General features: G+C 42.7%; 8 protein-coding genes across 19 annotated transcripts; 4 read left to right on the top strand and 4 right to left on the bottom strand.

Annotated features, from left to right (window-relative positions):
* Positions 1-3264: 3264 nt before the first annotated feature.
* Positions 3265-13792, bottom strand: LOC114796116 (uncharacterized). Its single transcript, XM_028990027.1, has 18 exons — positions 13099-13792; positions 12603-12704; positions 12346-12446; positions 12215-12257; positions 12015-12143; positions 11815-11919; positions 11496-11726; positions 10990-11127; positions 10686-10811; positions 10374-10487; positions 9931-10164; positions 9649-9786; positions 9015-9125; positions 8824-8912; positions 7872-8631; positions 6066-7763; positions 5884-5974; positions 3265-4659 (listed from the first exon to the last, which is right to left on the bottom strand). The coding sequence occupies exons 1-18, from the start codon at positions 13609-13611 to the stop codon at positions 4046-4048; spliced, it is 5337 nt and encodes a 1778-aa protein (XP_028845860.1). The 5' UTR covers positions 13612-13792; the 3' UTR covers positions 3265-4045.
* Positions 13793-16392: 2600 nt separating this feature from the next.
* fam135a (family with sequence similarity 135 member A) lies at positions 16393-38762 on the top strand. 9 transcript variants are annotated; one of them, XM_028989330.1, is made up of 23 exons: positions 16393-16765; positions 17284-17362; positions 18687-18729; positions 18834-18962; positions 23546-23625; positions 25787-25926; positions 26010-26080; positions 26162-26335; positions 26458-26584; positions 27158-27311; positions 27832-27909; positions 28282-28331; positions 28912-29070; positions 29798-29871; positions 29948-30102; positions 30239-32042; positions 32424-32584; positions 33030-33121; positions 33215-33312; positions 33435-33586; positions 34047-34157; positions 34242-34355; positions 37784-37989. In XM_028989330.1, the coding sequence occupies exons 4-23, from the start codon at positions 18886-18888 to the stop codon at positions 37987-37989; spliced, it is 4077 nt and encodes a 1358-aa protein (XP_028845163.1). In that variant the 5' UTR covers positions 16393-16765; positions 17284-17362; positions 18687-18729; positions 18834-18885. The 9 variants fall into 9 exon arrangements, with proteins under 9 accessions (XP_028845163.1, XP_028845168.1, XP_028845169.1 ...); XM_028989337.1 differs by having other exon boundaries at positions 16394-16765; positions 18687-18735; positions 37784-38762; XM_028989331.1 differs by having other exon boundaries at positions 16394-16723; positions 18687-18735.
* A 7095-nt stretch (positions 38763-45857) lies between these two features.
* Positions 45858-49431, bottom strand: LOC114796125 (ER lumen protein-retaining receptor 2). Its single transcript, XM_028990035.1, has 5 exons — positions 49191-49431; positions 48561-48661; positions 47916-48074; positions 47392-47644; positions 45858-46661 (listed from the first exon to the last, which is right to left on the bottom strand). The coding sequence occupies exons 1-5, from the start codon at positions 49279-49281 to the stop codon at positions 46627-46629; spliced, it is 639 nt and encodes a 212-aa protein (XP_028845868.1). The 5' UTR covers positions 49282-49431; the 3' UTR covers positions 45858-46626.
* An 889-nt stretch (positions 49432-50320) lies between these two features.
* mettl9 (methyltransferase 9, His-X-His N1-histidine) lies at positions 50321-53302 on the bottom strand. 2 transcript variants are annotated; one of them, XM_028990034.1, is made up of 5 exons: positions 53022-53302; positions 52205-52420; positions 51658-51867; positions 51006-51190; positions 50321-50910 (listed from the first exon to the last, which is right to left on the bottom strand). In XM_028990034.1, the coding sequence occupies exons 1-5, from the start codon at positions 53162-53164 to the stop codon at positions 50702-50704; spliced, it is 963 nt and encodes a 320-aa protein (XP_028845867.1). In that variant the 5' UTR covers positions 53165-53302; the 3' UTR covers positions 50321-50701. The 2 variants fall into 2 exon arrangements, with proteins under 2 accessions (XP_028845867.1, XP_028845865.1); XM_028990032.1 differs by having other exon boundaries at positions 52205-52395; positions 52991-53302.
* Positions 53303-54943: 1641 nt separating this feature from the next.
* On the bottom strand, positions 54944-67642 carry itgb3b (integrin beta 3b). The gene is made up of 15 exons (XM_028989744.1): positions 67489-67642; positions 67070-67155; positions 66690-66894; positions 66337-66589; positions 65436-65607; positions 64759-64920; positions 64356-64451; positions 64121-64210; positions 63738-63872; positions 61640-62069; positions 60112-60337; positions 59893-59993; positions 58375-58494; positions 56749-56915; positions 54944-55784 (listed from the first exon to the last, which is right to left on the bottom strand). The coding sequence occupies exons 1-15, from the start codon at positions 67550-67552 to the stop codon at positions 55713-55715; spliced, it is 2379 nt and encodes a 792-aa protein (XP_028845577.1). The 5' UTR covers positions 67553-67642; the 3' UTR covers positions 54944-55712.
* A 3264-nt stretch (positions 67643-70906) lies between these two features.
* On the top strand, positions 70907-71633 carry LOC114796186 (lymphocyte antigen 6C2-like). The gene is made up of 3 exons (XM_028990166.1): positions 70907-70958; positions 71050-71157; positions 71260-71633. Exons 1-3 carry the CDS (start codon positions 70907-70909, stop codon positions 71463-71465), a joined length of 366 nt encoding a protein of 121 aa, XP_028845999.1. The 3' UTR covers positions 71466-71633.
* A 1997-nt stretch (positions 71634-73630) lies between these two features.
* hells (helicase, lymphoid specific) lies at positions 73631-86276 on the top strand. Of its 3 annotated transcripts, none has more exons than XM_028989413.1 (23): positions 73631-73706; positions 77295-77392; positions 77528-77619; positions 77719-77841; positions 77977-78024; positions 78700-78724; positions 78818-78879; positions 78965-79003; positions 79295-79525; positions 79942-80124; positions 80257-80400; positions 82330-82526; positions 82847-82943; positions 83460-83621; positions 83711-83859; positions 84157-84301; positions 84569-84652; positions 84738-84857; positions 85161-85277; positions 85373-85532; positions 85664-85760; positions 85848-85924; positions 86002-86276. In XM_028989413.1, exons 1-23 carry the CDS (start codon positions 73651-73653, stop codon positions 86097-86099), a joined length of 2604 nt encoding a protein of 867 aa, XP_028845246.1. In that variant the 5' UTR covers positions 73631-73650; the 3' UTR covers positions 86100-86276. The 3 variants fall into 3 exon arrangements, with proteins under 3 accessions (XP_028845246.1, XP_028845247.1, XP_028845248.1); XM_028989414.1 differs by having other exon boundaries at positions 79298-79525; XM_028989415.1 differs by lacking the exon at positions 73631-73706 and adding an exon at positions 76799-77117.
* An 8762-nt stretch (positions 86277-95038) lies between these two features.
* On the top strand, positions 95039-101334 carry vax1 (ventral anterior homeobox 1). Its single transcript, XM_028989607.1, has 3 exons — positions 95039-95580; positions 96905-97092; positions 99454-101334. Exons 1-3 carry the CDS (start codon positions 95370-95372, stop codon positions 100048-100050), a joined length of 996 nt encoding a protein of 331 aa, XP_028845440.1. The 5' UTR covers positions 95039-95369; the 3' UTR covers positions 100051-101334.
* Positions 101335-107703: the final 6369 nt, after the last annotated feature.

The following is a 107703-nucleotide window of genomic DNA, read 5'->3' on the forward strand; positions in this document are numbered from 1 at the left end:
TGACTGGTGATGCCTGCCCAGACTGTTGCACCTCCTCCACCAAAGCAATCCCTGGGTACCATGTTGACCTCAGCATATCGCTCACCTCGCCTACTCCAGCAACACCGATGACCATCATTACTGTGCAAGGTGACCAGACACTCTGCATGACCACTGCTGCATTGTCCAGGTCACATGTGCCCACTGCGAACATTCACGGCGGAGTCTTGGTGTCAGAGGAGTCACCTGCAACAGTCATCTGGTATTCATGCCAAAGCGGGGGAGTCGGTTGCAAATGGTTTGCCTGGAAACCCTAGTACCCCTCGCATCTCGCCTGCAGCTGTGTGGCAGTTGCATAATGATGTCTGAGTGCACAGGTCCTTAGGTTCTGGTCATCATTGCGGTCTGTCACTCGTGGGGCTCCACTCCTGGGTCTGTCATGAACTCTGCAAGTAGTTCTGTATCTTGAATCAAGTCTGCTGATGACACTTTCAGATGCACCAAGTTCATGAGCAACATCTGACTGCCTGCCACAGACCCGAAGGCGTGCCATGGCCAGTTGACGGTGCTCGTCCGTTAAGTGCTTTTACATTTACAGCATTTAACAGTTAAGTGATGTCGTGTGTTCATGGCTGTTTGAATGATGAACTTGGAACGACTGACAATACCAGCTTTTTATACCCACAGAATGTTGAAATTGATGCCACATTGAGAAAGGTTGTCTCTTGGTATTGGCCCCAATATAAGGCACATGTGTACACAATGAGACCATTACATGGAAAACACAAAATGAGGTGTGTCTATCACCCCAATACAATTGCCTCTCTATCCCAAAAATCTTCTTAAGTGAAACAAACACTGTATGTATGACATACGTCTCTCACAATATTCCTAACTTATTGTTAGTGTATGTGAAGAAAGAACAGCAAAGTACTGAAAGGACGTGCTTAAATATATATAGTACAGGTATAGTCGTATTGCAGGCTTCACATGCATTATGCTGAAAAGTATTGTAGCGTTGCCAGCCATTAGGGCTGGCCTGATTTGCATGAGGGCCGCCTCTGGGGTTAGCAAGGTTTACCCACCGTTAGGGTGAGTGTTGGGGGATTTAGTGGGCTGTTGCCTGATAGTGAGGAGCACCTGGAGCAGGCAGGGGGTGTACAGTTATTTTGAGTGAATGTCTCCCCTGTTATCCTGCTGTTAACCTCTTGTGCTGGTACCTGGATCCAAAGGTGCTAGCAAACAATAGCCTACTCTGAATTACTCCGCAGTGTCAGGTGTTTCTTCTCTCCCCATCACAGAACCCATTTCTACAGTGTGGTACTTTTTAATACTGCCCATACAAGCTGTACCAAAATAAATTCAGCAAAGGTATTACCTGGGGTCTCATTTGGTGATGTTATTCCATTCTAGAATTGAAAGAAATTATATTGTAATGAATATATTTGATGTGTTGAATTGGCCAGTGACACTTCTCTGACTTACGCATCCTCATCACTGCATTCCTCTGTCTGCATATGTACTTGTACTAGATTGGCTGACCCACACAAGTCAGATGCTGTATTTAACACGGTAACATGAGTATATCTAACATGGTAAAATGAGACCTACGAGTTATGAGTATTGCTGATACCAACATGAATTTTACTTGGTATGGGACTGAAAAGGACATCAGTGGTATAGCACATCCCTAATGGAAACTGGTTCTGTACAGATTCAGCTGCGTTCAGCAAGGCAACTGAATGGAGAAATCAAAAATCACCCACATTTTGTGATGTCACTAACAATCTGGGACCTCAAGTGTAATAAACATCCACAATTAATTATGATACTGTAATAATAATTTACACTAGGAGTAAAACTCCCCCCGGTTTTGTACACATTTTGTCTCTTGACGAGACAAAATTTTGAGTAAATACTGTAAACAGGAATGGAAAGTCACTACTGCAATTTTAAATAATGTTAATTAAAATTGTAATAGCAAACTGTTGCTGAACATTTAATATGTTTTTTTTTTTTATAGAAAAGAAACAGTCTGATTTGGGGAATCAGAATTGTGTTTATTGAGCAAGAATGAAAGAAAACGCATACAAGGAATTTGATTCCGCTCATGTCTCTCAAGCACAACAGTATAAAACTACAACAACATAAGCCAAATCTTATAAAAACAGAAAATACAATTACACAAATTACACCACAACTGTATATAAAGTGCAGCTGCAAGGTGTGTGAAAGTTCAGCTCTTTAGGAGGGAAAGAAACTGTCCCTGTGATGTCTGGTCCTTGGTCTGCAGACTTTTAGATTGTCTGCCAGATGCTAGCAGGTCAAAAAGCCTGTGCCCAGGGTGTGAGGGATCTGTTCTTGCAAAGGACATTGATGGAGGGCAAAGGGACACCGATGATCTTTTCTGCCATTCGTACAGTCTGTTCCTGTCCTGTTTGATGGCTGCTCCATACCAGACTGTGATGGAGGAGCACAGGATGGACTCAAGTAGAACTGGATCAGCAGCTCCTGTGGAAGACTGGACTTTCTCTGCTGGGTCTTATTGAGGATGGAGGAGATGTTGGTCTCCCACTTCTGGGTCTGGGAAATGGAGGCGCCCAGGAACTTGAAGCTTTCCACTGGAAATACTGGGCTGTCTGATATGGTGAGGGGATATCTTGCAAAATATTTAAGACTCCAGTATTTATTTGGGTACAGAGTGTCTACACTGGCTAAGGCGATACATGTGATGATGTTTAAACGACTCTACATAAGAGTTAGCTGCAGAGAAATCACACTAACATGTACACATTTTCATATGTAATGCATTTCAAGAATTTCTCACAAAGTCTTTCCCACTTAAGCATTGTTAGGGTCCCAGTTCAGATCAGAACGTCATGGTCCATCTTCTGCAGGATCTTCTTCATTTTGCCATATTCATGCCAAACAAAAGGCATCTAATTACACAATTTGCAGAACGATTATCCAGGACTGCTTAATCTACTCCTTGTGTGTCCTGCACATGTACATAAAATGTGGTTACAAAATACAATTTTTTTTCAATATTACCAATCAAAACTTAAATCAGCTAGAAACAAGCAGAAAGCATTAAACAATTAATGCTAGAACATGCTTCAACCTAGCTGCTTTCTTCTTGCTGTCGAGACAAGGATCCTGCCAAGACTTGCAGTGCACCCCAGGAAGTTCACGGCTGATCCTGAAGAACGATAAGGTGTCTCCCCGACTAAAAAGGCAAAGGCTATCCTATTTAAGATCATCAGATTTGTGAATGAAAAACAATAATTAACTAAGTAAAGCTTTATTATCATCCCATATACAAATGTCATCCTCCTGGACCATGGGCACAGCATACAACACAAAAGTAGCAGTTACCATGTTATCGTGCAAATGTAGCAGTTGTGCAGGTATTGCAGCACGAGCACAGTGTTCAACAGCTGTTTTGGGGTGGCAGCAAGGTGTGGAGTAGACATTTCAGCGTGTGAACGGGCAGCATGGCGTTCAGGAGCCGGACTGCTCTGGGGAAGAATGTATTGCACGGGGGCGACCAGTTGGCAGATTCATGGATGCAGCGGGAGGCGTAAATGTCCTGCAGGCCTGGTGAGGTGCACCTTCTTCAGAAGACAGAGAAAGCGCAGGTACTGCTGGACTATTTTTGACATGGATAAACATCTGCTTTGTTTATACAGCTCTCATCATTTTGTCCTCTATCTGAAGGCAAAAATGTCAATTTCACAACTGATACTTAGGCTTGTCAATAAATGTAGTTTAGTTGAATTAAAATGTTTACAAAAGAATAGGGGCAAATAGAGCATTTAACCAGATTCTCTCAAACAACAAAAAAATATTTTTATTGTTAACAAAGAGTTAATAATGTAAAGGACAAAAATAATCTGTGGAGAAGCATTTACTTACGTAAATGGAAAAGTAAAAAAAAAAAAAAAATCTAAATAAAACAAAAAGATAATATTTCATATCATATTACACCTAAAAGCATAAACATTAATCACGTCTGGGAAGAAATTCAGCCGTGAATATGATGACAAAAATACAAGAAAAGAAACATTCATTTCGCCTCACTTTCCCATTTCTCCAAAAAGTCCTGCAAATTTAAGTTGAATGTGTCAATTCCTCTGCCAGACAAGTGTATGCCATCTGGCCGGTAGAGTCCAGAACCATGGCCAAACATTATGTTGTCATGAGTCAGGGCCTTTCCACCCAGTTTCGCCACTGCGGTGTGCACTTTGTGGTTAATCATAGCACGAATGCTGTCCATCTCCTTGCAGACATCCTTTAAAAGGTCCACCCCATGTTTCCAGGAGCGTCTTGGGAGGATATCGGACCACACCAGCAGGCACTGAGGGAATATACTTCTCATGGATTCCAGATCTTTCTCGATGGACATCATAAGCTCCCCTGGGGAGCGCTTGTTGATATCATTACCACCCAAATGGATTATGAGCACATCTGGGTTAGGCCAGCTTCCCTTCAGCTGTAGGAGTTGGGGCAGGAGCTGGTCCCACGTCATGCCCTGGACACCCTTCCACCACACCCGCACACTGTTGGGGTCCATACCCAACTGCATGCCGATTTCAGGAGACTTTGCTCTTTTCTCAGCCCAGAACACCAGTGAGTGGCCGCAAATCCAGACATTCTTTACTTCTTGGCAGGTTACGCTTCCTGTAAGATTTGTGACAGCACAGTAGACCGCATTAGCTTCTGGTAATCTCAGCCAGGTTGACTGTGAATACTTTACTCTGAAGGCAGATGGCGCATTGGCTAAGAGAGCTGAGTCTGTGATTGGAGGGTTTCATCACTCACGTCTTCTACGGAGGAACAATCCAGCGATGATTTAACGAATACCACACATACATACAAACAGCATTCATTTTCTCAGCAGGTATAAAATATGAATTACAATGTCACAGTTCATTTGCAAAATATTTAACAAATATTACAAGACTTGTATATATACCCAAAGCCCCACAATTTCTTTTAAAAAACATTTAGTCCACAGTCTCACACAATCATTTCACTTCTCTGTATTGTGACTGTTGGTGAGCGGACCACCACAGATAAATATCACAAAAAAAGTTGCCACATTAAAAACCAGAGTGTGATAATAGCCAGCTTCCACTGCCAGCTATTATTTGCTTAGGTCTTCAGGTTTTCGTACTGAAATATCAGTATCATCATCTACTGAACGAACCCCAAAAGTTCCCAGCTGCTCTTATGTTCTATTTATTCTAAGTTTAAATGTAGTGGCATAAAGTCGACTTCATGTAGACTGTTTGCTGAAGACAGAGTTCAGGATTAAGCGTTTTTTGTGTATTGTGTGACACATTAGCGCTTCTGTGGCATCGGAGCAGATAAACCTTAGCTTTGGCACCTGTCCCTGGTTGACTTTCACTTGCTAACCTCTGAATACTGGGAACACAACAGAAACCAGGCCATTTTGAAAATGATCTAACCAAGTCCTCCACGATCACATTTTGGCCTTTGCCATTCATACCTTTAAACAGTGCCATTCTTCCTGCTCCCAACATATCTAATTCCAAACAACAAAGTGCCATTGAAACCAGATAACATTATCAATAAGAATTCAGAATGACATAACATTGGATGAATCACAAGAACTGAATTCAGACTAAAACACATGGGTTTAAATATATATACTAATCTATACTACCACTGAACAAAGCTAGCAATGCTACATGTAATTTCAAACCTGACTCAACAATGTGAATGAAGCTAGCAGTTCTGAGTATAGCCTAAATGCTTGCTTATCTAGCCACTAAGCTATCAGCCCCTGCCTTTAAGAACGCTGACTACCAGAATCATGCTCTGCATCCATTTTAGAACCCAGAGGCTGTTCTTTAACTCTCTACAGTACTACACGGATACCTGATGTGGACTCCTTGTTTCTCCCTCGGTTTCGCCAGGCCTCCATTTGTTGCTCTTTCTTCTGTTTCATCCTTTGATTGAACTGCTCCAGCTGTACAGTTAAGGACATGAGGCAAGAGACTCATAACTTCACAACTACCCGACTATACCAGCTCCATTTATTGAGGATAATGATAACCTACCCTTTTCTTCTGCTTTGCTTTTATGTCTTCCTCTGTTAAGGGACCAGACTGCTTTACTTGGATTTCCATCTGATCGCTTTCTGTCTCTTGGGTTTCATCATCAACTGGTACTGTGACATCTTTGTTTTTTACCTCAGTCACTGTTTCTATAACAGTGAGACATCGGCTTTTTACAGTGGGGAAAGATTGGAATGGCACTTGCTTAAAATTTTTAGTCTGCTGGTATGATGTCCCTGGAGGCATAAATGGATTGGACAACAAAATGCTGCCTGGGTAATTGCTGTGAAGACCTTTCTCATGGTAAGCAGATATAGGAGGAGGAATCTGTGGCGGTGGCACATGAGGAAAAATTGGTGGTGGCACAGTTGGTGGGCCATAAGGAAACCCAGGATATGGCCCAGGAGCAAGTGTAGGGGTAGGTGGAAACGTCTGCCCTGGCTGGTATGTGTAATATTGGGAAGACGTTCCCTGACCTAAATCAGGTGTAGAATAAGATCCATAAGCATAACCTAAATTCGGATATGTGTAGTCAGAGGAATGCTGTGTGCCCTCTGACACAGCAGAACTGGACAGGGTCTTTTGTGTGCTCTGTGGGTCAGGTGTGTTCTTGATGGTTCTAGTTAGAGTGTGGAGGTCCTTGTCCATGTTGTCATACAGCTCTCTGCTTTGGGCAGCATCTGAATAGCTCATATAGACTTGCCGTCTAGATTGTTTGGCTGGAGAGACTGAATGTAAACCTTCCGATTCAGACGAGGCTGTTCGACTACGGTGCCTGTCCACATGACTGGTGGGACTGTGGGATGAGTGTGGTGGCTTCACAGGTAGCTTCTTGCCATACAGCCGCTCCCTCGTTCTGTCTGCCAGCTGGCTGACCTCTGCTGTATCAAGGTTTAGGCCAATGGTCTGCAGAAGGCTCTGTAATTTGTCAAAATGCTGACTCTTCTCTTCCTTCGGATACTCATTAGATTCAACTGTGTGTGGAGATGGACTGACATGTCTCTCGTCTCTAGGCAGGCTCTCATATGGATTATAATCATCTTCAGCACCGGTTTTGCCATAGAGGTACTGTTCCTCCTCTTCAACTTTACTCTGCCTAAGAAACTGTTCTTCAACGTAAAGTCCATGCCTCATACTAACAAGGCGAGAGAAACCGCTGCCATCCTGCACAGCGCGTTCATGTGGCAGGAGGTCCTCTCTGTGGGTTTCATCTACAGGACTTATGACCCTTACCAAGGAAGCACGCTTACTCCGGCGCATCTCTTCTCCAGCCTCAAAGGGATCATAAATTTCATCCCTACATGACACTTCCTTAAACAACTCTACAACAGGGGCCGCCTCTTTTTTTGTATCCTTGACCAGAGAGGAGAGCACGTTGATATCCACTCCCTTGTTAAGAGTATTAAGAAAACGCTGCATTTGAGTAGACAGACAGTTTTTTGTCTCAGGAGCCTGATGCTGCACAGGAGTTGACTGGTGGTGTTTGGGTGGGCTTTGAGGTGACTGGCAGACAGGGGGCTTGACATAATGGGAGGACTTAGAACCACTTAATTCTTCCTTGGTATGATGAGGTGCAGACCAGTCTGAAGATGGGGTTGATTTGAAGTAAGACTGCTGAAGATCGGCTGATGGAAAAAGTGGCTTGCCATAAGGAATGGACATTTGGGGGGTCTGAGGGAGCTCTAAGCTTGTGGTTTCACCCTGGAGGGGGAAAAATAATTAGTCATTTTTCACACAGTCTTTGTGTTAAAATATTCCTGAGAACCTCAAAAATACACGCAGTTAACAGAAATTTTAAATGGAACAGACCTGAATCGTGGGGGTCATTTCAGGACGTTTCTTCAAAATCGACTTAATTGGCTGAAGCTCTGGTTTACCCATTTGCCGCCGTGCATTGGTCTGACGCACCCACTGCTTTGACATCTCTTCCTCTGATTCTGAATCCACATCAAACTCTTTTTTGGTCTCAACCAGAGGGGTCCTCCTTTTCTGCTCCATGGCAACGATAGCTCTTCTTCGAGCGATCAGCTCATTAAGCTCTTCTAGCTCTTTCTTCTTTCTTGCCAACTCCTCATCAACAAGGCTATTAAGCTGCGGTGGCTCAGTAGAGCTCAGCACCTCTGCATGCAGGGGGGCATAGGAACTCCTTGGTTCCTCAGGACTTCGGCTCTGTGCGCAACGCCCGTCTGTAGAATATCCACTCCGGTCCTGGCTTCTGCTCCTACTCCGACTGCGGCTATACCTTCGTCTGTATGACCGTTCCTTGCTCCTACTACGGGTTCCGGAATGTCTGCTGTAACCCTCCTTGCCCCTATATTTACTCTCTTGCCTTGAGGTGTAACTCTGATGGTGCAGGCTGCCCCTGTCGAGGCTTGGACTTCTGCTGCGACTGCGGCTATTATGTGGCCTGCTCCAATCATTCTCTCGACCAAAGTGACAGTCCACGTGACTCCGTTCCCCTCTGTTCCTGAACATCTTGAGCGGGTCTCCAGATGTCTTTTCCAAAGATGAAGACCTCAAACCGAGAGCATCCTGCTGTTCTTCAGCAAGCTCATTCACCTGTGAATCTCTGAATTAGGGATAGAAATTACCGAGAGATCTCTGTCAGTCATTCCCCGGTCTGATTATAACAGTTGTTTACAGATGCATGTTCATAAAAAAAAAAAAAAAAAAAAAAATCAACATAATCAACACAAGCCGCCCTGCCAAACTGCTAACAAATGAAAGATCTTGCAGTTAGGTCAATCCATCATTCACTCACACAGCATCTGGATCACCAGCGTCAACTTTGACCATCAAGTTCTCGACTTGTTCTTTGGGATCCCTCAGCAGTTTAATAGTCATCTTTTTCTGCAGGCATGTAGATGGTGAAAATATCATCAGTGTGAGTACAGATATGTGCGCCATCAAACGATGAAATTTCATATCCTAAAGAGATTTTATATAGCCAACCTTTTCTTTATTTGTTGCCCCTAAGCCATCTAATTTTGGCTCAGGCGATAACACGTTTTCAGTGAGCCTCTTGATCCTAATTGCTTGGTTTCCTGCCCCAGTTGCAGTATTCTGAGTACAATGGGAAAGAATCCATTTTACAGCCATTCTGAATATTGAAACATGCATATATTTGTAAATATTGTAGGTATGTTTATCCAAGGCAAATACAGAAATGTTCTAAATACACGTATCAGTAAGTTAATATTGCTGTGTAACGTTAAGTGTAGTATCATTTTCCCTTATGATACTAATGTAGAATTTCATTAAAAGTTTAATAAATTTAAATCAAAAACATACAGAAATGTTTGATATCATTAAGTCTTGATAGAAGACCTAATTGTTTGTTGTCTAAAGTACTGTGTACTAAAGTATAGTATACTATTCTAAAGGATTGTATAAGGTGACAAGACCAAGTACATTTGTGTGTAGCCCTCCTTTACTCTTCACTCAGTGGTCTCAAAGAACACTTTCCCCATCTCCTTATGACACTAAATGGAGCCACTGCAATTTTAGTTTAATAAATAGTATAAATGAACAAATGATTGAATGAACAGTCGAAAAGACCATCAAAAATGACCATCTGTTAACTTACTGGGACAATGGTGAACTCCACTTTCTCTGAGATGGTCAGCTTGTTTTCATCCATTACCTCACTCTGATCAAAGAACAAACGTGGATCCTGCAGACACTTGATGAATCCATATGATTCACCAAGGTCCATCACAACACCCTGACAGAAGAATGCACTACATTAAGCAAAAACAAATCTGTGTCCCAGACCACCAGGATTGCATCTCACAAAAGGAGAGAAAGATATCTTATTGAATGTTTTGCTATTACTGTATTATTGAGGTTCGGAAATCCTTGAACTCACGATCTTGCGCTGCTCGGTTGAGTCTGTATTGTGGAAGCTGTCTGACAGTATCTCTACATTGGTGGCACGTTCCACCTTGGTCTCACGGTTTGTTGAGATATTAAACTGAACCTTGTCTCCAACCAGCATGGTCACTTGTGATGTCAAGTCAGCCTTTTCAAAGGGCAGTTTCTTCATTGAACCATCGACAGTGGAAATCAAAAGGCCGAGAACGGGCTCTTTTTCTTCAGACGTCTAATAACGGGGGAAAAAAAGGTCCGTAATCTAATATGCAGCTATGTGAGCCAGAGTCACCACAGTAATCTCATTAACTAAAGGCTAAAATGTAATTTTCAAAAATTTATTTGTTTAATTGCCTCAGTGTAACAGTGTTTTTATTCTAAATATGAACTGAAAACCACAGTATACCACAAATAATAAATGTGACAAATTATTTCCCATACCTGTTCAATGGCCTTTGTTAAAGCTTTAATAATGGTTCCTTCATAATGTTCACTGCTTACATCCTCAAACACAACAGTTCTTTGAGGTAGAACTTCAGAGTTCACTGGCTTCCACTGGGAAACAGGAGAGAAAAACAAAAAACAAAAAAACTCATGAATAGTTTGCAGCCTCTTTGCAAATTACTTTTACCAGAAAAGTAAGGTAAGATTGTGTTAATAACTTCATTAAATAGAACAAGCATGCAAGTCTTGTGAACCATTAAGCAGTAATTAATTGGGTGCTCATCATTAGCTATCAGAACGATTCCTTACCTTTTCATTTTGTAGGGCTTTATGCTTTTCTTTGACCTCAGCCAGTTTGCTTTTTATCTTTGACCCAAAAGCCAAAGTTCCTGCGGGAAGCTTTGCCACTCGGATTGCCTTTTCAGCACCTTTGTCCTGCAGTGCACATATTTTGGAAAATAACTGATTATCCTATTTTAACCTTCAAAGTTTACTAATCTTCATATTTGCAAACACAAAATCGCAATGCATAATAAACATGCATAATAAGAATGTTCCATTAAGAACGCTATCATATGTGTTCTGTGCTGGAAACTCGACGTGCTTTACATACCATAATCACTGTGAACTCCACCTCATCCATGACAGCCAACTCTCCATCACCAATATTCTCATGCTGTAATGCCTCAAGGTCATTACGGTTTTGGGTTGTGATGGTCCAGGATGTGTTCTTGGTGTCTACAATCACACCCTGTCAGGACATGATGGTTTGTAACCAAGTTAACACCCACTGATGTCAAATACAACAGCCAGCTACAGTAAACTTTTTTTGCAGTGTCTCAAAAGATTACTGCATATTCATAATTCAGAAAGTAAACTTTCTTTATTCTCAATCACAAGTAAAAAGTGAAATTCCATACTGTCTCCAATATATGTAAACCTGAGAAACAAGACTAATTAAAAATGTGTTTTTTGTTTTTTAAAGCCCTGGTTTACATGAATCCTGTTGTATTTACTCACTGTCACGACTTAATATCCTAGCTATAAGGACGCCGTATTGTCCTGAAAGCTTGGCTTTGTCTTCTGTTAAAGCTGACTTTAATCTGAATGCTGACTCACCATCTCTCGTATCTCCTCAGTATACTGGAATGTCTCTGGGACCTTTGGTCGCACATTGGTAGCTCTTTTGGCTTGAGTAATGACATCCGTGACAATCTGGAAGTGTACATGGTCATTGTGGAGCAATGTGGCTTTGCAGTCGCAGCGTCTAAACTGAAACTCTGTATTCGACTCAAGAAACTTTGCCCGGACCAGCCCAGTTCTGGACTCCAATAGGGGGTTGTTGGCGCTCTGGACACAAACACAATTATTAAAGACTAATGGATTACAATGGAAATTCAGTTTCAAAGCATTTTTGAATATTAACTGAACCCCACACCTGATTAGCAATAAGGGACCTGGTAATAACACCAGAATGAATGGTGCTGTCAGTGTCCTCTGTCCCTCCGGGGGGCACAATCACATCTGTGCCACACTCAGAGTCCTGAAACATCACCAAAAAAAAATGCTCTCCGGTCTTGTCCCATTCAATGTTTCATGTCTCAGAAAGTTTGGGATTTAAGAAGTTCAACGCCCCACCTTGGTTGATTTGCAAGCTGTGAAATGTACTTTCACTCCAGGTAACAGGTGCTTAGGGTCTCCTAGAAAAGCTTCAAAGCTGAAGGAGAATTTCTTCAGGTCATCACGTTCAATCATTCCATGATTATTCTACAAAAGAAGGTAATATGTTTACACAGATGGTCTATCTGGATGAAAATGTTAGAAAATATTAGACTTACTCCAATAAATGTGATTACTCCCATGGAACGCCCGGGGGGTGGCCTATATAACAACAGAGACAAAACAGCTGGGATAAGACAGCATTAGAAATTATTATTTTACATATTAACATATATTCGTATATACATACTTTGCGGACTTTGCTTTCACCGGTTTGTACTTCTTCTGTAATCTAGGCACCTCCGTCAGGGGCGGGTCCAGCTGTGAAGGAACTCTTGGAGGCCCAACAGTCTTAAAAACACAGCAAGACAAACATTCTGTAAATGTCAGCTGTATGAATCATGCTTGCCACTCATATTATGATTTGAAAACCATTTTCATTAACATTGCAACTTCTGCTTCCCAATCCTTTTTTTAAAAGGCCAGGATTCTTTTGTTAGGGCTTACAGCAGGATCAGACCATTCCGGCGGCTCCATCGGCCTGAGTCCAGGGTCCATCATATCTGGAGGTGGAGGTCCACTGAATCCCCTCCTGAAGCCTGGGTTGAACTGATCATTTAAAAAAATAAAACGTTTATTAAATTAAGGACTTTCACAAAAGTCTTCCACTTACTTTCAGTAAATCATTTAGTCCATGTGGGTCATGGGTGATGGAGCCCTGCCTGGGTCACGCAGCACAAGGTCCTCATTTTTTAAATAAGTGAGCCATTACATGCAGTCCTACTCCTCACTCCAGAAATGATCAAACATTTAATCAAACGTTTTTAGTCAAATAACAAGTAGAACCGTGCAGTTTTTATGGAATAGTTTAGTTAATAATCACAATATTCAAACTGATGAGCATGAAGATGTTCAGAACCACAAATGATCTAACAGTTTTATTAACACATAACCTGGACTAATGACGGCCACATCAACACGCCTGGTCTCGCCTCAAAATTACCTCATCTGCCCGCGGCCCGAAAGCTCCGCTCTCCCTAAACCCAAAGCCACGGTTGTCCATCGTCGGTCTAAGGTTGGGACCGCAAGCGGGCGGCCCTAAGCCGCGCTCCATCATCATCGGCACGCCGCAGCCGCGGTCCATGGGGGGGAAATCTCTGTTCAGCGGCGGCCCACGTTCATACTCCCTGGGCGGACCGCACATTTCGTATTCATAACCCTCCGGCACTCTTGGACCTGGAAACGGTCCCCTGTCGCCCAGCGGACGGAAACGGTCACCCACGTCGTACGGGTCCGCTGGCCTCACACCCGGCTGGAACGGCGGCATGGGCATGTGAGGGCCACGAACGTCCATAAATCCCGGCTCGGGGGGCCCGTAGGGTGGGAACGGTGGTCTCGGTGGTGGCATCCACGGTCCCTCCGAACAGGGAGGGCCGCCTGGACCCGGTGGAAAGCCAGGACCGTGGCCGTTCGGCGGTATATTACAGTTCCCACGGTTCCCACGACCTCGTGCCATTCTAGCTGCACGTCAACAGCAGTTCAAATTACTGACGCGCGCAAACTTTGTTCATGGTCGCGTATAAAACAAAAGAGAGAGATAGAAGTAGCGACGTACATTCCAACAAAACAACTCCGACCGAACGGCGTCTTTTCACGCCACTGCTAGCGGAATGCTACAGGCTAACGCGGGTGTACGCACTTCCTGTAACGCGCGTCAGAGGGGTTGCCAGATAACCGTCACACGCGAACTATTATCAATTCTGCAAACCAGATCGTAGACATGGAGAATGTCGCGGTTATCGTTCACTGACCACTGCTGCAAAAGATCTGACGTTTATTTAAATTGTTGCAATTTAAATGAGCCCTAAAATAACACCATAATATTTTTTTTAAGTATGAATATTTTTCAGGACCTGGCAACAACAAGTTCTTCTTCTCAAAGACAGAATGTCAGACTATGAATAGTGTAAATGGACCAAGTACTCTGCACACACATTTGGTTCCAGCCGTTAGTGTCTTTTAAGCAACACAGTACAATCCACTCCAAGATACAGCAGAGAGCAATATATTCAATATGCAATTAAAATCTTATTTACAGACATGGACCAAATACAAATGCTGAACAGGGAAATACAATATAAACACACAATGTCTTTCTGAACAAATAAACTGTCTTCATGGTTCTTTATGGTTTGCCTATTTCTCTGTTTCAGCTGAGCAGCTTTTTACCAGCACCAAGATATTCGAGCACATCACCCCAGTCTTAGATTCCTCGCACTGGCTCCCAATAAAAAAAAAAATCCTTTAAATGTCTAAATGGCCTTGTGCCTCAGTATCTGTCTGATTTGATCCAGCCATACACTCCTTCACACGCCCTTCGGTCAGCTGATCCTTCACTCCTAGTTGTTCCTAAAACAAGGAGAAAGCTGAGGGGTGACCGCAACTTTTCCTCCGCAGGGCCGAGACTATAGAATGCATTGCCATTGTGCATTAGGTAGGCAGAATGACTTCCCGCTTTTAAGAGTAGCCTTAAAACTCATCTTTTTTCCTTGGCTTTTAACTTGATTTGAGATGTTGGGTTTACTTTTATTACTTTTATCATTTGTCCAGTTTATCTATTTTATTTACTGTAATTGTATCATATGCTGATTTTTATCTGTGATTTTATCTATGCTTTGAATTGAATTCTGTACAGCACTTTGGTCGACTGTGTTATTTATAAAGTGCTTTAGAAATAAAATTGATTGATTGATTGAATTGCTGGGTGTGTTGGTGATTCCCTGTGGTATTTGGTTATATTCCCAGAGCCCCAAAGATGTCACAAACGCGGTCTTATGTTTATTTTCCTCCTGCATCTCAACATGATAATAGCCCAACTTGAGGTCTATAACAGAGAATCACTTTGACTGAAAAATCTTCTTCTATGTTTGGCAAAGTATACACATACATATTGATGGTCTGTCTGTTCAGTTCACAGTAATCTACACAAAATCTAATGTCACCATTCCTTTTCTTAGTGAAATGAAGTGAAGTTTTTTGTCATTTCAGCTACATACATGTTAGGCAGTACATAGTGAAACAAAACAATGTTTCTCAGGAACCTGGTGCTACATGTATCATTTAAACAATGAAACAAAGATACATACTGACATAAAGTGAATGTGTGACAGGCAAACTGGGCTACATAAAGTGCAAAAGGGGGGGCAGGGGTCACATGCAAGAATAACATTAAAAAAAAAAAGACAACAATGAGACAGACAGTGCTAAACTAGTGAAATTAATAATACATGTGCAAATACTGCTGTGCAAAATGGAACAGTGCAATAATAGAAAATATTACATATAGATAACATTATAATACAACTGAACTTGTGTGTGTGTGTCAGTCCACAGTGGAAAGTCCCAGAGGGTTCAGGTGTCTGATGGGATGAGGCTGTTGTATAGTGTGGCAGTGAGGGCCTTAACACTTTGGTTCATTTTTCCAGATAGCAGGAGGGTGAAGAGTGCATGTGAGGGGTGTGTGTAGTCCTTCATAATGCTGGTGGCTTTCAGGTGTGGTAAATATCTGTTATGGAGGAAAGAGAGACTTGAAAGATCACCATCTGCTGTAGGGTCTTTAACCACAAGATGTCACTGTCAGAAGTGCACAACGTAACAGTACCTGCTGGCTAAACAGTTGCCTGTTGTCTTGCTGTTGACCTCTTGTGCTGGCACCTGGTTCTAGAGGTGTTGGCAGAGTAAAAGGCTTCTCCTAACTATTCTACTGTGTCAAAAATCTCTCCTCTTCCATCACCAGGGGCAGTGGTGGTCTAGTGGTTAAGAAAGCGTACCGTCCCCACACACTGCTCCCCGGGCGCCTGTCATGGCTGCCCACTGCTCACTCAGGGTGATGGGTTAAATGCAGAGGACAAATTTCACTGTGTGCACTGTGCTGCTGTGTATCACTTTCACTAATCACTGAGCCCATTGCTACAATATATTGTAAAACTAGATTAACAATTGAAAGTAAGAAACTTTTTTTAATTCCATAACATACTAGACTGTTGTATAAGGTACTCAGTCATGTGGATTGTCAATATATAGGACAGGTTGACCGATGTTCTCGTATTTTTAAGTCATCATCTTGCGCTGCGTGACTGGGCGAGGGCCCGTTCAGCAGTGCTTGCAGTTTTAATTATTGTTGTTACTGAGGTTAACGTGATCAGTGCAGCGGTTTGTCACTGGAGAAGATATTGTGTCTCTGAATTCGTTTGATTGGCTGGACCCTGTGTCTCCGGCTCCTCCTTCTCCTCCTTCTCCTCCTCCACCTCCTCCACCAGCAGCGCTGCTGCCAGGCTTGAGGGTCCTGCTGGGGGAAGGGAAGAAGGGGAAAAACATACCGGAGGCAGGCGTCCGAGGAAGCGGTGGAGATGCGACTACGAAGCGGCTGACGCTTCCTCTTCTGTCGCGCCTTTAAAAACTTTCTTTTCTTTTGCTCGTTCATTTGACTCCAGTGGGGGGTGAACGCGCCTTTTTTCTGCCGGCGTTAATGTGAGGAGCGTCGGGAGGGATTTGGCCGCGGAGCGCCGCTGCAGTTCCAGCGGGCTGCGCCGACGAGGAGAGCCGCTCAGCCGCACAAATCCAGCCTGGTGCGTCGGCCTGTTACGCGCAACACCGACTCTGCAGCGCCGGTAAACCGCGTTTACTGTCCCCTACGACGGCCATCCGGGCCCGCCCGCAGGGTCCGGTCTGCCCCGCCAGCTCGGCCCCTGGCTGGGCTATTAGCCGCTACCGCTAGCAGGCTAGCGGCGCGAACGCCCCCCGGCGCAGGGTTCCCCGTCTTGACGGGACTCCTGTTAGCTCCTCGGCTAAGCAGCTGTCACTTTTCGCTCTTTGCTTTGGGGAATTTTGTCGGTGTATTTTGAGTAGCCAGGCCGCCCGCTGTCCCCGGCTAAGGTGCTTTATCCAGATGTGCAGGCTGTAGTCGCACCACAGCTGGAACATGGGCAAAACCCCGGCTATCACCGATAAACGCCCGCTGATACGACGAATGCGCCGATTCGGGGTGTTTAGGTTACCTCTATAAGCCCATTTATATATATATTTTCTTTTTCTGAATTGCTCGCTAGTTGCTCGTTTGCTGTAATTATGTGTCCGTCGTTGTCATCGTCGCTGGGTGACGGAAACCTGCCTCTGCTCTCATTTCCAGTCTTCAGCAGTATGTCTTTGAGAAGTTGAGGGTGGATTTATTTTCGCGATCGGAAGATACCGTGTCAGCTGCGGCCATGGTGAGTAATGGCAAATCTTTTTCTTTTTTGCTCACATGATCTCTGGAAACTTTACAGACTTTAGGCCGACTTTACCTTTTACCTCTATCAAAGTCGAGTCCTTCTGGGTCCCGGTTAGTTAGAATTTTATTGTTAGTTTGTATTTATGTTCGACTGTAGGTTTTGTGAGCAGCTTGGCATGTTTGGAGATGTTCATCTCGCTCGTTCATTACAGGAAGCATCTCTCGAAACCTGTCAGCTTGAACGGGGCCTTCAGATTTTCATGCCCTTGTGCTTATTTGACAGATTACGTTGCACCTACTTGACACTCTGTGGTCACCCGAGTGCCACCAGAGAGATTTGCACCAGTTGTTGAAACCAATCGCGTATTTGCATGCCACTGTTATCTAAAAGGCCATGTAGTGCGGGCCATGTGTATAGGAAAATTGTTCAGAGTTGCTTAAAGAAACACACACACACACAGACAAGTTTAACTGTTGTGGATTCACTCGCATGATTCAGACCTTACCATGCAGAGTAGAGATAAAAGTATGAGAAACGATATCTACATGACTTCTGTAACACTGTGTCTACCTTTGTACTGTTTTATTATGTCGACTAGTATCATTGCAAGAATTATTTCGAGGGGTGATAATCAGAGGGATGTAAGTGTTTGATGTATGCTTTATATAAATTACATAAAGTTAGGTGATTTTAGCCTTATGTTTTATTTTGCTGCTAAGTTAGTGAGATGGCCGTTACATCCCTCTTGTTGTCAATTCTTGATTTATTTCTTCATGTACTGCACGGTGCTCTTTAATGCTCAAATTTCTGAGGATATGGGGACAGTAGCAGATAGCCAAGAAACAGTGTTCACCTGTCTGTTCAGCTGAAATTGTCAGATCTGCTGATGACCCAGTCTGAAGGAAAGAATGTTAAAAACAAGAATCATATGTAGGTTGGATTCCTGAAGTGTTCCACATATTAAATATGCATGGTATTTGTGATTATAGCAAGAACGTAACCAAACTTAACCTTATAGTTGCACATCTCACTATGGAGTCAAGGGACTTTAAACCTTGACAGGAATATTGATATTTGATTTCTATTATATTAATATCACTTTTACTTAATCTTCCTACACATTGAGCCGGCCTTTCTAAATATACAAGTTGATTATTGAGTTAATAACAGCATGTGCATTCTAATATAATGCGGGTTTGAATATAGTGTTTCAGTGCTATTTTTGAATACTGCTTGATTGCCCGAGGTATCATTCAGTTCTCTGTATGTCTGAAACACCCTCTGCTGTGTCTCTCTTCTCATCCCTCTTTTTTTTTTTTAGATCATATGCAGGTCAAAATCCATAAATGTGGATTAGAAAACCTGTGCGTGTGAGTTGCAGAAATATTCATCACTAGGAACTGAGAATGTTGTTGTGTGTTGTGTTTGACTTTTTTCTCTCCTAACATTGCTTAATCTGCCTCTATAGTTACGCCACAAAATAATGTGAGCCTGGTCTTCCTACACATCTGAAGTTCGACATGAGTGAGGTTCAGGCCACAGTAGAGTTCTCTGTGGAGCTCCACAAGTTCTACAACGTGGATCTGTTCCAGAGAGGGTAAGTAAACCTCATTTTATATTTGTTGCCTTATATTTACTCAGGTTTATACTACTTTTAATTCTTTGACTTAGACCTGATATCTTTTGAAATCCTGAGTAATAGTTGAGTAATTGTAATCAAGTTTCTGTTAATGTTACAGCAGATGGTTGGATCCAAAACTAGCTGTAATACCATGGGCATATCTTATGACAAGTGCCCTGCCTGATCCCCCAGCCTGGGTCTCTATATAAGACTCCCATCGCCCTCCCAGCTAGCAGTTAAAAGCTATTCCCCCCTGTGACTACAATGTGGGTTACTCAGTGTTTCTTTGTATTTATTGCTTGATAATTGGCAGGTATGAAATCAGGCTGAAGAAATCCTCTGAAAGTGCTTTTTGTTTTGATACAGCTGACATCAGAGGAATAGTTAACAGACAAAGAGATGTTACCTTTGATGTGTACTTTGAAAAACTTTGATGTTTTTATTATTTTTAATTTTTAAAAAAAATTTTAATGGATCACCAAAATGCTCTCAATGAGCTATCAATTTCTTAATCTCTGTGCATAGTTTTATAAGTGGTTGCTGTATGCTTATAGATAAAACTTTATGTGAATATACTCCAATTAATGCTTGATTGTAGGAGTTGGATCAAAGACCTAAAGCTTTACAGAGAACATGTATCAAAACCAAACCCAGTTAGTCTTAATAATGTCAGGTGTCATTTTTGTTCATTCTAAATTAGAACAGGATCATATTTTTTGTACATTTTACAGTTCAGCATGTGGAATTTGGGCATGTATGAGCTTGCGGAAATGCCGCGGATCTTTGATCATGAACGCAAACACTCACAGCAATTCTCCACCTCAAAGTTATTAATAAGAATCAAGTAAAGCAGCCATGTTGCTCGTACCACAATGGACCCAAGGGAGCTGGATTGGGTCATATTATAGTGTAGCTAATACATGCTGAGTGCCTGCTTTAAAAAGCTTTGCCATTTATTATTCAGCAGTTCATGCACTAGTATGCTTATTCGCTGAAAGGTCACATTGCAATATAATTTTCTTTTGAATAGGGGAACATCTCGGAGGGAAATTGCTCAAGATGTTTCCTTTACGCCACTGGTTAATATCTGCAAAATATACAGAAGCAGAAATGAGACTGTGCCTTTAGAAACCTTTACCATGGCTTTGCTGCTCACAGCACAGCCTAGGCTTGGTGTATTGATTGGTCTTGATTATGGCATCAATAGAAAAAAAAGTGTAAAATATTCTAATGGGTTTAACTGTCTAGAAAAATGCATAGCCATTGTTTTTTAAGGGCCCGAAGCATCAACGTGCGTAGGACCCTATTGAAACCGATCGAAGTTGCAGTCATTTGCACATGCAATCTAGACCAAGCTTTACATGAATGTTGAGGGTGTGGTCCTAACTAAGTGTATGTATGAAGTGTCATGAATAGTCAAAGTGCCACCTAGTGGCAACAGGAAATGCCATATTTACATTTGCAGCATTTATCAGACGCCCTTATCCAGAGCGACTTACAATCAGTAAGGGACAGTCCCCCCCTGGAGCACAATGGTAGTAAGTGGGATTTGAACCTGGGTCTCCTGGTTCATAGGCGAGTGTGTTACCCACTAGGCTACTACCGCCATTTATGTTACTCTATGCTGCTTTGTTCCTCACAGTGTATTTTGCATATACCTGAAATTTGATTTAAATTTCATCATCAGCCTTGGGGATGATGAGTTTTCATTGTATGGCTTGACCGTGGAATTCCGGTGAATTTTGATGAGTCGCCATGGAAGAGAAAGTTGCTCTCATCTGCTTTTACAATGTGGAAAAATTCCCGTAACGCTCAAAGCGTCACTTGCTGATAACAGGAAATTATGTTTTTTACATCTATATATTGATCCACATGAGCGGATTAAATATGCCTGAGATTCGTTCTGGGGAGCCTTAAGATCTAGAGGAGGATGTTTTTGAGCTTTCATTCATTATGGCATCACAGTGAATTTGAATGGTTCGCCATGCAAAAGGAAGTTGCTGTCATTCGCATATACAACAATAATCTATAACAGAAACCCATCAACCGATCTGCACAAAACTTATTACGAATATGGCATGCTGTGGCCCGATCATCACTGGTTGCAATTTTAAAGTTACACTTGCATTTGCTCCCTATATGAATGATGTGAACGTTTGGGCAGTTGTTCCTATTTGGCTCAGTGCTGGATCCAAGAAGTAGTAGCCTAGTGGGTAACACACTCGCCTATGAACTAGAAGACCCAGGTTCAAATCCCACTTACTACCGTTGTGTCCCTGAACAAGACACTTAATCGTAAATTGCTCCAGGGGGGGACTGTCCCTGTAACTACTGATTGTAAGTCGCTCTGGATAAGGACGTCTGATAAATGCTGTAAATGTAATGTAAGAAAGGAAATGTTCATGTGGGCTTTTGTTTGGTGTCTTCAGGGATCGTGATTTAAGCTTACTCAGTGGAACATGTTTTGTTGACTTAATGACAGTGTCATGGTGCCAAAACAAGCTTCCCTGTGAATTAGCTGACTGGATGTCAAAAAGGACAGAAAAGCGCAAACCGATAACAGCATCATGTGAGCATATTGTGTGTTCTTGCATATAAAATGACAAAGCAGAAGCAGCTGTATGATCGATGTATCATGGGCTGAGGAAGAACCTATTTTAGTGGATATTCTTGACAGTTTCTCCTTCACTGTATATAGTATACAATCATGTAGATGTCAGTAGAGATGTCATGATTTCATGTCAAAAAACACAGTGAGCATTACAAACATGATCGGGTCACAATCTATTTTCATGGGACAAATTTAATGGAGAGCTGTCAAAATTTTCTTATCTGCATTCAAACATCTAGGGATGCTTTTTTGTATATAGATGCAATTGGGCATGTTCCCAGATATAATATCTTCAGGATTTACAGAAATAAACAGATATACAGACATGACTGCCTGCATGTCTCTTGGAGAGGAGGAACTAACAATCCACCCAGTCCTTTTTGTTGGTGTATAATTATTTCTGTCACAGCTCTCATGCAAACTATTTTCTCTTTCCGGACAAATTAAACCCACTCCTCTCAATACACCACCAAGCAAGTGTAGTGCAGCAACCATCTCCTTTCCTCCACCATTTCACTGTGTTCCTCACACTTCACCCATTTCACCGGAGGTTGTCGGTGTATATCACAAAAGAAAGAAAAAAATCTCCTCTTTAACTCACACGTTCTGCTTGGTGAAAAGTAGTGTTTCCGTAGGATTGCCAATTCAAACATCATCTGTAAATCTGTTGTCCATGTTGTCTGCTGTCATTAGATTTTACTGAGAAAGTCAACGTGATTCATGCCTAAAGAGTGACACCAAGAAACAATAAGTGGCTGCTTGTTCTTGTGAAGCTCTCAGAACGTGGCTCTGTGAATGGCGGGGATTATGGATTCTGTTTGCTGTTTGCAGTGGGTCTTCGCTAATGCATGTAGTTTCCTGCTGCAAGGCAGGGGGATCGATGCGTGTCATGCTGACACTCTTTAATGTTGCTTGTGATCTGACAGCATGACCCTCCCTGTGGACACAGCCACCTCATTACTCATTTAAAGCTGTCCATAATTTTTGCATTATGTTCTAATGACATCATTATTATTTTAGTAGTAGTGCTGAAAACGTAAGTCCTTTTATTGATCTTTTAAAAGTGTGCTATTGTTTTTTTTCCCCCTACTCTACAGGAGATACAATTACAATTCAATATTCTCTATTTCCTCTGAACTGATTCTGATTTCAGACTCCATGCTAGGATTAGAACATTCTGCGTACTTATTGGTATAATTGTGTCCTTTTCCTTTAATGGGACAGCCTGTTGGAATTGACCATTGTATTTTTATGATGCTCAAACAAATTGGTGTCAACTTTCTGAAAAATGTAATAAAATTGTAGCTTATGGAAAATTCCTGTATGGACTGAGCACAACCCCTGGCTCTTTTTTCAAAAGATACCAGCCATGGGCGTAAGTGAAAACAAACAGTGGTCCTGTTCACTTGTCTGAGTCAGCTGGAACACTTCCTGGTCCTTCCTGTTCTACATACTCTTTATGTGTTAGACAGTCCCCTTCTCATAAAGCAATATTTCTTTAAATCTGCACACAGACCTCATTTGTGTCCGTTTTTGTGTGTGCGCACTTCTCCCTTGCCACAGTCAGCTGGACCTCAGGTCACACAGCACCATATGCTGGACAGCACTGTACGCATGTGCACACAGACCAGACAACCAAATGTGTCTGGCATTTACCGACGAAACTTACAGACAGTGCGGCTTTATTCTCACTGGAAGAAGATTTAATAAATTACACACACACAAAAAAAATCACCTTCTTCTGCAATTTCCTGCATAAAAATACTGCATCGAGCAACATAGGCATTTAGTTGGGTTCAGGATGTGGATGCTGTAAGGTTTCCAGTTTGGAGAGAATGAAGCAGGTTCTGTTTTTTTTTTTTTTTTTTTTTTTCTGCTTTGTTCTGTCTTTTCGATCTGTCATGCTTGATTGTGCTCATGGCTCACTTGGCTATGTTTCTGTTGTCAGATTCTACCAGATCCGTGCCAGTATGAAGGTGCCGCCACGGGTCCCTCACAGAGTGGAGGCCAGTCTGCTCCGACCATCAGGTCAGTCCACCAGTGCACACACTCCACCAGTCTGCTTTTGCTTGGTATGGTTTGAGGGAATTTGTGGAGACACGAGACATGAAAATTAAGGCTGCACGGTATAAACAGTATTTGATATAAATTTTGGAGATATTTTGATTATACCGGCCTACTGCAAAAATGTCCGTTGTAACACCTGCACTACTTGCAGCACGAGCCACTAGTTTTGGCCGAGTTTCCAAAAAATACGACCTTAAATATTGTTAAAAATGACTAGTAATACTTAAATCTAAAAAGTATTGTAGACCCCAGAAATAAAAATTAAGGAAGCCTTTAATCTGTCAGTAATATACCGGTTTCTGCGCTCTTCCGGGTTTATTAAGTGAAGCATGCGTGTCAGTATCCAACTTGTATCACGCAGGCCATCATGCAAGTGGTACTGATTGGGTACTGACACCGCACAAGGAAATGACCAGGGGCATCCTAGCATGTTTGGTGCCCTCTGCAAAAAAGTCATTATGATTTTAAAAATCTTGGAGGGACAGCGTGATTAACAAGCATAGTATTATTTAAATATTTTCTGACTTTTTTTTTTTTTTTTTGTAACTCTACAGCTGAATAAAGAAAATCCTAAAATTTTATATAATCACTCACATCATATATATAACTGGCGTTTCACTGGCATTATGAGTGTGACAGAAAGTCCTCTTTCAGTAGAATCGCCCAGATATTGTTTTATCTGGTATACGGTTATGCTATATGTTAATGGATCTGTAAAAGGTTAATTATATGCTGCAGTGCCTTTGCTATGGACACGTTATCCTTTTAAAAACAATTGCATTTATATTTATATATCAATTCATATACCACAATATATTCCATCTATCATCTATGGTTTTTATATATCTATCTCTCTCTCAAATATCACCCCTGCATTACTAACGATTCAAGTAATGTGTATTCATGGTGGAATGGCAAAATTTGCCTTCTGTGCAAAACTATTGCAAGCAGAGAATTTCAATGTAAATGATCAGAGGTTTGTTGCACTATTTTGGTCACACTGCTAGAAATGTCCTTTCTGATGAGGATATGTTGATGGAGTGTTCAGTTTGTACCTGTGCTTTCTGTTTCAAGTGCAGAATAAAGGTTTGTTGTTGTTATTAGGGGAACTGGATTTGGGCCCTCATCTCCAAAGGTGTGTTGACCTCTAAAGATCCTGATTGGCAGCTTCATGAATGTTATTTAGGATTGTTGAGCATTAAGAGCTCAGTTGGCTGGTCATGTTGTTCCTTATGGCCTGGGGGGACGGTGTTTTAAACGGTTAAATGATCTTGCTCTGCCTGAATCTGATTCACGGTGCCCCAGGGCCACATACTGCGAACTCCTGAAACTCGTCTGTTGACTTTGAGCTTTGACAGACAAAACGTGCCACCCTGGCTATACTGTGACTCTCATCTGCTGCTGTTTGTGGAATGGCCCGAAACATGCACACCTGCCTCTCTCACGCTCTCTTTCCCTCGCTCTCTTTCTCCAGCATGTTTGTTTGCTGACTTGTTTTTTTTCAGAGAAATGTGACCAAACCCGAGCAGAAATGCGAGAGGCCTTTTGGGTCTGAAGTAGAGCAGAAGTAATGCGTGGTTAAAGAGATTTCTTAAGGAATGTTTGAGAGCTTTGTATGGTAATAGGTTTTGGGTGGAGTGAGTTACAGGACAAAGAATGTCTTATTAACGTCCCCATATATGACCCTATCAACGTCTTTAGATACAGACACCCTGTTTGGTGAATATGGGTGAGAGCAGTACCTCCATTATTGATTATTTTTCCCACATTGATTTCATCAAAGCCTCTCTACTGCACTGATTTCACAATGGATGCCCTCTTGTACACTTCATTTCATTCTCTTGTGCTTCATTTGTCCCATGGCACCAAGGTTTTTTGTGCAGTTTGACATTGAGCAAACAGTGATTTTTGTGGCTCTGGGTTTTAGTCTGTTTACCGATTACTTGTGAAAATTTTGGTGTTCAAACAGTCAGTCCATGTTTGGGATTAGGATTATATTAGTAGGCTGATACTGAATCGTGGTGACTGTGTCTGAAGGATTGTGCTATTAATTAGGACATTACGAGATGCACCAAACTGTGCAATTGTAATCAAAAACTTATTTGCCTTTTCCTGTGTCCAGGAACAGACTTGGCTTTCCCTGCAACCATTCAAGATGATGTAATCTGCAGTAAAACCTTTCAGATTCTATACAAAAATGAGGAGGTTGTAGTCAATGATGTGCTCGTATTCAAACTCATGATGCTGCTGGATGAGAAGAAGGTGAGTATAGAATTGAACTGGTCTGATGCTCACCTAGTGTACCTGTTGCATTTTTAACTGAGGGTCCTTTATTACATTCATAGGTAGAGGAATCACTAAATGAGATGGATTTTCAGTTGTCTCTGGATCTATTCTTCACTGATGGTGACTACTCGTACGTATTCCAGTGGGATGGTTAAACAGATGTATAGCGAGCAAGCTATATTTCCTAATTTCTTCCTTGTCCTGTTTACAGGCCAGAGGATCCCAGCTCTTTGCAGAGCATCAGCAGCCGAACTCTGCACTTGCACTTTAGCCTCCAGCGAGGTATTCACCAGCACATCAATGTCATGTTTGACTACTTCCACTTGTCTGTCATCTCTGTGGTCGTCCATGCCTCCCTGGTAGCCCTGCACCAGCCACTTATCAGGTCAGCTCACTAGACTAATGTAAGCCTATTTGTTTCCTGTAGCCATATTCAGTCCTTGTAGTGAAGTGTTGATTTGGTGTCAGTGATTGATATGACCTCTCACTTTTTTTGTTGATGCTTAGCTTCCCTCGACCTGTGAAAAGCACCTGGCTGAACCGGAATTCCCCCGCACAGAGCAAAGACTCGGTCATTCCTCCGCTGGAGTCTGTGGTGTTTGGCAGCAGTTATGTCAGGCACCTGTCCCCAGATGTAAGTTTCTAGTGGCACTGTTCCATAAACTCTGGCCATTGATTATTTTATGCATTGAGTGCATTGACCACTAGACAGTTAAAAATGACAAAGCCCTGCTGAATTGGCCTGTGGCTGGAAATGCAGACTTGCAGCCTGTAACTGACCGCTTAGAGTCCATTCCTCTAATAAATGTCCATACGTTTAACAAGATATTCTTTTTAAAAGCCTCTCAGGCTTTAGCTGAGCCTTTTAATGTGAACTGGGTTGATTGCTGTGATGTAACACTGCAGCAGAAACTGTAGTAAGTGAGAGGATGCACCATAGTCGTTCAAGAAGAGCTACAGCCCACGATTTTTCATACATAACAAAAGCTCTCTATAGATCCCAGGTCTAGATTGTAGGTGTGTACTGAGCCGCAGGGTTAAGCCTCTGAGAAGCAGTAAGCCCTTTGGACTTACGCCCAGCTACATTATCTGATCTCCAGGACAGACACCAGAGGTCACGTTTGAGTGGGCAGTTGAGAGAGGATATGGGAATAACAGGTTTATTCCTGTGGGTTCTGACTGCGGTTTTTAATCTCCTCTCTGCCAGGGAAAGACGTTTCTGGTGTCTGATCAGTGTCTGCAGCATGCTTGCAACCTCCACCAGACCTTGTGCGCCAGTCTACTGTTGGCTTATCAGGGCCTGTTCAGTTACTTCACAACGCTGACCAAGAACCTACCCTCCACTCACAGGATGGAGCAAGGTAATATGATCCGCCCAGAGGAAACAGATACCACAATATTACTTTACTTGATGTGACTGAAGAAGTGCCTGTGTAAAGTGACATGCCAAAATGTTGTGTGGAGCTGTTTTTGTTGTTTTTTTTGTTGCATCCAGTCATTGTGAACTGTCATATTTTTTCTGTATTATTGTTAATTGGTTTGGTTTTGTCAGGTTTTCTTGTCTACTTGTCTTGCCATATATGTACTAATCAATTAGGCTGTGTTTCGACACTCAAACATTAGTGAATCCAACTAAAATGAGCTGTATTAATAGAATAATTACATAACTATATTTTTATACAATTCTTAAAATACAGTTGTATTATTTGTGATGCAACCAAACACTGATAATTCTAATAAAATATAATAATAAAATATTAAACCAAAAATAACCATTAACAAGGCCTGTTGCAGGCATTTTATTAGAACTGATCTGCATGGCATTGAGGACAGGAAGGAAGCCAAGTTGAACTGTACCTATATGTGCAATCCCACCACTAGCCAAGCCCAGCATGCAAGTCCTTTATGAAAGAGTTCTCAGAAGACCTTACCCCAGAAGTCAAAGGCACGTCTACATAGGTATGTCCCCCTCAAATCAATCCCTGCAAATAAAAACGCCTTTCATTTTTCCCCCTTCATCGAGCACCTCGCCACCTTTCCTCCTCTTTATCTCCTTTCCAGCCATCTGGAATGAGTATTTCACGGTGAAGGAACTTCTTGGCCTCGTCTGTTTCTCCACTGCTTTTTTCCAGCCTTGAGCTGATGTATGTTTGCAGCCGGGGTGGCTCTTCTCTGTTATGCCTGTTCAATCTCTTTTCTTCCTCTAGTCCCACTGATGGACTAATGAAATGATTCTCTCAGCCACACTTCAGTATATATGCTAAGCACAGGACTGTGTGTTTGGAGGAGTTGTTGTTCATAAGGCCTTCTCTATGCTCTTTGTCTTATCAGAAAAGGTTGATGTAGAGGCCCGCCTGGCCGAGCTCTGTGAGCATGTCAAGGTATTTGTGACTACTTTATTTGTCTGTGATTTTGACTTCTCGTGTGCTGACACTGGTCAGAGGGAGTTGCTTTTACTTCCTCTTACATCAGTCAGGATTTTTATCAAAAATTGAAAAGATCTGAAATATATTTCCTATTTATTAAACATGCTTTGCTTTGCCTTTGAAGTCATTTCATGAAGAATATTAACAGCCTAGACTTTTCCTGACTGTGGCTGTGGTAGTAGATTCTTAAAGATGTCCTCACATTTCAAACCAGCAGCCTGTGATATAAAATCTCATCCTGCCATGTATGGGTGTGGACCTGCTCCTCTCAACACATTGGCATTCATTTTTGGTAACTTACTAAAAATGTAACTAATTATCATAATGCATACAGATTTCCTTGTTTTGCATCATCATGCAATGCAGATTTACATCAAGCTAAGTTATTTTCCCATTTAAATTGTCCCTTCAAATAATTGTAAATGTTCACAATATAAATGCACAGGGTTTTGTAAGGAGTGTTAATCTCAGATGTCTGTTTTGGTGCAGTGGTGCCCCCTGCTGGCTGACTGTATGTCTGTATGTGTGTCTACAGCAAAGAGCAGAGAGTCCTGATGAACTGGCGGAGCTGGTGAACATGAACCTGGCTCAGTTGTGCTCACTGCTCATGGCGCTATGGGGACAGTTCCTTGAGGTTGTGTCACTGCATGAGAGTGTTGCAGCTCTGTTGGCGCTGGAGCATCACACATTGCGAGTGAGTGATAGTAACCTATTGTCTCTTTTTAGGACTAAACTGTCACATGGATGTTCCCTTAACATGAATTTTGGTTTGGCTTGTTAAAAGGTTGGCCCAGGAATATTTGTGAGTGGTTTTACAGTGTGATTGTAAATTTTGTCTTTTGACCTTGTGGATTGGGTGGGCGATTTATATGATCTTGATGAATTATAAAATTCAGCTCGATCTCAGTGATCAGCTTTGGGCATCACAATCACAATAAAAATAGCAGAAATGAGCATATTGTGTGTATTTACATTTACTTTTAAAAGTAAAAGTATTTACTTTTAAATGGAGCCACACGGCTGCCAGACATCCCAAGTCTCCCGGTAGTTTCAAGAGTCGCCCACATATTGATAGCGGCTCCCTGATGCCAACAATTTAAAAGCAAAATTAGCAAAAAGATCAAGCACAGAAAAAAAGAAAAAAACATTTTACTGATGCGAGAAAAGCAGGGCTACGAAAAGTAAAATTTCGAAGATGCATCCGAATTAATTATGTTATCGTGTCTATTTGTCTTAATTTCTTTGAACCCATAATTTTGTTTTGCTTACAGCTCACTCTTCTATTCTCTCGCTGCTGGCTTTGCAGTTACACCACTCGCTTTCTCGTTTGCACTGTTGTGCTTGAGTTTTGACACAAACCTCTTGTGTGGCTTCCTGTCTTCTGCCATTAAACTAGTTTATGTACTAAACCATATATTTAGGTCAGAAGATTTGCTGAGGCTTTCTTTTGCTTGGAGCACCCAAGACAAAGTGCCCTTGCCTATCAGGAGTTGCAGTGAGTAAATTTCCCCCTTTTTACCTTTTATTCCAGTCTCCTGGTAGGTTGCTGATTTTAAGATGTTTGTCCACAGTGCTCACAGCCATCAGCAAATGACCGCAGCCATCAAGAGTTCCAGCTACTTCCTTTCTCTGCCTCCACTTCCTGTTGAATGTGCAGATCTCGATGGGGATGTTAACTGTTTGCCGATCATCTTTGAGGACCGATACCTTGAGTCAGTTACTGAAGGTCAGTAGTGTTACACGCCCTAATTAACCAAATAACTTCATACATGTTTCTCGCATTGTCTCCAGTTTGGTGTGTAAGCAATTTTTAAACCGCTAACAAGTTCAGTAATCAGATTGGTCTTTGTTCCTGTTGTTAGATCGTGATGGACCATGGCTCGGCCCACATAGCACCAGGAGTGGCTCAGTGTCGGGCAGGTCAGAGAAGCCTGGTACTAAAGACAGCGGTGCCAGTTCAGCAGGTTTAGCAAGCCCCAATCCACAGCACCGACATACAGCCCTGGCCACTACATGGCCTGAGAATAGCGAGCCACCTCTCAAGTCCAAAGCCAAGTCCATCAAACTGAAGAAGAATGTTAAGACTGAAAACTCAAAGAAGCTAATCAGACAGAGCTCCAAAGACTCTGTGATCCTTACAGGCTACAAGAACTTAAAGCATCCACACATGGAACCTCTGGCCAAGCCCAAAGAGGGTGATGCACAGGGAAGCCAGAGGGAGGAACTGGGGGATGTACATGGAGACAGCAGGAGTATCACCAAGTATTTTCAGGAGATTGATTCTATAAAGTATCTCACTGCTCAGCAGGCATCTAGTGCTCCCACAGAGGATGAATGCCAAGGGAGCATCAGCTGTCAGAAGGATGATTTCACCAACCTCCTGAGGTCTGGTGCAGAAGCCAGACCCCAGGCTGGCACTGGAGCAGTGGCCCCTGACAACAGAGCTCCACACGTATTAGAGCCACCACCGGACTCTGGAGTACGGCACATCAACGTCAAACCCAGCAGCAAAGACCCCTACCAGGGAGAGAATGTCACGGTCATTTTACCTTCCCAGATGGACATACCTGAGATCACCAAGACAGAGTGCTCAGCTACCAAACCTTCCCAGAGTGGCTGTGAAGTGGCCGCTGGAGGCATTCGGCTCCCCGATAGCGTCTTCCTGGTTTCTTCCTCTCGTCTGTCGGACTCTGGAATTGAGAGTGAGCCCAGCTCCACCACCCCTGGACCTCAGTCTGTTGTGGCACTTGGTGGCGTTGAGCTGGAATGGGACCCACAGATGGTGGAGAAGCCCTCGGTTTCCAGGCCCCTCCTGACAGGCCCCACCTCCAGAATGACCATGACTTCAGATGGTGGTCCAGAGACCACCAGTGTTGTTAGCGGAGTCCAGTCCTCCCTCACCTCTGTCAACTCCCTGCCCTCCGATGATGAGCCGATTGGGGATGCGATGGGCAGGAAGTCCAGCATTGTGGTTCAGGAGCAGAGCCTGGTGTTTTCTGGTGGGTCCGATTCTCATGTTAGTACCACTAATGCCCCAAGCAGAGCTACCATGTACCACCCCGTCCTGGCCGACCGTCACCACACAGTTCCTGCGCTCAGTGTTGGAGATGACGCGGTATTTAAGGACGATGTTTCATCCATCTCAGGAGTCACGACAGTTGTGACCACAGAGGTCCCAAGGGATCCCCACAAGGAACCCCCAGCAACTGGACAATCCAGCACCTCAACAACCAGCAGCACAGATTTGGTGAAACGTGGACTGGTTGAGAATTACTTTGGCTCTCGCTCCAGTAACGATGTATCGGAGATCAGTCCAGTGGAGACGTCATCGGTCACGCTGGACATCGTGGGTTCGGCCAACATAGCTGAGGAAGGAGAAGAAGAAGAGGAGGAGGAGGAAGAAGCAGATCATGAGATGATTGAGAACGGTTATTATGAGGAGAGCGACGGCCTGGCCTACATCAATGGAGTGTTGGAGGAGGGGAAGGCACTGGATGGTGCTGAGGAAGCGTGTGGAGCGGAGGCCAGGAGTCTTCTCTATGATAGCGTGGGACTGGAACACCTCCTGGAGCGTGGCACTTCCGCCTGCAGTCATCCCATCTGCTCAACTGTATCTGCCACAGTCATGCAGTGGTATGAGAGCACCCCTGAAGCGCACATGAAGGCGTAAGTCATCTCCTTTAGCAGCATGTGTCATTTATGTGTACCAATCTGAAGTAATATAATCTGCATTGTGTTGGTACAGTTTCACTAATTAATCTTTCAATGGCAAAAATGTGTGCTGTTATGTATTAATAATGTAAGATAAATGTGACCGCTCTTGCTGGTTGGGCATGGCCCAAGCACTCTACAGATAGACTGAGATCAAGCAGTGAAGTGGGGGGAGAAAAAAAAAAAACAGAAACAACAGTTTTGTAGAAATTTTTTATTTTTTTTAATCTGCATGGATTTTCTTTGTTTATATACTTTTTACACAACACAAATTGCTACAAAAATTGCTGTGTCCTTTTTAGTGGCAAATTTAAACTTTTTTTTGAATAACTCCAGGTTTGTCCAGGCGAAAGAGGAGCTAAAACAGCTGAAGCTTCCAGGTTTCCTGTATAGTGAGGTGAAAGAGCTGGCCTCCACCTTGCCCTACTTCAGCCTAGACGAAGATGAGAGCTGTGAGGAGGGCATTCACCTCATCGTCTGTGTGCATGGCCTTGATGGTATGCAGCACTCCCAACACGCACAGCTGTTACCTTACCTGATGCTCATATGTTAATACATTGGTGTGTGCAGATTCAGCAACTGCACACAAATATCTATGGGAATGTGAAATTAATATATTTTTTTAGCTTTGTAGAAATCAGGGAGCTTCTAAATTGCTCTGAAAAACGTTCATATTTCTTTTTTAAAAATACTGGCACATAAGATGTTAAAATGGCTTCATAAAGCACTTTTTTTCCCCGACACACAATTGTCCATGTATTTCCCAGAAACTTTTTATTCAACTAAGGACTTGATTTGTTTTGATTATTCTGTCATGGTGATACCTCCAGACCATTATTTTTCTACTTTATATCTTTACGCCTTTTTTTAACAGTAAGTGGGGTCTTGTTTTGGTTTAATTTAGAACAGAATGTCATGCATTGTATCCTTATTGAACCCTAGGCAACAGTGCTGACCTCCGGCTGGTGAAAACCTATCTGGAGTTGGGGTTACCTGGAGCTCGCATAGATTTCCTCATGTCTGAGCGCAATCAGGTAAACATGGATTGATGTACTGAAACAGTTGACGAGGTGGTTGATTTACATAAGCTGTATGCATTAGCATGTTTTTGTCTATGCTGTATACAGAATGACACATTTGCTGATTTTGAATCAATGACGGACCGGTTACTGGATGAAATTGTGCAGTATATTCAGATCTACAATCTCACCGTATCTAAAATCAGGCAAGTTATTGTGGTAGTGATAACTGTACCACAGCAACATTGGCTGTCTGGAACATTCTCAGTTTAGCGTTTGCTGGAACGCTGTTCTTCATCCTCTTCACATCCTCTTTGTCCCTCCACAGTTTTGTGGGCCACTCCCTGGGAAATCTGATTGTTCGCTCTGTCCTGACTCGGTCCAGGTTTAAGTGCTACCTAAACCGGCTTCACACATTCTTATCCTTGTCAGGCCCTCACTTGGGCACCCTCTACAACAGCTCTGCCCTGGTCAACACTGGTAAGTCTCAGTTAAAATAAAGGCAACAATAATGTTGGTGTATGAGGTGTCATCAAACTGTTCAAAAGTTTCGACCCATTTAGAAATGTACTTGTTTTTCCATGGAAAACAAAACAAACCCACATCTGCTGATGCACTAGATATTTGTCCAGATTTGAAGACTAATTGTAGCTGATAAAGTTCTTCTTTACATTTCCAGCTACATTAACCATGTCTGGACTGTGTTTTGACACATTTGATGTATTTTTTAAATGCATCAAAAATTGTTTCCCATCAAAAACTAGGACATTTCTAAATTACCCTACACTTTGAATTGTAGTGTATTGTATAGTGTATATTTGAATTGTAGTGACACATGTTGTATGTAATGCATGATTGGTCTATATTTTTTTTGTTAATCGAAAGTTTAAGTTTTAGGATTAGACTGTGTTTGAATCTGTGTGTGTGTTTATGTTGCCAGGACTGTGGTTCATGCAAAAGTGGAAGAAGTCCGGCTCACTGCTCCAGCTGACCTGTCGAGACCACACTGATCCTCGCCAAACTTTCCTCTACAAGCTCAGCAAGAAAGCAGGTTCAGCCTAAACTCTTTCACTGTTATTTTGTCATGAGCTGTTTCAGAACTTTTTATACTAACATCCAATCTGCCATGTTCCAGGCCTTCAGTTCTTCAGGAATGTTGTGCTGGTGGGTTCTTTGCAGGACCGTTATGTGCCCTATCACTCCGCTCGCATTGAGATGTGTAAGACAGCCTTAAAGGACAAGCAGACGGGTAGGACCTTTGAATAGTCTTCAGAACATTTTTCAATGAGGAAGGCAGCCAATTTGTTTCTGCTTGTTATGCCTCAAGATGAAAGCGGCTTTAGATTTTTCAATAGATCTTTCAATCTCCATTGAGCAGAAAAAGAGTCTGTGATTAGTCCGGGCTCAGCTGACACCACATATGTCTCAGTTCAGTAACCCCTCATACAGGGAGTGCAGAATTATTAGGCAAGTTGTATTTTTGAGGAATAATTTTATTATTGAACAACAACCATGTTCTCAATGAACCCAAAAAACTCATTAATTTCAAAGCTGAATGTTTTTGGAAGTAGTTTTTAGTTTTTTTTTTAGCTATATTAAGGGGATATCTGTGTGTGCAGGTGACCTATTACTGTGCATAATTATTAGGCAACTTAACAAAAAACAAATATATACCCATTTCAATTATTTCTTTTTACCAGTGAAACCAATATAACATCTCCACATTCACAAATATACATTTCTGACATTCAAAAACAAAAACAAAATCAGTGACCAATATAGCCACCTTTCTTTGCAAGGACACTCAAAAGCCTGCCATCCATGGATTCTGTCAGTGTTTTGATCTGTTGTGTGCAGCAGCAACCACAGCCTCCCAGACACTGTTCAGAGACGTGTACTGTTTTCCCTCCTTGTAAATTTCACATTTGATGATGGACCACAGGTTCTCAATGGGGTTCAGATCAGGTGAACAAGGAGGCCATGTCATTAGTTTTTCTTCTTTTATACCCTTTCTTGCAAGCCACGCTGTGGAGTACTTGGACGCGTGTGATGGAGCATTGTCCTGCATGAAAATCATGTTTTTCTTGAAGGATGCAGACTTCTTCCTGTACCACTGCTTGAAGAAGGTGTCTTCCAGAAACTGGCAGTAGGACTGGGAGTTGAGCTTGACTCCATCCTCAACCCGAAAAGGCCCCACAAGCTCATCTTTCATGATACCAGCCAAACCAGTACTCCACCTCCACCTTGCTGGCGTCTGAGTCGGACTGGAGCTCTCTGCCCTTTACCAATCCAGCCACGGGCCCATCCATCTGGCCCATCAAGACTCACTCTCATTTCATCAGTTCATAAAACCTTAGAAAAATCAGTCTTGAGATATTTCTTGGCCCAGTCTTGACGTTTCAGCTTGTGTTTCTTGTTCAGTGGTGGTCGTCTTTCAGCCTTTCTTACATTGGCCATGTCTCTGAGTATTGGACACCTTGTGCTTTTGGGCACTCCAGTGATGTTGCAGCTCTGAAATATGGCCAAACTGGTGGCAAGTGGCATCTTGGCAGCTGCACGCTTGACTTCTCAGTTCATGGGCAGTTATTTTGCACCTTGGTTTTTCCACACGCTTCTTGCGACCCTGTTGACTATTTTGAATGAAACGCTTGATTGTTCGATGATCACGCTTCAGAAGCTTTGCAATTTTAAGAGTGCTGCATCCCTCTGCAAGATATCTCACATTTTTGACTTTTCTGAGCCTGTCAAGTCCTTCTTTTGACCCATTTTGCCAAAAGAAAGGAAGTTGCCTAATAATTATGCACACCTGATATAGGGTGTTGATGTCATTAGACCACACCCCTTCTCATTACAGAGATGCACATCACCTAATATGCTCAATTGGTAGTAGGCTTTCGAGCCTATACAGCTTGGAGTAAGACAACATGCATTAAGAGGATGATGTGAACAAAATACTCATTTGCCTAATAATTCTGCACTCCCTGTACATGATATGGGGATGTTACATGTATCAAACGTTACTGCTTTTATTTAATACAAAATTAAATAATAAAGGGACCACAGAAGCTTGGACCAGTCTGCTTGGTTCCTCTGCTTGGTGCAGAGTCTGCATCAGGCAGACTACTAACTGCCAGGACTGGGGCAGACTATTAACTCAGCCCACAGCATACTGATTTAAAGGAAAACTACCACTATATACGACTGTTGCAAGAAAATCAGAATCGAATTGTGAGACCAGTGAAGTTTCACACTTCTTGTGTAGGCATGAATGTATAAGCTTAAACTGGCACACTGTGTTTTTTTTTTTTTTGAGACCCTGTGTCACATGTGCTCAGTGTGAACCTGCTTTCATCTGTGAAGAGCACAGGGCGCCAGTGGCAATTTTTTGCCAATTTTGGTATTGTCTGGCAAATGGCAAACGTGTTTGGCTGTAAGCACAACCTCCACCTGTGGATGTCGGCTCATACCACCTTCGTGGAGTCTGTTTCTGACCGCTTGAGCAGCCAGAAACAGACCCACTTGTGTGGGTTGTAGACTCCGTCTCATGCCACCACCAGAGTGAAAGCACCACCAGCATTCAAAAGTGACCAAAAGATCAGCCAGAAAGCATAGGAACTGAGAAGTGGTCCGTGCTCATCACCTGCAGAACCACGACTTGATTGGGGATGTCTTGCTAATTACCTATAATTTCCATCTATTTGCATAACAGCATGTACAGTTGATTGCCAATCAGACTTGCTTCCTAAGTGGACAGTTTGATTTTGAGCAGTGTATATATAGTGATACATTTTTTTTTCTATCTCCCCATTTCTTATCCACCAAAGAGTAGTCATACGCACCGCCACCTGGCCGAAACTGTGCGTTTTGCTTTAAGCATCGTTTCTGAAGGAGGTTCTTCTGTTTTCGACATGTTCATATGGCTTGTGTAGTGTGAGCAGTCATGTTGCATCTAAACATCAGGCGTACATAAATCATGAGCTTTTAGTGTATGCAGTGTATACCCGGTTTTAGAATTAAGCAGTGATTGAGAGTGAGGTGAGCGTTTGTGTGTGAGTGTTTGTAAAATATGTGAAATAATAATATACAGTACAGGCAAAAAGTTTGGACACCTTCTCATTCAATGTGTTTTCTTTATTTTCATGACCATTTACATTGATAGATCCTCACTGAAGGCATCAAAACTATGAATGAACACGTGGAGTTATGTACTTTGTTTTATATTCTAAAACAAAGTCATATTTTTTATATTCTAGTTTCTTCAAAAATCTGATTACTGCTTTGCACACTCTTGGCATTCTCTCGATGAGCTTCAAGAGGTCGTCACCAGAAATGGTTTTCCAACAGTCTTGAAGGAGTTCCCAGAGGTGTTTAGCACTTGTTGGCCCCTTTGCCTTCACTCTGCGGTCCAGCTCACCCCAAACCATCTGGATTGGGTTCAGGTCCGGTGACTGTGGAGGTCAGGTCTCCCCTTTTTGTTAAGTACATAACTCCACATGTGTTCATTCATAGTTTTGATGCCTTCAGTGAGAATCTACCAATGTAAATGGTCATGAAAATAAAGAAATCTCATTGAATGAGAAGGTGTGTCCAAACTTTTGGCCTGTACTGTATTTGAATATGAATATATTCCTTCTGGAAATGTCAGTCTTTAACATGCACTTTCCTTGTTTGTCTCAGGCCCAGTATATGCAGAAATGATAGAAAACCTACTGCTACCTGTGCTTCAGAACAAAGATTGTAACCTGGTGCGCTACGATGTGATTCACGCGCTGCCCAACACCGCCAACTCCCTGATTGGCAGGGCGGCACACATCGCCGTTCTGGACTCAGAGATTTTCCTGGAAAAGTTTTTCCTGGTTGCAGGCCTCAAGTTCTTTCAGTAGAGATAATACCTCACTACATTCAGACAAAAGACATTTCATTCTGATCATTTTTATGGTTATCAAGTATGAATCATGGTTGTGAGAGGCGAAATATGTCAGTGTTCTTTTGGTGTGATGGAATTTTCATTTTTAATACTGCCATTTTAAAAAATTATTTTAATGTACTGTCAGCATGAATATCGGACTTCTCTTTTTTTGTGGTATTTTAATGGTTTGTGTAAAAATGATATTTTACTGGTTTACTCCTACATTTATTTTCAAGTAACAATTTTATTTCTTAACTGGAGATGTAGCTGCTAAAAAATAATTTATTTGAGGGAGGTGAACCAAGTGTGCTCTCATTATCTCAGAGGAAACCCATTTCACTCGATTGTGTAAGAGGATTTTCTATGACACTTGTCATTTTTACTACTCACGTTTTTTACAATCGTTTTTTTACACTTGCAACGACAAAGGCTTCCAGATGGAGAATTGATTGTAGCTCATTAGCAGCATCCTCGGACCTGGTGCTCCGCAACACACTGCACAACACTAACCCGACCTGGTGTTGGGGAGAGAACCTCGACTTGGAGCAAGTTAACGTTTTTACTACAGGGGTTTTAAATATGAAATATTGGTTATCATGCTTGGGGTGATGTCAATTCAGCACAATACATTATTAATCCAAACTGTTTATGGAAAGTATTTATGTTTTGTTTTGGGGGGAAATTATTTATGCTTGTAAACAAAAATGTATTTTAAATAATAAAATCAATCTTTTTTGTCTGTCTAAATTGGTTTTGTATCATTGACTGCAGTCTTCTCCATTAAATGTACTGTATGCAAACAGTCTCGTCCACTCATTCATTTTGGCTTTGGAAATGAATTCTGAATTTTAGAACTGTTGGATGTTCACCACTTAAAAAGCATTTTTCTTAAAACGGTTATAAATTCAAAATAATTATATTTATTAATCGTAATGTTGTAATTATATTGGGGGTTATATTGGCTGGTCATGATCACCCTTAACACCCCCACAAATTTCACCTATCGAAGACACTACGGAAGGCACACATTTTTTACATCGGTCTTTGTGGTCCCCTAATACTTTATCTGAAGACATTTTCCAAAATTCAGCTGTGGTGCAAAATTACGGCCACTTTTATCCAGTCCCAAAATGAGATTTCAGTGTCTGTAACTTTAAATACTAATGAGGAGAGCGGCCTATAGTAGTTGAGGGGGCATTCGCATAAATTACATCATAAAAACCAATCACAAAGTTTGGTGCAGACAGGATTTCATGTAACCTTTCTTTCCAGATCCGACCATCTGAACGGTGAAGCAGAATGACCAAAGCACATTTTACACCTATCGTCATTTCTAGCCACTGCAGGACCATAGACAGGCTAGGGGAACTTGTGTGTGTGTGTATGTATATATATATGTTAAATAATCTCTCAAAGTGAAATTTTCATCCCAGGGGACCTTTAAGGAGAAGCGCAAACATTGCAACACGCCCAGTGCAGGCCATGTTCCTTCTGAAAGCAACTTTTTTCTAAAAAAGGTCACTGTTCAGTTTGCATTCACCTGTCTCCACGGATGTCTGAACCATGTGTTTTTCTGCCGTTTGTGGTGTGGACGGAACATATGTAGACACATATGTAGCACATCTGTACAAAACTCGGAACACACACAAAACGCACACTGCCCAACACTCCCCATGTGCATATGTCACAGTGTTCACATCCAACTCTAGAGGTTGTCTTGTCGCTTGATTCGTTGTGCCTCAGAGAGGACAAACAGAAGCAGTGGCAGACGGTGGTACAAGAATATGGTGGTGCACTAGTGATGACAGCCTAATTGAGGTGAATTGAACACCATGTGTGTTTGACTGTAACTATGTTTTAAACTGAATGTGATCATTTCCAATGTGTTTGGGATTTGTTTCTGCATTAGCAGAATTAACATAAGGCCTAAGTGAACAGACGTTGTTTTCAGGTTAGTCTTAAACACTGAAACTGTGTCTGACGCTCAGACGCTCGAGACTGGAAAGATTTCCACAACATGAGTTCCAAACACTGACCGGCAAGCTGTTTCACAACTGAGGAGCGAGATCTTTCATGTTATCCCTGCAATGACTTTCTGTACATTGGGTATCAACACTCAATTACGGGGCATGTGGTGGATCATAAATAACAAAGTTCACTCAGGTACCACAGAGCGAGCCCATGCAGTCCTGTATAGCTTAATAATATGATTTTGTAGTTGTCATTGTCGTCTTCCTCCACTTATCCGGGTCTGGTTTGCGGGGGCAGCATCCCAAATAGGGAATCCCGGACAGCCCTCTTCCCAGCCACCTCCACCAGCTCCTCCAGCAGGACCCCAAGGCGTTCCCAGACCAGACTGGAGATATAATTTCTCCAGCATGTCCTGGGTCAACCCGGGGGGCTCTGGTTCCTCCTTGGAATGGTGGGATTGAGGAGCTCCTCAAAGTATTCCTTCTACCGCCCGACTATAGCCCCAATCGACGTCAGCAGCTCCCCATCCCCACTTTAAACAGTGTGAGCGAGTTCCTGAGGTGTCGGATGGTTTGCCAGAAGATTTTGCCTCGGTGACTGCCAATGCTGCATCCTGTTTGGCCATCCGGTACATGTCTGCTGCTTCTGGAGACATGCCGTGTAGGCCTCCTTCTTCAGCCTAACTGCTCCCCTAACCTCTGGTGTCCACCAGCAGGTACAGGGGTTACCACCACAACTGGCACCGGCCACCTAGTGACAACAGCTAGCAACAGCCGCCTCAACAATTGCAGAATGGAACAAGGTCCATTTGGACTCAATGTCCCCCACTGCTCTCAGGAATCTCAGGTCAAAGCTCTGCTGGAGGTTGGAATTGAAGACCATCTTGACAGGTTCTTCTGGCAGGCGTTCCCAGCAGACCCTCTGGGTCAGCCAGGTCTACATGGCATCTCCCCCTGCCACCACCACCAGTTGGTGATCAGTTGACAGCTCCACTTCTCTCTTCACCTGAGTGTCCAAAACATATGGTTACAGGTCAGATGATACGACTACAAAGTCAATCATCGACCTGTGACCAAGGCTGCCTTGGTACCAAGTGATGGGCATCCTTATGTTCAAACATGGTGTCCGTTATGGCCAAACTTTACTTTACTTTACTTTACTTTATTTAGCAGACGCTTTTATCCAAAGCGACTTACAAGAGGAAGACACCAGCAATTCTCGTTCGATTTCTATAGAATATTGAGTTTACAAACTAAGAGCCCTGATAAGGCTCAGACTTGTCAGCAAGGAGCATGCTCAGAGATTGTTAGGTGCTAGACGAAGAAAAATTATAATGTATTTATACATTTTTGTATTGTTTGTGCAATGTGTATGCATGTGCGTGTGTAAGTGTTAGATTTGTCTGTAATATTTTTGAACAAGAGGGTTTTCACCTGCTTCTTAAAAGTGGTGATAGTCTCGGCTAGTCGTGTGGAGGAGGGCAGGTTGTTCCACCAGCCAGGGACAACAACGGAGAACAGAGATGATTGGAATCGGAGACCCTGTGAAGAAGGAATTTTTAGTCTCCTTTCATTTGCTGAGAGCGTGCAGGAGTGTAGCTAGGTAGTATTGTGTTGATGTAGGAGGGCGCAGTTCCATTTACAGCCCTGTAGGCAGCATCAAGGATTTGAACTCAATGCGAACTCAAACTGCGGCTTACACAGAAGTTCAATAACGAAACACCACTTGAATTCAGATCTGGTTGGCCGTTCCTCCCAATCTTACCCTTCCAGGTCATGCTGTCATTGCCCACATGAGCGTTGAAGTCCCCCAGCAGGACAATGGAGTCCCCAGTCGGAGCACTAACTAGCACTCATCCCAGGGACTTCAAAAAGGGTCGTTACTCTGAGCTGTTATTTAGTGCATAAGCTCAAACAACAGCTAGGACCCTTTTCCCGACCCGAAGCCGCAGGGAAGCTACCCTCTTGTCCCCCGGGGTAAACCCCAACAAACAGGCTGAGAGTCTTGGGGCAAAAAAAAGCCAACCCCAGCCCGCCGCCTCTCACCCAGAGCAACTCCAGCAAAGGAGAGTGTCCAACCTCTCTCAAGGACTTGGGTTCCAAAGCCAATGCTATGTGTCGAGGTTGACTATATCTAGCCGGTACCACTCAACCTCTTCCACCAGCTCCTTCCCCACCAGAGAGGTGATGTTCCATGTCCCAATAGCCAGTTTCCTCGTCTGGCGATCGGACCACCAAAGCTCCCACCTCGGTCTGCCACCTGATCCACATTGCACCAGACCCTTCATGTACCTCCTGCAGGTGGTGGGTCCACAGTTGGATGAGCCTATGAATCTGGTTAGGGCTGGGCCCGGCCCAGGCGCTCCCTCACGGGCCCCAGGCCTGGCTCCAGGGTGGGACCCCGGTAACCCTCCGGGCCGGGTACACTGGCTCTTTGTTTTTCCTTCCATGAAAGGTCTCCTGAACTGAAATTGATTGATTGGTAGCCAGTGCAGCGAATGTAAGACCGGGCTGATGTGGTCGTATTTTCTGGTTTTAGTTAGAACTCTCACTTCGGCACTGAACTGGCTGGAGTTTACTCATGTACATAATAGGACAGTAGATACGGACAGTAATGCGTTGCAAAAATCAAATCTTGACTTAATATCATGCATTAAGATCATGTGTCTTAACTTTGCAATATTTCTAAAGCTATCTTGGTGATATTATCTACATCTGAATCAAATGAGAAACCTGTTTCAAAAAGGACACCAAGATCCTTTACTGAAGGAAATCTTCCTGGCTTGAACGTTTCTCCACTATCCACTCTTTGGAAAAATGTGACACGCTTCATGCAGCCGCAAGGGGCGCCAAGTCCCCACGCCACGCGAATGAGGGGAACAAAAGAGGAACAATCATTTCATGAAAGCGCCTGAAGGACTGCACAAGTGCTCGCCTGTGGAACACTTCATTTAAGCACCAAATATAAAAAGTGGTGACATGCTTATGGAACTGCTCCTTGGTGCAGACGACCTGGGTTCGAATCCTACCTGAGATGCATTCTCACTGCTTCCAAAACCAACAAAACTTTCAACCTTCACCAGATGTGTGCCACAACACTCAAAAAATAAACCAAAATAAAGTCTTTCAAAACGAAATATTCCTTTACAAACACTGTACCAACCATACAGGAAACAGCAAAAAGTCTCCACACATTGCGAGAAATAACAACTACGAAAATCTGGACACTAAACAGCGAGCGATTGGATATAAACAGAGAAGAGACTGAGGAGGCAGCATCCTCTGATGTAATTAAATCTGAGAAATGTATAAAATTAAAAACTGATCAGAACAGTATTATATTATCATATTACCCCGTGAAGAGAACATTTTAGTCTCATTTCATTTGCACATCTGAGAGGGTGTGCAGGAGTGTAGATAACTAATAGCCTGCTAATATAAGAGGGTGCACTTCCATTTATAGCCCTATAGGCAAGCATCAAAGATTTAAACTCAATGTGAGCAGCTACCAGGAGCCAGTGGAGAGAGATACAGGGGTTCCAGAGAAGGTTCAAACTCTGCAACATCTGCAACATCACCCAGGACAGAATCATCCAATTCTCATTCATAACAGCAAATGATGACATGGTGCCAGAACTGAAGGATTAAGGCAGCCTTAGAGACAAGGCAAGATGTAGTTGTTCCTCAGTCTTCCAGAAGAAAAATGAATGCAGCTGGAAATGCTTTGGTGAAGGCAGGTCAGTGCTGGAGACTGCAAGCTCAGGCTGAGGTAGGTGATGCTAACAGAAAAGCTAACACAATCTAACAGAAAAGTGGCGAGCCAGACTCTAACTCCGATTTCATCCAATCTCACTGCTGATGGTTACAAATCCATCGGCTGATTTCATCACATTATTTGGCGACTGGGACAGCAGAATGTGGATCTGCCGATCTGCCTTGTGGCTGTGCAGCAGCAGAGCTTATAGGAGGGCCATGGTGCTGCTGAACTGTGTATCAGACATACACAAAAAAAATCATGCAGGCAGCAAGAATAAACCAAAGCAGCATTGTACAATGGTGTAGATTAGGGAGTTGGACACTTGGAAGGGAAATTATGTTAAAATGCTTTTCATTGACTACAGTTCAGCATTTAACACAATAATCCCTTCCACACTCACCACCAAGCTGGAGCACCTGGGACTCAGTTCATCTCAGTTCGTCAGTGGATCTCCAACTTCCTAACCTAGAGACCACAGGCAGTAAGGATGGGCGGACATGTCTCAGCCTCCATCACCCTCAGCACTGGAGCCCCCCAGGGCTGTGTTTTGAGCCCCCTGCTCTACTCCCTGTACACCCATGACTGTACAGCCACTACTAACTCCACCACCATCATCAAGTTTGCTGACGACACTGTCGTGGTGGGTCTGATCTCCGACAACAACGAGACGCCTACCTGGAGGAGGTTGGAAATCTGGTGAACTGGAGCCAGAGGAACAATCTCCACCTGAACGTCAGCAAGACAAAGGAGTTAATAGTGGACTTCAGTACCAAGCAGGAGAGGACCTACCAGACCCCTGTCATCAACAGGAGCCCAGTGGAGAGAGTGGACAGCTTCCGTTACCTCGGTGTTAACATCACGCAGGACCTGTCATGGTCCTGTCACATCAACACCGTGGTGAAAAAGGCCCGGCAGCATCTTTACCACCTCAGACGCCTGAGAGACTTCAGACTGCCCTCCAAGGTGCTCAGGAACTTCTACTCCTGCACCATAGAGAGCATCCTGATGGGAAATATCTCAACCTGGTTCGGGAACAGCACCATGAAGGACAGGCGAGCCCTACAGAGGGTGGTTCGATCAGCTGAACGAATCATCCGTACCAAGCTCCCTGACCTTCAATCCATCTACAGCAAATGGTGCTGTACCAGGGCCAGGAACATAGTGAAGGACCTCAGCCACCCCAACAATGGACTCTTCTCTCTGCTGCGATCAGGGAAGCGCTTTCACTCCCGGAAGTCCAACACAGAGAGAATGAGGAGGAGCTTCTTCCCGCAGGCTGTCCGAGCTCTCAACAACAACAGTACCTAGAACTCCAGCACTTTCACTTTCACCTCCAATCACTCCCGACACTTTTTGCACAAAATCACTTTACACAAAATCACTCTGTGCTTTTTACTTTACTTTTTCTCTTTTCTTTAAACATTGTCTTTAACTCATTTGCACACCTTCACCCTACCAGTTACACATATTTTATGTTAAAGACGTAAAAGTGTAATATTTGGTTATGTTTGCAATATTTGCATATTGGTTCATTGTATACTTGCAACATTTGCAATACTGTGGTCTGTAGTAGTCACAAAAAGCATTTCACTGCATATCATACCGTGTATGACTGTGTATGTGAGAAATAAAATTCAAAATTTGAATCGGACAGCTTGTGAAATGCTTGATAATTAAGAATCATTTGGATGATGTGTGTACTGACAAGCTAGTCCAAAAGAGTACAGATAAGTGGTGCTTGTACTAAAACCTTGAAGTACTTCATCTGTATGTTTTACCTTGAACCAAGGTAATTCAGAAGATTGCCAGTTTGATTCCTGATCCGCCAAGGTGCCACTGAGGTGCCACTGAGTAAAGCACCATCCCCACACACTGCTCCCCGGGCGCCTGTCATGGCTGCCCTATTGCTCACTCAGGGTGATGGGTTAAATGTAGAGGACACATTTCACTGTGTGCACCGTGTGCTGTGTGACAATCACTTTCACTTTTCTAGAGGCAGTGGCAGGAGAAAGTTTTCAAACTTTCGAATCAGCGTCAACACTCGTAGTGGCCGGAAATATCTTGCAGAAGCAGATCAAAAGAAAAGTGTTTCTGGTCATCATTAGACAAAAAGGATTTCCCATAAAACCTTTATTGAATATGGTCACATCATGCAAAACTCAATTAAGCAAATTAACACATAATAAGAGAAAAGAAACAGTCATGTTGGGGAGAAAAACGAACAAAACAATGCCCAAATCGTCCTTACAAATTTCATGAGCTCATTAATATGCAAACAGAGTTCATATCTCCAGGTTCAGAGCTGCTGCATTATCTGAGCCACATTTATTAAGCAACACCCACCCAAAAATGACCATCAAATTATGATTCAATCAGGACAAACCCATTTGAAATGAAAAACCCAACATATCAAACTAGCAGACTGTATATATATCTGTACATCAACAGATACATGAAATGCTTAAGTTGACACCTCAATCCCAGCATTTGCTTGAGTTTAATCTGGATCTAAATTGAGGGCTGTGCGTTGGTGGATAATAAATATTAACCTGGTCATACTGCTGTGGGGAGCATAATCTCACCAAATAAAGGCAATTCTTTTTACACGCAAAAGGAACTGGCAGTCCAGTTCAGAATCATGATAACAAAGTTGTTTGAGTGTTTAAAGAGATGTAGAAAAATCCATGTTTTACCTGTTTATACACCATAATAAAAAGGGTAATGCAACATGCGTAAAGCTGTAATCCAAAATCAGGGAGGCGTGGGATTGGTTCTGACAGGAGAAATGTATCCATTTTTTAACTCAGTCTCAGGCATTTTACGGACGTGGTGGCAGTGAAGTCCGGTGTCCTCCTGCTGGACATGGCCAGGCACTGCGTGGCATCTAAGCTGGCAAGCTCAGCTTCTTCCCTTTCAGAACTAAAAATAAGAGGATATGAATGTCAGTGCTTCTCTGGACAAACATCGGCCAATTTTAAATCCAGCTAGGGTTGGGGAGTTTTAAATAAAACAATACTGCAATATATTGGGTCGTTTCACATTATGGACATAACCTAATGTAATCTAACCTAATAGAAGCCTTCAGTAAACATTTAAATTTAATTTCACTCAGCATTGGTATGTGAATATTGCATATCTGTAAAACAATGTTATTTTCAGTAGTCTAGTGTATTTGTGCATGTACTGTGTGAATTACAGTAGCTCTGTGGGAGAGTTGGGAACAGTGTCCAGATTGAGTTGGTGGCTGGAGAAGCTTCATTAAAAACTTAATTAAGCTCCATTTGTAATTACTCACAGTGCAGAATATATTTGGCTGGGGTGGTACTAGCCTAGTGGATACTAGCCACAAAGACCACAGTCACAGGTTCAAACCCCACTTACTACCATTGTGTCCCTGTCTGAGACACTTAACCCTGAGTGTCTCCAGGGGGACTGTCCCTGACTGGTTGTAAATATTTTTGGTTGAAAAAAAGTCTTCAAAATGACTGCAACCTTGGGAACAACACAGTACTCTTTTCCCCTTTTCATGTGTTCTTGTAATGTGCATCCGATAATGGGGTTTACAGTATTATCTTTTAATACTAATGAATATTTATGATACTTATTCTGCAAAGTTCTGCAATGCCCGACAATTCTGCTACATACATACCTTTTGTTACGTATAGATAGAAGAAGTCGCAATACAGGACTGTCTGCACCACGCCGGCTACAACAGCGATCAGGTCGAAGAAGCTCTCAAAGTAGAAACGCCAGATCCAGTTGATGAGGTAGAGGGCCCGGTAGAGCCCCAGGAAGAACAGGTAATGGGTAGTGATGGTTTCCGCCTCTCCCGTCTTACTGATTAAAAAGAGCTGCGGCAGGATGGCAACCGACTCCAGATAAATAGAGAACGTCCACAGGATCTGCAGCGAGGAAAAGGAAGACACAAAAATATTAATACTAATAGTAAAAGGAAGAGTCATTAAGATGTTGAATTACATAAGAAAATATGTGGAGAGGATGTCTGAAAAAAAAAATAAAAATTAAATCATAAAAGCAAAATGTGGTTTATACCAGAACTCCATGTGACAAAAAAAACTGCAAGCTTTAATAAAAAAATAAATAAATTTGTGTAACGTATTTCTAGACACCCGAAGATGCTTGACATAGTGGCCCATTTTATAGCAAACCTACCTCCTGAGGAGACAAGTCATGATTCACCAGAAACGACAGGCCACCAACAGGTACAATCAGGAACTCCACTCTGAAGGTGTCATGGTTACCATCATACGTGGCTTTGAACTTGGCATAGATGAGGTACACTGTGGCGTATGAGCCTCCGATGTAGATTATCTGCACAGAAACAAAAAACACAAATCTGTCAACGTGTAATTATCACGGAACCCTAAAGCACAGAGTTGGACAGACACAGAGCTGAAACTTGCTGAGCCTTTGGAGGTGTATGCAAATTGAGTGGTGAAGATGAGTTTTTGTATTAAACACTCATGCCAGACAAAACAGCATTACATTTAAAAGTGCATGGAAGGCAATTAAGCAAATCCATTGGCGATGAAAATGATTATTGATTATAAGCTCATTTTGATTGTGTAAATTAACCCTACACCTTACGCATGTCAGTGCACATCGGTCTATGTGCCTACGCAAACATGACCATTACATCAACTCGCACTTGATATTTGCCGACGTTAGAGCCCCGCCTAGCCTACGCCCAGTTTTAACGCCGGGCACCGCAACAGGCCATGGTAATAACTAGTCTGGCCTGAGTGGAGAAGAAGTTGCTGCCCAGAGACCTTATTCTGGTGTGGTGGGACACCATACCTTCATGGAGGTGTTGTAGAGAGAGATGAAAGAGGTGAAGAGGTCCAGGTAGCGTGTGGTGAACACCAGGGCGAACAGGATCTGGCTTTTCCCAGAGATGCCTGAAGCACAAGAATGCATTAGGTGAACATGATTTTGTTAATCCTAATTTAAACCCGCCACACACACATGAACAAAAGTGTATATGAGCGGCAGTGCATCTGATCGCCAGACAGGACCATCATATCCGCCTCCACGCCGCCTGCCACGTCACAACCAGAACGCGAAGCACGACACGCCGACCAATTGTCACTTTATGAATGGAAAAAATAAATGGACAAACTAATAAACTAAGTGCCTTGTTCTGAAAGTTTGTGCACTTCCACCCCGCTCCCGCTTGACGGGCTGCAGCGAAAGGATTAAATATCGCGATACTTCAATTACTTCGCGATACTACAGACACTTCTCACGGGAGGCACTTATTTAGACAACAGACGCGCACACGCAGCGGAGAGGAGCACAGGAGCAGAAACGGCGCACAGAGCCGGCCAGGTACCGCGGGCTGAGATTCCTGTCCGCCCCGCGGCGCCCACCTTCCGGCTGCGCTGACCCCCGACCCCCGCAGCACCCGGCAGGCGACCCCCAACTCACCCGCACACGACCTGCTCTTCCAGACCTTCACTAGCAGGATGATGATGGCCGCCAGATGCGACAGATCCCCGGCGAGCCGAAAGACGTTCATGTTGGCGCGGCGCGGGGGAGGAGAGGAGAGCAGAGCGCGGAGCACCGACTCTTCACGGCGCGGAAAGATGGCGAGGGCCGCGCGAGCGACGTGGCCCGCGCTGATCCGCCCCGCGCGCCGGGAGCGGCGCGCCGGAGCGGGGGGCGTGCCCGGCGCCGGGGGCGTGTCCTGCGCCGGAGCGGGGGGCGTGTCCTGCGCCGGAGCGGGGGGCGTTCCCGGCGAAAATATCTTAGAGGAGTCTAGAGCGCAATGTTAATGCGCAGGCGGCGTGTAGTGTTAAAAAGGCGACAAAAGCACATGTGAAATGAAAGCGCAAGTGGAGTTTGAGGCCACACATCCTGCTTTGTGTTTGCATGCTCAACCCGTGTTTCCACCTAGAGGCATGTACTTGTGGGTGATTCTCCCTGTACCTCCCTTCACACAAACACACACACACACACACACATAGCGGATGTAGAGTCACCAGTCCGCCTGGTGTTCATTCAACTGGTTGGTTGAGGGAAATCCGAGAATCTGGAGGAAGCCTGCATGAACAAAGGGAGCGTACACAAACTTCGTACACACAGAGCCGGATCTGAGCCCACGACCTTGGGAGGTATCCACAGCGCCGTGTCCTGTGCAAAATTTAAATGACTTGTTAATTTGCTTCGTACGTGGATTAAGCCTACTCCTAGACTAAAAGAGAATTTTAAGGAAGAAGCATTAGATTAGTCCATGAATGGGAAACCTACAGAAATAGGTATAGTATGTGGTCTTATCTGTTTGAAAATTCTGTCTGTGAATTAGGTCTTAAATATGTATTCTCAGGCAAAAAATATTGTATTGTGTTCCTTTAGCAACACCAACTGATTTGATGTCTCATTTTTGATAAGAAAGAATTGTTTTGTGCATCCAAAGACACCAAATTGTGAAAACTGTGCAGTCCATACATTGTTCATGTTGTATATGACTCTGGTCACTGGAAATGTTTGTCAATGGTGGACATACATGCACAGAGGAACTTTATTAGTGCAATGCTGTGTTCATTAACCCAAACCTGTCATGTTGACCCAAAGTATATTTTTAATTCTCTTAAATGTTCTATCCATTATTTTTAATTAACAGGCTAGGAAATATTTCTTTACTACAAGTGGATATGAAATCACTTCAGAACAGAATAATTGCTCAAGTTGGTAAATGTATATGCACAATTCTAAACACTTGTTTTGATGACAAACAAAAATCTCAAAATATACTTCATCGCTGCGTGTTCATGGTCTAATTTAACACTTTCTGAATGCAAAAGCAAATCTGCTCCTGTAACTTTCCTGGGAAAGACTTCAGTGAACAACAGTGCTCTGCTATGCTAACAAAGGCACAATAATAAATATCTTAAAAATCACAGTTTAGGAATGATACTTTGAACACCTCATATTTGACCTCATTGCTGAGCCTTTAGTACAAATACAGCATCATCCAGAACGTAGTAGTCTTTATACATGTCCCCCTCACACAGATATGGCAGCCGGGTCACTGCCTCCACCTCGAACCCAACTCTCAGGAACACCTCATTGGTCAAGTTGGTCACTTGCTCCTCCCACGTCTTGCCACTAATTTGCAAGTGTTCTTTAGGCCGCTCCCACCTTCCATCTGCGCGCAGAGAAATTGCAGCCATGAATTCAGTAGGAAGATCAGTACACTGCATAACAACTCAATTCACTGAAAGCCGCTTCCATTCTACTCACTCGTCTCCACCCAGGGGTGAAATGGCAGCACTGCAGCAAGGACGAGCCTCCCGGAGCCGGGAACCAAGGCACTCTTGATGTCCCTGAGTAGCTGCAGTGGCTGGTCACAGCGATCCAACAGGTTCAGACAGCTGATGATGTCGAACTGAAATCCCGTTCTCTGCCAGCTGTCAATATCCAGCAACCTATCAGCACGCACGCACAAAATTAACAGGTCAAGTCTGCCCTTCAAACTCATTTTTCAACATGCATCACAACACGAACAAATACGATCCCTGAGGACCTCGGGAAAGAGTTGTTGACGCTGCTCACAAGGATAAGAAAAATTGCAAACCTAAAGAGTTTGTACTCCACCACTTTGTAGTCAAGACAGAATGAGTCTTTGTTGACATCCAGAGGAGCGGTCGTCCCACAAAGACCACTACATGATTTGCAACATCTCTCTCGCGTTGTCAAATGTTTATGTTCATGAGCAGCAGACCACCAACACTGAACAACTATGGTGTGCATGGCAGGGTTGCCGGGAGAGAGCCACTGCTGTACAACATTTTGAATAATATCAGGTTGACAACCTAGAAGCCGAGTAAAATTTTGTATATGGATGAAATTCTTGCCGATTTCTAAAAAGACCTGATGACTTTGTTCAGCTCACCTGTATTTCCTCTTCTGGAGATGCCATTTCATGGGGGTGGACACCTCTGTGGCGTAGACCTCCTTAAAATGAGAGCCCATGACCTCAGTGACTCCTCCATCGCCTGCTCCCAGGTCCAGCAGTCGTTCTGCCTTCCAGTCAGGACCAATCTGGAGGAGGCGCCTAAACTGTTCAGCTGAGAACACGAACATGGAACCACGACCAAGGAACCTATCCAGGCCGAGAGAAGATGATTTATTAGGGCAGATAAACACAATTATATTTCAGGTCAAGATGAACAGTGGAGGAAGATGAACTTAAATAGTAAGTTTATGATAAAGATCTATTGAGACTAGATCACATTAATCCCAGAACACTCCAGAAGACCCAGGTTCAAATCTCACTTACTACCATTGTGTCCCTCAGCAAGACACTTAACCCTAAGTCCCCAGGGGGGACTGTCCCTGTAACTACTGATTGTAAGTGTAAAATGTAAATGTAAAAATGTAGCATTTAAATGTGAACATCTGGATGCCGCACTCATGGCCAAGACAGCAGAGCTCCTCACCCATTAATGGACGTGCGGGACAGAAGCGGGCTCAGCAGCGTGGAGAAGAACGAGTGGTAGAGCTGCGTGAAGAGCCAGCCGGACTTCTCCATGCTTCGCTTCAGGAACGCCTGGGTCTCCGCATCCAGGTGGCTCTGCAGATACGCCGGCCGCAGAGCCTCCCCCAGCATCTCAGGACAGCACTGGTACCACTGCGAGGCGGCGAGACAGTGGACAGTGCGTAAGGACGGACCAGACGCCCGGGTTCTGGTACAGCCGGAACACAAGCTGCACAAAATCCAACTCAGGAATCAGGAAAAGAAAGAAACTGCTGTAAAACGAGCCCGGATATGTTGTGTTGTCTACCACCAACTTTCATTTCCCTATCTACTCTCCAAAAGGTAGAACCATGTACAGATACAGTAAAAAAAACAAAAAAACAACGATGTTATCATTTTAAAACAGTGACACAAACTCTTCAATGCGGTTTCTGTTGCTAATGCTAGCTTTTATAGCGATAGTGTCACAATACCCGACAACAAACAACTCAGCGCTGCAAAGCCTTCAGAAATCGTGTTCTAAATCGTCTGACGTTATTAGAAACAAATCTTTACATTTCCGTCCCGCTGACGTTAAACCGTGTTGTCGAACTGTCGAAATTGTTTTTTTTTTTTTTTTTTCGTCCATTGGGCCTGATGTTTGACGCTAAAACACACCACGTCACCTCCCCGTCCTTTAATCGTTAACGCAGAGGCGCGATTAAAGCCCCCGGCCGCCCCCGACACGTCTCGCTGCGCGCCCTCTGACCTCTTGGCTTCCGCGTCCATGCGACTCGCCCTCGGCCACCATGTTCCAGAACAGAGTCCGGACCGCCGGGCCGCGCAGGCGACTCGCCGTCCACATCCTCCGAGCGAGCAGCAGCGTCGCGACGTACAGCGCCACCCAAGCGGCGAACAGCGCCGTCCTCATCCGCAGCGACATGCGACCTGGCGCAGGCGGGTCGACGCCGCCGACGCGAGCCGGCGCCGCGTTTTCAACGGGCGCATGGTGTTTGCGTAGCTCACGCCGAACAAACAGCGACACAAGCGGGGTTCTTTTTCATGGCCGCCTGGGCTTCGGCTGTTGGCGCCCCCTACCGGCCAAAACACCCGCTGTACACGGAGCAGCGTGACGTCACACACGCTCCCTTCGTCCCGGTTTCATTCTCCGTATTTTGCGGTCGGTGCACTTTTTTTATCTTACCCTTCACGTTTTCACACTCAGAACACTTACACGTAATGGGCGTATTGTATTGTGTATTGTGCATTTGTAAACGTAAATGTTTGGTGCATTTAAAAATACATAAACTGCGTGGAAACTCCACTGGACTGAATAAAGAAGCGATAAAAACAGGCAAAATTCACATTAACAGAGAATCTACTGCATTGGTAAATTTGGGTTCGACTGCATCATTATTTCAAGCTTTGTTAATGATTATTTATTATTCTTTTTTGTATGTTTTTTATAAATTCATTCTCTCAAAATGAGGTTTTCATACTAAAGCCCAATAAATGTAATATATATATTTTTAAAACTTGCTCCAGAGATTTATCATAATGGCCCATAATGGAATTATTGCTATTGGGCAAAAAAGAATGTAAAACAGAAAAGAGAGCAGATTATAGTAATAAACTATATTTACAAGTATTTTCAAATTCTGTAATGGTTAGTGTATCCATGTACATTCTGAAGATGTCTGTAACTGTGAATGTTACAAGAACAGAAGGTGAACTGACCACCACAAGGCGTAACGTTCAAGATGACACACATTTTTTTAAATAATAAAGATCACTTTTTATTCCCACAGAGTTAAGAGTCCTGTAACTGTGCGCCCATGCGGGCATGTCACAGTGTGTCCCCGGATTTAAAGGCAGCTATACACAGTTTACCCCACAGCTTCAATTTGGGCGAAGTCTGTATGCGGCTTTGGGTGACAAACAACTGTGAGCAGTTTCCCAAACAGAGATTAACACTAGCCGAAGATGTAAATGGACTTTTAATGCAGACTAACACAAATCTGTTTTCTCAGTAACAGTAAAAAAAAAAAAAAAAAAAAAACAGGATTACAGTGAATACACTGAAAACCCCGAAGGAAATTGCTCAGCAACACAGGTATTAAATTAGTTTTAACTTAATTCATGCACCCTGGATATTAATTTTAGTTTGTTGAAGGAGACATACAGATTAGTTGAATTAAATGTGAAGGAAGATCAGCGAATCCCCCCAGTTAGACATGTTCTTGCTGACAGAAGTGACCAAAAGACCAAATGCGACCCAAGGAGAGAAAATCAGGTATGTTGTTTATTCTCATTTATTCCTGTCATTATCTAATCTAACTGGTCATTATCAGTTTTATTTATTGTATTTTTCTAGCTTTTTACTTTATTTCAATAATCCATAGTAGTCTCTAAATAGCCTGTGTTTTGGAAAGCAATTTATTAACCTAGAATAACTCTCCGAATAAGTAAATTTATCTGCATAAAAACATATGATTCAGTAGTTGAGACCAACCCCCAGTTCTTGTAGAATATCAAATTAAATTATGGCCACTTTCACATTTTGATCATTATTATTAGTGTTTTACACTTTTAGGTAGTTCCTTCCCGAGCTATTCCAGAGTTACACAGTTAATTGTCTTCAGCCCCACTTCCACAAGGTGGCAGCAACAATGCATTCCAGGTTCATGTCCTGTCATTGGTAGAAACCACCATAAAACAAAACAATAATAAAAAGGCCTTTATTCTTTGAATATTTTACTCTCAGAACAAATTAGTCACAAAAATCACAATGTATTTAATCTGGAAGAATCAGACAAAGCAACGAATAATCCATTGGTGGAATCCTTTGGAAAATAAAGTCATCAGTATTGCAAATTTATGCATTTAAAAAAAAAAAAAAGCAGAAACATCGGAGGTGTTAATGGCTAAACCCTGATCTTGGTACAAGTGTACACACTGAAACCTCTACATATCCTGACAGTATATTTTTAATGTCGAGTTGGAATGCATGTGTGTGTGAGTGTATGGGTGTGCTGGCCGGTCCTGTGGTTGACACGTTAATCTCTAGTTCCCACAGGGACCGGGTGACAGGGTGAGGAAAGACCTCCTGAGAAAAAAACGCTGTATGGTGTTAGATTAGCCCTGTGTAGCCGCAGCACATTCTTTGTACAGTCTTAATATAAACATCAAGAACATTTCACTATAAACTGTGATATTATGGATGAAATAACTATAAACAGTGTGAAGGAATTAAAAATGAGGCATAATATGGGGTTTCTTGGTGCTAATTTAGATAATTATATCCTTCTTCAGTGTCCATGAGGGAATAATTCTACAAGAAACTGGAAGTTCTTAGGGACATATTACAATCAAACACACACAAAGACAAGAGCATTCTGACAATGATCTTCCACACAGCAGACAAAAACAGGGCAGCATTGCCATGTACCATTCCAGCACAAAGTTCCAGAAAAGGCCCATGAGACTTGAGGTCAGTCCCTGTTGCCTCGGTACGTAATGTTAGTGAAGGTGGAGGTAGCTCCCTTGTATAGAGGGTTGTGGCTCTGTGGAGGGGTGATGGTACAGTAAGATAAATTTTCAAAAAAAGTAATTCATTACTTAAAAAAAAAAAATGTGTATAATGTGTACATGGATTTAAATAAATGAAAAATATAACACTTGATGTTAACAAATAAAAAATATGTATATGTAACATTTAATATGTAATGTATAATTTGTAACACCAACAGAGTTTAAATATTTGAAACATTTTTAAATGTCACTAGGTATTGAGACATTTAAAAGGCACAATTGGTGAAAATTTTAAATAATTTGGGTGAGTGTGTAGTAAACATTGTTGGTGTTCCCGACACATCTCTCTGACTGAATCACAGGATTTCCTTAACACAAGTAGAATGTTCTCCAATGAAAAAGAAACTTTTTAAATAAGTCTTCTGTTTGTAAAGGGCATTAGCAGTGTCAGCGCTTTAAGCCAGATGGCTCATATGTGGGCACAGAGGAAAGCAATGTGACGGCAGGGGCAGACAGTAAATGCTAATTAGTGTTTCCTAATCTGCAACAAAGTTGGCCACAGGGTGTGGGTGGCATGTTTGTTGGCTTTGGGAAGAAACATCATGACCACAAAAAAAATTATTTTAATCCCAGCCTTCATAAAATGTCATAGTACAATAGGCCATAGATCACAGGCCTTCAAAACAGAACATGCAATAACATTACATTATTTTGAGACATTTCGTCAACAGCAGTATGACATCATAATTTCTAACATCCATCCCATAGTTAAGCACAACAGGTGGTAGCAGCTGTATTTTAATTAAGGTTATTTAAATTATTATGTAATTAATTATGAAACTTCTAACGTAACAGGCTAAAAAAATTGCCAAAAATATTCACATGAACCCTCAGCCCTACTTTTTTCATTGTATGTGGCTTATAGCAAAGTAAATGTACATGCATGGCAGCGTGTGAGAGTGTGTGCTGTGTGTCAGCCTGCACGTTTAAACTCACCGTGTCCCACTTGGCACGTGCTCGCTCTTCCTCAAACCGCGCAAACTCCCGCCTGTCGTGGATGGTGACCAGCAGCTTCCACATGAGCAGCGTGGCCAGGCCCAGGAACAGGATGGCCCCTACCACAGAGAGCAGAACCACCAGGACGTCGGGACCTTGAGGGCAGTCTGTTTGGAGGGGGTGGGGCAGAAACACGAATAGGTCTCTGATGCTAACATTCATCCATCTGCTTCACATATAAAAACCAGAATTGTAAGCATTGGGTATGCAGTGTGTTGGTCTTCTGGCAAGGTCTCTACTGGGCGACATGATATTTGGATGCTAACAGCAGTGTTGGGAAGATTGCTTTGGAAATGTTATTTGTTACAAATGAGTCACAGTTTATAAAAATGTAATAGTAGTGTAACTATTTCAATTACTGTGTGAAAGTAATGTAACTAATTATATATGATTACTTTTTTATTCTTTTTGTAAACTGAATGAATAGGTGCCACCAATGAATGAATGAATATTCTTAACTGTTAACCTTTTTGAAAGGTTGTATCCTGGCAGTGTTTACATTAGTACTTCTATTACAATTACAATTTTATTTGTAATAAAATTCTGTAACATTTACATTTACATTTACAGCATTTATCAGACGCCCTTATCCAGAGCGACTTACAATCAGTAGTTACAGGGACAGTCTCCCTGGAGCAATTTAGGGTTGAGTGTCTTGCTCAGGGACACAATGGTAGTAAGTGGGATTCGAACCCGGGTCTTCTGGTTCATAGGCGAGTGTATTACCCACTAGGCTCCTACCACCCTTACACAGTTACATGTAACTCGTTTCTCCCAAACATGGGTTAATTGCATGGTGACAGTGGACAGGTTTACGCAGACTGCCACATCTTCGGCATGGCTTTGGATTGTGCCCTGTCAGCGAGTTGCGTAGCAGCATATCGTTTCCTGCCGGGTTTTTACGAGGACTCTTCTTTTCATGTCGGAGGGAGGAGTGCGCTAAAGGAGCTTGCGCTGCAGGTGGGGCCAGTAAAGGGACAGACTCTCACTGTGATCCCTGTTTCCTACAGCTTCAAACAACCTGGGTCCTTAATGAGCACAAACATGCACGTACACACACAAACTCTCATATGACTGAGAAAGTATGTTTACTAGGAACAGAACTCTAGCAGACTCTACCAAGGATGCAACAATCCTGCAACTCAATATAGGCTATGTGATCTCACAATATTCTGGTATTTATAATCATAAATACAACAGTTTTTACTTTTAGATGTTAGATGTGACCATTATAGTGACGACAGACTCATATCTGGCTGGAATTTGTGCACAAATGGTGCATTATAAGTAATTATCCATGTGAACGACGTAAGATTGGGATTTACCAGCATATTCACAATATTAAAATGAATTATAATCAGATGTTCATAATCACAATACAATGACAATGTTACTGCTACAATGACAATCATTTTGTTGAAAACAAAGTTTCAATTTTTTAGGTATTAAGTAGTATAAAACGACAAATAACAAATTTACATCCACTGATTATAAGTATTGAGTCAATGCTTGAGAATTCTTGTTTAATATTTGTGTTAGTGTGTGTGTGTGTGTGTGTGTGTTCACCTGGTTCCTTGACCACAAAGAGGACTGACTGTCCGCTGGCCTCCTCATAGTACTGGAAACGCTCCACACAGTCGTTTTCGTCCTTGTAGGTGCAGTTCACTGCATTTTTGTCATGGAAAGCTGCACATGGCACAATGGCATCACTTACTGACGTCACCCATTCACTCATCGCTATTATCCGCTATGTCAAATTGTGACTTTTAATAAACAATATTAACACATAATATTAACGCCTAAAAAACACAAAAAAACACTAAAAATGTTGCACACATTATTGTCATCAAATTAGGTTAACAAATGACAGTGGAGTGCGGGAAGACATTTACATTTACAGCATTTATCAGACGCCCTTATCCAGAGCGACTTACAATCAGTAGTTACAGGGACAGTCCCCCCTGGAGCATCTTAGGGTTAAGTGTCTTGAACCTGGGTCTTCTGGTTCATAGGCGAGTGTGTTACACACTAGGCTACTACCACCCACTCACTATACACTAGAGGTTTGAATCATCACTGGTCTCAGAATTAGATTCGATTATGATTATCAATGCCTCGATATCAATGCATCACGATACATGCCTTAAATGTTCTACATGGTCACATGATGTTTTCAAACATCAGGTCTTGTACAGCTGTGTGGACACTTCATTTTGCTACAATGAACGGAAAAATGGTCTGTGCTCAGTCCATGCTCACCTGACGCCACGGATGTCCGATGCAGACGGTTTTCTGCCATTTGTGGCGTCAGGGGAGTGCGGACCGAACATAGACTGTTTTTCTGCACATTGGAAAAAATCTAAAGCCGCTTTCAGACTGAATACGCAGCTCCTGTTGTGGGGCTCAACGCAAAAAGTTTGCGTGGTTTTCTACACTCCTGGTAAACTGAGTGATCGGGGGAGAAAAGCCTTAGTCAGGGAGGTGACCAAGAACCCGATGGTAACTCTGTCAAAGGTCCGCTGTGGACAGAGGAGAACCTTCTAAAAGGACAACCACCTCTGCAGCAATCCATCAATCAGGCAGGTATGGTAGAGTTCCCAGACGGAAGCACTTGGTAGCCTGCCTGGAGTTTGTCCAAAGACACCTGAAGGACTCTCAGGCACTGCTTTAAAGCTACAGACTTATCGAGTATCTGAACCATAACCATGTGGGTTCACTACATCATTATATACTTATAACATCATGATTATAACTTTGTTCTTATTCTCACACTCACTCTCTAACTATGCATAACCACTTATTCCTGCAGGGTCGGGGCTACCGGAGTCATATCGGGTGGGGTGCCAGTCCATACGCAAAATACGCTCACACACACACCTATGGACAATTTTTTTTTTCAGGGAAAATTTCTAAATGACCCTAAACACTCCAGTGTGGATTCATTCACTCATAATAATTAATATAATATAATAATTTAAAATGCTAAAAACAAACTAAATGTGTTTTTTGGGATAATCCTTTAATCTTTTTTTAATCCAGGGCTCTACTTAAATGTTAATGTAAAACCCAAATGCAATAACTTACTCAGGTCATCCACGAGTCTGATCTCATCCCTGCAGATCCAGGCACATGATTCGTCTTCAAACAGCTTGCCCCGTTTAAAGTGCTTGCACTCAACACACTCTCTGTGTGACAGGAAGATGGAGATCAGTCAGTTGCAAAACAGCCACAAACGGTAACTAGGCAGGCGACACTGAGGACACCAGCTTAGGCGATGTCTGCACAGGGGTATGTGGTTCTCACTTCTTCATGGTGCAGGCGTCAGGGCATGTCGGGCACTTGTCACAGGTTGCGCCGTAGGCCCCGGGCTGGGTGCACTCGCAGGTGCCGCAAACACACTGGCCGCGCCCGCTACACAGCTGCATGTGCATGCTGGATGTGCAGGTGTCTGTGTGGGTGGAGCAGTTGCAGTTCTCCCCCTTCCAGCCAGGGTCGCACTGGCAGAACCCACAGGAACATGTGCCATGGCCTGAGGACGAATACAGATTCTATGGGAATTCCATATTTACATGACATTTCATAGATTTATGGCATTTATCAGACGCCCTTGTTCAAAGTGATTTACAATTTGTTGTGACAGGGACAGTCCCCCTACAGACACTCAGTGTTAAGTGTCTTGATCAAAGACACATTGGTAGCAAGAATGGTTTGTACCTGTGAGTTTGTGGTTTTCTGGTTTATAGGCGTGTGTTACCCACTAGGCAACTACCACCCCACCCCATTTAGAAGGTCGAAGAGACGATCTGGTCTTTTTTTTTTATAAACAGCACATGGCTGGGCAACACCCTGCAACCCGCTCCTGTCTTCCATCTGCTTTGTTTGACACTCTGTCTAGCCGATAATCCAGTAATTTCACTTTCGGCCCAGCGATAAAAACAATCATTCACAGTGTGTGTTTTGTGTCCGGAGGTTCCTGAGTTGAGGGGAAGTTGCAGTACAAGAATGTCAAGGCAAAAATGTGTGTTCCCACAATGACAGGACAGAACACCCCTTCTGCTGAGGTCGGGTATCAGAACACAAAAGCCTGGTGCCCAGTGAAACAGGAAGTGGAGGAAGATGACAGGCTCTAACCGAAGGAACACCGCCCCCCTGTTCTGCCCCGTCTCCTATAATATTAACCCTCTTCCATGAGGCTGTACTCTGACTCCACAGCACGGCCAGACTGCACAGAAAAACAAAAAACAACCCCCTTCGCCAGGGGCTATTTTTAGAACGGTGACATCATAGAACACCAGAGAACCAGGTGAAAGTGAAAAGTCTAGCTCTTTTCCGTCAAATGTGTAAATGTTTGAAGAAGATTAAAAATGATATAAACGGCTGGACAGGAAATTTATAGCCAATGCAACCCTCCCTGCTCTGTTGCAGAATGTCTTGGCTGGTAAACTTCGGAGATGCAGAAAACATCATAAAAGATAATTCCTCATGCATGAGGTCATGAAAGAGGGGTCTCATTTGGAGTGAATGCAAACTTGAGACCAGCTGAGCAGCACGAGCAGTTCCTACATCTGTTACCCCAAAAAGTTCATTCTCAAAACCTGCAATTTCCTTTTGTTATACAAATTTTCACTTCCATCAAATGAGAAAGATACTAATCATGAACGAGCCCATTGCAATTTTTTTAAAACTCGCCCAATTTCATTGCAAATCAAAAATGGCAAAAAGCACCACAAAATGCATTGCAATTCCTTACAACAGTTGATGTGTAATCAGCCACTTTATCCCCAAGAAAGACCAACTTAACCTCTGAAACCTTCACATTCCTGGTTCGTACCTGAGCACAGTTCCCCCTTGTAGCGGAGGCAGTTGAAGTCATCACACTCGCACATTTTGCCCCACACCTTGCCGAAGTCGCTGTTGTGACACACGCACTGACCGCAGACGCAGTCCCCCCGACCGCTGCACACGGCGCCGTTGCTGAGGCTGCCGCAGGTGTCCTGCTCAGCTGGGCTGTAGTCGCCCTCGGCGCACTCGCACAATGGCCCGAGGCGCCCGGCGTGGCACAGGCAGATCCCGCATTCGTAGGTCCCGTTGCCATAGTGACAGCCGGGGCTGTTGGGCTCGGCGCGTGCCTGGCACCTGCACTGGCACTCGAAGGCGACAGTGATCTCCAGGGTGTCCTTAAAGCCCACAGGCTTCAGTGTGAATGTCTTGGTCCTTTCTGCGGGGCAGCCCCTCATCCTCGCCTCTACGCTGAATGAGACCTGGGGGAATAACAGATCAGACTTTCGACATTTTAACCTGACTGAATCAACTGTAAAATTGGGTTTTATTTGTCTATAATCCACAGCCATCTCATATTTCTTCACGTTCTTCTCATTGGAAAAATAAGTCCTGGATATCCAAGAAAAGTTACAGATGAAACCTGGTTGTGACTTCTTCTCATTTGCAATTTGTGTATGTACTACAAGTTACTTAAGAAATGTTTCAATTCTTTTGCAAACATTATTAACATTGCATTTACATTTACATGTATGGCATTTATCAGACGCTCTTATCCAGAGCGACTTACAATCAGTAGTTACAGGGACAGTCCCCCCAGGAGCAATTTTAGGTTTAAGTGTCTTGCTCAGGGACACAATGGTAGTAAGTGGGATTTGAACCTGTGACTCTGTAGTCTTCTGGTTCATAGGCAAGTATGTTACCCACTAGGCTACTACCATCCCAAGCTGGTCTACCATCCCAAGCTGTTACATTGTACCATTGTTACTCTGAATGTAATTTGGAGACAGAAGGTAATAATTAATGGCTCAGTGCCCTAGCAGTCCAGTTAACCACCAGTTCACAGAAAACCCTACTAGAAGGTCCCATTCCCCACTGCCTGAAAACTGCAAGACTCAATCCTGATTTCCAGTGTTGCTCAGCGACAAACTTTTAACCAGTGACTTCCAACTTGGTGCTGGTGTGCCGGTCAAGTGACAGTTTAACCAGGGAACACGTGCAGTTTGTGTGCTTTGAGTTTCGGGAACAAGATGACTGTACGGACACATTCAGGGTGTGTGGCACAACTGAGACTGCACAGCCAGACACGGCCTGAACGGTCACGGCTGTGACTCACGCCTCCTGGACCATGAGGAGGAAATGGACACTCGCTCAGCAGCTACAGCAAGGGTGTGGCTAAACACTGGGCTATTGGCAGCCCCTATAAAGACGAGCAAAAAATGGTCCGAGGAAATCCAGAGGAGGGTAGAGAAACTATCCAATCATTTTGTAGGTGTTTAATTACTTGTGTTCCCTGAACACGATTTATAAGTTTAATGTATTGAAGGGAGCATGTTCCGACCGTCCAGAATGAGGAAGTGATGTCTGTTAGAAGTGTCAGTTCATTTAAGATTGAGTTAAGAGACACAAAAAATTACACCCCAAAAAAAAGTAGTTAGTTCTATTTATTAAACTCCTGAAGATGCATTTGCCCTTACACTAGCAAACAAGCATTAAGGTTTGGGGCACTATTTTAAAAATGGACTTAAACTTGGAATGTGGAGTGTTAAAATTGTTAAGTACAGAAAAGATCAAATTCTAGCCTGCTGTGTGTTATGAATGTATTGAGTGTTGTGAGTCTAGTGAGCATGAAGTTAGATGGGAGTATTGTGTGTATAAATGATAGAATTTAAGTGTTCATCAGAACAGTCCATATTTGGACTGTTTATTTGAACACCTTCCTTATTTGGTCACAATGTACCAGCTGGAATCTGAAGAATGGAAGGGAGCTGGTAGAGAAAAAGTCTGAAAATGGATGGGAGCGACAGTGCAGCTTACGGTCTCTCTGTTCAACACATTCTGGTGTGGTGTGACACTGTGTCATGAGCCGATTCAGGAGAGTTGAACATGGAAACAAAAATCGGCAGAAGATGGAGAATAGGGTCACTCACCGTGTCTCCTATTTTGAGGCCGGAGCAGGACCTGAGCCCTGGAATGACTTCTCCATTGAGGCAGGTAGCATTGAAGGACAGACTGAGCTCCTCTGGAACCCCATGCACCTCCAGCTCCACCTTGGACCGAATTTTCTAAATAAAATCAATGTAGAAATTAATCACACAGAGAAGTCCCTTCTTTTCATGTACAGAAATGCACCTGCCTATGAACTACAAGACCACCAAGACCACCATTAACTTAACCCTGAGTGGGACTTTCCCTGTCTACTGATTGTAAGTTGCTCTGGATAAGGGCGTCTGATAAAATGCTATGAATGTAAATATAAAAGGGATTTTTAGATTTATTCAGTGACTGATTGACAGCGGGTCTGCTCACTCACAGCATATGCATCGAGAATAAGCTGAATGACATTGCTGGAGTCATCAGACAAAATGCCCACTGTAGTGCCTGGAATGAGTTCACTGTAATTCTGAAAAAGAGAAAATAAGATTTATCAATATTTCCATCAGGTTCTTTCAGATTATGCATAAATGTTCTGTTGTATTTATTTCTCACACTTGCATTAACTTATAATGCAATAGCACATTTGCTAAAGACAGAGGTGATGAATCTACCTTGTAGAGAGGCTGCACAGGGTTGGTGACGGCGAAGATCAGGTTAATGTTGTTCTCAGACATCTTCTCTGTTATCAGTGCTAGGGAGGGGTAATCCTAAGAGAAACATCAGATTCCTCAAAACAATTAAATAACGACAACTGCACAAACTCTGTGATAAATGTTTCAGCGCAGCGGTCCTCTCCAGGCCACCCTGTCCACTGTAGCACCACGTCATGCCTTTTCTGCATGAAACAGTGGTGCAAATAGTGTAACAATGGTGTAAAAAGTAAATCATGACGCCGGACTCCTCCAACTCACAGCTTCTAGTCACAAAGAGAGCCTCTGAGTGTGTGATTACAGAAGACAGTGTGTGGTAAATAAGAGGAGTGTGATGAATGAAGGAATTAAACGCTGCGCTCACCAGGGTAGTGGACATGCTGTACATGTTGTCTGTCCCCATGTGGCACCGACCATCATTGGGCTGTACAATGCCAGCTAAGCGCCCATCCAAGGCTATGTGGGTCTTGGCATCGGTGGTAAAAACGAGTAGGTGAGAGGCTCCTGGCCGCCAACCGATCTTCTCCTGAGACGGAACAGTGGAACAGTTGAGCAGAATGCCATGTAGAGATTAAAGGCGCAATCTGTAAGACTTGGTCTCCTGCTGCCCCAAAATAATCCTGCTGATTCCAAATAAAAATCTCTCCTGGAAACAATGGAACACATCTGCATTAACTAGTTACTTTTGATGGGACCAAACACCCCAGCCTTCCAGTGAAATGCCAGGCCAGGCCATCATTGTACCTTTAAACTATGACCTTGGACTTGCTGGGATTGAAGAAACCTAGTGATGCTCTACTGGATTATGATCTGGAGATTTAAGGGGTCAAGTCAACTCTTGGTCAAGTCATGTTCTTCAACCTATTCCTGAGAAACAGCCACATTTATCCAAAAGAAATGAGGCTCCTCAGACCAGGCCACCTTCTTCCATTACTCCAAAGATCAGTTCTGCTTTCAGGGCACTCAATGGAGTACGTTGAAAAAGTACTGCTCTGTTAAGCAAAGCCAAGTTTGTACGAGTTACTGTGAGTGTTTACCAACCTTGCACACGGCAGCCTGAATGATAGCATCGAACCCTCCTTCAGGAGCATCTCTGTTGCGTGATACTATCTGCTTCCTCACCTCCTCTGTGAAACGGCTGACCTTCTCAGTCAAGGAGAGCACATGCTTGTAGCCAAACTGCGGCTCACACACACTTGGGATGCGGTTCATTCTGTGAAGTATGTGAGGGAAGGCGGGTGTAAGTCACGAAAGCTCCAGAGAAACACACATAAACTAAATCACAAGGCCTGTGGAGGCATTGTTACCCGCCTGACCAAAATTGTCAGGAGCCAATCTGCAGGTGGAGCATTGTCATTATTATCATTATTATTATTCATACTTGTCAGTTCCACCCAGTTATTTTCTGGTGCGCCGACATTCCGCTACGTGAACCCCGCGCGTGGGGAAACAGTGGTACGTGCGGGCACCCACATATCACCCGTGGATCAGCCTCTGTCAGGTACACTGGGAGTAGCGAGCCAGGGGTCAATCACTATTAGAGTTAGAGTTCCGTGGGGCTAGATGTTCATCACTGCAGTGGTTTCAATGTGTACATATTGTAAATAATATTGTAATATTGTAAATATTGCACTAATATTGGCTCCCCTGGGTTACTCAAGGCACCATCGGCACCGTAATCTCCAACATCCTTGTTCCCCCCTAACCCTCGCCCGGAGGGGGGAGTTTATAACAGGCAAGTTCCGTAAATATCTCCACATTGACGTTTTTTTCCAGGATAACATGATCTGCTCGTGTTTTCCAGTCTGAACTGAGTTCAGGAAGTCTGCATCCATTCAGCTCTGCATCTTTCTATTCTAAAGGCCACAGCCACAGCTTGTCACTTTCCTGTCATGATGGCATACTGTAATAATCATGATCAGCCTTCTCTGGCGTCTCTCACCCGTAGCAGGGGTTCTTCACGGCCTCTTCGGGCGAAATGTACATGTATGGGGACACCGGCTTGTCCACAAAGGCCCCAAAACCCATCTGCAGGTTGCTGGTAGTTCGGTTGATGGCTTTTGCGAGGTCGTTGCCGAGTGCTCGCAAGCTCCGAAGGTCATCGTTCATGGAGTAGGACAGGTCCATCAGGTAGTAGAGGTCCACAGGGTAGTCCTCCACCTGGCGCACCTTCACGGTGAAGCGCTTTGAGTCACCTGTGCACAGGAAGCACGGGGTGAAAAACAGCCTTATTCACATTAAGCAGGATACAAAAAGCCACAAATTTCATCAGTTTAATATTTATAAAACCGTCACCCGGCCTGAGAGTGACGCGCAGCCTCTGGGGTTGAATTTGGGTGATGTCGGTGGCACTGCCAGAGGCCTTGTTGCTGAGAGGCCGGTTCTCCTCAACAGCTACAGAACTCTTTGGGTTCTCCAGTGATCTTTCATCGCAGCCAGCAGCCTTGAGGTTCTTCTTATAGTCACAGCGAGAGACTCCCGACTTTCCCTTCCCAAAGCCCTTACGGGTCGCCACGCCACAGATTGCAAGTATAAAAATATATTAAAACAACGTTACAGAGACCTCCACATGACAAATAAAAACCTCAAATATGAACTCTCTTAGCTCAGTAACAATTTTTTCATCATATAAAAAATGTGCAACATTAGTTTAACGAAGCGGGTGTTGAACTGACCTCCTGAAAGCACCAGGCACAGGACGGATGCACGGCCAGGCACTGCTGACAGGTGCTGGCCCCACCAGACGTGCAGATGTTAGATGCTGGAATAAGATTTATTAATTATGCACATATGTGTGTGTGTGTGTGTAATAAACAGATCTGCATAAAACTGCATATTAAGCAGAGAAACTCTGCTGATTGATCAGAACGAGATTGAAAAACATGAATTCGGATATATCACACGCTTTATCCGTTACAAAAAGGTCCTTTTTGGATGAAATACTTTTACAACTTTTTTGCAGCCTGGTCAAGTCGCTTCTCAAAACCTTTGCAGAGTTAGGGTCCCTGTCGCAAGCACACGCGTACACACACACACACACAACCAAACGCGCCCGTGGGGACATTCATGCGTGAAACATCACTGGAGACCTTACCGAGCGCCCCGGAGAGCAGGAGGAAGAAGAAGCCGAGGCTGGAGCCTGCGCTCCGGCGCTCCATGTCTGCACCTCCGCGCACTAGGCTCGGCCCTCCCCTCCTCTAACCCCTCTCTCTCTCTCTCTCTCTCTGTCCGGAAACTCATTACACGAGAGATAAAGAGGGAGGGAGGGAGGGAGGGAGGGAGGGGACCGCTTTATACATCAGACCAACTGTCCTGATGTCTCGTCGCGGCCGCGTGTCTGCGGCTCTGTCGCCATCTGGCGGTTCAAGCGGAGACGGGCTTCTGTGTAAGCTGTCAAGTAAACGTCATCGCGTGTCATTTACATTTACATTTACAGCATTTATCAGACGCCCTTATCCAGAGCGACTTACAATCAGTATTACAGTATGACAGTCTCCCTGGAGCAATTTAGGGTTAAGTGTCTTGCTCAGGGACACAATGGTAGTAAGTGGGATTCGAACCCGGGTCTTCTGGTTCATAGGCGAGTGTGTTGCCCACTAGGCTACTACCACCCTACACCCTACACTACCACCCTACAGCCGTATTTATTTAGGTGGTGGGGAGCGACAGTAACATCCACTGCCACCCACTCTCCTCACCCAAGCCCATCATCATGATCTTCATTCACCATCCATTTCTCACCATCCCATCATCATGATCTTCAAACACCATCCATTTCTCCATAAGGACATATTCTTCCCCACTGCAGTTTTCCCAAATTGCCATTGGTCTCCATTTTATGATTTGCGTGCTGGTTGGAGCACCTGCCACACCTCCTACTCAGCTCCATTTCCTCTGGAGGTTCACACGGCCCCCGACGCAGCTCAGCCAACCTGCTTGACAGGAAATACGCGGTGCCAGGGGAGGGTTGAGGGTTAAGGCTACATCTTAAGCTCCATTGCCTGGTTTTATTAAATAAAAACGTATCCACTCTATTTTTGGTAATAAACCCGAAGCTGAAAATGTCATTTGTCTGCTGGGGAGACCAACCAAGAAGACCTCACCATACACACCAGTTTGTGTCACTCTGGATAACCCAGACTTGCATTGTGGCCTGGTGGTTGTGACATGGCACCCAGGTTTGTGAATCTCAGACCTTGTGTGTGTGTGAGGTTTTATAACCTTTTTTTTACATTTACACTTAAGGCATTTACCAGACGCCCTTATCCGGAGCACCTTACCATCAGTAGTTAAAGGGACACTCAGGGTTACGTGTCTTGCTCAGGGACACAACAAGAGGTAGTAGGTGGTAGTAGCTAGTGTTCTAGTTCTCGAGACCGGTCTTGGTCGCTTGTCTTGATCACGGATCTCGCACATACAAGAAAGTGTCCCTCATTTTGGGTTGATTCACCAGGCATCTGGAGAAAAAGCACCGTGAAAAGTAAGACGACTAACGACATGAACGTTGACAAGCTCTGTGTTCTCTGCGTCGTCAAGCTATGAGGAAAAAGTCCTACATCTGACAAAGAATGTTGTGTATGCACGTGCAGTACAGTCGTTTGTTCAGGAGGAGATGAGTTATTATGCTGTGTGCACAAGTTATTCAGTACTGTGGTCTGTGGGTTTAAGTTTAGGACGGTTATGTAATATTTCTAAAGCTACACTATAAAATAACTCTTTGGTCACTGCTTTTTTTTGGTAGGAATTCAAACAAATTCTTTTTCATGAGAAGCCGTCCATACACCCATTCATGCACACACAAAAAGGTTTTAACTTGTCATATGAATCAACGTGCCAAATATAATTATGGCCCTTTGAGAAGCGCTGTCTCCTGTGAAGTCTCCATTTATGCCTGTATGCTGACCACTCAGAATCTCGGCTAATATGATTCTACCTTTTTCTTTTTTTTGCTTTAAGGCCATTTTCTCTGCGCTTTGTGAACATCCATCTACAACCATGAATTTTCCCCAGACTTTGTGATTGTTCCTGGATGAAGTCGATAACACGACATACAGTAAGTCTGTGTGGTCCTTCTGCTGGCTGAGCCTGTTATCTTTCAGTATGAGCAAAAAATGAGTCTGGTGATTACAATCCCATGTCTATGTGCAAGAGCAGCAATACTTTCGCTGTGTGCTGGGCTGTGCTGTGTATCACTTCACTTTCATGAGATGTGTATATTTTATAGATGTATATGAATTTAGGGTAAATTATTTTATATACTTGTGTGCATACATTTTTTTCCAGATCATGGTACTTTAGGGGCTCTGTACACTGTTGTTAATTCGCTAACTGTGCCATCACTGAACCAGCACTATTTTACAAATTTGACTAATTTACTAGAATTAAATGTATTTAAGAGTGTCAGTGAACATTTGAGAGTCAATGTGTCTATTGTCTTCAATTCAAAGCAAGGGATCATTACATTACTTTCACTTCACTTCAGTTAAACAGTATTTATGTGAAAAAAAAGAAAAGTGAAAAGATGTGATACATAGCAGCACAGCACACGGTGCACACAGTGAAATTTGTCCTCTGCATTTAACCCATCACCCTGAGTGAGCAGTGGGCAGCCATGACAGGCGCCCGGGGAGCAGTGTGTGGGGACGGTGCTTTGCTCAGTTGCACCTCAGTGGTACCTTGGCAGATCGGGATTAGAACCGGCAACCTTCTGATTACGGGGCTGCTTCCTGATTGTAAGTAGCCCCTTGTGAAAAATCATTGATAAAATGAACTCAACTCTGAAAATGGATGCACAGGTTAACAATATTGTAAAATCATACACGTCTGACCAAACTCAAGCCAGTCCTTCCCAATCAAAATCTGGAAACAGTGATTTACACTTTCTTTATATCCCGCCTTGACTTCCGTAATTCATTGCTTTTTGGGATCAGGACAGACATCTCTAGCTCGCCTACAATTAGTACAAAATTCAACTGCACGTTTTCTCACTGGTACAAACAGGCGAGACCACATAACCCTGATCATAGCCTCACTACACTGGCCCCCTGTCTGTTTTAGAGTCCGTTTTAAAATTCTTAACTCTTTTAATATGTTGTCTTAAATATTTCTGTTTTATTCAACCCTTTGCTTAATTCAAATTGCTGCATGTTTCTCTTGTTTTAATTTGTTCTTAATTTTTTATGAACTTTTTTGTCCATGTCTGTCCTGTTCCTGGTAATTTAACTTATTTTTATTTTAATGTGTAGCACTTTGGTTGAAAACTTGTACTTGCTGAAAAGGTTTTCTTTTAAACCCTCATAGACATGTAATTTATGTTCAATATCACTTTTTCAAATTAACATTTGTTATATACTGTAGTCAGAAATGTTCTTGTCATTGGTGCTTCAACCTCTGCTGCATCCTTGAAATAAAGGCTGGTCTGAAGGGGCTCATCAAGTGTAAGACCACCCCTGTTCAGGACAGGATAAATAAAGTGGCGTGTTCCACATTTTCACAAGTTGCTTGAAGTCAACATGGAGCCTCAAGTCTTCCTCTTCATCCTACTGTCTACCTGTTTTTGTCAGGGTAAGTGAAAATCTGTGAGACTCGGTTTAAACATTAAAATTATTGCACATAAGGTATTATTTTTAACTAAATAACATGTTCTTTTTTAAAGCCTTACCAAGGGGCTCTAATGGATGGAAGTGTTTTTCGTGCATAAACAATAAGTGTGAAATTGCAGACTGCAAAGCTGATGAAGATCACTGCATAACCACAAAAACAAGTGTGTGAGATGTTTTATTGTCTAAAGCAACACACCCTAGAAGCCTTTACAAAGGTTCCCTATGATGTAATGTGAATGTTTTTTATTCGTTCTTGTCATTAGCTTTGAAGGCTGGACTGCAAATGGAAACGAAAGGATGTGCCTCCAGAATGACGTGTGAAGGGAAGTTACAGATTCCAGTGGGTCCCATCATTCCAAATGTGAAGTGCTGTAAGGGGAACCTGTGCAATGGAGCAGTCGGCCTCAGACAGAGTGCAGCATTCCTTCTGGTGTCTTTAATTCCAGTCTTTGTTTTCAACCGTGGCTGAACCACATACTGTCAGTAATCCTGCCAGTCATGTTTAGTGAAAAGACCACCTGTAATGTCTGACTGTTTTAATGCTCTCATAATGTAGAATATTGAGCTGTTACCTAGTGATTTTATCACATTAGACTAATAAGAATAACCTTGTGCTTTAACAAGCTTTTTTGTTTTTCTGCATGTTCTCTACATTTTGTGCTTTATAATAATAATAATTACTGTTATTAGTATCAGTCTTATTATTATTATTGTTAGTGGTAGTATTGTCATTTAATTTTTTTATTTTGAATTTTGTGTATTTAAATGGCTGTTTTTTTCTTATAGTAAATATAATCACACAATAACATTTCTGTCCTCCTGTGGTTTTTTTGCATGTTATATTATGCTTCTAGTATTCAGTTTTATCATCTTTTATTTGTCTGAGTCTTGATCTGCAGCTATCTCACCAAATTCCGTCAAGAGACTGATTTTGAAAAGATATACAGAATAAGACTCAAACAGTAAAAGAGTACAGAATGATATTTAGTGTGACAAAGAGCCAAATAAAGTGATGTGTGTAAGTTGCATTAACAAATGCCACAAAGAATCCACAATTTGACTGAGCATTGAACATAGGTGTAATTAAAACATTGGCACCGTGAGTTTAACATTTTTTTTATATTAGTGTTTTCCTGGAACACACCAAGGCAAAAACAGGAAACAGCTGCAATTTTTTCACACTGCAGGCCTTTCACTTGTTTCCTGTTGTCATGGATTTTATCTGTTTTGTCTGATTCACCAGTAATCTTAATTTCATTATGTCAAGAAATGCATTTCTTGTGTTGTACACATGTATTTATGAAGGGTGTGCATTATTTGGAAACAATGTTTTTCACTATGGGAATCTGACAAGGAATTTTTATTAAGACACTGAGCACAGATTTCATTCTGATCATTTTAAATCTTAATTCTAGTACATTTTATGCAGTTATGAATGCATTTGCATCATGCAGTTTCAACATATGCCATTCAAGTACTCAGTGTCTCTATCAAGGCATAGCCAGTCGTCCAGGGTACCAAATTTGCAGCTCGACCAACACTGTTTACTGTTTGTCTGCTGTGCCAAGTTTTTTAAGACTATTAACATGCTATTAACTCTGTCTCTCATGCAGCTGCCCCAAGTGACAGTTTGCTAATTCAGTTGCACATTGGGGTAGATTCATTGATGGAAGCATGCCACAGAATGCATCCAACTGAGTAAGATGGCCAGATCTCCACCATACTTTCTGCACTGTTCCAATCCAGTACTTCTCTGACTTATGTCTGCTGTTAATGCAATTACATTCAGTTACTTTGCTGTGTGCTGAAACAGTTTATTAATGTAGCCGACACCCTTAAATGTGCTAATAAGCAGCGTTAATTCACATTTTATCCTCAATCTTCAGTGATCTGCAGTTAGATTTATTAAAAGATTAAACAGAATACTCTGTTTATCACATATTATTAAAAATGTTTTGAACCACAACTTAAGAATCCAATATGCTATTTTTCATTTTAAATCTATTTGTTACTGTTTATTTCTGCAGTAATTTACACGGAGGTCAGGATTGTAGGATGTGGTTTTATGTGTGGAAATGCGTCAGTTCAGCTTTTCCTCATTTGATGAGACGTTAGGGGGCTTGTTTAAGAATTCCAGGCAGAGCATCCTGCTACACTTGGTTCTGTCCTGTCTGTGTTCCTTAATCTTCACTCTGTAGGCCATACAGACAGGTTTTGCAGATCCCAACTGTACTCTGTGTTGCAAAATATTAATGGGTAATTTAATCGATTATTTTATTTTTAAACATGGCAAAACTCATGCAAACGTTGCCGTGAGTTACAGAGAATTATCATGGCCCGGCGATATGTAGCACTGACGACACAAAGACCACAAGTCCCATAATGCAGTGCTTCAGAACGCGACCTTTACTCTGTAAAACGGAATCTGTACAGGAGCAGGTTCCACCGGGGATGTGCTGTGCCACCGATTTCCTTTTCGATCCTATATCAAGTAAAATTCTGATAGTCATAATTTAAATAAAATGTATTAAATATTTTGGAAAATTTAAATAAAAACTGCGGCGACGTGAAGGGGGCGGGGTGGGGTTAATACACACGGCAATACTGACATTTAAAAAAAACCATTCTGTTAATATCAGCCTAAAAGGGTCTGTATGTCCCAGTCTAAAGGAGGCGCTCGTCGCCGCCGCCGGCCGGCGGTGGCTCGGTGGTCAGTATTATTCCGGGCGGAACGAAGCGAGGTCGGGGGTGAAGGCAGGAGCGGCGACTCCAGCAAACCAGCTCAGTTCGGTCGGTCGCGTTTGTGTGGCTGGCGTCGAGTTTACCCGAAACTAACGCAGGACTCCGCTGCTCTTAATCTGCTAACAGGACGTGTTTGTGTAAACGCCTATTTCAATATGGATAATATGTGCGTGTCCAAAAACAACAAAGTTGGAGCATAGTCTTTCACTTCATGAATTAAGGTCTTCTTAATCTGCAAAAAAATGAAATGTTTTTTTTTTTTTTTTTGAGAAAAATTTCTATGTAGTACAGGTTGTATATAGTACATTTACAGCATTTATCAGACGCCCTTATCCAGAGCGACTTACAATCAGTAGTTACAGGGACTGTCCCCTTGGAGTTAAGTGTCAGGGTTAAGTGTCTTGCTCAGGGACACAATGGTAGTAAGTGGGATTTGAACCTGGGTCTTCTGGTTCATAGGCGAGTGTCTTACCCGCTAGGCTACTACCACATATGGTATAGTGGTATAGGGGTGGCTATAAACCAGAAGATCACCAAGTCACAGGTTCAAACTTACTGCCATTATACAGTACAGGCCAAACGTTTGGACACCTTGTCATTCAGTGTGTTTTCTTTATTTTCATGACCATTTACATTGGTAGATTGACAGCATCAAACTATGAATGAACACATGTGGAGTTGTGTACTTAACAAAAAAAGGTGAAATAACTGAAAACATGTTTTATATTCTAGTTTCTTTGCTCTGATTACTGCTTTGCACACTCTTGCCATTCTCTCGATGAGCTTCAAGAGGTCGTCACCTGAAATGGTTCTCCAACAGTCTTGAAGGAGTTCCCAGAGGTGTTTAGCACTTGTTGGCCCCTTTGCCTTCACTCTGCGGTCCAGCTCACCCCAAACCATCTCGGTTGGGTTCAGGTCCGGTGACTGTGGAGGTCAGGTCTCCACTTTTTGTTAAGTACATAACTCCACATGTGTTCATTCATAGTTTTGATGCCTTCTTCTTTTTTTTTAAAGGTTTAAATTTGTATTTAAAATTAAGACAAATAAGAACAGATGTAGCACAGTGCTCATTTTGTCAATGCACAGCTAAACAATATTCTAATTGTGGCCATTAATGTTAATGTTTACATTATGCCAAGTCGTCACATATAAAACAATGAATGGGAAATCTATTTGTAAACAAGCTAACGTTAACTAGATAAGTAATATTTTAATTGCTAATATGGCAGATTCATGTAAAATGACTTTGGTCTGAATGAGTCTGCGTCAACGACATTAAAGAGAATTGCATTATTTAAAGTGAATAGTAAAACTCACTACTTACTGGAGTAAATTGAGCCACAGTCACACACCTGATTCGTGTTTTTTTAATTGTCAGGTCTTCATACATAAGAATATGTGACATTTTAGAGCATTGCAAGTCACATCTCTGTACTTACAGCACTGAAGTGAAATGGCTCACCCAAAAACATGTACAGGGCATACTAATAAGAGAGGAGAAGGAAATTTTAGGCAAAATCTTAATTATGTAAATATTGTAAATACATAACACTTATCAAATATGCAAACACTTTTTAAACATTTCATGTTGTTCTTTTTTCTTACCATCAACATCAATCAACTGTCCTAAGAATTTACAGTGTTATGCAAGAAAAAAATACAACAACCATACTGCTAAATTTTGAAATGGTATGAAAACTCACAAACACACCACGGCAAGCAGAGCAAAAATATTGAAAAATCAATCACATAATTCTAGCAGATGCAAATTATGTTACACCTTCAAACACATATTGGACAGAAGTGCTACCAAATTAAATACATAGTTTTGATGCCTTCAGTGAGAATCTACCAATGTAAATGGTCATGAAAATAAAGAAAACACATTGAATGAGAAGGTGTGTCCAAACTTTTGGCCTGTACCATATATAAAAAAACAAATACCTGTGAACTAGGCATGGAGGGCAGTATATTTGTATTTAATTTCAAATAAAGGAGCACGGAATCCAGATTACAGTGGGTACAATCACTAGTTTTAAACTAGTTTACTAGTTTTCACCACTTCACTGTTGTTTTGTAAAATGCTCATTTGTGTCACTACCAAGCCAGGTATGTGTTAACATCTCAGTAGGTTTGTGTATATGCATTTAAAAAAGGCATTTATCAGATGCCCTTATCCAGAGCGATTTACAATCAGTAGTTACAGATTGTACATGGGCAATGGTGGCCTAGCGGATAAGGTGGCCTAGCCTTTGAGGTGCCACTGAGCAAAGCACCGTCCCCACACACTGCTCCCTGGGCGCCAGTCATGGCTGCTCACCAAGGGTGATGGTTAAAAGCAGAGGACACATTTAGTTGTGTCACTGTGTGCTGTGCTGTGTATCACAATGACAATCACTTCACTTTCACCTACAGGCACAGTCCCCCATGAGACACTCTGGGATAAGTCTTGCTGTCACAGTAGCACTTTGAACCTGCGACTTTGTGGTCTTTTGGTTCATTGGCAACCCAGAAAATGTAAAGGTCTTGAAAGATATGCACAAGGGTGCATTCTAGATAGCCATAGATAGAAAATACAAGGCAGTGTAATGCAGTGTAGTCAAACACAAGCCTTTTAAATAGGGCAGGTGTTCATATGCAGCTGATGGAAGTGAGCACTGTCAAAGTTATAAAGCAGGTTGGTGTCCTTGCTTGAGGTGAGATTAACTATTTCCATTTCTGACCATTCATGATCATATGTCATTTCTCGGTTCCTGTTGCATTTGCACTGTATTTTAGTTATTAGTGTATGTTTTTTGGTTGCTTTTTACTTAAGTTATGCATTTCCTGCACCCATGTTATATCACGCCTTTGTTACGACATGACAACACAGCATCGCGGGAAAGAATATGCTGTAGGAACAGTGGCATTTGAAACTTGGGGGGAAATTTATTTTTTAATGATCAAACATCTACTGTTTGCGGCAAACCCACAACCATACCAACATTTTGCATGAACAAGCCGTGCATTTCGTGTTATTCAGTGGGAAAATATACGTGACAATTAGCGACCTGGAGCCAAAACGTGATGTTTGTTATGTCCTCTGCAGCCCTACGGCGAGAAATGGTTGCGTCCGCCAGTGGCGCGAAATCTGTTGCGCACCCTGCCCGGCGCAGCCAAGTCTCTACCGCACGGGGAGCCGCGGACGGAACGCGTTCTTTTAAACGTCCACATCAGACACGTACGTCCGTATCTGTCGCGTCGATAACACGCGTGATTTAAACAGGCCGCTTTAGAAGCGCAGAAACAGCGTGGTTTAAACCCGACACGAGGTCGTGCCCGAGTTCGCCACCCGGCTTTCAGCAGAAACAGCAGCGGCAGCTACAGTGAACGGCAACAGGCGAGTCGATGAAAACACTACATTTGTTTGTGCGTGGGTGCTCGCTGAAACTTTGCCCACGAAGGCCAGACGTGCGCCGATGAGACGACGTCAGTCCTACGAAAGTAGAGTTTTTCTTGACCCTCTGCATTTCTTGTCAATTCTCCTTGTCGTCCCCCCCCCCTTTCTGTCCTGCAGCATGAAGGAAGAGGGCCGAAGCGTCTCCCCTCAGTGTCCCAAACCCAACGAGTCGGAGGAACCGGAGGGAACCATGCTGCAGGAGAGCCAGGCAGAAGGTGAGGAGCTTACCTCTAAGCTCTGTTTGAGTTTTTTTCATGCTCCCCCAACCAGTTCATTTCTTGCCATTACTGTAACTAAACACTTATCCCCCCCCCCTCTTTTTTTCATAATCGCCTTCATCTAAATGCCAGTGATGGATAATGTGATCACAAAGGAAATGGAAGAAGAGGAGAAGCATTTGCAGGAGGAAGGGGAGAGAAAGGAGCAGGAGATGATGGAGCAGGTGATGTATTATTATTATTATTATTTTTTTGGTAAAAAGTTTCCCCTCTCTTTCATGTTCACTTCTCATGAAATTAAAGCGTCATATTTTTCCATCTAGGCCAGACAGTCATTTCCCCAAGATTCAATGGACATGCGCTTTAAAAGACTTCAACACCTACTGAAGAAAAGCAACATCTATTCAAAGTTCCTGCTCACCAAGATGGAGCAGCAGCAAAAAGAGGTGTGTGTGTGCGCGCGTTAAGGCCGTGTGAAATCCCCGTCGGAGTGTTTAGAAAGCAGAACTGTAATTTCATACGTTGCATGGCGTCCGCGTGCCTCGTGAACACGTCTCCCCATTGTCTATTGACATGAACAGGAGAAAGCGAAAAAGGAGCGAATGGAGAAGAAGGCTCCGAAAGAAAATGTGAGTAGCGTTTTTTTTCAGCCGGAAGCTGTCACCGTGTCCCGCTGCTCTGGCCACTCCTTCAGCCAGGCCACACAATTCCGGCGCTTGTGCTGGATGTCAGATTAAATGTATAAAATGTGACTTCAGTTGCATGATTTCTGCCAGCTTTCCCGTCCATTTCCCATTTCCGCATGGTCATATTTCAAATTCAAATTTTATTTGTCACATACACAGTCATACACGGTATGATGTTTTTTGCGACTGCTACAGACCACAGTATTGCAAATGTTGCAAGTAAATAATGAACCAATATGCAAATATTGCAAACATAACCAAATATTACACTTTTACGTCTTTAACATAAAATATGTATAACTGGTAGGGTGAAGGTGTGCAAATGAGTTAGTTTTTTTTTTTTTTTTTTTTAAAGAAAAGAGAAAAAGAGCCATAAAAAAAAAAGAGCAGTAAGGTAAAAAGCGTCATTTTGTGCAAAGAGTCATTTTGCAAAGAGTCAGGTTCTGAATGTTGATTCGTAGGTCATGTAGGTCAATTTTCTCTGTTCAAAGTTCCTGCATGTGGCAGTTTCTGGTCATATAGGAGCGTGGTGAAGATAACACACCTTCCCACCATCACTTTGATCTTTTTTTGTGACTGAAGATTTTGTTTCACCGTTTGCTATTTTTCGGTTTGCAGGTCGGCGATAAAAAGGGTGATAAAGGTAAGCCAGGCCTTCTGATGCCGATGGCTTTTGTTTGGGTGAAATTGCTTTGACTGCATTCCTCATGGTGTGATGTGTTTTGCTCTCCTCCAGTTGAACGAAAAAAGCGAGGAAGAGAGGATGACTACAAAATTGCAGACGTCATGTCCAAAGAGGTAATACTAAACTTTCTGGCACGAAGTGTGTTCCTGTGCGCCGGCTTTTTCCTCATGTTCACTGACAGATTTCCTTTGATTCCAGGAAATCATGTCCAAGGCTAAGAAGGGTAAATTTGAGGAGGTAAGGCGGACTTTCATTTCATAATGATTATCATTTGAAATTTGTCAATAAGGAATGTTATTGGGGGGAGATTTAGGTGTTCAGCCAAGGGTTTTTATTTTCTTCATTAGAATATATGGATGGTCTTACAGTGTGGCACAACTTTTCTTTCCCTGGTATTTTCATTTCTGAAAGAGGTTTTTGTTCATTGATGGTATGTAGGTTGCAGTACACTTTATTTTCACTTAGAGCCCAAACCTCTATAACACCACCATTGTGCATCTGTAGATTTATGTTCTCTTCCTGTCTGAGCAGGAAGCGGGTCCTTCTAGTAAGAAACTGGAGGCTGAGGACATCGAGAAGCTGAGCGACACCAACGAAGACATCAAGAGCCGTCTGTCTGAGGCGGTGCGGGAGAACGCAAAGCACATGGTGGATCCACACCGGAAGATCAACGGGCAACCGGTGCCAGCCCAGCAGCCCCACCTCTTCACGGGAGGAGTCATGAGGTGGTACCAGGTGGAAGGCACCGAGTGGCTTCGGGTGAGGAGCAGCACCTTCTTCAGTGAAAGTGAAGTGACTGTTGTTGTGAAACACTGCAGCATAGCACATGGTGACATGCCAAAATGTGTCCTCTGCACTAGTGAAAGGTGCCCAGTGTGGATGGCATTTTGCTCAGTGGCACCTTGGTGGTTCGGGATTCTAACCAATTATGGGTTCATTTCCTTACCCGCTAAGCCACCACTGCCCCTTGTGTGTGTGTGTGTGTGTGTGTGTGTGTGTGTTTCAGGGAGGGGTGCATGAAAGATATGTTTGATTGTAGAGCAATATTGTTATGGTTAAAAACATCTCTTTGCACTTTGATATGACTCTTTTCCAAAACCTTATTGAATGTTCTCCGTTTGTCTTCGTGAGATGTGATTTGCTGATAAAATGTGTTGTGTCTCTGTGAACGTTAGATGCTGTGGGAGAACGGTATTAATGGCATACTGGCCGATGAGATGGGCCTGGGAAAGACAGTCCAGGTCATAGGACACATTGCCATGATGCTGGAGAAGAAGGTTCTTGGTCCTTACCTGGTGGTAGGACCTCTGTCCACTCTGCCAAACTGGATATCGGAGTTCAAACGTTTCACTCCAGATGTAAGTTTACTCCCACTTTCCAAGTACGTGTTTGGTGTCCATGTGTTTAAACTGTCCTCGTATCTCAGGTTATGTCATTGATATCTGCAAACCTCTGTGGTATGACACTAATCTGGGGTTTTGCTTCCTTAGGTGTCTGTGGTCCTTTACCATGGGAATATAATGGAGCGCCATAATCTAATAAAGAAGCTGCGTAAACCCCGGGGCCCCTTGCAGATGTGTCCTGTTGTTGTCACTTCCTTTGAGATTGCCATGAGGGACAGGAAGAAGCTCCAGGTACTCCTCGGTGGCTCTCTGCTGGATTGTCACATGCGTTCACCTTTGGTGGGAACAGTGTTGCTGATCAGCCTTCCCTTCGGCTTGCTAGACTAAATCCAGAAATGTACTTGCTGTCAGCTACAAATGCATATTCGTGCAGAGTTGCGTTGTTAACGCTTGTGCTGACATACTTGCGTCCATAATGTGTGTTCTCCTTACCAACAGGTGTCAGTGTTGAGGCCACGAACTAAATAAATGAATCTTAAAATCGTCATCTGTTGAGTGCAGATCTTGCAACACTGCCCCTATAAACTTACGCAGTTGTTGAATCCATATCTGTTCCGTTCATTTTTGAGTACATGCGCAAAAACCAACACAAAGAGCGCAGGATACAGGCCGCGGATGTATGTACGGACATGCGCATGTACTTAACAGCAAGTGTATTTCTTAAGAAGGAAAGGCAGAAATTATAAGTTTTAACACGACACTTTCCAAAATAGATGAATCAGTATCACTTCCTATTACAAAATGGGAGGCAGATCTATCAGTCAGCTGGGACCACAATTTCTGGCCTCAGATATGTTTAAAACACTTTAAACGGATAAGAAATCCCAGTTTACAAGTAATACAATACAAAATCTAGCATAGAGCGCACTATACAGGTCATCGGATGTACAGGATGGGTCTTACATCTTCTAACAACTGCTCACACTGTCAAGGTGATGCACCTGACAATTACATCCACGCTCTTTGGTTCTGTCCTCCTGTTCAGAAGTTCTGGCACAGAATTTTTGAAGACTTATCAAAGTGTCTTACATGTTCCATTCCAGCCTCTCCTTCAGTCTGCTTGTTAGGCGACCTAGATGGTGTCACAGCAGAGAAGAACATATTCCACATGGCTTTCACCGCCTTATGCATTACTAAGCAGACTGTCCTCATGAACTGGAAAAATAAAAATAATCTCAATGTCAACCAATATAGACATCGTTTGTTGGACCATATTAGTCTTGACACAGCTTCTGCCGCCACATTAGATCAATCTCTCTGGGCTCCTTTGATCGGCTCCATCACCTAGTGGGAATGGGGGGGTCACGGTTCTGTCCGGCTTTGGTTTGTGCTGTTGACATGGGGAGACACAAGTGTCTCGTGTGAAAACCAACTATAAAAAACTTTTCAATCTAGTATCAATCTATCTATACGTTTGCTGTGAGGAAAATGTTTTATTATTCTGGATCAAGGATAAGACTCCAACTATAAAATCTTGACACAATCTCATAATGGAATGTATGGCCATGGAATATATCACGTGTTTGACTCATTCTAAAGTGGAGTCTTTCCACATGACCTGGGAACCATTCTTCAGGTATTTAGATCTACCGGTCCAGGTTAATATACTTTAAGGTTTATAATTGGGGTGTGTGATTATTTCTCAGCATATACTTGTGGCCTCTCCTGACTTTATGGGGCAGGACTGTTCGGCAAAGGGGGTTTGCAGGAGCTTGCTTTCTGAGACAGTATATCTCTAGTTGTGTCATGACGGAGCTTTTTGTTTGTTTTTGTTTGTTCTTAATGAAAAACTTTAATTAAAATAAATAAGTTTAACATCATAGTAGTGATTAATGAACATGTGTGGTGTCCCAGCCACTGGATGGCGGTGGTGTGTATGCCTGTGTGGTTGGTAGTAAAAAAAAGTGCTGATATGAATAACGTCATTAGCACATAATATTACAATCATGGTAAATTTTCAGCACTCCAGACATTTGCTTTGTTTCTGGTGCAATCAAAATGCGCTCTTTTACCGCACAAGCCAGTGTAAAAACCCACAGGGTTCAGGTGAAGATCTTCAGTTCTATCTGCGCCTAATGCACCGGGCAAAAAAAAAAAAAAGTTTTCCGACCCCCGCGTTAGAGATAAAAATTGAGACGTTTGTTGGTTCTATTTCTGCAGATGTTCCACTGGAGGTTCCTGATCGTGGATGAAGGCCACAGAATAAAGAACATGAATTGCCGACTGGTGAGGGAACTGAAGAGTCTGCAGACTGACAACAAGCTGCTGCTGACTGGAACACCACTTCAGAACAACCTGGCTGAGCTGTGGTCCCTGCTGAACTTCCTCTTGCCTGACGTCTTTGATGACCTGAAAAGGTACAGGCAGATTTTTGTTCAATCTAAACAATGATAAAACATTAGTAATATGTTGGGAACATGTAATTCCATAAACAAGTTCAGTACATACCAGCTTGGTATTTTGGAATAAATTAAGGTTGGATGCCTAGATATTTTCATTACTCTTGACTCACCTTATTTCATTATTTTTATGTAGCTTTGTGTATGAAGTGGGTCATATAAAACTCAATGTGCCTTGCTATCAGGAACTATATTTTAATTGGGTTAACGTGATGAAGAAGACTGTGCTGTTTCTGAGAGGAAAAGGCCTCATTATTGCCTTTTCTTTGCTCCCACAGCTTCGAGTCGTGGTTTGACATCAACTCCTTTAGCTCAGATGCTGAGAACATCATAACAAGCAAGCGGGAGCAGGAGATTTTACACATGCTGCACCAGGTGAGGGCGCTGTGTATGCAGTTTCTCCTGGGCCGTGTAACTCCATTCCTTAACGTTTAACAGGGTGGTAGTAGCCTAGTGGGTAACACACTCACCTATGAACCAGAAGACCCGGGTTCGAATCCCACTTACTACCATTGTGTCCCTGAGCAAGACACTTAACCCTAAATTGCTCCAGGGAGACTGTCCCTGTAACTACTGATTGTAAGTCGCTCTGGTTAAGGGCGTCTGATAAATGATGTAAATGTAAACAGGCTTCTAGATTATGGTCCTTTTTAGTTATAAAAGAAAAACAAGCAATTAAAAAAATCTTCAAATATAGACATTTCATCGAAGGCCAAGGAATCCCAAATAATTGTCTTGTCTGAAATGGATTGAGTTTTCCACCTGAATATTTTTTTAATGAAAGTTTAAGTAAAGGCATTGATACCTAGATAAGGCAGGGAGGCTTTAGCAGTAGAAGTTTGGTCTACATCAGCTCAGATGCAATGCTGAGTAATGCTGACTCTGTCTCAGATATTGACTCCATTCCTGCTGAGGCGCCTGAAGTCCGACGTGACGCTGGAGGTCCCACCCAAGAAGGAAATTGTGATTTATGCCCCCCTCACACCACTACAGGAAGCATTGTACAAAGCTATCGCTGACAGATCTATTGCCAATATGTTGGGGCAGGACAAGGTACTGACTTAGCTTCGTTTGTTCTCGACAAATGCTTGGTTTTGATAAGGCAGTTTTTAAAATTGTGTTTTCTTGTGTGTGTCTTTCAGAAGGATTCAGTGGATACGGTGGCTCTAAGTTCCACTGGTCGACCCAGACGCAGGACCAGGAGGACTGTGGATTACTCTGAGGTCTCTGCTGGTACAGCCAGTGACTTGGAGAAATGCATAGACAAACTTCAGAAGGAAATGGATCTGAGGTCTGTCGCTCATAATTGTGTTTGCTACCCCATCATCCTTTTCTATGCAGTTCTGCAACACCTCTGTCCTTCAATGAAGAAAAATATGTGAATTAATGAGTTCAAACACATAACATAGATGCACATGTGTGCCTCACCTGGTCTTAGATATGTCGTGTGTCCATCAGATGACATAATGCTGCGGAAAAAACTGGACTTTCGAACTGTTTTTAGTGTACCTTTAATTCATTGAATAGTCATTGAATTGTTTTTTGCATGTTGTGTGTTTGTGACATTTTCTGTTTCTCTTTGCTTTAGTCCTTCAGAAATGGAGAATGTGCTATTGCCTCAGGATTCTCAAATCAATCTGAAGCTGCAGAACATCCTGATGATGCTCAAACGATGCTGTAACCATGCCTACCTCATCCAGTATCCGCTGAACCCCGCTACCGGGGAGTTTCGGGTCAGAAACTGTACAATGTTGGCACAAGTCGTGTTATTGTTTTTAGGTGTCAGAAAACCCAATGACCTTTGAAGTACATAAATCAATCTCTTTATGTAATTTCAAAAGAAAAAACAGTCTTGTTATCTATGTTAATTACTAAAATCTGTATTAATGCATTCTAACTGTGGAACAGTTGGCTCTTTGTTTGTTAAAAGAAATCTAGTGCAGTAAACCGTGTACTTATGTGATTGAATCATTATGAAAGCGTAGTTTTGTTGTCCTCAGATTGATGAAGAGCTGGTGAAGGCCTCTGGGAAATTCCTTGTTTTGGACCGAATGCTTCCTGAGCTGAAGAAGAGAGGCCACAAGGTGTGGAATTTGGAACAGGCCCATGGAGGGACCTTGAAGTTGTCATTTACTGCCACTCTGCGTTAACTGGCTTCTATTCAAACAGGTACTGATTTTTAGCCAGATGACATCTCTCTTGGACATTCTCATGGACTACTGTTATCTCCGGGATTACAAGTACAGCCGGTTGGATGGTAAAATGAAGATTGCTGAGAGGGATGAGAACGTAAGTAACTTGGACCTCCACTTGCTCACCTTCCTACTTTGTTTGCTACTGTAGTCTACTTTGCTACTATTCTCAAAAGAGAATAGTTAACATTTGGCATACTGATTTGACACCAGTTTTAAACTATAATGAATATATATATATTTTTAAATTAATAAATGGATCAAGCAGCAGAACCTAACGAATAAGTCTGCTCCACTTTGAATTATATCAAAATGTCTGATTTGTGAAAAAGTTCTTAACAATAATAGAGGTCTTAACAAAAATTGTACTTAAGTTAAATGCAGTCCTCCCATTTTGCAGATAAGGAAGTTCTCAGAGGACCCAGAAATTTTCCTCTTCCTGCTAAGCACACGAGCGGGTGGGCTGGGAATCAATCTCACCGCTGCTGACACGGTCATCATTTATGACAGTGACTGGGTACGTGCACATGAGTGAAATGCAATGTGTTTTCTGTTCAGTGAAAATGCACTACAGTGTGTGGGCATCATTTATCTCAATTCTTGTTACATCAGAATCCCCAGGCGGACCTGCAGGCCCAAGATCGCTGTCACCGGATTGGCCAGACCAAGCCTGTGCTTGTATACAGACTGATCACAGCCAACACCATAGACCAGAACATCCTGGAGCGAGCTTCTGCCAAACGGAAGCTGGAGAAAATGGTCATTCATAAGAGTACGTGCTGATTCTGCTCATAAATGTATACCAATCAACTGTATTCGAGAAATTTCCTATAATTAGTTGGATTTTGTTTGTGTAGGCACCTATAGTTTGTGTAAAGAGTTTATTTATTCATCCTCTTTCAGAAAAGTTTAAAGGTGGCGCAGCAGAACTCAAACAGGATAAGAATGCTCTGGATGCATCTGAGCTCCTGGAGTTACTGAAGTCCAGAGATTATGAGCGGTATTTATATTTATGCCATTTTTGCACACACAGCGTGGTGAACGTGACAGCAAGACAGGAAGATGGTTTGTTTTTCTTGTTTTTCAGTGCAGTGAAAAACACTAAAGGAAAAGTTATCAGCGATAAAGACCTGGAGTTCCTGTTGGACCGCAGTGATTTGATGGGTATGTGTTTGAATACCTGTTACTAAATGACAATTACGAAATGTACATATATCTCAAAGTGATTTGTGTCCTTTCAGACAAGGCCAAGAAGAAGAGGAGGAAGCAGCAGCAGGAGAAGGACGGGGTGTTCCGAGTGATTGAAACCGAGCAGGGCTCCGAGATCAGCCTCAGCTGAGGAGGAGCTTCCTCTTTGCCTTGACGTTCATCTCCGATCACTGAGCGCTGAACTGTTCACTTTGATTTGGAACTGCTGATCTGTAGTCAGGAGACTGATGACATTGTAGTTCTCAGCACTAAACATGTAGCTGATCTTTAAATAATCAACATTTACTTACACGTTTTTAGCTTTTGAGTCTGGCACTTGCTCTTTTCTTTTGTTTAGTTTTTTAAGACTGAAAAGATGTAAAAGTTTTGTCCAGGTATAAGTGTGCCTGAAATGTTCATATATATTTGTATATTTTTTTTCTATCTTTGCACTTTCCTGTCCTTTTGCATTTCATTGTTTTATGCATATTAAAAACAACTGACAGTTTCTGAACAAATAAGTCATGTAAAGCACTGTGTTATTCAAGTACAAAAAGAATTATAATTCTGCGGCACCACATGGACGAAGAAGGTGAAGAGAGTCGTGGTTCCATTTCACCCCAGTTAGCGCCGTGGCATAGAAATTGATGACTTGAACATAATGTATGGCCAACAGTAGCATGTAGTTCCTTTGCTTTGCCCCACCATCTTTTACTTTTGCCTGTTCTCCTGATCTGCTACACCAACCACTTGCATGTCCTCTCACCATGTCCATAATCACTGCTATAATTTTTTTGAATAATTTTCTCTCTTTACCCATTCCATCTTCTTGATTCGTGTTTTATTGTAGATTAATTGCCCGTCCAGACCTCATTATTACAACAGGCCATTCACAGTAAACAGTCTTACTGTTGCAGGGTGTAGCAATGTGGCTGTGTGTAACGCCTACAAGTGTCACTGGTCCAACATTTTATAACAAACACCCTGACATCCTGTTTCCAGCTTCTGCCAGTGTGCCTTATCACTCCTCTGTCATGAAATCCCTTGCTAAACAAATTTTCCACGAGTGTCACAAGCACAGGTTGATCTCTCGATGTTTGGCCCCAGTGTAACTGATCTAGCTTGTAGTTTTAAACCATATATAATTTTACAAACTTTTTTTATATAACAAAAATCAAACCATCACAGAGAAAGAAAGGATTAAAATAAACACAGGCTCAGGCAGATGTAATGAATAACGCATAAATTACAAAGAAGAAATGGCCACCAATTACACTTACTAGCAAGAGCAACAGGGTGATTGGGTGAGTTGCACTCTTCAAAGTAAGCAGGAAATTTGTCCCAGAAAGCAATTTTTAAATAGAATTCAACCTTAAGGACCTGATTTTTTTTTTGTATAAGTGTGATCATGTCAGTCAACCATCCGTCAAAAGAGGACTTCCATTACCTCTAAATCTTTTTTGGTAACTACGGTCCCCATCACCCAGGATCATTGAAAAGACAGGGTGAATGAGCAGAAGTTGAATATGGCAACATCCACTTCAAAATGAAATGGTTACAGGACTTTAAATTTATTTAGTCCAGGGCAGAACCCAATGGAATGGGACAAGGTGCCCTCTGCCACTAATACATCTTTCACATCGTGTTGAAACAAAGCGGTAGATGTTGACCTAGTGGTTAAGGAAGCGGCCACATAATCAGAGGGTTGCCGGTTCGAATCCCACAATCTGCCAAGTGTTCCACTGAGCAAAGTACCGTTCCCACACACTGCCTGTCATCGCTGCCCACTACTCACCAAGGGTGATGGTTAAAAGCAGAGGACACATTTCGTTGTGCTGTGCTTGAGTGTATCGCGATGACCGTCAATTCACTTTCTTTTTCCTTGTGATATGACACAACTTATATTAAGTAGTGTAAGCAATGTGCCCCCTTGAACTGGGGTCTAGAGTTAATGGATCAGCCCTGTACCATAAGCAAGCTGTTGTGCCAAGTAGCCTTAGGCAACCCGGTTCCCTATTCTTCACTTACCAAATTTTCAAAGTAGAAGCTACTGTCACACAATGTACAAATTTAGAGACAAGGTGCTTGTCAAAGAATGTGTTGTTAATCCAGTGTGTTCATCACAATGATGAAGTCTGGATTGTATATACTGTTTAATTTTGTAATGAAAGGTAATGAAAAAAGTCCTGAGTGAGTCAGCCAATTTTTAACCCCCAGCAGATTAAATATTGCAAATCTCCTCATGAGAAGATCCTCAAGAGAAGCTAGGCGTTTCTTTCTCCATAATGATAACTTTTACGTGGTTTACTTTACCTTTAATGTCAGACAAGAGTAGTGTACCAAGAGTGGAAATAATCTCTTCATTCATACAATTTCTATTAATTTGACCATTCATATTAGATTTTACAGCATGTATTTAACAAAAAGTAGATATACTGGATTAACCCAAAATGATTCAGATTGGGTGACCTCTGGCACATATCACACTAGTCCATTTTTTTTTCTTTTTAGTCATTCAAAACGTTTTGTTCATCAAATGTATTGTTCAGACACTTAGTTGCGTCTATGAAGACTGAGCAGAAATTGGGAGCATTCTTATCATTGGTGTATTGGATGCATTGGTGTATGTAAATTATGTATGTATGTACATTATGTAACAATGTCTGGGTCTTTGTACTTTCATCCTTACTCTTGGTCTATTAAATTAATACATTTGCTCCTGTGAAAAAAATCGGCAAACCTGTGATAAAATCTATGAACATATCTATACAGAGTGTGATTGAAGAAGAAGGATTGGCGCTGCACTGCCTTTGCTTGACCACTAAAGGGCGCCAACAGGTCACCATAATCAAATCCTGTTGCAGTTGTCCTCTTTTACTCTGCACGACTGCAGTGCACTCCATATATTATGCATATTTCAACATTGCAACATAGCATTGCAAAATGTGGCTTTAACTGGATAAACCAGAAAACAAAAATCTACTGCATTGGAATTCTTTTAAAGAAATACATGCAAAAATAACATTTTAATTAGTAATTGAATTAGAATTATTTGAGATTCCAGGATGAGTCTCAGAAGTGGGACAGCACTGGAGGAATAGTCCATTCAAAACAGAGTCTCCAAACAGACATGGGTACACCACTATATGCTTTTTCCTATATATGGATCTATATATGAATGGGTTCAATTGTCACCTTTGGGAGGCTTGTTACTGACTATTAAATGAATGACACGTTGGTGGCCTGTTTTCTGCTTCCACAAAATAAAAACTAGTTCATATGCATCCACAAATATTGACTGTACCAATCAAAGTAAAAATATAAGAGTACAATTTGTTTGTCAGCGTTGTTTTTCTTTTAGATGTCGAGTTTGTACACCCCAAAATTGTCCAAAATGACAGCAGCGTCTCTGTGAGGTGCGACTAAAATGGAAAATATTGCATGAAATATGTATTATTTGATTGCAGCCAGGGAAGTTTCGTGTAGCAGACATCGCAACAGCAATTGCATATTGTCCTTTCCCCCACCGTTTATTCCAGAATCTTCAGGCCACACGCGGATGAATGTCTGTGTTTTCGATGATCACCGGTCACCAAAGTGGTTTTCTGGCCCAAGTTTTTCCCTCCAGCCTTAAGCTCCTTGACACTTTTGCTCTCCGACAACACCCTCCCCCTCGCTGCAGTAAAAGCCATGTTGCACTGAAAATCCCGGCTCTTCTGATGAGGGACGCCACACTTGACAGGAGTGTCCCCTCCCCTGCCCAAGACAAAAGGCGGCAGGTCACGGGGCTGCATTCCCCTCGAGCCCAAATTTTCACAGGTATTCATGGGCTCCTCGTACGGGCCTGAGCGAGGTGAAGTGTTGTGGTGGAGCGCGCTGGGTATTGAATTTTCCACAGGCGCCGAGCGGTGCAGGGAAACGAGGGGGTTGAGACGAGATGCTGGGGCACGGCGACGCGGGACAAGATGCCCGCTAATGGCGGAGGGAAGGATGATTGCAAGAAAAATGAACTCCCTCGAAGGCAATGGATAGGTACGCCGCCACTGAGGGCCGGCCGGCGACAAGGGCAGCAGCAGGAGGGTGTGTGTTGTCGCATGTCCAATCTGACTTGCAATAGTGTTGGTGGCACTGCCGTAAAAACGGTATTTACCGAGATTACAATGCATGAACGCTGCAAGCCTTGACTTGAGGAAGTGCCTGCCCATGTCTGCTTCCTTGAGAAGGTTATTTAGCTAGAGACCCCGTGACCGGCATTAACAATAAATACACAATTCCATTTTCTTTAGTCTTCTTAGAGAATTCCAAAGCTCTACACATTAACCTAGAACTCGTTTGAAATCACTGAAGTTGATGGACAATATTAGTCCCTCGTAATCAATCTTTTTGTGAGCCTTTTATTAAGACAAAAGGAGCACTTATATTCATATTAAAGTCATACGATGTCGTTGTGTCTTTGAATAAAAGGATTTTATGACGAATAAAACCAGCCGGAAAGGAAGCCAGGCAGCTGTGTTCTCTGTTTAACCTACTGCTGACTGTGTTGTGTGTCTGGGAATTACGGGTGGATTAGCCCCGCTGAGAGTTGTGGCGATTACCTGCAGACAGTTCCCAGAATGCCACCCGGCGTGACCCTGGTCCAACCCCGGCGCTGCAGAGATGCTGCACCCTGCACCACACTTCGGTTGTTGCTCAAGCCCAGAGAATTGTGGCAAAATCAGACCAGTGTTGGCTTTTATTGTCTACTTAGATGGTGAGGTACGCTGGCCTCATCCCACTTTGGGTGCACTATGTGCAATCTAACAAAAAAATTTACGTGTGTAAAAATGTGGACTAAATGCCGTATCAAGACACTTTGATAATTAAAGAAATCGCAGTGTCTGTGAACACAGAACATCTAGTTAACAGGTAACAGGTATCAGTTTTTACATGCCGATGTCTGGTATAACATAAAAAAACAGAAAAATGTCACATATGGTGGAAATCGGTTTCTTAGGAAAACTCCTCTTCCCGCAACATGATTTCTTTACTGCAACTCTGCACACATTTCCCTGGATTCATTACAAGTACTGGGCCGGCTGCCCTAACCGGGAAACCTCGTGAACGACCATCGTCTATCGCTGGCGTTGGGTGGTCATGGGTCCCTTCCCCAATACTGCAGCGGGGTAATTCTGCAGCGGGGGCCGGGCTTTGCGCCTCGGCTTCTCCGCCGTGGACCTGAAATGGCGGACTGCATTCAGTTTCCAGCGCATAATAACTGTACTTAACCGCCACCTCACTCCCGTCGCGCTGGATTTTTCCTTTTTGATCTGTTGCCAGGCATTGAACCTGCTGTGGTCCCCCGGGCGTTTAAAACACGCCTGCTGGAGATGGGGTGAACAGGGGGGAGAGGGGGCTTTGTAAAGAGGTGGCGGAAGCATTAGTTGTGAGAAAACACTGAGTGATTTATGGCAGCTTCAGTAATTAGCCCCTAATGAGCTATTACACACAAGATAGTTCTCAAGTCGATGGATTCTCCGTCTCCCGCCCTCCGTCTCTATAAAAACCTGCATCCAGAAAGCCTTCAATTAGGGGCGGTTGGGGAAAAATGCTCCCCTATTAATGACATAAATGTAACCGGAACAGGAGAGGTATGACCATGAGTCCAGCACCAACACTATGACCATGTTTGGTCCTGCTATCCTACCGGTTTAGCCATGATATTAAATTAGGTGGCCATGAGCCGATTAAGTTTATCGTGGGATGTTTAGTCTTATTGCCATCCACGGCGTTGCTGGGGCAGGTTATTGTACGCTCTCCTTTTTTTCATTACGGCTGTGAGGATGTCCAGAGGACACGAGCTGGGGACTGAGCTGACAGGGGCCGTCCACATTCTGCACTTTAGGAACTCAGGACTCACTTCGGGTATTTGTGGACGGCATCTAAATTGTTCAAAAACCTATCGAGAGCGTTAAACGTTATGCGCCATATTATTTTACACGCAGTGAAAAGTGAGGCAAACAAAATGACTGATGATGAGATGCCCCCTGATGGGCTGAAGATCGCAGGTGGACCTTTAGAAAACTTTGCAAACTACGTCCCATCTCCCAGGAGGAGAAGCTTTGCATTTTCATCTGACACCGTTTTCATTTCAACAGACAGCACACCTTCTACGGCATCTACAGTCTCAGTGAGGTGCCTATATTCCACAACAGACAGATTACAGATGTTTGATGACATCATACTGATGACATCATACCATCAAACATGACACACCGAACTACTGTCAGTGTCTAGGCTTAATGTCAGACATACACTACTGTAAAATCATTTATTCATCAATTTTATAGACAAATATTAATCATGACTATTCACAGCCTAGTAATCCAATTGTTTCATTCAATAATACATAATACATAATACAATAATAGCTAGTGAAGACACATTTGGTTAAAAAAATCTAGTCCAACAATTAAGTCCAACTCCATAACTCAGGTGACTGCCACTGGCATGTGTGACAGTGGCCTCATGAGTCCACAGGCTGCCAATGTAGGACAGTTCAAAAGTTGACAGGTTGTCCTGAAAGGGTGTTTTTAAAACTCTGATATAGCATTTAAAGCTCCTCTCCAACCTCTGTTCTGGTTTGAAAGGTTTGACCCACACGTCACTCATGCACATCAGATAAAAAGACCTACTTAACCAGTGATCAGAACCCCAGACAGCTCATTTTTATTATTTTTTATTCTTTATTAATTTTCTTTATTCAGTACACACAAAAAACACATGGAATGGGGCTCTGACCTTGCCATTGATCTCTTGGAACTGAATCACTGACACAGGTATGTTTTATTTCAGACTAACTTTGAGAGGAGAGGAAATCAAATAAAGATCTTCACCATAAAACTATTTTGTAATAAATAATCTAAAATTGTATGCAGAATGTAAAAAAATAACTACTTGACTGTGAACTGAAATAAGCCTTGACATATTTTACTTATAATAATAGCATGAACTGGTGATCAGTAGATGAAAGGCATTGTGGGTGAGAAAGCATATAGATTTTCTTCGCAGGTATTATGGTCTCGATAGCAAATTATATGGAGTGGGATGCCAAATAATAAAGCAGGAAAACCTTTGAGGCCCTTCCTTTGTTTTATCTTTCTTGGTTAGTCAATGGTTAGTCAATGTTGGGCAAATGGTGGCTGAATACTGTAATGTAATACTGTAATACAGCATAAATGTATTCCGTAACGTATTCCATTACAGAACAAAAAGGAATCTATTCAGAATACTTTTAGAATACATACAAAATATGTTTTTAAAAGAATGTGCTGCATCTTTACTTTGAAACATTTCTTCATTTGCAATATTTATACCCTTGTAAGTGGGTGTAAATATTGCACGGGTTTTGTGACTACATTCAATAGCATAAGGGAGTGCTGTTTGGGATTTAGACCAAAATTCCTTACTTAATGCAGTTACGTATACATTGTAAAATGTAACATATCATAAATGAATTGTACAAAGTAACACAGACTGAATATAGATACTTATTCTTTCATAATTTGAATAAGTATCATTAACCCTGCTAATTCTTTAAATTGGCCATGCAAAGAATGCATTATTTCATGTCTCCAGAAGAAGGGCAGGTGCTGCGGTAAAATTCTGTGTAAATACCATGTTATTACATGTTAATGATGCAAATCAATTAAAATGCTTAATTAACCTGTTATGTATGTACATAAATGATGACATGCTATTATATTGCAGATGAGTATCTGGACCTCTGGTGCTGTAGAGTCTCTCTCTCTTTTCATGCTGCATTTTCCCAAGCCTGAGCAGAGCAGCGAATGCAGTAGAGCTTTCTCCCTTCTTCTCCAAAACCATTCTTTTCTTACCATCCTCTTACCTTTCTTAACAGCTTCCCCCAACCCTTTCCACTTCAGCGGGCCACCCCAAACACTCCGTGAATAAAGTTAGTGCAACACGCGGCCCTTCACGGCCTCCCAGCTCCACCGCACCTCACAGACGCACTCGTGGAATTGTTTGTTAATAGTCCAATTAGATAATTGCCATCTTTCACTCCTTTTCCTCTTTCTTTCTCATAAAGGGATGAATGGACGCTGGAGAAAGGGAGGGGTGGAGAAGAGCAAAGAGGGCCGGCGGGCCCCGCAAGGTGACAAGAAGGGCCCGGGCATGTTCTTTGCACGGGGGCCATTGGCTTGAATTGAATCATTGTAGCCTAATCAATGGTCTTATTGGATTACCAGCCACTGCTGCTCCCCGAGATTCTGTTGCACTGACAATGAAATAGCTGAGAGCGAGTGGGTGGGAGTCTAGTGTGTGTGTCTGTGAGTGTGTGTGTGTGTGTGTGTGTGGGAGAGGGACGGGGTAAGAAGGGGGGGGGGGGGGGCTCACTTAGCTTTGCTGAGTGTGAGTGTTTGGGGAGTTAAGGCAGAAGCTTTTGTGTCCCAGTTTCGGCTTTAGCCGATGTGTTCGTCCGAGGGCGATGGTTTCCAGCTGAAGGTGGGCGCTGAGGGTCCGATCGTTGCCGGACGGTGCATGCAGCCATCTCCTCTTCCTCCGTCTCCATTAGAAATTTCATCTGTTGTGGATTTTTTTGGGGTGTTTTTTTTTCACCACCGTCTCCATCACTCCGCCTCTGATTGTCTCTCTCTCTCACTCTCTCTCTCTCTCGCTGTCTTTTTCTGTCGCCCGCTCTGCCTCCTGCGGTTGAACCATAACGAGAGAGAGAGAGAGAGAGAGAGAGAGAGGGCTGCACATCAGTGAGGACTCCATAGTCACCAGCAAAGTGAGCCAGCGCGACCGGTGCGAGCAGCATTAGGCGGTTCTTCTCCAAAAATGCCTGGCCACACACCAAGGACCCGAGGATGAAGTGTCTGGGAACTTTTCTGGAAGTGGCATTCCTCAGTACATGTCGCATGTGTGTGTGTGCGTGTGTGTGCGTGTGTGTGCTGCTGCTGGGCTGTCGGGGAGGCTTTTTGTGCCAAACCGAGACCAATCATTTCACTTGATTCAGTAGCTGAGGGCTGAGTGATGGAGAGGGACGGAACGAGCGCACCCCTCCATTAGGGGCCAATGTTTTTTTTTTTTTTTTTTTTTTTTTTTTGCGTATTCATGAGGTTACGCAAATGTGGAGGCAGCAGAAAATTACCGTAATCAATTGAAACGGGGAGCGCGCATCCGTCCGTCCGTCCGTCCGTCCGTCGCCCTGATTATTTGGAGATCATCTATCCGCTTGATGTGCGGGTAACGAGGTGACAGGAGGGGGGACCTCAGTCGCCGTTCTCGTCGACGGTAAGTCCACGATCATTGGGCAAGTGAGGCTGGACAGCAGTAAATAGGGTGGTCTGGTGGAGCATTAGGTAGTTGACTCGGAGGCTGCGAGGGGCTGCGATACTGTCCCCGGGGAGGAAGAAGATCGATGAGAATGGACGTCCGGTACAATCAAGACACTGAGTCGGGGATGATGCTGAAGAATGGGCTGAAGGAGGGCAAGGACGGCAAGGACTCCCAGGGAAACCTTTCCAAAACGTTCCTGAAGGATCAGCAGGAGTCGGGGGCGACGGAGGGCTGTGAAAAAAGTCAGGGCAGCGCAGGAGACCCGGACTACTGCAGGAGAATCCTGGTGCGAGGTGAGAACACCCATCTTCGTTTTTATCCACTCGGGAATGGGCGAGTGAGGAAACCTCAGATCCACGGGAGGAATTTGCCGAGCCCGGTTAGAAAGTCAGCTCATTTCATAATCCAGGTTTTATTATTAGAACTGGTTTCTGTAACAACGTACAGATTTCAGAAAGCATGGTTCAACTTGTAAATTAATATTGGCAAAAACATTCCAGTGATTCTAATGCCTGAAAAAAACAACGCACATAATACATCTAATATGTTTTTAAAACTATCATAGAATGATAATATTATAATAGTTTTATAACATTCACATTCACATAAATCACATTCAAAGACTCATTCCCGCTTCATTGTTTGTCATAGCTCATAATCTAAAACCTTTACAAATCTTGTATTGGACTTTATTTATTTAGTATTTATCCAGTATAATTTTAAATATGTGAAGGTATAAAATTCAGAGCAGTATAAAAGGTATCTGCTTCTATTTGCCATTTCCTTATTTATGATTATTTGAAATGGTGAAATTGTAAATGTAGCACAAAGTGAACACACTTATTTCCCTGAATGCGACAAAGCGCCCAATGTCTGCATTTAATGTTTGATTTTACAGGATTGATTTAGTTACATTTAGTAACTGCAACAATAATTATAATAATCAAATAAAGAGCAATTTGTATGAACACAGCGAAAAGTCAATATTGACCAATTTGCTTTTACGTTTTTTGTGTGTGTTTTGGCCATGTTCTGTCTTAGAAAACAAAATACATTTACTTTGATTTATTTTTTGCTAATTTATTGTGCAATATTATTTAAAGAACAAATGTAATTAATCAGAAATTCACTTTTAATGAAGAAAATCTCCTTTCAATGTTTTAAATTATTTTAATAGTGAAGTCTGAAACAGAGGCATATAGAGATTGAATTCATCAAATTTCTGTGGTGTTTTACTTAATTTAATTAAACAAAATATAGAAAGAATATAATATTTTTTTAGCATATTATGCATACTTCATGTTTATGTACACATTTCTTAAATCATTGAATTCTATTATTTTTCATAAAGGTTTTAAATAATATATTAAAGGAGAAAAGACGGGTACAGATATACAGACTTTTTAATACAATTATTAATTTTGTATTCAAATGCCATACATTTTTGTTGTAAATATTTTATATTATTTTCTGAATTATTTCTTCAGAATTCTACATAAATACTATTTTTATTTTAATATTCTAATATTTAATTAAAGGCAAACTAAACTGGTCAACAAAACTGCATGTCTCCTACTAGAGAATACTCAAATAGTTCTTACACTTGTTTATTTCCAGATGCCAAAGGGTCCATCAGAGAGATCATTCTGCCGAAGGGGCTGGATCTGGACCGACCCAAACGCACCAGGACCTCCTTCACGGCAGAGCAGCTCTATCGCCTGGAGATGGAGTTCCAGAGGTGTCAGTATGTCGTGGGCAGAGAGCGAACCGAACTGGCCCGTCAGCTCAACCTGTCTGAAACTCAGGTAAAACACACACACACACACACACACACACTCTCAGACTGGGACCTCAGAGTGTTTGGGAGCTGTGTGTGTGAAAATGGCTTCTGTTGAAAATCAGCCACACTTCCTGTGTGCCAGAAAGCAATTTTAACCCATTTACCTGCAGAAAGCAGATTTGTGCTAACAGCAGTGTAAAAGTCAATGTGAATTGGTGTTGTGCTGAAATAATGCTGATACTTACTTAAACCCACACTTTAGATTTTTTTTTTCAACTTTCTGATGACTGATGACAGCTATAATCTGAGGTGTCTGGAGATTCTCTGCAATTTCCCTCTGTATCCGTGAGCAAGAAAATGCAGCCGCTGATGCGGTCGCTGTTTTATTTTCTTCAGGCTGCCAGAGAACAGACGACCCTGCTAATAATATTTTAACCTCCCATATATTTAAATACTTTTCTTTCCAATCCGTAACGTTCTCTGTAAAATAGCATGGCTCGACCCTGATCTAAGACGTTTGTTTGGGCGTATTTTAGATTTTGAGTCATCAGCCATGAAAAAAAAAAAAAAATGGCCTGGAAAAGCATTTTTTCACCTCGCACTCAGCCAAGAGGTCACGCAAAGGTCTGTGCGCGCTCACTGTGGTGAACTGTACGTGCCCCCGGCTCAGCCACGCGCTTGCGCGCTGCACGGCAGCTGGGATTACACATCCGCTTACAGCTCATGCAAACCGGCCAGACGTGTTGACGAGATACTAATGTGTGTGTGGGTATGCGGGCATGAATAACACTCGTGTCTGAAATTACAGGCAACAATCATTGCGAAATGTTTGATGACTATCGAATCATTGCCGTACTAGAGTTCCAACGTCGACGAAAGAAAACAAGAGAAAGAGGGTCAATCTACATTCATCAGAGGGACCGTTTCTGTTATAAATGTCAGTTTCTGTCCATTGCTTTTTACCGACATTATCGCTGCAGTGCTTTTTAGTTGTACCATATTCAGATATGATTAAATATGGCAAGATACTGAAGTCATTAGTTTTTTTTTTGCAGGTTATTTTGGTGAATTGTCCTTCAACATGCATGCACGTGAATGCGTTAAACGAGACTGTGGTATAGCTGAGCGGGTCGGTTTTTGTCACAGGGAGCATCATTCGTCAGTATTAATTGCCTCAGCTACTTGGTTGAATTAAATCTTTTTTCTTTTGCCCTGATGAAGTGGGCCCTAATGGCGGCATCGTAAAAAAAAAAAAAATTAACATTCCCCTTCAAAGTAACGGGGGGACATGGCACGTTCGTTTTGTCTGAAGTGTTCCGCACAATCAGTTTTGTTTGTGCCACGCAGCTCAGGAAGGCGTGGAGAGAAGGGCCGAAGGGAAACGCGCCCATTCAGGCCGCTGGGCGCTTGGCAATATTTATACGGGAGCTTGCTAATGTAGAGAGGGTGCAATAAATGGGGTTGCGGATGAGCGCTTACAATGGGGGGGGGGGGGGGGGGGGGGCATGATGACGGACTGATCAGACCCCCATTTACAGAGCTTTCTTGGGGGGGGGTCGCGTTTTCCAGTTGACCTACTAACCCATCTCACGGCATTTGCACGACTGGCCAAAAATGATCGCTTAACACACGACAAGCATCAGTGAACATTAAAAAAATTTTCACCACTATGTTTTCGTGTCTTTTTACATTTTTTTTATATAAACCCACATTTTTGCACCTACATAAATTGTCCCGCGAGTGTGAAAGCGCAGTGTTGATCATTCGTTATCAACTCGGATGCTTTTTTTTTTTCCGCATGTGGACCTGCCTGCTTTTCCAGTCGGCTGTTATTGCAGCCCGCTGTTGTGCTTCAAGTGTCTGATTGCTTTCCTTTTATCTCCCCGCAACGCTTTGTCTCGCAGTGACACTGCTGTAGGTTAAACTCGTTTTTTTTTTTTTTTTGCGCCTGTTCTTTCGCCTTGGCGAGGGGAGGCATTGTGTGGCGAGCAAGGTCTCAGCCATTTTCTGCTCCTTCTTTCACGTGCTGCTGAGAAAACAGCTACATTAAAACTCGCGCTCACCGCATCTGGCTTTATTATCTGGAACTTTATTGCCTCCGAGGTGCGGAGGGTTCGTGCTGCATAACCTGCCGACCACGTAACGCATTTCAGTGCCGAATTCAGTTGTTTAAATGTCGACTGCATGTGACTACAAGATGGCCCCGGCGCTGACCTAAGCCACCTTATGACTTATAAATGAAGTGCATGAGTCTTCTGATGACGCTTTGTATGCAGCACGGTGTGTGGAGAACAAAGGATGAGAATGATTGATCCTTTTTGTTTTTTATCTTGGCACAGACACACACCCACACAGTCTTTCTTTCTCTCCCTCCCTCTGCCTGCAGGTAAAAGTCTGGTTCCAGAACCGGCGCACCAAGCAGAAGAAGGACCAGGGCAAGGACTCGGAGCTGCGTTCGGTGGTCTCGGAGACGGCAGCCACCTGCAGCGTGCTGCGCCTGCTGGAGCAGGGCCGCCTGTTAACTCCGCCCGGCCTGCCGGGCCTGCTGCCCCACTGCGGCTCGGCCCTGCGCGGGCCCTCCATGGCCCTCACCGCCACCTCCAGCAGCTCTTCCACCCCCAACGGCAGCGGGAGCAGCGCCAGCAGCAGCACTGGCAGCAGCAGCAGCGCCAGCAGCACCGGGGTGGCGGGGAGCAGCCCGACCCAGCCCGCCGTCACCGGCTCAGGGACGTCGCTCGCGGGCCTCCAGGGCTCCACGGCCGGCGGCTCGCACCCACACCCCCATCACGGGCTGTTCGGCTTCCCCATGCCTGCGCTGCTGGGCTCGGTGGCCACGCGCATCTCCACCAGCCCTCTCGCCATGGCCGGCTCCCTGGCCGGAAACCTGCAGGAACTCTCGGCGCGCTACCTGAGCTCCTCCGCGTTCGAGCCTTACTCTCGAACCAATGGCAAAGAGGCCATGGACAAAAAGACCTTGGAATGACGCGGATTACTATTTTTTAAAAATCGTTTTTATCATGGCCTGGTTTTCCCTGTAAGGGGTTGGAATTTTGGACATTTCGTTCTCTCTATGTTTGTGAGCCTTTTCGTCTGTGTTGTTTGTGCCGTGCGCCTCATTTCTTCATCCTTCATGTAATCGTCTCGCTGCACACACATGATGCCTGTCTCTCATACACACACACACACACACACACACACACATCCACAAGACTTTTTAAAAAGCTTCAGCTTTTTGCACTAAGATCAAATCCTTGCATTCGGGCCGAACTGTTTTCAGAACCAATTTATCGTGAGAGGTCTGCATTACTATTATTTTTTGTATTTATTTTGGTACAACATTGCAAGGGTGAAATTAAAGCTATTCGATCCCATATTCTGGCAAAATGTCTATATTTAGAACAAATAAGAATGATTTTCCACAGAAAAAAATAAATAAATTATTGGCAGTAATAAGAAACCGTTCATAATTATAGTTTTTTTTTAAATAGACACTTTTTGTTATTAAATAAATGGTTTTGATAAAAATGACAGAAAGACAGACACCACTTTAAGCCAAAACAAACGAAGGAAATTGTCACACTGTACTGTAGTTTAACTGTTCTGTGTTGTTTTCTAAATGGTTTTTGTGAGGACTTTGCCCAGTACGATTTTTTTATAAACGCGTCTCAGATTTGTGACTTAAACGTCTTTATTATGCAGTATTCCACATCGCTGTCTGTGATAATGCTGAAAACTGTTGTCCTGGTTTCCATGTTAAGCTATAATCCGGAGACAAGCTTTGGGACCTCTGATAAGCTGCTCGCACAAGTTGGGACACCTCATTAATTGCTGGAGAGAGTAATGGATATTAATGGCGGAAGGTCTTCTGATTTTCCTTCACGGACATAACCACGGCGCTTCTGAAGTCAAACACTGTGAAAGATGTCACCAAGCAAACGGAGCTTAGTCAGATGAGGAAAAGAAATATCAAAGAGCATTGTCTTTTGGTTTTGGAGAAAAAAAACAGTACTTGTATAAAAACCAAGGAACATGAGAATTGTACAACACAACAAAAATGGCTATTTTATTGTAAATTATTCTTGTCTGTAAGTAATAGATGATTAGTATATTTGAAAATGCTGAAAGATTGAATGTATAGTTGAGGGTGGGGGTGAACCAGTCAAATCTCTTTGGTGCTGTTGTTGTTGAATATCTTGAACTTTGTGAAATGTGCTGCGCGTGTGGATATATAAATATATATTATATATGACTTCAAACATACCACAAACCCAGCTGAATGTCCTCTTCCTTTTTCTTCGTTTCCTCTCCTGCCATGTCAGTGTGAGTTGGTGTATGACGGTTCGTCTTATTCTGTCATGTGAGACTGACTGGGAGCATGAGGCTGTGTGTTAAAGAATATGTAACTGAACAATGGCATGGCCAGAAGGTATGAGAATCGTTTTTAAAAACTTAAATAGTCAAGTCACACTATTTATCAGACCGCCCTTGTTCTATGCCACCGTCCTTGCTGACCTGTCACCTACGGCCATCGCGCTGGAGACCTTCTCCGGCATTCCAGCTTGTTGGCTCCTGTGTGTGGCTACTCTGAAGCCCAAACTGTGAATGGCGCCGGCTGATCTTGTTACGTGGTTCCCTTGTTTTGACAGCTGAACAGTAGGCCAGCTTGTGAAACAAAAGCCAAAGGGGGTTCGAGCCCACTGAGAGGGGATTGAGTCGATAATGAAGCTAAAAAGACTTCCGCGCTCCCCAAAGATATGTTATGAAGGCAAAAAAATCATAATAATTAGGTAAACAATAAAAAGCAATGCACACAACGTTCAAAGGAATTCGTTTATTTTGAGACATGCAATTAACTTGAATTTAATTAATATTTGAAAGAAATTTGGACTGAGATTTTAAAAAATGGTTTCAGAATACTGACATGGATGGTTATTGTTGGTAAAAGGTTTCAAAAATGCCAGAAAGAAAAACATGTTGTCCTTGATCAAACTTTACTTTATATATATATATATATATATATATATATATATACACACACACACACACACACACACACACACACATATATATATATGTGTGTGTATATATATATATATGTGTGTGTGTGTATATATATATATGTGTGTGTGTGTGTGTGTGTGTGTGTGTAGTATTGGTTATCTCTCTCTCTCTCTCAATATCAATATTGTGAAATATTTTATGTGGAAATAATTAATAATGAAAAACTGTCCGAGCTATAATGGATAATTGAGAAGGTAGAAAACCTCTAAAGTAGTCTTCACCATGAAGATCCCAGATCATTTCTTCTGGCTTATAAGTGGATGTAAAGCAACAGTTTACATTTCTCCAGCCTTAATTTTACGTCTTCATTACACTCATGGCACATTTTCCTGCTTTAATACAGGACAGGTGTGGTTTCTAGTGAACACTGCACCTTGGGAACTTTAAGCTCTTCTAAAATATTCCAGTGGTCTTCATTGGTGGCTTCGTGTGTGTGTGTGTGTGTGTGTGTGTGTTTGACAGCAGGGTGTTTGTGCAGTGAAGGCTGAGAATCTTTTGTTTGGTAGATGGAGAATCTCACCTTCCCCACTGAGTCTTGGGAATCTCCCCAGAAAAAAAAAAAACAGTCACATCCCTCCTTTTCTGGACCCCCACCCACACACCCCCTCTTCACCCTCCTTCCAATTAGAGTGAAGGTCAGGGAGGCTTTGTAAGCAGGGGTGAGGGTGAGGGTGGAGTTGACGAGCAGGACATGGGGTAGGGGGGGGTCTGTGGCTTTGCCTGAGACCACCAACACATTTCTTCCATCACATGACCTGTCCTAAGACAGGAGGAGGAAGGGGGTGCGAGAGAAAGAGCGAGAGGCCGCATCCTGTCTGTTTTGTTGCGAGTCCATTGTGAAGTCTTTTGCTTTTATTTGTTTGTACATACATATGGTGATTAGAACACACAAGCAGTGCATCAAAAGCCCGTCACTCTCATGTTGCGCTGAACCTGACCCCGGAGTTTCCTGTCAATCTGCAAATCCCCAGGCGTTTTCAGGCTTTCCTAGAGGGCTGTGCGTCTGGCCGCCACAGACAGCACCGTATCCTCATTGAATAATTTATCCAATTATGCAGTGAATGGACTCAGCAAACAGCAATGCTACAGCCCATCACCTCCTGAGTATATTCATGCAGTGCTGAATGAATCAGTGAGTCAGTGTTCGGGCGATTGCTGAAGCCGTTAACGTTCATAAGTCTGAAATTCAGGTTCAACAAAAAGAGTGTTGGACTGGTGATCATTCACCAAAGCAGTCAATGTAAAAAACAAATGGATGTAGTGCATGGGGAAATATGTGCTAATTTCACATCAAGTGTGTCTTTGGGACTTACAGAAATAAACAGATATGAACAATGCTTGGGAATGCTCCCAAGTTATATGCATCTTTAAGATCAAAAACCCCTATTTCTGACACACAGAAAGTGCACGTTAATGATGGTTTTATAAATCGAATTTTTAAATGGGAGCAGTCTGTGTTCATTGATAGCTCTCACATATTCTTAATTCCTTATTAGGAACAACTGAAACCAATTATTTCCAATACATAGCTCCCTTCCTCCTCTGTATCACACCTGAATCAAAACCTCTGCTGAGATCATCTTGCAAACATAACTACTACCAGACCAAGCACGCAGATAGTTTTTTTTTTTGTTTTGATTGGCTAATGTGAACACTCTCCATGTGCAATATCTTTTAGAGAACCTCTGAAATATCCTGCTTAAGTTGTATATGCTGTATACGAGTCTATTCAGTACGCAAAAAGTTCGAGTTAAAATACACATTTGCAAAATTAATATAAATACAGATACATATAATGAGCGATTCTCTGGAAAAGGAAACCAAATTGTTAAAAAAAACTTTCTGCAATATTAAAAATTGTTAAAAAACCTTTCTGCACTTTAACTTGTCCTAATATTTAAGATGGATACAGTGGAACATAATTTAAATTCAATGTATTTAAAAAAACTGAACGTTTTGCAGACACTATTACCTCTCACATTGTAAATCTTTTTACTAATTTCAATGAATTTCAAAGCAAATTATTATAGCCCAGACATTCAAATTTCAGTTTCTATATGTTATATTGAATAGTGCATCAGGCTTAGTTAAAATATTCATTTAATGCATCACATACTACTGGCGATCATATGTTAAACTTGGAGCTGTGGTTATTTGCATAATTGATAAGGCTGAGGTTGATGCAACCCTCTGCGTTTATCCATTCGAGGGACTGCCACCAGAAAATACATGGTCACGTGCAGCCCCAGTGGCTGGGATTCAGGATGAAACACGTCCTTAAATTACGTTTGCCCATGTGATGTATTGATGGGAGCAAAGTAGTGCGCATGAGAGCCATCAATCATTTTAAACTCTGTTCTGAGATACAGAATTAATTACACAGCAACCGAAAGGGTAGTTTTTTTCTTTAAAATCATCTATTTATATAAATCCTGAAGACACGTGACCTGACACTAGTGAGTAAGGCCCTTGTTTAGTATGTAGTGCTGTGCTTAGTGCCATGTATTTTCAGAATGGCTTTACACTATAGTCATCCTATGCAATCAGGGTTCCTCTGCAGTATTAAGAACTTATTAAACATATACCAAGGCTTGAGAAGAGAATTCAAGTAACAAGGGAATACTGTCCGGGGGGTTCAATTATATTGTATTTACACAGCATCATTAGAATATAGGCTACAGAATGAATAAAGAGAACAAAAATATCTAAAACTGCTCTCAGAATGTATTTATTTACCAAAATGTGGTGTGTTAATTAACCTGTTGATTTACACCTTTATTTTACCGGGGCAGTGTGGGAATAGTGGTTAAGGAAGCGGCCCTGAAATCAGAATCCTGATCCGGCAAAGTGCCACTCATTTCATTGTGAGCACTGTGTGCTGTGCTGTGTTTCACAATGACAGTCACTTTACTTTGACTAATAAGACTTCATAGACTTCAAATAGGCTACTGATAACTGATAACTTCTGTGCCACTCTTTGTGCTCTATAAGTCTCATTTATTCTCAGATTGTTTCTGCACTTTTAGATGTGCTTTGGTACATTTTTGGTACATGACTGCTGAAAGAATCAGGAATCTGGTAATGCTGTGTGCTGCACAGCCAGGGTTGACAACTTTTCATGCCCAAATGCGGTACACTTTCTTGCAGGTGCGCACGCAGAGCAGCTGACCCCAAACATATTTTCCAAATGCATTTAACACAGTTATCAGTATCGCCAATACCAACCCTCGGTATCGGATCGAAAAGGAAATCAGTGGTATAGCGCATCCCCAGCAGAAACTGTTATCAGCACTTCATATCGCCGGGCCATAATAATAAGATCTACTATATAACGTGATGTTTGACACACACTGCTCCCCAGGCGCCTGTCATGGCTGCCCACTGTTCACTCAGGGTGATGGGTTAAATGCAGAGGACAAATTTCACTGTGTGCACCGTGTGCTGTGCTGCTGTGTATCACATGTGACAATCACTTCAGTTTCTTTCTTCTATTGGCCAACGAGGCTGTGATTGGAATATGGGACAGGAGCTGCAACTGGAAGGGACAAATCAAAATCACCCATATTTCGGGACGTCTCAGGCAATATGGGACCTTGGCAACCCTAAGCTCTTCTGTTGCGCTTCATTCCTGCATATGTACCCACCATGTTGTGTTGGCATGTCATTAAGACATTCTGATCTTTGTTATTTATGTGCATGACATTTCAGTTTGATATTAGGACCCTGTCAGTCAACATGTACAGCAGCAGAGACGTTATATATTGTGTTCTTCTCAACACGGTATCAGTCCCCAATGCACTTTCCCTTTCGATCAGTAACATTATTTAAAAAAAACACACATTGGACTCAGTCTTCCAGAACAATGAATATTCACAATTACCTTCCAATTGTGCACACGTTAAGTCATATCTCTTTAACTCGTGTGTGGGGGGAAAAATTATATTTTTAAAAGGGGGGCAGCACTCCTGTGGGTGGAAACTCTTGAGTGGCATTAATTTGCTATTTTTTGCATACTGTCTGAAACGTTTGGAAAGACACTCCAGAGCCTGGGAAAGAGGAGAATGCACTGTTGGCATCACCACACTGCTCACCCACTCCAAACTCTAGTGCTTCATCCTGCTGTCATATTTCAAATTAGAGGGCGGTGTGTATACGTGTGAGCGTGTGTGTATTTTGAGTGTGTGGTAAGGTAGGGGTAATTGTGAGGCAGTGTGTGTATGAACAGAAGTTAAATCTGAACATGTACCAACATCACGGAAAACCTCGAACCCATATAGATGTTCCCTTGAGTGAAGCTGGACCTTGAATCACCAGAAAAAAAGCAGCCATTATCTGACAGAGGCTTACCACTTTCCCTGTGCCATGCTTGACCCACAGCATAAAATGGTTTTAAGAAGCAGTGATGCTGTTCACGGAAAGTGGGTGGCACTCTGTGAGAATTGGACTAACCAACCAAAAAACAGTAAGAAAAAAATGTGTTAAGTGAAAGTGAAGAGATTGTGTCATTGTGATACACTGCAGCACAGCATACGGTGACACAACAAAATGTGTTCTCTGCTTTTGACCCATCACCCTTGGTGAGCAGTGGGCAGCCATGACAAGCGCCATCAACCGGATGGTAGTGGCCTAGTGGGTAACACACTCGCCTATGAACCAGAAGACCCGGGTTTGAATCCCACTTACTACCATTGTGTCCCTGAGCAAGACACTTAACCCTAAGTTGCTCCAGGAAGACTGTCCCTGTAATTACTGATTGTAAGTCGCTCTGGATAAGGGCGTCTGATAAATGCTGTAAATGTAAATGTAACCGTACCCTTCTGGCTAACTCTGGCTGCAGTGGAGCTCTGATCTGAAAGCAGCCACACTCACCTGTTATCTCTATCTAGTCAACACACTTTCTGAAGTTGAACGGTGGTTCAAAAACACCCAAAAGATAGCAGCATAATCTTGAGGGAAAAAAAAAAAGACTAAATATATTTATAGAACATTTTGTAATTATATTGTGAGCCTTTGGAAAACCCAATAACCATCTTTGTTAATGCTTTGGACTTCAGCATGCAATCAAATCAACACAGAGAAAGTCACCTTATATTGCTGTGGTGCTTGAAGCATTTCAAGTACCTGTAAAAAAAAAAAAAAAACATGGACCCTTCATTTGTGTGCACTATAATTTAAGTGGGCCTGCTGGTAGTAGCCTCACATAAAATGGCTTAAACTGCCGCTTTTGTACAAACCACATAAAAGAAGAAGTAATTCATTTGAACATGATCCATATTACCAAAATAGGCAGTGTTGCAGCTTTAAAAGGCAACATGGACATTTTAAGCCTCAGTGATTCATTTCAACAACCTCATGAGTACTTGCATCCGCAAATGTTATGGCTAAAGTTATGTAATGCTGGGATTTTCCAACGTGCATCATTCTTTCACATGATATAGGTCAAACTCAACAAAACCCTAAACGTCCTTCTCCACAGTCTCCTGGATTAAAAACGCCTCGCCCATAGGTTGCCAAGTCTGAGAGGACAAAACTGTCCAAAGATTAAAAAAAACTCGAACCCAAACTCAAACTTGAC

The sequence above is a fragment of the Denticeps clupeoides genome, chromosome 8 (assembly GCF_900700375.1).
Source record: "Denticeps clupeoides chromosome 8, fDenClu1.1, whole genome shotgun sequence".
In the NCBI taxonomy this organism is placed as follows: domain Eukaryota; kingdom Metazoa; phylum Chordata; class Actinopteri; order Clupeiformes; family Denticipitidae; genus Denticeps; species Denticeps clupeoides.

Excerpts from the sequence above, each read along its gene's own strand:
- LOC114796116 (XM_028990027.1), bottom strand. The coding sequence starts at position 13,611 with ATGGCACGAGGTCGTGGGAACCGTGGGAACTGTAATATACCGCCGAAC. Across the intron at positions 7,764-7,871 it reads AAATGACCCCCACGATTCAG|GGTGAAACCACAAGCTTAGA; the intron begins GTCTGTTCCATT and ends TTCCCCCTCCAG. Across the intron at positions 5,975-6,065 it reads AAGCAAAGCAGAAGAAAAGG|CTGGAGCAGTTCAATCAAAG; the intron begins GTAGGTTATCAT and ends TTAACTGTACAG.
- fam135a (XM_028989330.1), top strand. The coding sequence starts at position 18,886 with ATGAGTGAGGTTCAGGCCACAGTAGAGTTCTCTGTGGAGCTCCACAAG. Across the intron at positions 26,081-26,161 it reads TTCACTGATGGTGACTACTC|GCCAGAGGATCCCAGCTCTT; the intron begins GTACGTATTCCA and ends TCCTGTTTACAG. Across the intron at positions 34,158-34,241 it reads CAAGCTCAGCAAGAAAGCAG|GCCTTCAGTTCTTCAGGAAT; the intron begins GTTCAGCCTAAA and ends GCCATGTTCCAG.
- LOC114796125 (XM_028990035.1), bottom strand. The coding sequence starts at position 49,281 with ATGAACGTCTTTCGGCTCGCCGGGGATCTGTCGCATCTGGCGGCCATC. Across the intron at positions 48,075-48,560 it reads TCTACAACACCTCCATGAAG|ATAATCTACATCGGAGGCTC; the intron begins GTATGGTGTCCC and ends GTTTCTGTGCAG. Across the intron at positions 46,662-47,391 it reads CTATCTATACGTAACAAAAG|TTCTGAAAGGGAAGAAGCTG; the intron begins GTATGTATGTAG and ends TCTTATTTTTAG.
- mettl9 (XM_028990032.1), bottom strand. The coding sequence starts at position 53,164 with ATGTCGCTGCGGATGAGGACGGCGCTGTTCGCCGCTTGGGTGGCGCTG. Across the intron at positions 51,191-51,657 it reads CTCCAGAAGAGGAAATACAG|GTTGCTGGATATTGACAGCT; the intron begins GTGAGCTGAACA and ends GCGTGCTGATAG. Across the intron at positions 50,911-51,005 it reads TCACCCCTGGGTGGAGACGA|ATGGAAGGTGGGAGCGGCCT; the intron begins GTGAGTAGAATG and ends CTCTGCGCGCAG.
- itgb3b (XM_028989744.1), bottom strand. The coding sequence starts at position 67,552 with ATGGAGCGCCGGAGCGCAGGCTCCAGCCTCGGCTTCTTCTTCCTCCTG. Across the intron at positions 64,452-64,758 it reads ACAGCATGTCCACTACCCTG|GATTACCCCTCCCTAGCACT; the intron begins GTGAGCGCAGCG and ends TGTTTCTCTTAG. Across the intron at positions 55,785-56,748 it reads CACGTGCCAAGTGGGACACG|AGCCACAACCCTCTATACAA; the intron begins GTGAGTTTAAAC and ends ACCCCTCCACAG.
- LOC114796186 (XM_028990166.1), top strand. The coding sequence starts at position 70,907 with ATGGAGCCTCAAGTCTTCCTCTTCATCCTACTGTCTACCTGTTTTTGT. Across the intron at positions 70,959-71,049 it reads GTCTACCTGTTTTTGTCAGG|CCTTACCAAGGGGCTCTAAT; the intron begins GTAAGTGAAAAT and ends TCTTTTTTAAAG. Across the intron at positions 71,158-71,259 it reads CTGCATAACCACAAAAACAA|CTTTGAAGGCTGGACTGCAA; the intron begins GTGTGTGAGATG and ends TCTTGTCATTAG.
- hells (XM_028989413.1), top strand. The coding sequence starts at position 73,651 with ATGTCCCAGTCTAAAGGAGGCGCTCGTCGCCGCCGCCGGCCGGCGGTG. Across the intron at positions 83,622-83,710 it reads ATATGTTGGGGCAGGACAAG|AAGGATTCAGTGGATACGGT; the intron begins GTACTGACTTAG and ends TGTGTCTTTCAG. Across the intron at positions 84,653-84,737 it reads TGAAGAAGAGAGGCCACAAG|GTACTGATTTTTAGCCAGAT; the intron begins GTGTGGAATTTG and ends CTATTCAAACAG.
- vax1 (XM_028989607.1), top strand. The coding sequence starts at position 95,370 with ATGAGAATGGACGTCCGGTACAATCAAGACACTGAGTCGGGGATGATG. Across the intron at positions 95,581-96,904 it reads CAGGAGAATCCTGGTGCGAG|ATGCCAAAGGGTCCATCAGA; the intron begins GTGAGAACACCC and ends GTTTATTTCCAG. Across the intron at positions 97,093-99,453 it reads TCAACCTGTCTGAAACTCAG|GTAAAAGTCTGGTTCCAGAA; the intron begins GTAAAACACACA and ends CTCTGCCTGCAG.